This window comes from Vulpes vulpes, chromosome 11, assembly GCF_048418805.1.
Source record: "Vulpes vulpes isolate BD-2025 chromosome 11, VulVul3, whole genome shotgun sequence".
Lineage (NCBI taxonomy): Eukaryota > Metazoa > Chordata > Mammalia > Carnivora > Canidae > Vulpes > Vulpes vulpes.
In genome coordinates this window covers 62,318,272-62,421,745 of record NC_132790.1, presented here as the reverse complement: position 1 = coordinate 62,421,745, position 103,474 = coordinate 62,318,272, and the positions used below count along the sequence as shown (strand labels likewise).

At 48.6% G+C, this 103,474-nt stretch overlaps 3 protein-coding genes across 10 annotated transcripts; 1 reads left to right on the top strand and 2 right to left on the bottom strand.

The window, feature by feature from the left end:
- Positions 1-11,117: 11,117 nt before the first annotated feature.
- On the bottom strand, positions 11,118-14,525 carry SS18L2 (SS18 like 2). Its single transcript, XM_026000935.2, has 3 exons — positions 14,344-14,525; positions 13,998-14,074; positions 11,118-11,842 (listed from the first exon to the last, which is right to left on the bottom strand). The coding sequence occupies exons 1-3, from the start codon at positions 14,410-14,412 to the stop codon at positions 11,755-11,757; spliced, it is 234 nt and encodes a 77-aa protein (XP_025856720.1). The 5' UTR covers positions 14,413-14,525; the 3' UTR covers positions 11,118-11,754.
- A 5,843-nt stretch (positions 14,526-20,368) lies between these two features.
- SEC22C (SEC22 homolog C, vesicle trafficking protein) lies at positions 20,369-57,072 on the top strand. Of its 4 annotated transcripts, none has more exons than XM_026000938.2 (7): positions 20,369-20,505; positions 32,748-32,956; positions 36,834-36,997; positions 38,898-39,077; positions 41,277-41,395; positions 42,565-42,630; positions 45,027-46,121. In XM_026000938.2, exons 2-7 carry the CDS (start codon positions 32,775-32,777, stop codon positions 45,225-45,227), a joined length of 912 nt encoding a protein of 303 aa, XP_025856723.2. In that variant the 5' UTR covers positions 20,369-20,505; positions 32,748-32,774; the 3' UTR covers positions 45,228-46,121. The 4 variants fall into 4 exon arrangements, with proteins under 4 accessions (XP_025856723.2, XP_025856721.2, XP_025856724.2 ...); XM_026000936.2 differs by lacking the exon at positions 20,369-20,505 and adding an exon at positions 20,715-20,854 and having other exon boundaries at positions 45,027-50,015; XM_026000939.2 differs by lacking the exons at positions 20,369-20,505; positions 45,027-46,121 and adding exons at positions 20,719-20,854; positions 56,257-57,072.
- Positions 57,073-61,764: 4,692 nt separating this feature from the next.
- VIPR1 (vasoactive intestinal peptide receptor 1) lies at positions 61,765-93,740 on the bottom strand. 5 transcript variants are annotated; one of them, XM_072726573.1, is made up of 13 exons: positions 93,570-93,740; positions 82,043-82,154; positions 77,484-77,591; positions 72,132-72,238; positions 70,885-70,991; positions 70,341-70,473; positions 67,919-68,072; positions 67,352-67,412; positions 67,091-67,157; positions 66,448-66,539; positions 63,879-64,008; positions 63,594-63,635; positions 61,765-62,912 (listed from the first exon to the last, which is right to left on the bottom strand). In XM_072726573.1, the coding sequence occupies exons 1-13, from the start codon at positions 93,645-93,647 to the stop codon at positions 62,721-62,723; spliced, it is 1,383 nt and encodes a 460-aa protein (XP_072582674.1). In that variant the 5' UTR covers positions 93,648-93,740; the 3' UTR covers positions 61,765-62,720. The 5 variants fall into 5 exon arrangements, with proteins under 5 accessions (XP_072582674.1, XP_072582676.1, XP_072582673.1 ...); XM_072726575.1 differs by lacking the exon at positions 93,570-93,740 and adding an exon at positions 93,161-93,284; XM_072726572.1 differs by lacking the exon at positions 93,570-93,740 and adding an exon at positions 92,874-93,133.
- Positions 93,741-103,474: the final 9,734 nt, after the last annotated feature.

Sequence of the window (103,474 nt, the reverse complement as noted above, 5' to 3'; positions counted from 1 at the left end):
GTACAGATGTATTGTCAAACAGGTGACATATGTATGCTCTAAATGCAAATCTTTTGCTCTATGTAATTCCGAATGTTTTCTCCTGAGCTGGGTCGTTTTCATTGTTTTGATGATGGTGCAAAGCATCACTGATTTTTGTGCAAAGCAGTTTTCAATTTCAGTGAAGTTACTTAGTTTTCACGCGTGGTTTGTGCTTTTTCTGTGCTAGGAAACCGCTTGAAGACTTTCTCCCGTATTTTCTTCTAGAATGTTTACATGTAAGTCTAAGATCTATTGGAATTTTTCGTTGTGTCGGGTTCAAGTTGAAGTTCTTACCCCCTCCTCCCCATGGAAGCATAGAGTAGTTCCACCACCATTTGTTGGAAAAAACTGCCTCTTGTCAGTTGAATTACCTTGGCTTTGTGATGACTTATGTGTGGATCTGCTTCTGGACTTTATTTTGTTGACTGTTCGGTGTATCTTTATGCCAGGGCCCATTGTTAAGTTATTTTATTAAAACTGTAAAATACACACTGCACAGAATTATCATTTAACTCTGAGTGTACAGTTCAGAGGCATTAAGTACATTCTCATTGTCGCGCAATCACCAACATCTCTCCACATTTTTTTTTTATCTCCACATTTTTCATCTTGGAAAACTGAAACTGTATCCATAAACCAGTAACTCTGCATTCTCTGCACCCAGCCTCAGGCAACTACTCTACATTTTTTTTTTTAAAGATTTTATTTGAGAGAGTGTGAGAGACAAAGCAAGCTTGAGCAGGGGGAGTGGCAAGGGGGAGAGTGAAAAGGAGGCTCTCCAGTGAGCAGGAGCCTGCTGCTGCTGGATTCCCAGGTTCCTGGGATCATGACCTGAGCAGAAGGCAGAGACTTAACTACCTAAACCACCCAGGCGCCCCTCCCCGCCCCCCCCGTTTTTAGTTTATTGGGGTAAGAACACTTAACATGAGATCTACTCTCTTGACAGGTTTTTTTTTCTAAGATTTTATTTATTTATTTATTTATTTATTTGAGAGCTAGCGTGACCAAGTGGAGGGAGGAGCAGAGGAAGAGGGACAAGCAGACTGCTAGCTAAATGGGGAGCCTGGCACAGGGCTGGATCTCACAACTCCAAAATCATGACCTGAGCCAAAATCAAGAGTTGAATGCTCAGCGCAAATGAGCCACCCAGGCACCACCACCACCCCCAACCTTAACAGATTTCAAGTGTAAGATATGGTATGTTAATCAATAGACACAATGTTGAAAAAAAAGTAGACACAATGTTGTACAGCGGATTTCTAGTATTCATCCATCTTGCACAGGTGAAATTTTATGACCATTGATAACTACTTTCCCTCCCTTCCCATCCTTTGGCAATTATCATTTTATACATTGCTTCTATAAGTTTGACTATTTTAGTTACCACGCATTAAATGGAATCGTACAATTTGTGTCTTGTGACTGACTTGTTTCACTTAGCATAATGTTCTCCTTTCATCAATGTTCTCACATATTGCAGGATTTCCTTTTTTTAAAGGCTAAATAGTACTCCATTGTATGAATATACCATAATTTCTTTATCCATTCATCAGCAGATGGACGGACACTTGGGTTCCTTCCATCTTTAGCTATTGTGAAGAATACTGCTGTGTGGATGAGTGTACAAATTTCTCTTTGAGATCCTGCTTTCAGTTCCTTTGGGCACATATCCAGAAGTGGAATTGGTAGGTCATAAGCTAATTGTTTTAAATTTCTTTTTTTTTTAAAGGTTTTATTTATTTGAGAGAGAGAGTGAACAGGGGAAAGGACAGAGGAAGAGAGACAAGCAGGCTCCAAGCTCAGCAGGGAACCCAACCTCAGCTGGGTCCCAGAACTCTGGGATCATGACCTGAGCCAAAGACAGATGCTTAACCGACTAAGCCACCCAGGTGCCCCCAGCTAATTCTGTTTTTATGAGGAACTGCCATTCTGGTTTTCATGGTGACTGCCCTATTTTACATTCCCATCAGCATTGCACAAGGTTTCAATTTCTCAGCATCGTCACCAATGCTTGTTATGTTGTGGGTTTTTTTTTTTTTTTAATTGCCATCCTAATGAGTGTGAAGTGGCACACAGTTTTGGTTACTATAGCTTTATAGTAAATTTAAAAATTAGAGTCACTTAGGTAGTTTCTCATCTGTTTTTGCACCTGTGCCACCTTGTAAAGTGCACAGACCTGCACCATCATGGAAGTGCTATACCTGTCAGAGGTTGCCAGATCTCCCTCTCTAAAAGTACAGTATCCCTAGTAGAGCAAGTCTCCTGGGTTTCATATTTGTAACCTAGGCTGAATTGAGAGCCAGTGATCCTGGGTCTGATTTTGCTTACAGTGTTACAGCTAACCATTTAATAGGTTTGGAAAAAGCAAAACAGTACATGCCTATTCAGAGATGAAATTAGTTGGTAAAGCTAACTTCCATACAAAGACTTAGGAAAGAAGGGGAGCAATTGGTCATTACTGTGCTTTGGGGTAGCTGGCTTCAGTGTAAGGTTGGCTTTAGGGCCCTGGAATGAAATGCTTAATTTGAGGAGTATTTAAAATACTTTGAATCTCCTGGAATTCATTCTTCTCTTGACACTCCACTCACTAAAGTGTCTTTCCTGCATATGATCTGGGGCAAATCACTCTGATCCTGGAGTTCAGTTTCTTCATCTGTAAAATAAGCAGGATGAAATATGTTCTAAGTTCTCTCTTTGCTGAAAATTATTTTATTCCGTCCTGTGAGTTGAAATTATATTTCAGATTTGAGGATAAGGTATGCTACTTGGTTAAGGTGAAGAAACTACCAGGATAAGACCTAGGGCTAGCATCCACCAAACGGACTGATACCTCTTCCCTCATCAGCAAGAGTAGTAGAAAATTAATATCCAAGGAGTTTACAAACTCAGGCTTAATTTGGAGAAGACTCAGTAGTAGGAATTTTCAGGTAATGATTCTGGGTGTTAAGCTTATTACAACAGGATTACACCAGCAGTTGGCACTTCAATGGATAGGACTCTGGCAAAACTAATCAGGAGTACTAGTGGGGAAATTTAGATGAAACATAATTTTCTAGAAAATAGAAATTACCAAAATTGATTCAAAGAAATAGAAGGCCTGAATAAACTAACAAGCATTGAAGAAGTTGAATTAGTAATCCCTAATTTTCCAAACAACTGTGAAGGACTTTTTTTTTTATTATTGGAGTTCAATTTGCCAACATATAGCATAACATCCAGTGCTCATCCTGTCAAGTGCCCCCTCAGTGCCCATCACCCAGTCACCCCAACCCCCCACCCAAACTTCCTTTCCACCACCCCTTGTTCATTTCCCAGAGTTAGGAGTCTCTCATGTTCTGTCACCCTCACTGATATTTCCCATTCATTTTCTCTGCTTTCCCCTTTATTCCCTTTCACTATTTTTCATATTCCCCAAATGAAATGAGACCATATAATGTTTGTCCTTCTCGGATTGACTTACTTCATTCAGCGTAATACCTTCCAGTTCCATCCATGTTGAAGCAAATGGTGGGTATTTGTCATTTCTAATGATTGAGTAATATTCCATTGTATATATAGACCACATCTTTATCTATTCATCTTTCAATGGACACCAAGACTCTGTGAAGGACATTTTGACATAACTAAATGGGAAATTTGATAATAGTCTAGATATTAGGTGAAATCAAGGAACTACACTTAATTTTGATAGACACCTAATAATGAATAATGAAGATAAAGATAATGAAATTGTGGTTATGCAAGAAAATGTTCTTAGTTTTTGAGGTATAATGAGTGAAACAAATGTGGCAAAAATCTTCATTATTGCATCTAAGTGAGAGGTATATGGGGATTTTTGAGCTATATTCTCCGCTTCTATATTTCTTTGAAATTACTCATAATAATACCAGTAAGAACAAATATAGTCTTCCTTTCCAAAAACACAAGTTCCACATTGTCTCATAGGTACATTTTACCAGACCCTTAAGGATCAATAATCTTTTCTCAATCAAAATATTTTAGAGAATGGAAAAAAGACAGCTACCTAACTTATCTTGTGATGCCAATACCAAACAAAGAGGGCAAGAAAGTTATGTACCTGGGGCACCTGGGTGGGTCAGTCAGTTACGCATCTGCCTTTGGCTCAGGTCATGATCCAAGTGTCCTGGGATCAGGCCCACATCTGGCCCCTGCTCAATGGGGAGCCTATTTCTCAGTCTATTTCTGCTGCTCCCCCTGCTTGTGCTCTCTCCCTCTCTCTGTCAAATAAGTAAATTAAATCTTTTTTTTTTTAAAGGAAGTTATAGACCAATCTCATTATAAACATGGATTTAAAAGTCCAAATAAAACACTAGGAAATGGACTTTTCCTAGTATTTAAACCCCAAATGCATTAAACCCCCAGATGTTCATGACCTAGTTGGCTTTAACTCAGAATGCAAAGATGATTCAGCATCAGAGAATCTATTCCTATAATTCACCATATTAACAGATTAAAGAAAAGGCACATGATTATCCCAATGTATGGTGTATTGGTTATCTATCTATTGCCTCTCAGCTCCTTTAGTATATCCTCTGTAATACACAGGTTGGCCTCAAGCAGGGATCCCTACCAAGTTAACTTTTACATTTTTATAACTTAGGGAAAGGACAAAAAGATGAACAAAAGGAGAGAAAAGAAATCCAATTTATTTATTTTACAGAGCACAAGCAGGAAGGATGTGGGGCTGGATCCCAGGACCCTGAGATGCTTAACCAACTGAGCCACCCAGGTGCCCCTGCTTACACCAATTTTTAAATAAAAAGATATCCTATATCTTCAATAGAAAATTGTACAGAGGGATCCCTGGGTGGCGCAGCGGTTTGGCGCCTGCCTTTGGCCCAGGGCGCGATCCTGGAGACCTGGGATCGAATCCCACGTCGGGCTCCTGGTGCATGGAGCCTTCTTCTCCCTCTCCCTGTGTCTCTGCCTCTCTCTCTCTCTCTCTCTGTGTGACTATCATAAATAAATAAAAATTAAAAAAAAAAAAAGAAAAGAAAATTGTACAGAAAAGAGTAAGTCCAAGACTGCCATCTTTAGAAGGACTTGCTTAAAAGTTGGCCTGTGGGTGGATCTGGGAACCTGTACTGTAATCAATTTCCAACATTTAAAGAAAACTTCAGTTAAACGATTAGTGCTTCATTCTGCCTAAACTGTTTGAGCAAACAATATGGTTTATGCTGAGCACCTGCTTTCCTTCTGGAAATCTGGAAATTTGGTATGTACTAGGCAGAGGATGCATACATATGTGACCATCTCCCAGTAAAAACTGAGCACTGAGTCTTTAATGAACTTCCCTGGTAGACATTTTCTCACGTGTTGTTATGATTCATCCCTGGAGGAATGAATTGGGAGGGGGAAGCTAGAACCTGGTTTCCTCTGGGCTTCACCCCATATGCCTTTTTCCTTTGCCGATTTTGTGGTCTTTAGCTGTAATAAATCATAGCTATATGCTGAGTCCTTTGAGTCCTCCTAGCTAATCATCAAAACTGGAGGTAATCTTAGACCTACAACACAGCAACAAATATACCAGAATTTGATAACAAAAATCTATATTGAAAATTTGAAAACACATTTTTTTTAAATCCTAGATTTCTTTTTTTGTGGAAAACAAGGGAGTAGACTATTTCATTTTACATAAAAATGTGTAGTTTGATAGAATAACATTCTCATAAGATTAGTCAAGAGCAGATGGGCTTTCTTTTCTCTATGAGGGTCAGAGGACATGGCCATAGCAGCTCCAAACATATATCTTTATAGCCTGGAAGTCTGAGGGGATAGCACTTTATCTGCCAGCACTAGTAAGAAAAATCCCAGCGAGACATTTGATTGACTTGATGACGTTAATATGCCAGTCAGTCTTGATGGCCACAATAGTGGGCAATTCCTGTGATTGATCAGCTTGGGGTGGGGCCAGTAATCAGGAGAAGCATGGGGGTATGGCAGCACAGAGATGGCCACTGAAGCAATGGGTACCAACTAAGAAGTCACCTTAATTGTTGATACTACATCCATCTTTTGGGCTTTTAGGCAAGTGGCTTTTTTTTAGCCACTAACTTGCATTAAAGCAGGGAACTTGGATCCCACCAAATTCATATGAAAAACACTATGACAAGCACTTCCTGTTAGACAGTTTCCTTACTTTCTGATCAACTTGTTCTCTGATTTCAAACTTTAAATTCTGCTGAGTCCTTGGTTTTTTCTAGACACTAGTTTTTGCAAGTAAATAGGTTGTGGTAAAAATTTTTCATCTGCTCTGGTACTAATGGAAGCTATATTTGCTCAGCCAATCCATCTGGGTCTATCCACCAAAGGTAAAGCATTAAACAACCAGTATCTTGGTTGTTTCCCTTAGAAGAGGATTCTCAGACATTGGTTGAATGCAACCTGCTTATTTGAAAAGTGGCCCTAGGAAATTCCATCTAGAGAGTGAAGAAGTGAACTGGGAAGATAGCCAATAAGGTGTGTGCTATTAAGCCATCTACCATGGTGGTGATTAGAGCTTAACCCTGATGGGGAGCTCTGGCAACCAGTACAGAAGAAACATCTTGGAATTGTCCCTATGGAGGGGTGAGGGAGCTGGGACGTTAATACTCCCAGCTCATCTAATACTCATAAGTATATACTTATGAGTATACTCATAATAATCATAATACTCCTCTACTGAGAGTCAGTTGAGGGCTGTTCCCAGCATGGTAATCCCCAGGTTCTTCTGGTCTGCTATGCCTGGGCAAGGCAGACTTCCAGTTTTAGAAAAAAGTCTTCAGGACAGAGATACGGACTGTTGGGACTCAGCTGCAGTACAATTAAAGTTCGAGGAATGAGTGTGGGATGCTGAAAGCTTCTGCTGCCACTGGCAATTTTTTGTTTGCAGACAAAAGAGTGTTCAGGAATTGAAAAGCCTAGACTTTTTCTATGCTATATAAGAAGCACTTGGTAATTTCACTTGGATTCCCTGCAGCTTCAATATCTGGACAATTTCTCAGCATCCTTGGTCTTGCATAGTGCCCTGGTCCATGCCTGGTGTGGGTCTCTTTTGTCTTGTCAGGCTTATTAGGAGCTCCCTGAAAGCAGGGCCCTGTGCTCTTTCTTCTCTATTTTCTTCACGAGCCCAGCATAAGGCCTGGAGAACTCATGTTATAATTGAGTTGATGACCACATAGGTGAACACTGCTCTATAAATGGACTCAAGAGAAAGAGAGGAAAAAATAACCAATTGGAATGAAAGGTCTTTGCATAGCTCTTGCTTCTGTCTGTACTGCTTGGTCCCTTGATGGTCATGTGTCAGGTTTTGTTATTCATATCTCAGCTGCAGTGTTACTTTCTAGGGTCATTCCTGATTCCATAATTTAAAGTAGCCACCCAGACACTCTCCAGCACATGACCCTGATGTAATTCTCTGCACAGCACTTATTGCCATGTGAAGCTTTCCTTGATTGTTTATATTTTATTGCCTGTCTCCCCCATAAATACAGGATATTTATACTGTGTTGTCTTCTTTACATGAGAATGAAGTTTCCGTGAGAGCAATGACATTGTCTGGCTTCCTCACTGCAGGACCTTCAGCTCATACTAGTGATTCAGAAAATATTTTTTGAATGAATGAGTTTATCACAAGCAGAAATGAAAAAACCTCCCTTTGGACCCTAGACTCTTATTAAAAAGATTTAGGAAGGAAAGAAAGGTCCCAGTGACTGAACAGAACACCTAGATTCCAGAGGAATATCTGTAGGGTTTTCACTGGGAAAAGAGGTAATAGATTAATTAACTTCTTAAATTTGCCTTTATTAAAAAATGGAATCAAAACCTTATTATGTGTGAGGTAGAGTACCAACAAAATGAAGATACTATGTACCCAACTTAAGAAATAGACTGGATGATTCTAGGAATCATCACCTTTAGGAATTGAAGTTGATTACAGAGGTTTAAGAGCATAGGAGATAGCATTGAACATCCTTTCCTCCCTAGCCATATTGTTACTTGGGGTCCCCAAAAGTCAGACTGGGATGTCAAAAAGCCTCATGAGGCAGTGGAAATATAGCTTCACAATTTGTGGAATAAACCTAACCTCAAGGGAAACCTGGGTGGTTCGGTGGTTAAATGTCTGCCTTTGGCTCAGGTCATGATCCCAGGGTTCTGGGATAAGAATCCCATATCGAGCTCCCTGCAGGGATCCTGCTTCTCCCTCTGCCTATGTCTCTGCCTCTCTCGCTGTGTCTCTCATGAATAAATAAATAATCTTAAAAAAAACAAAAAAGGAAAGAAACCTAACCTCAAATTATCTGCTTTCTTTGTTTTAGCTGCCATATCCTCAACCCAGGAGAATGTGATAATGACAGAAGTCACCACAGCTGCAAATCCTGGGAGGCAGGCTTGGGAACCCCAGAGAAAGGCTCAGGCCCTCTGTAGGCTGTTGGGAAGATCAGCTTGACCCTGAGAGCTGGAAAAGGGTAGACAGGCTGAGTAGAGACTTAATCTTGAAGCAGGAGGTCCTCTGAGGAGAATGGTGAATACATTGGTCAGGTTTGGTCTTCACCTTTTTAAATCACGTTTCACAACTATATTGATTTCTGGGCCCATTAAGAGGGATGGCAGATACTTGTGCTTCAGGCTGTCTCTGAAGCAGACAGGTAGAGGTGGGTGGGTGTGGGCACATACAATGACAACTAACTGGCCTGTCCCAGCTTCTCCAGTGTATCTCCCCAGAAGGGGGCCCTCTGGAGATAGGGTAAACTGTAGCTTAAGTAGCCTCAGCTGTTTCCAGAGGCTGTGATTTGCCCTGCTTCAGTCCTCTGGGTGCGGATTGAAATACCTTCCAAGAGACAAAGGGAGAGGAACACAGCAGGTCATAAGCTCCTTCCATCTGAGAGAGAACTGGATTTTGTCTTCAAGGCTATTATCCCTTCTACACAGGAAGCTACACTTAACTGCTCTAGGCCATGCTGGCTTACTCAGAGCCCACACACTGGAACCTCTGATGCTCCATCACAGACCCTTGCCTACCTTGCTGGTAGTCAACAGTTCCTGCGAGATCAGACTCAGCCTTGTGCTGATAGAAGCCCACCTCAGGCGCTGCCATGCCACTTTTTACTTTCTTCTTCCTCTGACATCTAGGGCCAACTTGGCTGCAAAGGCTGCTTATTAGTCCAGTCCCCTGTAAGCAACTCCAACTCAGGTGGACACTTCTGGGACATTTGTATGCTTTTGAGATCATCCCCCAACCACCAATTGAGCTCTTATTGCCTACAGCAATGGCCTTGGCAACACACCCATTTAGTGGCTTTTCCTCATTCTCTGACTCACTCTTCTCACAGCCTTATTCCTGCTTCCTGAGATCATCTCCCAAATAAACTATCTGTGCCCAAGGCCTTGTCTCAGGCTGTTTTAGGCGAGACACAAATTGAAACATCAGCTGGTGCTCTCATTCCAGCTAGAGCCAAGCCATTTGTAGACAAGCCAAGCTGCCTAGTAAAGAGAGACAGCTGCCATCCAACTCCAGCTGATGGTTGCCATGTGGACCTACAGGGCCAGCATGGCTAGAAATCCAGGCTTTAATGGAAAATCCTCTCTAAATATTAGTAACTAATTCAAAACTAAAAACATTGCATAGTGCCCACCATATCTGCTCACCAGGTCAGGCCCAAGAGCCCACTTGGCATAGAGTATGGGTACCAACCCCATGAACAGAGGCAGAAGGAAGAGTCTGTTAATGGGTTAGAACCCTAAGGATGGAAGAATAGGTGAGGGAGCAAAGAACAGGCTTCTTCCCAGACTTGAGAAGGGCCAGAAAGGGCCAGAGCCCTCAGATAACACATCAGAGCACACATTAATACATTGTGTTTACTACATGCCCAGCTCTCAACCACAGTATCTCAATCTAACAACCTTAGGAGGCAAATACTACATTCATTATCCTCATTATATAGGTGAGGAAACAAGAGCTCTCAGAGGTTGCAGTTGAGCTATGATTCAAAATGAGATCTCTCTTCACTATTGGCACATTAGTCTCTCTGGGTTGTAACCCTTGATTCCTACTAAATAAGCCAGGCACCAGAGGTTCTAATTTTGTGTTTACTTAAGAAAATCTCCCTGCTTCATTTTACAGATAAGTCTCAAAGAGGGAAAGTTCTTTACTGAATAAAGATAATAAAGGCAGAGGGATGATAAGATAGGAAACCATCAGTATAAATCCCTGATGAAGTAATAGATCAAAACTTGGTAGACCATAATTTAAGTGAAAGGCTATTGAGCACCTGATTAATAAGTCAACTCATTCTTGATGTGATGCAAAAGCAAGTACCTCTTACCTCCTATGATGTATACTTGCCAAAAATATTAGAATCTCAGTCTGAATGAGCCTTTAGATCTACCAGTTTATAGGAAAAGTGGGCAATAGTGGGACATATTTAATGACACCATAGGGATACAACTAGGCAAATCCAGAATATGAGAAATTTTAGGGCAAATGACCTAGTTTTTGCACCAATAGCAAAGAAGACAAGAAGGGGAACTGCTAATTATTTTTACAGAGACTTAACGGACATCAGCACAATGCAGTGTATGAATCTCGTTTGGATCCTGAGTTAAATCAACAAAAAGACATTCCATGATAACTGATGGGGCTCAGGACATAATACTCCAAAACGTGGCACCTTGGCTTATTGAATATTTTGAGCTGAAGAATCTGAAAAATGGCAGATATTGGAAGGACTCTCTGACCTCCCATGAACCAGGTGATGAGACCCTCATGTGAGGGGTGCCCTCCCTATACCCAGAAGAAAGGCGCATCCTTATCTCTTAAAATGGAGGGACACTGAGAATTTGAATGAAAAGGCCATGCTAAGTTCCCCCAGTTTACTACACATAGCTAATATCCTTCGGTCCTCTCAGTTTTCCATAGCTTTCCACTTTTTACCAAATCTCATATAAAAATACTCAGGTTTAACTATCTTTGGGTCTTCATTTCCTTGTGAAGGGCTCCCATGTCACATAAAACTTAATTTTTATGTTTTTCTTTTGTTAATCTGTCATTTGGTATAGAGCCCCAGCCAAGAACCTTCAAAAGATAGGAGGAAAAATGTGTTTTAAAAAGTATTTTAAAAGTTTATTATTAGATTATATTAAATAATAATGAAGAATGACCATTGATTTTGGTAGCAATGGTAGTGTTGTTACATATATTTTTAAGTTCTTATAGTTTTTCTAGAAGACCAAATGGAACACTTACATGAAAATCTCTATACCTCAATATGAGTGTTGCATGGAAAGGCAAGTTTTATTTCAAAGCAACCTGAAAAGGATGATCAGGTCCATGACTACAAACTGGTAGAAGGGAGCACACAGTTACATGCCCATTTGGCAGGGCCTCAGGAGTCTCCCCAATTCCTGTTAATTGCCTATCACGTGCTCAGTTTCCTCTTCAGGTTGAAGCTGAAAAGGTAGAATTGAAGATGATGCCCATGATATCTTTGTTATCCCAACATGCCTATCAGAAAAGAGGACATCTGGAGTCCACTAAATCTGCTTAATTATTAAAGTAAATATTTACACTGAGAATACAGTTAATCTAGTAGCTTTCTTCACATTGTCACATTTTTTAAAAGAGCCGTAGAGGGTTCATTCATATTTTAAGCAGTTGAGTTGGTAAAGAGCCTGTCTTTACTTCATAGGACATGGATTACACTCAGTTACTCCTCATGACAGCCAACTGAAAGATTATTCCATTGCTTTTGAAGCACTGGTTGGGTTGGCATCTGCGATGGTAGCCAAATAAATGAGATTTCTATGTAACACATGTTGGTACCTATAGGTGAAAAAGAGGCAAAAATTAGAGGCTTTGTCTTGCTGAACATGAACAAAATACTGGAAAGGAATTTACCCACTATACTAGAATGGCACATCTATTGATTGGATGATTCAGTATGACCAACCTCCTTGTTTAACCAATGCAAATATATCCAGAATCTTACCTGTTCTCACTTATCACTTTCACAGCTCTCTGGGCCAAGCCACTATCCTTGCTTAGACTATTGTATTGGACGAGTCTATTCCCCACATGGCAACATAAGTGATTATTGTACAGGTTAAGTCAAGACTTGCCACACCTCTGACTAAAACCCTCCAAATGGTCCCCTCTCATTCTGACTAAAGCTTAGCCCTTCCAACTTTTCTGATGGCCTACAAGGCTCTACATGGTTGGGGCCTCTAATTATCTCTCTGACCTCAGCTCCTACCATTTTCCCTTCGCTCATTGAGTTCTGGCTGCTGTATCCTCTTTGCTCTGATTTGAAGACAACAGTGTGCTCCAGTCTATGGGGCTTTTCCACCTGATTCTGTCTCTGCCTTATATATACATCCATATGGCTGGCTCCCTCACCTCTGGTTCTACTCAGATGTTCCATCAGATACCCTATATAAAACAACACCCCTTCCCGCCACTAACACTGCTTTATTCTTACTCAAAGCACTTATTAGGGGGATCCCTGGGTGGCGCAGCGGTTTGGCGCCTGCCTTTGGCCCAGGGCGCGATCCTGGAGACCCGGGATCGAATCCCATATCGGGCTCCCGGTGCATGGAGCCTGCTTCTCCCTCCGCCTGTGTCTCTGCCTCTCTCTCTCTCTGTGACTATCATAAATAAATAAAAAAAAAATTAAAAAAAAAAAAAAAGCACTTATTAGTATGTACCTAATTATATGATTTCCTCTCTCTAGATTCTTGAGTGTAGAATGTAAACTCCATAAGGGCAGAGCTGGTACCTGATTTGGTAAAAAGCAGAGCTGGTTTTGGTACCTATTCCCCAATAGCTGCAACAGTTTCTGGTAGTCAGTAGTACTTGTGAAATATTTGTGGAACAAACTTAATGAAGGGACAAGGCACTTTTATGGTATTAATATGAGCTTACTATTGTAGTGATTATCAATCAAGGAGTATAATTCTCTATCCAGGAAGACAAATCAGACTAAGGGAGCCAGGAAGCATGGCCTATAAATGTGAAATCTTGATAACTTTCTTACCCATAGGTTGAGAATGTCTTTGCAACTATTTTCTGTATAGAAAAATGAGAGTTTACTATAAACTGCAAAAAAGCAAATTACCAGATGCCAGAACCAAATGTAAAGACTCACCCAAAGATGGATATCTCAACTATTTCATTGAGTTGTTCAGTAAGGGACTATAGGTGATTTTTTTTTTTAAGGGGATGGGGAAAGTATGGTTTTCTTAAAGAGATCTTCAGTAGGAATGAAAAATGTATTTTTCTATAATAAATGGAGCATAATCCTGGACTACATTTAGAAAAGAGACTATTGTCTCTCATTTTGGTATATAGCTAGAGACCACATTCAATTACTGTGCAGAATTTGCCTTTGGGTTAATTAACTTGGAAGTCTTTTATTGGTCTTTGTGTGCATTACAGGCTGACTCCAAGTTAGAAAATGAAGGGGATGGGGCGCTTAGTTGGTGAAGCCTCTGACTCTTCATCTTAGCTCAGGTCTTAATCTCAGGGTGGTGAGTTCAAGACACTCCCTGGGCTCTATGCTAGTCGTGAAGTCTACTTAAAATAAATAAATAAATGAAAGGGAACTCAGCAGTCAAATGATCTGACACACAACCTCCACCCCCAGCCCCGAAAAGCTGGAGATAAGCTGGAGATCTATGAGGAGAAAGGGGCCACAGCTTACATCTCTTGAGACTAGTTTTCCATGTGCTCCCTCCCTTCCCATCCCTGTTGCCATCAGCTGACATGTCTACCTGAGATTTGCAATGAGCATAACTCAAGTTTTGAAGATGGTGCCACGTCTGAATCTAGACTTCACAATGTGCTGTGTGGCCTTGGGCAGGTAAGCAACTTCCCTGAGAGCTTCATGGGCAATCCATCACCCAAGACTCCCAGTTCAGAGCAGTTGCTGTATCATGGTTCCAGCCTACACTCAAAAGTCAGAGGTGGGGAGGGTACTTACTGGACACACTCATTCGCCCGGCCTTTGTTCTGATACTCCACGATACAGCGGATGAGTTGGTCATTCTCCTCCAAGAGCTGAAAGGCCAGAGAAGGGGGTCAGTCAGCGTGTCATCGGGACAGCCGGGAACACTCCCCGCACCCCTCCCACCCCGACCCCCGCTGTCTCCCATGCCGAGCTGTCCCGCCCCAGTGCCTTTGCCGACTCCGTTCCCATCTCACTCCACACCCCTGCAAGTCGACCCCCTACGCACGCCACAGGCCTGAGCTGAGATGCTGCTCCCTCCAGGAAGCTTCCCTCGGGACCTCAACTAAGGAACGTCTCTCTGCCCGCGCTTAGCGCTCACCCGCTGGATCGTCTCCTGATTGACTTCCGCCTTGCCTTTCAGCCAGTCCGGTACGAAGGCCACCGACATCCCGGAAAGCCGGGTGGGCCCCGGCCTCAGCCCCGCGCACCCCCACGCCTGGAGCCAACCAGCAGCCCCAGCCCCACCAGGGCCACAGCGGCACCGACCCACGCTCTCGACGCTGATTGGGTCCTCCCGTGGACTGCCAGGGCGCAACGTCATTCGTGATTGGGCGCGCAAGGGCGATGCTCGGAGCGTCAGCCTGCGCCCCGCCCCTGGGGCGCGGAGCTGCCTGCCCCTCCCGGGCTTGCGCGCAGTCAGCTGGGCTAGCCTCGGGGCGGGGCCGTGCGTCCGGTCCGCCTGCCCGGGTCACGGGGGAGTCGTGGCCGCAACCAGCTTTCGGTCTCCGAGTCCACGCCTCCCTCTTTTCGACATCACTGCGGTTCCAACAGATCTGCGTCTGGAGCATGAACCCTAGCCTTTGCCTCCTGCCAAGCCAAACCCTGCAGGGCCTAGGAAAACACTGGTGTTAGCTTTACTCTTTGCAGAGGGAGAAACTCACATACGTACCTATTTTTCCTCTGGGTAGTAATAATGCTTATTAGGTTTACAACCCTAGAAAGCACTATTATTTTCTCCATTTTACAGACGAGAAAACAGGTGAAGCAACCTGCCTAAGATCTAACGGCAATTAAGGGCAAAGCTGGTATCTGTACACAGGGAGTATGGCTTTTTTAGAACCCTCGTTCTTTTTTTTTTCTTTAATCTTTTATTTATTTATTCATGAGAGACTCACAGAGGCAGAGACAGGCACAGGGAGAAGCAGGCTCCCTGCAAGGAACCCAATGCAAGACTCGATCCTGCACCCCAGATTCATGACCTGAGCCAAAGGCAGAGGCTCAGCCACTGAACCACCCAGGTGCCCCTAGAATCTTCAGTCTTAGCTATTACTCCATACTGCCCGTGCAACATACTGCAGAGGTGGTTTGCTGCAAGAGAAAAGAAGGAAGCTGGGCCCACCCACCTAGGCCATATAGTTACTACCGGCAACCACCGAAACTCTGAAGTGGTTGTCTTCTCTCTGGTTCAGCCCATCCCTTAAGGACCTGGGAACAAGGTTGGTTTTCCTTGCAGCACAGAATGAGCGACAGCCACATCATTTGGAAGACCTTGGAAAAATTTCCTCAAAAAAGATCTGGGGCAATTCTTCCCCAGAGCTTCATTTCCCTGAGTGGTGACCCTGACCCAGAGCACTCATATCTACTTTTGCTGGGCTCTCCCTCCACAGTCCCCTTATTCAACCCTGAGAGGAAGCAGCTTTCATCCCATTTCACAGCTTTCATACCACTGAGAAACATGGGGCAACATATCTAAACTGGGCCAAGACTTTAGGGCTTCCTGATTCCGGAGCCTGTCTTCGCAAACCAGTCTCCCTCCCCAGGAAAAGTCCCCAGAGGTTCTGCAGAAAGCAGAGTGGGGCAGAGAAGGATCATTAGGAGGAGAATTTAGGCCCTGCTTAGTCCTATTGTTACACAAATGAGGAAGGACCATAACAGAGATGATGTTAAAGATTTTTATTTATTTATTCATGAGAGACACAGAGAGAGGCAGAGACATAGGCAGAGGGAGAAGCAGGCTCCCTTTGGGGAGCCGATGTGGGACTTGATCCTGGGACTCCACAATCACGCCCTGAGCCAAAGGCAGACACTCAACCATGGAGCCACACAGGTGTCCCCTGTGTGGACAGGAGTCCGGAGTCAAGTTGGGGCAAGTGTAGGGGACCAACCTGGTCCAGCATGCAGGGAACGCCCTCCAGGAGAATAGACGTTTCAGTATGAAGAGGAAGTGGAGGTTACCCAGGTGACAAGTATCCAGAGCCCGGGCTCTCTCCTTAGAATAATCAGAGCCATAGATGGTTTTAGGCAAAAGGAAAATGAAGTCAGAGATGCATTTTAGAGTTTTCCTGGCTGTAGTATGGTGAAAGGTAGGGCAGCCAGACAAGAAGAAGAAAGGAGAAACAAACAAACACGGAGAGAGCTATTTGCAGCAGATGTGTAGGCCAGAAATGGTGGGAGCAGTGAAAAAAGAAATCTGTGCATTTGAAAGACATGAGGAATAGACTCCACAGGCCCTTAGTGAATTAATGGGGGAGGGAGAGAGGAATAATTAGGGATGACTTCTGGTGTCCTGGCTTAAGCAACTGAGAGACTGGTAATGCCATTTATTCAGACAAGGAACAGTGAAGGAGAAGCTGGACTGGAAGTGAGAGTGAGAAAGTTAGCCTTGACCATGTACATGCAAGGTGGTCAAATGGAGAGGCAAGGCTGGCTATTTGGGTCTGGAACTCAGGGTCAAGGGACGGGTTGGTGATAAAAGCATCACTTTGAGAAGCATCACTTGTGGAAACTGACTGGAACCAAGCAGGGGATAAGACTACTCAAGGAAAGTGAGTTGGCTTCTCTCCTGGCCAAGGAAAAGAAACTACAAAGGAGAATGGGGGCGGGGGGAGACTAGAGATATAAGAGGAAATCCGGGAGCGTGGAGGGGTAGAGGCGAGACAGTCATATGGGAAATAAGAGTGAGTAGGAAAGCAAGACAGAACAGCAATTACAAATGCTGTGGAAAGGTCAATCAAGGTAGAGACTAGGTCTTTGATATCCTTAATGGAGGAAATTCCAGCAATATGTCGAGGCAGCAGTGAGAATTGTCAGGGATAGTGAAATACAGGAAAGGTGAAGCAAATGGAATCTTTAGAGAAGGCCACTCTTTCCGAGAAGTTTGACTGTGAAGGGGAAAAGGGAACAAAGGTGGTAGTTGGGAGGGACAGAAGTTGGTGCAAGCTGAGGGCTATCCCTTTAATGGTTGTTCTTTTCTTGGTGAAGAACGCACCTGGGAAAGTGAGGGGGATGTTGAAGAGTGGAAGACTGGGGAAGCATGCAGGAGATTTTGAGGTTGGTATTCTGGAGAATTGGAGAGAGGCAAACATAGGACTGCTGGACAGTGTTGAGGACCTGGTGGAGGTGGGCAATGCATATACATAGCACTGATCTGTGTGGTTGTAAGATTTTTTTTCCAGCAGTACTTATAGCTCAGGAACAGAGTTAGAGAAACCCAGAAGGTTGGATTTTTTTCCCCCAGAGTTGGAGACCTGCCAGGCAGGTGTGACAGAAGAATAATTGCAGAATGGAGGTAAGCATATTGGGAAAAAGGTGATGGAAGTGATAAACCTTGGACTTTCAACTGATGGGGAAGGAAATAAAGATTGGGGAGAGGTGATACATTGAACAAAGTAAGAAGGAGAAGTGGAGTGGAGGCTTCTGCAGGCCAGAGAACAGTGGGCAGATTTCTGAGAACAGTCAAGGGACAGAGATCAGGTGTCTGCATTTACAACTTCAAACGTGGAGCTCTTCTGTGGTGATAAGCAGTTCAGGGTGTGATCCTGAAGTGGAGGGATGAAGAAGCCTGGGAAAGTCAAAATGACCAGTGATGGAGAGGAGGGCTAGGACTTCAGATTCTACATCTTACCTTTTAGCCCAGTCCACTCTGGTGCCCCAGTCACATGAGCTGCACCAATCAGAAGGCACAAAGCCCTATTATAAAGCACTCAAACGGTAGATTCTGAGAACCCGGGGCTCCATATTCAAAAGCTGTAGGTCTGGTGCCAATTTTTCCTTCCTCATTCCAAGCCAGAGCCTTGTTTTCATGACTGTGGTGAGAAGACCTCATCTCCATTCACGTGTGAATGCACTTTCAGAGGGAATCCTAGCCTCTTTCCTGGCACATACAGTGAAGGGGTTTCAATCTCCTTTACCAATCAAATCTCATTGTTTTTATCTTTTGTGCCTCTTATGATCTAGCCTCATGATCATTTGTCACGCAGGCCAACCCTGACTCAGTGGCGATCCCTGGAGGTCAACTCTGTCATAGCTCTCTTCTGTTTTCATTTTGTAATTTTTCTCTATGTAAGGTCTGCTTCAATTTCTGCCCATTTGGTGATGATTTTCAAAAGTCTATGTCCAGCCTAGACCTGTACATGGAATGCCAACCTGTATATTCGGCTGTGTACAATGACATCCCAACCAGAAGTGTCAAAGGGTGCCTCAAATTCAGTTTGTCTGAGATGGAACTAGTGATCATTTGTCTCTCCAAAATCAGATCCTTTTCCAGTGTTCTTTATATCCATGAATCCCTCCACTTTCTACCCAGTCACTCAAGGCTGAACAGTGGCATTGTCTTTGAAGCTACTTTGTTACCGTTTCACATCCAGATCATCACCAAGTCTTGTTGATTTTTCTCCTCTATGTCTCTGCAGACTGCCTAGTTCTCACCCTCTTCACCATCGCTCAGGTCTAAGTCCAAGCTCCAACTTCATCCTCTCATGCCCAGATGGCTGCATTGGCTTCCCAGCTCCCCTATCAGAGCTTCCATGAGCCTTCTTCATTTTGATCTTAACTTCAGCAGCCAAAGTGATTTACAAAATGCAAATTTGATCAGTTTTCCACTGTCCTAAACTTTCTACCATGGCCTACAAGATCCTACGTGGTCTTAGCTCTTCTATTCTCTCTAGTGGCTCTCACCAATATTCCTTACTGTCTAAACTCTGAGTTTTTTCTTTCTTTCTTGTCTTTTTCTTCTTTGTGGTAAAATATACATAAAATTTACCATTTTAACCATTTATTAAAGATATTATTTTTATTTTTAAAAAGATTTTATGTATTTATCTGAGAGAGTGAGCAAGAGAGAGCACGAATGGGAAGGAGGGGTGAGGGAAAGCAGACTCCCCTGGTAAGGGAGCCCAACCCAGGGCTCCATCCCAGGACCCAGGGATTATGATCTGAGCTGAAGGCAGACGTTTAATCAACTGAGTCACCCAGCCACCCGCTCCTCCACCCCTGCCCCATTTTAACCATTTTTAAATGTACAATTCTGTGACGTTTAAAATTATACATTGTTGTGCAGCCATCACCATTATTCATTTTCATAACTTTTTCCTCCTTCCCAGTTGAAATTCTGTGCCTGTTCAACACTAGCTTCTCATGTACTACCTCGTTTCTTTTCATCCCTCAAAGAAGCCTTGCTGCCTTCCTGTTCTTTATACATACCCTACCCTCTGTCTGAACCAGTCTTCTATCCCCTTTTGCCTCTTAGCTACTAGTCAGCTGGTGTCACATTCTCAAAGAAGCCTCCTCTGACTCCCAAGTTCAGACCAGAAGCTCCCGTAATTTCTCTAAAAAGCCTTGTTCCTGGGATGCCTGAGCGGCTCAGTAGTTAAGCGTCTGCCTTTGGCTCAGGTCGTGATCCCAGGATCCTGGGATGGAGTCCCCCATCAGGCTCCCCAGAGGAAGCCTGCTTCTCCCTCTGCCTATGTCTCTGCCTCTCTCTGTGTGTCTCTCATGAATAAATAAAATAATCTTAAAAAGGAAACCTTGTTCCTCTCTGAAGAGCACACGTCTCAGTTTGTATTTAAACACACGTGTAACTGTTGAATTGTTCGATTGGTGCTCTCACTCTGCCCTCTCTCTCTTTTTTTAAGATTTCATTTATTTACTCATGAGACAGAGAGAGAGGGAGAGAGAGGCAGAGACACAGGCCGAGGGACAAGCAGGCTCCATGCAGGGAGCCCGACGCGGGACGCGGGACTCGATCCCCGGGCCCCAGGATCAGGCCCTGGGCTGAAGGCGGCGCTAAACCGCTGAGCCGCCCGGGCTGCCCTCTGCCCTCTCTTAACATAGTCCTTAGTGTCAGGAGTTCCTTCTGTGCCCCCAGTGCCTGGCATAGTGTCTGACACACAGCAGGTGCTCAAAATTTGTTGGAGGAAAACTAAATGGACGAATTGAGCTTCCCTGCAGCGGGCCCCGCATCTGTGGTATCTGTGAGCGCCTCCACCCCCAGACTGAGGTGTGTCCCTCCAGGGTCGGACTTCAGCACCTCCTCCGAGGTGGCAGGAGGCTGTGCTCTTTGGTTTTGCCTATCTCGGGCTTCCCGCCCCGCCGCGCAGACAGCGGAACCCACAGCCGGGGCGTGTCGCGCAGTTACGCGGAACCTGCCTGCCCCGGCGCGTCAGTCGTGTACTCTACCCCGGCAGGAACCGAGCTGGGACGGAGAAGTCTCCTGGCACCTCCGGACGTGGGAATTACAGGCCTGGACATCAAGCCCACACGGGTGAGAGCCAGGAGAAGGGACGCAAGCCGAGGGGCGCGCGCGCCGGGGCCACAGCCCCTGCGCCGTTGGGTCGCAGCCCTTTAAGAACCCGCTGGTTCGGGACTCGGCCAGCGGCGGGCGGGGAGAGCGCTCCGGGATTGGTCGGCTCGGGTGCGGGTGTCGCTTAGCAGCAGCGAATGGAGACTCAAGGCCTGCGCATGCGCACCTCCGCCTACCTGCGCCTGGGCCGCCAGTGACCTGGGCCGGGTCCGCCCGGTGGGCTGAGGTTGCGGAGGCGGCGGCGGGTGGTACTGCGGCGAGGCGGCGCGACCCGCGGGCGCCGACTCCCGGAGGCCGCCGTCCGGGCGAGGTGAGGGCTCGCGGGTGGAGCCGGGCGCCGCGGCCCGTTAGCCGAAAGCAGGCGGGGTCGGGTGTGGCGCAGGGCGGGCCTGGAGGTGGAGGCGGCCCCGGGCCCGCCCCACCCTCGGGCCGGGCTTGGCCCCACCTGGCTCGGTGGGGCTCGTCGGCGTCATCTATCCGCCTGGCTTCCCCGGGCCGGTCTGCCGACTGGGGACGGCCGAGGCGCGCGCCGGCAGGGACCCCGAGCTGACAGCTGCGCGCCGATCGCTGCTCCCAGTGGGAGGAGAAGGGGTGTGTCCAGATGAGAGGGGGCGATCGTTTCCTTCATTGTCCACGAAGCCCCGGTCAGAGTACTGTTATTTTAATAGCAAACTTTCCTTGGCATGCCGGAATTATTCGGCTTGCGGTAACAAATCCTGGGCACACTGGACCAGTTTTCCGAACATCAGGTATAGGAGGTGAGATGTACATTTGTGCCTATTATATATAGGCTTACCTCTGGACCTCCAGAGCCAGAAGGATGAAGCACTCCGGGGAAAATTTGTTTTTTTTTTTTTTTGTTCTTCTGTTTTGTTTTGTTTTTGGAAATCAGAGCCACAAAAGAATATTCGCCACTGAGTTGGCGAAAAGTAATTGGTGAAATTTGTCACATGGTCAGAACAAAAAAATAAAGCTTAGACTGATGGATAAGGTAAATCTTAGTTTTAAGTTTTACAAAGGAATTCATCTCGAGAAAGGCAATTTTAGTGAAATCAAAATGCAAATAATTGAAAGTGGTTTAATACTGGTATATAGAATTAAATCGGTAGAACGGTGTTTGCTCTGGAAAATACATTTTAGACAATGGTCCTTATAGCTCTGTGTTTGTGTTCACAACACAGAAGACATCTTGCAATGGAAAAGTTTTATTCTTAGAAGGAGCCTCAGAAACCAGCTGCATCGGAAAGGTGATTGATGGTCAGAGAGGAAAACTGACTTACTTACTAAAAGTAACACGAGGAGTATGAACAGTTGTAAAAAGTGTTCCTTTTTAAGAACCCCAGGCTTCTGTTCTATTAACAGGTCTCTGATTAGTTGAGTAGTGGTACTCTAGGAGAAAGAGAAAATAAAATAGCTGTAATCCCACAGATTGGATTTAGAGAGGGAGAGTGTAATGAAAAGGTTACATAGGTTTTTGAATATTTTGAGTAAGGAACTTTGGGTTTGAATCCTGGCTCTATATCACTTATGCCTTGGGAGCTACAGTTTCCCCAACTGTCCGGTATAGATTATGCCTACTTCATAGATAGTTATAAGGAGTAAATAACATTATCAGTTTAAAAGTTCTAGCACTCTAGCATATGAGTTGCTATCAAGTTCAGGCCTCTGCTCTTCTTAGCTCCTATGAAAGAGTTGACCTCTACCCAGGCACTTCCACCCACTATCCCCAGCAACATGGAACAAAGGAGCCTGAGTGATCTACAATTTGGGTAACCAGTTCTCAAGTCTTGTGGCTGAAGATGAATTCAATAAGGAGGACATAACTCAATTTTGTTTTCTATATTGTGTATTTGAGGAATGGGTAATATGCCTTATGGTGAGCACATATTTGAATATTTGTGTGCCAAATTAAACTTGTTTTGCTTGTTTATGCTACTATTTTGCAAGGCCCTGGTCACTTAATGCTGTTTTTCTCTCATGCTTTCTTTCTCTCTCTTTTGGAGAGAGGAGGGGGAAGCATATATGTGGTAGGGATTTGGGAGAGGGCTAAGTGTAAGGCCGAGGGAAAAAAAAAAACAACATTGGGAACAAGGGTGGCCTCCAGTTAGGCCCAAAGTCTTTGCTGATAGAATAGGGATAATCTATGACATGAGCAGTTTATAAATAGATGCTGAGCAGAGGATTTAGGAAATGGAAGAGGCAGATTAAGATACCATTTTTATAAAGCCTGGTAGTAACTCAGGTGCTGTATGTTTGATTACTAATTCAGTTTCTCCTTTAAAAAAAATTCTACTTCTATTAATTTTTTTTCCCTGCAAGTAGAAATTTCTTGTGGAAAAATATTCAGAATATAGCAAGATCTGCAAACCCGCATTTCTTGGCTCAGTGGGCAAAAATAAGGCAGCTCTTAGGTCATTCATTCATTTACTTAGCAGTTTTTACTGAGGGCTTCCTCATGTGTGCCAGGCATGGTGTCAGGTTATGAGGTCCCACTGGCCTGTAGAAGGAGCAGGGAAGACATACTAGTGTCTCTGTGTGAGTACTCTGAGGGTGCTTTTACCCTTGAATAATTGATAATTTTTTTCTATAATTGTGGCATGATTTTCCAGATTTATAACACTACTTCTTGTTTTTTATTCTTTCTTTCTTTCTTTCTTTCTTTCTTTCTTTCTTTCTTTCTTTCTTTCTTTCACGCAGGGAGAGAGAGAGAGGCAGAGACACAGGCAGAGGGAGAAGCAGGCTGCATGCAGGGAGCCCGATGTGGGATCGACCTGGGTCTCCAGGATCATGCCCTGGGCTGAAAGCAGATGCTTAACCACTGAGCCCCCCCTGGGGCTGCCTTACTTCTTGTTTTTTTAAAACTGAATACTAGTCATCTTCAAGCACCTTTTATTTTAATTAATTAACTCTAAGATTAGAGCCCCTTCCAGTTTGGAAATGTCATGTAGTTATAGAGCCTGCTTGCTATAAAACATATTTTCAACATTCAAGCATAGATCCTCGAAACTTCAGTTAATTAGCAGACAAGAGTATTGATCTACTTTAGAGATATCTAAAAGTAATACTTAAACATAAAAAGCAGATAGCATAATTTAAGTAAGTGGTGTAAAGACCTTAAGTTAATACTTTTTTCTTCAAATTTTATTTAAAAATAATTATAGGAAGTTGCAAAGATAGTACAGAGAGGTTCCATATACCCTTTACTTAGTTTCCCCAATTGGTTACATCTTACATAATGTAAGTATAGTATGATATCAAATCCAGGAAAAGATTTTAAGATATTTAAATTCAATTGGCTAACATAGAGTATAATACCCAGTATTCATCCCATCAAGTGCCCTCCTTTAGTGCCTGTCTCAAATCCAGGAAATTAGCCTTGATAAAAGTACATATAGTTCCATGACATTTTACCATATGTATAGATTCCTATAACTACCTCTATAATCAAGATACAAAATTGTTGCATCACCACAAATATCTTCCTCGTGTTCTCCTTTCTAGTCACACCCATACCCCTTCTCCCCACCATCCCTAACCCTAGGCAGCCACTAATAATTTCTCTGTCTCTGTGATTTTGTTGTTTTGAGAATGTGACATAAAAGGATTCCTATGGTATGTGACCTTTTGAGATTGGATTTTTTTCATTTGACACAGTACTCTTGAGATCCATCTAAGTTGATTTGAGTTTTAGTAGTTTATTTCTTTTTACTGCTGAGTAGTATTCCATGATATGAATGTACTGTTTTATTTGACTAGTCACTATTTGTAGGATATTTGGTTGTTTCTAGCTCTTGGCTGTTACAAATAAAGCTGTTGTGAACAATTGTACACAGATTTTTGCGTGGACATAAATGTTGATTTCTGTGAGATAAATGCCCAGGAGTGTGATTGATTGATCATACGTTAATTGCATGTTTAGTTTTAGAAGACACTGCCAAACGACTTTCCAGGGTCACTCTACCATTTTAGAGTCTTACCAGTAACACATGAGAGATCCAGTTCCTATGCATGCATTACCAGCATTTGATATTTTCACTCTAAAAAATTTAGCTGTTCTCATAGGTATACAGTTTTATCTCATTGTGATCTTAAATTACTTTTCCCTTAATTGCTAGTGATTCTGAACATCTTTTCATGTGCTTATTTGTCATCCATATATTCTTTTTGGTGAAATGTCTGTTCATGCACTTTGCCTATTTTCTAACTGGATTGTTTTCTTACTGTTGAGTTTTGAGAGTTCTTTATAACTTCTAGTTATCTAGATATGTATATAACAGATATGTGGTTTACAAATATTTTCTCCCAGTCTCTGGATTGTCCTTTCATCCTTTTCACATGAGCTTTTATAGATTGAATGTTTAATTTTAATGATATCCAATTTACTAATTTTTCTTTTGTGGATTATGCTTTTGGTGTCATGTCTAAGAACTCTTCCCCAAGTTCTTTTTTTTTTAAGATTTTTTTTTTGTCTATTTATGATAGTCACAGAGAGAGAGAGAGAGAGAGAGAGCGAGCAGAGAGAGAGAGAGAGAGGCAGAGACACCGGCAGAGGGAGAAGCAGGCTCCATGCACCGGGAGCCTGACATGGAATTTGATCCCGGGTCTCCAGGATCGCGCCCCGGGCGAAAGGCAGGAGCCAAACCGCTGCGCCACCCGGGGATCCCTCTTCCCCAAGTTCTGAAGGTCTTTTCTTACATTTTCTTCCATTTTTATAGTCTTAGATTTACATTTTCTTAGATTTACATTTATGATACATTTTGAATTGACTTTTATGTAAGGTGTAAGGTTTAGGTCAAGAATTTTTTTTTATAGCTATCCATTGCTGCAGCACCAACTATTGAAAAAACTATCTTCTCTCCATTGAATTGCTTTTATACCATTGTCAAATATCATTTGGCTTTACTTCTGTAGGTCTATGTTCACTCTTCTGCTCTATTGATCTGTATGTTCCTCTGCCAACACCACACAATCACAATCTTGATTAGTTTAGCTATATAATGTCTTGAAATAGGATAGCATGGTTCCTTCCACTTTATTCTTTTTCAAAATTGTTTTAGCTATTTTAGTTTATTTGCCTTCCTACATAAATTTTAGAATAATCTTATCTCTACAAAGTCATTCTGATATTTTTGTAGGAAGTGCATTAAACCTATTTATCACTTTGGGGGAGAATTAATGTCTTTGTTGAGTCATCTGATCCATGATCATAGTATATTTCCTCATTTATTTAAAGACTTCTTTGGGGATCCCTGGGTGGCTCAGCGGTTTAGCGCCTGCCTTTGGCCCAGGGCGTGATCCTGGAGTCCCGGGATCGAGTCCCGCGTCAGGCTCCTGGCACGAGCCTGCTTCTCCCTCTGCCTGTGTCTCTGCCCCTCTCTCTCTCTCTCTTTCTCTCATGAATAAATAAATAAAATCTTTAAAAAAAAAAAAAGACTTCTTTGACTTCTTTCAGCAGTGTTTTGTAGTTTTCAGCATAGGAGCCCTGTACATGTTTTGTTAGATTTATACCTAAGTATTGTATTTAAAAAATAATAGCTTTATTGAGATTTTTTTGGCATGATTTTAAATAGTATTTTATTTTTAATTTTGGTTTCTATGTGTCCTTGCTAGTTTATGGAAGTACAGTTGATTTTTGTGTGTTGATCTTATGTCTTGCAACCTTGTTGAACTCATTAGTTCTAGGAGGTTTTTTGGTAGGCTTCTCAGGATTTTTCATGTAGGTGATTATGTCATCTGCAAATAGGAGTAGTTTTGTTTCTTCCTTTCCTATCTGTATGCCTTTTATTTCTACTTCTTGCCTTACTGCACTGGGTAGAACTTCCAGTAATGTGTTTAATAGTCATTGTGAGAACAGACATCCTCATTCCTGATTTTAGAGGGAAAACATTCAGTCTTTAACCATTAAGTATGATGGTAACCATAGGCTTTTTTGTAGTTGCTCTTCACCTAGTTGAGGAAATTCACCTCTATTCCTATTTTTTTTTTTTTTCTATTCCTATTTTGCTGGAAGTTTTATCATGAAGGGGTGTTGAATTTTATCAGATGCCCTTTCTATAGTAATTGATATCATTGTGTGATTTTTCTTTTAGCCTGTTAATATAATGGATTATAGTGATTGATTTTACTGTGTTAAGCCAGCTTTGCATCCTTGGAATAAATCTCACTTGGTTATGGTGTCTGATTCTTTTTATTATATTGCTTAATTCAGGTTGCTAATAATTTATTAAGGATTTTCACATTTTTTATATATTTGGTAGAATCTAAGTGAAAACCATCTGGATTTGAAGATTTCAGAAGTTTTAAAGTTACAAGTGAAAATTTCTTAATAGGAAATTTGGTTGTAAGATTGTTTAAATTACCTATTTCATATTGGGCGAATTGTGGTAGTTAGAGCTTTTTTGAGGAATTGACCATTTCATGTATGCTGTCAGATTTATGGGTGTAGAGTTATTTATAGAATTCCCTTATTATTTTTTCTAATATTACCATTTGGTGCTTAAATTTTCCTCTTAGCAGTACTTGAGCTGTGTCCCACAAATTCTGAAATGTTTTCCTTTTTATTCAGTGTATTTTTAAATTTCCTTCAAGACTTCCTTTTTGACTCTTGGTTATTTGAAAGTGTGTTATTTACTTTTAAGTGTTTGGAGGTTTTTAGTACCTCTCTGTTATTATTTTCTAGATTTATTACATTGTGGCCCCAGAACATGCTCTGTAAGCATTTTTAAAAATTTGTTGAGGTTTGTTTTATGGCCCACACCTATCTTGCTATCTGTTCCATGGGTACTTGAAAGGAACTCTGTTGTTGGGTGGAGTGTTCTATAAATGTTGAGTATATACTTTGGCTCATAGTATTGTTGAGATCTTCTATATCTTTGCTGGTTTTCTGTCAATTGTTGAGAGAGTGATATTGAAATTTTCAACTGTAATTATGGGTTTGTCTATTTCTCCTTTGGCTTTATCAATTTTTCCTCATCTATGTTAAATTTCTGTTGTTTGGTGCATATACATTTAGTTTTATGTCTTCTTGGTAGACTTATTCTTTAATCATTATATAATGTTCTTCTCCATCTTTGGAATTTCCTTTGCTTTGAAGTCTGCTTTATTTGATATTAATATACTCACTCTTTTTTATTTGAGAGAGGGAGAGAATGTGAGCTGAAGCAGAGGGAAAGGGAGAGAGAGAATCCTCAAGCAGACTTCTGGATGAGCACAGAACCTAATGTAGGACTCAGTCCCAGGACCCTGAGAACATGACCTGAGCTGAAATCAAGAGTTGGATGTTTAACTGACTGAGCCACCCAGGCACCCACTCTTTCTTTTGATTAATGTTTGCTTGGCATATTTTTTTCTGTTCATTTACTTTCAACCTACCTATATTATTATTAGTTTTATTAAGTTTGGCTATTGTGTTTGTTGGTATGGATTTGCTTGGATTTATCCTTTTTGGAATTTTTTTTTTTAAGATTTTATTTATTTATCCACCAGAGACACACAGGGGGAGGCAGAGACACAGGCAGAAGGAGAAGCAGGCTACCTGAAGGGAGCCCGACATAGGACCTGATCCTGGACCCCGGGATCACGACCTGAGCCAAAGGCAGATGCTCATCCACTGAGCCACCCAGGCGTCTCTCCTTTTTGGGATTTATTCCGCTTTTTGAATCTGTTGGCCTGTCCTTGCCAAATATGGGAAGTTTTCGGACATTTCTTTGAATACTTTTTCAGCCCTTACCTCTTTCTCCTCTGCTTCAGTGACATGTATGTTAGATAATTTATTACTGTCCTACATTCCTGAGGCTCTGTATATTTTTCAATCTAATTTTCTCAGATTGTTCAAATTAAGTAATTTTTATGTTCTCTCTTTGTGTTTACTGATTTGATTCATTCTTCTGTTCCTGCCATTTGGCTGTTGCGCTCATCTATTGAATTTTTTACTTCAGTTATTGTCTTTTTGAAAGTCTAAAGCTTCCAATTGGTTCTTTATGTCTTGTATTTCTTTGCTGAGACTTTTTTTTTTTAAAACTTTTATTTATTTATGATAGTCACAGAGAGAGAGAGAGAGGCAGAGACGCAGGCGGAGGAAGAAGCAGGCTCCATGCACCGGGAGCCTGACGTGGGATTCAATCCTGGGTCTCCAGGATCGCGCCCCGGGCCAAAGGCAGGCGCCAAACCGCTGCGCCACCCAGGGATCCCTTTGCTGAGACTTTTAATTTTTCATTTGTTTCAGACGTGTTTATAACTGCTCACTGAAGCAGTTTATTTTTATGATGGTTACTTCAAAGTCTGTCATCTTGGTGTTAGCATCAGTTGATGGTCTCTTTATATTCAAGCTGAGATTTTCCTGGTTCTTTGTATGACTGGTGAATTTTGATTGAAACCTGGACATTTTGTTATGAGACTGGATCTCATTTAGATCTTTTTTTTTTTTTTTTTTTTTTTTGGGCCTTTGTTGACCTTGTGTTAGTAGGGGAGGTGGGAGTTGCTATCTCATTACTGCCAGGTGGGAGTAAAGTTCAGGTTTCCCAACTGGGCCTCTTTGGGCTTCCTGAAAGAGAGGGGCTGCTTATTATTGCTGGCCATAGGTAGGAATTCTGTCTCCTTAATGATACAGGGGGAGAGGTTGGCTCTTTGCTCCCAGTAGCTCCCTACCTGATCTTCTCTGACACCCCAGCATTGAGGAGGAGGGGACACGCCATTACTGCCAGGCAAGAGTAGAAGTCTGGGCTCTTAATTCAGCCTTTGTTGTGGATATATGATGGCTGCAGGTTTTTCTGTGGTGTTTGGCTGGAGTAAAATGTTTTTGTCTGAAACTTTTCTGTTTTGCTAGGCTGCACGCATCCTTCCTGGTTCTTTGGCTAGAGAGAGGCGGCTTTATTTTTTTTTCATTGTTGGGGGCTTTTCTTTTTTTGGTCTACATTCATTGGCATTTTTGATTGACAGCTTCTCCAGCACCAAGACCAGGATATATGAGGCAAAAAGAAAACTGAGCAAGCTCACAGCTGTGTCATTCCTCAGGTCTCAAAGTCCCTAGCCAGTCTGCCTTCTTCTCTCCACCTTTCAAGTGTTTATGTTTATTTTATATATAATGTCTATAGTTTTTAGTACTATTAGTGAGAGTAGGAAAAAGTACTTAAACTCCACCATTTCAGAAGTCCTCACAGTTTATTCTTTTTTGAGCAGCAGTCAGATCTCTTATCCAAGTATAGACCATCTCATCATAGCTCATAACCTGAATTTGCAAATGTCAGATCCCTACAGATCCTTACCAGGCACTGTGAAGATACAAAGATGAGACTCTCTTTGCATTAAGATTTTTCATGTTTTGGAATATAAAGTATATGTCACAAAGAAAAAGAAGCTGGTGTCTCTGTTCTTAGGCTCTTCCACAGCAGTGTATAAAATCCCCCCACCCTTCAGACAGCTGCCATCCTGTACGTTCACACACTCATACATGTACACAAATACAAGTAACATTTAATATCACAGCATCATAAAAATTTTAAAATATCTTAAATGGGTTTGGGTTTTACTAGTTTGCAGTACTAGTAACTTGATAGAACTGACAGTTTTATTTTATTTTATTTTTTTTTAAATTTTTATTTATTTATGATAGTCAGAGAGAGAGAGAGGCAGAGACACAGGCAGAGGGAGAAGCAGGCTCCATGCACCGGGAGCCCGACGTGGGACTCGATCCCGGGTCTCCAGGATCGCGCCCTGGGCCAAAGGCAGGCGCCAAACCGCTGCGCCACCCAGGGATCCCCTGACAGTTTTATTTATCTTGAATCCTATTGTTTGGGGAGAGGCAGGTTTCATCACCAAGAGGATACAAGTGGGTGAAGTAGAGAGCCTGGAGGGGATGTTTGGGTCTTTAGAGAGTGGTAGAACTGGTTCTTAGATTACTGTCACTTGGAAAGGTCACAGTTTTCCTTTTTACTGGTTTAACACAATAACCTGGCACATAGTAGATATTCTATAAAAAATAGCAGTAGAGAGGGTTATTTGGGGATTGACAATTGGCATACGCGCCTACTTTCCCTTGAAGAGCATAGAATTTACTCAGCCTCCTAGAAAGTTTCTTATTTTGCCTTGAGGTGCTTCTGTCCTGCCTCTGACTCTCTTCATATCCCATTGATTCATTGTGTGTGTGTCTCACTCTCCTTTTTAAGGTGGGGGTAGGGGGTAGGGAGTGATCAATGTCTTTTCATCTTGGCCTAACATTCATATTGAAGTTGTTCTTAACAAGTAGTGTTCTCAGAAACATCTTCATTACAGGTATTCTTAAACACTTCTCTACATGCATTGCAGAATGTCTATAACTTTCATTCACTGAAATAACACTGTTCTCAGGAGAGCAAGCAAGTTGTGGATCTTGTTTCACCCCTAAGCCCTAGTCTCAAATTGATCTTATAGTCTTTCCCTGTCTCTATCAGAGCTTTGTACCCGTAAATTTTTTAAAAATGCTTTCTAAATTAAATATTTTAAACATTCATGACGGTATACGAAGGTAATGAGATTAGCTTCCATACACTCCAGCCCCCATGACCTCTTTGGTGCTGGAGGTCTCAGCATTGGCCAAGTAGCTGGGGTACAGCCCACAGGGCCTTCTGGCAGTTGGCCAGGCTCTGCCAGCGGTGCTAGGAACTTAGCAATTTTGTCTGTGGAGATATTTTTCCTGGGACTTTTCACATTTTTACTGCCTAGTGGAAGTGTGAGGAGATGGGACAAATGGACTTTATAGGATCTGTTAGCTAGTAGACTCAAGTTTTCTTGCCTTCTCCTTTTTTTACCACACCAGTTTCTTCATGGATAAAATGGGAATAGTTATTCATTTATCCATTCCAGATATGGTCTTTATTCTTAGAACTTATATTTAGGTAATGGAAATGATAAATTAGTAAAATAGAGAACAAAGAGGCTCTCTGAGAATTTAGAGGAGGTAGAAGTACTTCCGGCTGGACACATCTGGGAAGGTTTCATGGAAAGGGGGGACTGGAGACAGTCCTTAATGTGCATTTAGATATGGGATGGTCAGAGGAATAGCAGACACAGGCAAAGAATGCATAGAGGCACAGAGGTGAAGAGAAGAGTGTGCATCATAGGGGTTCCCCTTTCTTCCTATTTGTAGGAAATGAGAGGTCAAATGAGGTTACATCTTTGGAGTTCTTGGAACGAAAAGTCCACCAGTGGATGCACCTATTAACATCCTAACAGGTAGAGGACCTCAAAAACCCAATCTGTGAAACAGGATATGTGGTGCACAGAGAGACCCATTAAAGCTGCTGTGACCACCTCACTAATTCCTGGTTGTGGGGCTGCCACAGCCTTCACATGTAGGGTATGCCCTTTGCCAGCACCTGCAGAGTTAACAGATGGGGCTCAAACCCAGCCAGGCTCTGCCAGCAGAACTGGTCCAGGCTGTTTCTACTGTGAGAAGCACCTTGTTCTGATTTGCCAAGGGTACCATGAAGGCTCAGAATCTGTTTCTTTTTGCTTCTTAACAGTGCCCACGTATCATGGCCAAATATTTAGTATCTTGATGTAATAGAATTTGCTAAATGACTTCCTTAAGCCATCTGTAGGGACTCAGTCATCATTTTGAAGACTGGCTTGGTATCAAACATTTGTAGAAATTCTAGAAGACCTACTACACTCTCAGCTCCATTTTTGCCTTCTGTTCTCTGTGCCAACAGCTTCAGGTTGGATGCTCAGAATCCTTCCACTGCAGGTGAGGATTAGACAACTAAACTGCTCAAACCGTACCTCCCCAGGGTGACCTGAAGTGCACAGGTCACTGTGCATCCCTGCTGCTTCAGTGTCAGGTGCTTCCTTTCCCTTTGGGGCCATGTTGCTACCTGTGTCCTGGCTGCCCAATGTCTTTGCTATTGCTCCTGAGCCTTTATGAAGTGCTGCCTCCTTGCTTCTCTATCCCATTCTCCCTCATTCTAGTTGATTTAATTCTGGAAAGAGAGGGACTTGTTAGAGAAGGGAAAGGGGAATACAGGTGAAGAAGAGACAGGAAGGAAAATGAAGGGAGAACGAGAGGGAGCAACTAACATAGCAGCAGAGGCCAGGAAAGTAATTCTACAGGCAACATTTGCAGTTCCAGTGTGGGTGAGGGTGAAACAAACAGAGGGACATTTCAAGGGCAGGGATGCCTCTGTCACCATCATCTCCCCTCAGTAACAAGATGACCTTGCTTTCTCCAGGTGTCCTCATGACTTCCCCTGCAGACCATGTCTATGATCCTTTTTGCCTGTGTGGTGAGGGTGAGGGATGGACTGCCCCTCTCAGCTTCCACTGACTTTTACCACACCCAGGATTTTCTGGAATGCAGGAGACGGCTCAAGACTTTAGCCTTGCGACTGGCCCAGTACCCAGGTCGAGGTTCTGCAGAAGGATGTGACTTCAATATACAGTAAGCAAGCGTGTTCACTTTCGTAAACTTTGGTTTGCTTTTAACCATTATGTCAGGGTAACATGAGGCTGATCACACAGCATGCTGAGTGGGTCTACTGTCAGACAGTGGTCTGAGGTGGTATGTATTCATGGCCACAGAATCAAGGGAGCATGATTGTTCCACCCCTGCATGGAGCATGCTGCTCCCACTCCTGCCCTTCTGTTAGTGGAGTGCTCATTAGCATCAGGAGCCCTGGGTTCAATCAGGTTTTTTTTTTTTTTAAGATTTTATTTGTTTATTTATTCATGAGAGACAGAGAGGCAGAGACATAGGCAGAGGGAGAAGCAGGCTCCCTGCTGGGAGCCCGATGCAGAACTCGATCCCAGGACCCCAGGATCATGCCCTGAGCCAAACCACTGAGCCACCCAGGTGTTCCTCAGTCAGTTTTCATGCGTTTAGTTTGATAGTTTATTCTATCAATATCTCTATCTTAGATGGAGCAGGGTAGAGTCTAGATTAAAAATCAGGGAAGGAAAAAGAGTGGGAAAGCCAAGAAAATAAAAGACTATGGTTCTTGCCTAGTTTCTCTTTTATAAATTTTTCACTTTATAAAAAATTTTAGATTTTAAAACTTTTCTTATGTAACAGGAGCAGGGGAATGAATAATGAGCACAATAGGTCCCTTTTTTGAAGGAACTCATGAGGGAGCAAGAGCAATATCTAACTAAATATAATACAGTGGGGAAAATGCTCCAGTGGAAATAGGAATCAAGTGGTTCCAATAATCCTAGTAATAGTGGCTAGTGTTGTTGAGTGTTTTCTATATGGCAGACAAATGCTAAGCTGTTTATTGGCTTGTGAGGTGGGTAAGAGTATTCTACCCATTTTACAGAGGAGGAAAGTGAGGTTCAGGGATTTAGCTGAGGTTGTCCTGCTATTAAGTGGTAGGGCAGGCAGCTGGGCCCTGATGGTTGCTCTTCATGTGTTATACTGTTTCTTATTCTAGGACTTAGAGCAAGAAGCCATTCTATAGAAGGTATCAGGGGCTAGGCAGGTTTTGAAATATCAAAATGGCTTGTCATAGATTTTACATCCTTGTTTTCCATTATTTAGGCCCTCACTGACCCAGTCCCCTTGAATGTACATTTTTAGTTGACCTGATAAGGTGGGGTCCTTTAAGGGGATTTCAGCCTCAGAATCAGAAAAACAAAAGAAGTCCAGGCTTGGTGGTGTGGTCAGGTGAGAAGGGATGGGCCTAAGGGGGTGCCAGATGGTAAGTACATGCAGCTGTCACCCTGTGCTGTGGGCTCTGGGTGCTCAGGACCAAAAACAGCTGTGTCTGCCTCCATTAGTGGCTCCTTTCTCTGGGTGCCTGAAACCACCTTCCTCGATGTCCCTTCCTCATTATGCTCTGATTATCTAACATCCTTTGGGAACTTGGTGCTGAGCTGCAAATTGGAAACCTTTTCTCTGATTAAAAAAAAAAAAGGCTGTGACTTCAAATGAAATTCTGGGTGCTTCAATAGTTTTTTGAAAACTGGAATGTAGCTTTGTGCAGTGGCAGTATCATAGCCAATGAAAACTGGAATGTAAAATATTCTGTTCATTCATATTTTAGATGAAATATTCACAAATATTTCCCCCCGTTTACCATTAACAAATTAAAACAACAGAAATCGGGGATCCCTGGGTGCCTCAGTGGTTTAGCGCCTGCCTTCTGCCCAGGGTGTGATCCTGGAGTCCTGGGATCGAGTGCCTACATCAGGCTCCCTGCATGGACCCTGCTTGTGTCTCTGCCTCTCTCTCTCTTTCTGTCTCTCTCTCATGAATGAATAAATCTTAAAAAAATAAAAATAAAACAACAGAAATTTATTCTCTCACAGTTCTGGAGGCCAGAAGTCTGAAATCAGGCAGGGCTGCACTCTCTTGAAGGCTCTAAGGAAGACCTTTCTCGTGCCTCTCCACTACCTCCTAGTGGCTGCTGGCAGTCCTAGTCATTCACAAGAGTTATCCAATCACTCACTGTCTTCTTTTTTACATGGCCTTCTACCCTGTATCTCTGTAATGAAATTTCACACCAGTCGTTGGATGGAGGCTACCCACATATATTATAACCTTATTTTATCTTGATTGTATCTGTAAAGACTATTTTTAAATAAGTTCATTTTCATAGGTACTGGGAGTTAGGACTTCAACATACCTTTCTGGGAGATGCACATCAGCCCTCAAATAGGGCTCCTCTTTCAAAAAGAAGTGCCCTCATCCTAAAAAGATTTAAGCCCTCCTGGAAAGTTCCTCATATAAGGAGGAGGTTATCCTTTTTATTTTTTTTTCCAATTGACAGAGTTTTTATATAGAGACTTCCAGTTATAAAAGGATGATAGAACAATATAACCTAAAAACTCTTTGCCAGAAACATCCTGAAATGTAGGTAAATGTACATGAAAACTTGTTTTATTATATTTTATTTTTTTAAGATTTTATTTATTTATTCATGACAGACACAGAGAGGGAGAGAGAGGCAGAGACACAGGCAGAGGCATAGATGCAGGACTCAATCCCAGGACCCCAGGATCATGCCCTGAGCCAAAGGCAGATGCTCAACCACTGAGCCACCCAGGCAGCCCCGAAAAAGTGTTTTAAATGTGTAGCTGAGCTTGAAATGAATTCCCAAAGTGTCAGAAACGAGGGGAACAGGAAATCAGGGTGCTAAGCGTGTGAGCTGACACTGAGGCTCCTGGGTAATCAGTGATGGTAAGTTCGGGGCTTGAGTTTCAGCACCCGTAAAGGGAGAGGTCTTTGGGCTTGTGTAGGGTGAGGTGTTGGGACAAGACCCATGCATGAAGAAGGGATTGTTGTCAGACGACAGCCCTGGTGGAAGGGTGATAGGTGAGAAATAGCTGCTCACCAGTACAGGAGTTACTCATCTCTACTTGGCTTTGAATGGCAAGGAAAAATAAAGTCTTATCTAAGAAACCAAACCCTACTTCTGTGCCTTATGTAGGATTGGAGTTTAAGTTTATATTCCCCATGGTCTAGGAATTCCTAAACCAAGGTTCAATTATCAGTATTGGTTCCAGACTGATGTTACTCCTGGAGTAGCTGGCCAAAGCGAAAGGAAAACCACTGTGGAAGGAGTGTGCCACAACTCAGTGCTTGAGAGATTCTTACAGGAAAAGAAAAGGTCCACACTGGTGCCCTGTCACCAAAAATTACAGAACACCAAAGGAGATATTCTATAATGAGTGGGAGTCCATAGACACCACAGAGAGAACTCGAGTCCCCAGAACTTGAAATGATAGCACAATGACAGTCTGAAAAGCAGTCAATAAAGGAAAAAAAACTGCATCAGTTTTATGAGACCAGAATAACCCCAATACCACAACCAGATGGAGACAGTAAAAGAAAAGAAAATTATAGGCCAATCTTACTTTGCATAAACAGAAAAGTCCTAAGTCAAACATTAGCAAACTAAATCCAGCAGTTGTGTGTATGTGAATATGTACAAACTTACCACCCAGAAGGCTTTATTTCAAGACTCCAGGATAATTTAACATTAGAAAGCTATTGATGTTGATTAAAGAAGAAAAATATTTTGCTCTATAGATTCAGTGAAGTCTGGGGCTATCCCTTCTTAGTGGAACGTGCCTTTCTCGTGCGGGAATCAAAAAGAGTGATCACGCACTAGCAGTGGCAAATAACTGCTATTTTAGAGAAAGCACACAAAAGACACAGTGCCAGGTAGGCCCGCTAAAGAGACACTATACATGCAGCAAATGGCTACAGGGCTGTTCAAGGCCAGGCAGGTGCCAGCTCAAGCATGCTGTGTCCGAGTATGGGGTGGGAGTACAGGGGTCTGCTCCCCGGTAATGGAGATGTTGCCCTTTTGTTTCAGTTTTTCTTCTTTGCGGGATGTGGCTTGCATGGCTATCTGCTCCTGCCAGTGTCCAGCAGCCATGGCCTTCTGTTTCCTGGAGACCGTGTGGTGGGAATTCACAGCTTCCTATGATACCACCTGTATTGGCCTAGCCTCCAGGCCATATGCCTTTCTCGAGTTTGGTTTGTAATCCTCTTTCTTACATATCATTCTCTCTTATGGCATTGTATGTGTAGGATTGATGGTTTAGATTTGGCTTTGACAATCAAGGCAAATCCTGGAGGTGCTATAACATGTCACTGGAGATCAACCTGGTACCCTGACATTTCATAGTGATTGAAGTGGCCCAGAAAGCTTCATAGTTTAGCACTGGCTTTCCATCTCCTCATAGACTGAGGCAGCATTGGGAAATGGTGAAACCTGTCTTGGTTATTCACCATAGTCCTCTGAAGCAGGGGTCAGCAAACCTGTGGTCCAAGGGCCAGCTGCCTGTTTTTGTAAATAAATTGGAATGCAGCCTACGCTCATTGTTTTATGGATCGCCTGTGGCTGCTTTGCCCTTCCGCAGAGTTGAGTAGCTGTGACAAAAACCATATGGGGTCTAGAAGCCAAAGGTATTTACCTGGCTGTTTAAGAAGATTTGCCAACCCCTGCTCTAGAGAAGTATTACTCAAAAGGTGGTATGTGAACCTGTTCTTCTGTCATGAGGTAGGTACAGAAAAATGAGAATAATGTGTTTATTCATTCGTACAGTAATTTGGTATTCCTGCAGTTTTTTTTATTGCATTTTATCAAAATATCTACAACCAATATTTTTACAACCATTTGGAAATAAGAAAAACTGGCCCTTCACTCAGAGGTCTGAGGCATACCGCTTTGGAAGAGGATAGGTTTTTTTCCTAGACCTTGCCAGAGAGGCCTTGTAGAGGCTCAGAGGCTTTAGAACACAGCCTGATAATTAATAGTGTATGCTCTGTTTTTCTCAGGTGAGTCAAGTCATTCTGAGCTCTTGGGAGAACAAGAGTTGAGGTGGGAGGTGGGGGGCATTCTGTGGTCTCTGTGTAAACAGCTGCTTTCTCAGCACTCGGTAGGTGCCAAGAAGTGTTGCCCCATGCGCTTTCTGGCCTGATTGCCAAAGCCCTCATACTCCCTCATGTGGTCCACTGGCTGATGCATTTCTTGGTCACCCAAAGGTGCTGGGAAAATCCCTGGCACACAGGTCTCTGCCTAGACCTGTAACACAGAGCAGACGTTCTCCCCAAGTCTCCCTGTGAGGCCTAGTTCACCACTGCTCTCAGCCCCACTTCCTCCTCCAAAGAGGGCATGCTAGCCCCAAACACCACAGCTGAGGCATTCCTTGACTACCAGTTGATAGCAGCTGCTGACTCTGTTCTTCCCTCCCCCCTTCCCCGGCTCTGCATGTGCCTTCTAAAGTGGTGTGCTTGATTTGACAGCAGACCCTTCCCCAACATTATGTTTCTTCACTGCTGAGTGAGAGGCAAATATAATAGTAGCTGTTGTTACGTGTGCATTAGGCATTGTTTTGCTTTGCCAATATGTATGAAGCTCTACTTCAAATACTTATTAAAACTTGGTACTGGCTTAATACTAAGAAAAATAAAATAACTAAAACCAACCTTTCAAATATATCATCTTAGTTTGCACAACATATTCATATTTACTTATAATTTTTTTCTCACATGCCTTTTTTAGAGGTAATTAGTTCAAGAATAACTGTCTCCCCTTTCTAAGCTTTGGAACATTCTGTGAATTGCCCAGGATTGTACTATCAGTAGTGGCTAAGACTCAAGCCCCTATCCCTCGACTCCCTCATCACTGAGGTTCTGGAAAGCATTACTGCTTTCTCTGTAGACACTCACCTTTTAAGTATCATGCACTGAAGAGATTGATGAGACCAGTAACGTCATATAGTAATCATTTGACCTTTAGGTATACCTCAACACTCTCAGAATCTGGCTGACTTACCAGCTTGCTTAGAAATGTAAACTTCATTTTGCACATACTGTTCTGTAATACCCATTCCGAAGCAAATGTTTAACTTGGGTTGCTCTCTTTTTACAGACAGTGTCATTCAGAAAGTGAAGTGGCATTTTAACCATATAAGTTCCATTCAGATGGACAGCAGCTTAGAAAAAATTCAGGAGGAGCTGGAGTTCCAGCCTCCAGTAGTTCTCACTCTGGAGGACACAGATGTGGCAAATGGGATAATGAATGGTCACACACAGATACACTTGGAGCCTGGTAAGTGGTTTGCTGTGCTCTTGTGTCAATGAAAATGAAGTGACTTTAAGTATTTCAAATGGACATTGTTTTTGTTTTTGTTTTGTTTTGTTTTTATCAAGGAGGTGTTTTTTGAGGGTGGATGTTTATAAAATATGTGGGGAAAAATATGGACTGATCCTGTTTCCAGGTGACTGTCAAAAAACACTTTACTGTTATGATAGTGAGTTGATCAGGGGAAGGGGCAACTCTTATAATGAAATTCAGAAGAGTGACTTGGCAGATTGCTTAATCAGGATGAAGTCTACTAAGTTTAAATATAAAACAGATGCATTCTGTTTTGCTGGAAGTCACTTACTAAACTGTAAGTACAGATTTGTACATGCTCTGTTTCTCTCCCTTTCCCTCTCTCTCCCTCCTCCACTTTCTCTCTATTTTTCCCTTTAACAGTGAGTCCTTATCTTATCACTTAGTGAAATACTGCAAATCTCCAATGAGAAACAAACCCCTGCCCTCCCTGACAGAGGGAGGGAAGGGCCTTGGGGATGAGAGTGGACAGGGTCAGAGCTGGAGTTCTAGTGCTGTCACTCTGGTTCTCCATGAGCTGTGTGGGGATGTCCCTCTATCCCTGTGGATTTCTGAGCTGAGTGCCCTGGCGTTCTGTGACTTAGTCTGGCATTAACATCATTAGCCACTCAATACCCAGCATATAACAAAGCATGCTTTTTTTTGCATTCCTTATTACAATTACACACAAACCAATTTTCCATGAAAGTGGTATTTACATTTTAAACATTCTGTAATGGTGTAAGAACTGAATCCTTCTTTGAAATAGTTATCTATACTATAACAGTCTCATTATTTTAACAGTTTTTATACTAAACTCATTGTTTGATCTTTAGAAGTGGTGTATTAAAAATGTTCACATTTTTTACTTAACTTTGTGTTTTGATTTAATCTATTTCAACCAATACATTCCTGGATTGGCTCTCATGCCAATCAATAAGTTGTAGTTTATATTGGGGATCGATCGACTTAACTTTCATAGAAAGAAGAATGGGTAGTTGAGTGCCAAGCCGCTTCTTTTGCCTTATATAAAGATGGGGTAACTTTATAATATGTATTTTGTTTTTTAACCACTTAGACAAGAGAAACAAAATCCAGAAAATGTCAACTTGCTTATTTTTCTAGGACATTTTACTGTGGTTTGACTCACCCTATTGTCCTGAGGCTAGAATCTTTACAGGTAGCATGTTCTGTTCTAACAGGAACTTTGATAGCTCAGTGGAAAGTCTAACAGACTAACAATAGGCATCAGTTGGGTTGTGGCTAGATATTTATATGTGTGTGCATGTGTGTATGTGTATGTAGGAAATGTAAGGACCAGAAGGGATGATTGTAAAAGATCATAGTAAGAGAATGGGGGTGGGGGGTGGGAATCACATTTAATTGTATGACCCAGAATCAGTCTCAGCAGGTATCTTTGAAGAGAGAATGATCATTTATTTGTTAGACTTCAGGAGACAGCTTATAGCTCAAATAATCAGTGTTTCCCTCCTCTTCCCAATTATTTTAGAATTTAAGAAACTGTGTTTGCTGTAGATTGCTCCAGAAGCACAGGAGACACTGAATACTGTCCTAGTTTAGAAGCTGAGAGTTGAAGTCTATGATAGAAATGCTGTCAGAGTTTGACAACCAATTTACAAATAAAGCCATAAATTGCTTTAAATCAGAATTTCTCAACCTAAGCCATATTGACATTTTGTACTGGATAATCCTTCATTTCTGAGGGACTGTCTTGTGCATTTTAGGATGCATAGAAGCCTTCATGGCCTCTACCCAGTAGATGCAGTAATACCCTGTTCACCATTGTTGACAACCCAAAATGTCTCTAGGCATTGCCAGATGTCCACTGAGGGGCTAATCATTCATGGCTGAGAACCACTGCTTTAAATAGAAAGAAAATCAGGCCTTGAAAAACCTGTGCTTACTCAGAGAAGGACCTCTTTCCGAAAGAACTCACTTAGGATTCCCAGATCCATTCTGTCCTTCATTTCTTGCCTTTTTTGCTAACAGCAGCTGCTTTTAATTAATATGTTTGTAATTCTGTGTTTATCATACTGAGCTTTTTATTAATGGAGGTCTAGTTCATGTCTCTGTTGATTTTTCTTTCATATAGAAATTATTTTCACTAGACACTTATTTTTTTTAATTGTGAAGCTCCTAATTTTCGAATGGAACCGGTGACAGCCCTAGGCGTCCTCTCGCTTATTCTCAACATCATGTGTGCTGCTCTGAATCTCATTCGTGGGATTCACCTCGCAGAACATTCTTTACAGGTAACCTTTTTTATTATAGTTTAAATTGAAGGACCTATGATGGAATAAACTGGTAGAGATACACTTTATAAGATTATTATGCACAAAGATTTCAAAAATTTTTCATTAAAATTTGATTTTTATGTTACAGTTTATTTTTTATAGTAGGTTGAACAGATATAAAACTTGCTCCTTTGTATCTGTTGTCCTAGAAGCCAAAGGGGCCTGCCGGAGGAGTGGGTGAGAAATAGCGAAATAACATGTGACAAGGACACTTGTGGGGCCCCAGGAATCACTCCAGGGGCTTAATTGCTCAAGAGCAAATTAGGTTCTCAGACCTTGAAGTTCAGGCTGTTTCTCCCTTAGGAAAAGTTGCCCCCTACTCTGATTTATATCATGCAGATGACACTTTCCCTATGTCTTTGTCAGGGGACTCTAGCACAAGGAAGTTGATTTGCCAGCCTGCTCCAATCAAAGCAGCTTTCTGTTTCAGTGGTTTTAAAATATATTTTTAAAATTTTTCAAGTACTTAAAAACTCTTAAGTATAGAATCATTGTGGGCATAAACAGATAGATAGTGCTTTTAAAAATAGAGCCATAAGGCTCACACCTACAACTGTGATTGCTAAGGTCTGAAACACAACTGCTGTTGAGTCTCAGGAGACTTGTGTAGACTGACCTGTGTGGAGTGTGTTACCACATCCTGTCTTTAGCCAATGTGTGCTGTGGTTCCCACTCTTATTTTTTATGATTATTCACACCCAGATACTTACCAAGTGTCTGTATGTACTAGAACAGATGTCTGGCCCACAGGAGGGTAAAGTAGAGTATGGTGACATCACTAGGAAGGTAGCAGTATCTAGGAGGTGGGCAGAATTAGGGAAGGTGAAGTGAAGTGCTGACAGATGAGTAGGATTTTAAGAGGTAGTTGTGTTTAGGGGCATTCCAGTTTGGGGCTTAGCTCAGATCCATGGGGACACGAGGGTGTGTGGTGTGTGGTGTGTCCAGGCTGTTGAAACAGTTGCCTGTCAACTCCCGGTTCTGGTATATAAACAGGGAGTTAGGTCTCCCCAGCCAGGGGTTTTGTATTCTCAACCATACCAGAGCGAATGAGGTGCAAAGCGCTTCATCTCCTAGTGTTTCTTTTCATCTGAATATTCATTTCTTTTTGTTTCCTCTGTCCGTTTTAGGTTGCCCATGAGGAAATTGGAAATATCTTGGCTTTTCTTATTCCTTTTTTAGCCTGTATTTTCCAGGTGGGTGAAACACTGATATTTTGGTGAGTGGGTTGAACCCCATGGCCTTATTTTGTTCTTCTGTTGGAACCCTCAACATGTTTCTGGATGTGGTTTTGTTCCACCAAGGCATGCCATGGACAATGCCATGGCCTTATTGGAAGGACCTTAGGCCCATCCTGCCTAGTCATCTCATTTTACAGAGGAAGAACACCAGGCTCAGAAAGAGAAAGCCACTTGCCCTAGGCCACAGAGCCTTTGACAATGGCTGAAAAGAATCCAGGAATTTGGACTCAACTCCCAAGAAGGGAGGGATGTGATTACTGTGGGGATTGAGTTGGGCCTGACTAATGTGAGGCAAGGTCTTACCTATTGTCAGGGCAGTCCAAGTATAGAAACATCCTTCTGCAGAAGTAACAACTATTTATATGTGCTTTTTTTAAAAGAACAGGACTAGGTTAAAAGAATATTTCTTAATAGTGATGTCATTTGACTCAAATCTGTCCTTAGGAACTGAGACAAACATTACAACATTAACTAGTGGGCTTTGATTATTACTTAGTTATTTTCAAATAAGCTGCATACTTAACGGGGCTTTTGAATCCCCTATAGGCAGAGTTAATTCTAGTAAAAAACTTTAGTTTTTTAGTAAAATTCTAGTAAAATTCTAGTAAAAAACTGTAATTTTCTTTCCTCATCCTCCTCAAAGGCTAGGATTTTAGGGCTTTCTCTACATTCTTAAGCCTTTTTTTTTCTTCTTTCAATTAAAATTTCTGTTTTTCAGGACACTTCCTCTCTCTTCCATATCCATCCTAGAATGGTCTATTTTTTTTTATTTTTTTTTAATTTATTATTATTATTATTATTTATTTATGATAGTCACAGAGAGAGAGAGAGAGAGAGGCAGAGACACAGGCAGAGGGAGAAGCAGGCTCCATGCACCGGGAGCCCCATGTGGGATTCGATCCCGGGTCTCCAGGATCGCGCCCTGGGCCAAAGGCAGGCGCTAAACCGCTGCGCCACCCAGGGATCCCCTATTTTTTTTTTTTGTAAGAATAATATAATTGTGCAAAAAGAATTTGTCAACCCAGGACTGAAAATGCACTCATTTTTGAGAAATCAAGTTTCCAGAACCTTCGGTATTGCCATTTGAGGTGCCCTAGAGCCTGTATTTCAGGGCCATGGGGGTCTTACCCCTTGGCCTCTGTTCCCTCAACTGCATTCGTACTTGGATAGCTCTTTCAGTGGGGAACTCTCTCCTACTCATTGGAGACTGAGCCTTTGTTGAATTGCTCTGTGTTTTGAGGATGTGCTTGTTTTTTTCTCAAGACTGAACCAAAAAGCTACTTTTTTCCTTTTGCAGAACAAGACTGACCCCTTTTCTTATGATAACCCTATACTAAATGTTGGCCACTCTCCCAGCTATGAGACTTTTCCTGGTGTCAGAGATGTTTTTATTCTTATTTATTTATTTATTTATTTATTTTTAAATTTTTTATTTATTTATGATAGTCACAGAGAGAGAGAGAGAGAGAGAGAGAGAGAGAGGGAGGGGCAGAGACACAGGCAGAGGGAGAAGCAAGCTCCATGCACCTGGAGCCCAACATGGGATTCGATCCCCGGTCTCCAGGATCGCGCCCTGGACCAAAGGCAGGCGCTAAACCGCTGCGCTACCCAGGGATCCCAGAGATGTTTTTAAAGACATGATAAGGGGGATGTCTAGGGAACACTGGTTCCTGATGTAGTTGTAACTCAGGAAAAACAGATAGTAAAAGCCTGGGCCCTTTCACTGGCTTACCTACTTGTCCTGACTCCTCTGAAAGAAGAATCCGGCCAGAGGCCCATAAGTCTTTTTTTTTTTTTTTTTTTTTTTAGGCCCATTAGTCTTATTGGAGTGTATGCCCTGGCTCTCTTTCCCTTAGCTGCATCTCTTCTTTCTCCACAGCCTACAACTAGGGCATTTCTCTCTGTATTTATTAATTTTTTTTAAAGATTTTATTTATTTGAGAGAGAGAATGCATGAGCAGGGTGAGGGACAGAGAGAAGGGAGAAGCAGACTCCCCCCTGCTGAGCAGGGAGCCCAATGCAGGGCTCGACTCTAGGACCCAGTGATCATGCCCTGAGCCAAAGGCAGATGCTTAACTGACTGAGCCACCCAGGAGCCCCCTATCTTAAGTGTTTTAAAGAGTGTCCTGTTCTCATTCCTCCTGTGACATCTGTTTCACTTTTCTTCTCTCTTCTGAATCTCCACTTTCATCCAGTGATTAACAGCACTTTACCCAGCATGTCCAGGCTCCATTGTAATGAATTCGGTTTAATAAGCAAATGTGCTTGCAGGTGCAAGACGTGAATCTTGTATCCGACCTATGGCCATTTTGTCATCTCTGATTGGATTGTCTCTCATGATGTCGTTTCAGTGTTATTTGTACCTGTTCTATAGTCCAGCTAGGACTATGAAGGTGGTGCTGCTGCTGCTCTTTATCTGCCTGGGCAACATATACCTGCATGGGCTGAGGAACCTCTGGCAAATCCTCTTCCATATAGGAGTGGCTTTTCTGTCTTCATATCAGATACTGACCAGGCAGCTTCAGGAGAAGCAGGCTGACTGTGGAGTTTGAAGGCAACACTGTGTGATTGATGGATCTTTTGGCTTTCTTAAGAGGGTCATCTGTATTTCCCTTCTGGCTTCTCAACCTCACCTCAAGTTTCCACCCTTGAAGTTCCCTTCGACCAAACCTGGCTGAGACCGAAAGTTGGGGATTTTTAACAGGTGCAGTAGAAGGCACGAGGTGGCTTGATTTCCCAGTCCTGGTTTTGTGCTGAGCGTTACTGCAGAATCTCCAGGTCAGCACATCTTAGGACAGCAGAACCTGGGGGCTCACTCACAAGGAGCATTATGGAAAGATCAAAACGGAATTGTTTTGGTCTTTTAAACCGAATGATGCAATAAACCACTAGATTCATTAACACTAGTTTTAGTAACTGGCGGTTGTCTCTGAGGAATCACTTTAAAACCCATATCAGCTTTTCAGTCTAAATGCGACTTGGTTTTTTGTAGAGGGTCAATACAGGGTGAATTAAAAATTTTAAAATATGGTTCAGAAATATAAGCTAGATCAATTTTGTTTACATTTTTTGATAACTTAGGTCTGATATGATACCTTTAGAATATTTAAATATATTTTGGATATAAATTGAACTTATCTTCATTTAGGGAAAGGACAAACTTAAGCTGAGAAAATGGTTAAGAAAAATGAGTTTATTTAATTTATATATAACTTTTTATGGTGGTGGGGCCACATGGGTACAGAAATGTTTTGTATTTATTTGCAGGGTATATCTGAACATCTTAAAAATTGAGTAACCAGTGCTACTGGATCATAGCTTATGAGCTTAAAAACCTGAGAATTTCAGGATTCTCTGCAGTGGGCCACAGACTGGAGTAGGTGAATCACATGGATTCACATACTGGTATTTTACAGATGCAGGTGGTATTAAAAAAAAAAAGAAAAGCTGTTGTCATCAGCCTTGTACATGGCAGCTGAGTGCCTGTCATTTTAATGATGATCAATGCCTGACCTGTGTACCTGTTCTAGAAAGCCCTCCCAAATTAATTGCTTTCTGCGCCTTTCCCATTCATCTTAATTAGATCGAGGGCCTCATTCTTTATGAACAAGAGTTAAGTAGGTGTTAACTTTTTTAAAGTTTCCTAAAGATATAATTATATCTGTGCTCTGCGAAGTTGCTTTTCTTCTCCCATTGTCAAAATAGTTGATTGATCACAGCTTTCCAAAATGTGGCTCTGAGTAAGATCTCTTAGGTCTCCAGAAATTTCAGCCTGGGTTGTCCAGTAGCACTGAGGAGGCCATATTGCGAGTTTGCCCTTTGGATTCTTCTTGGTTGGAATTTGAATAGCTCAACCGCAATTGCATGGGGTATCAGGTTGAATTATGTGGTCTTGATAAATTAAAAAATCTGCTTTGATAGCTTTTAAAAGTTGAAAACCATCGCAAGAATTATTGAGGATGTGGGGAAAGCAAGAATATAATTTTAGGGAATTCAGTTGTACTTGGTTGTTATTGTTAGCGCCTTGCTATTGAGCTACCTTGATGTCACTTTAAGAAAAACAAGTATATGTGACTGGAAACTGTTGGGAAAATGTTGCCACAGTCGTTTCGTTTTCTTACAACTTTCTATTTTCAATCAAACGAAACATCTGGATGTGAAAGGTATATTGGCAGCATCCTCAAATGTCAAGTTCACAGTTGTCTCTCCTTTTTTTTTTTTTTTTTTTTTTTTTTTAGTTGTCTCTCCTTTTATCCTGCACCTGCATAATTTTCTGCGCACCCAACAGGTGAATCTAAAGGTTTTCTGGGACATAATTTTGAAGAGACGGTAAAATAGAATGGGAAGCCAAGGACTTTAAAAGTTGATAAGAGCAGCTTACAAGTGAATTGTGGTTTTTTTGGGTTTTTTTGAGCCCGAGTGTTATTGATATCGCCGTGTTGCCCTGTATCCCCAGATGCTCATGTTCTTGGGGTCTGAGCCTGTGATCCACATTCAGCAGGCAGTAGAGAACCATCCCTGAAAAGGAGTCCCTCCTGGCCGATGCTTCCTGCACTGGTGGGGATGTTTCTACACTTGGTTGAATGTGGTTTTCATCCATAAACATCTACATTGATTGAATTTTGCAAACAAAAGGGAAAAGGTACATTAGACATTAGACAAACAGGACAAAAGGTACATTAGACATTAGACAAACAGTACAAAATAGTGACCACATACACATTGTTTATCTAGAATCCAGCTTGAAAGAAGCCTCAGCTCACTGGAGGAAGAGACAAGTGATAGGAAAGAAGTTCTGGGGATATTGTCCAAGGGAAATCCCAGGCTTGGGGTCGACCTGTTCAGGCCTGGAGTTTTGTGGCTCCCTGTGTCATATCATCCTTGTTGCCAGAAAGCTGGCCTCCCATCGCAGGAGTCATCCTCACTACCCCACAGGCTCACTGTTCTAGCACTTTGTTTTCTCAGTGATATCATGCTACTTGCCCAGCTGACCTCACAGGGATAGATCTGGGAATAGATGAAATAATGTTGAAAACAAACCTTCAAAGTGCCTTCTGCGATCAGATGCTGCAAGATCTTGAACATTGGAGTACATTATTCCCATCGATTGTATCAGGCTGGGAATGTGGCTCAGTGCTCTTGACCAGGGTTTCCCAACCAAGGGGCCAAGACCAGAAGGGTTCTCCCTTCCCCAAGCATGCTGGTCAAAGAACCATGCAGACTCTGGTTTTCATTTCCCTGGGCTAGTCCTACTGTGATGAGGGTCATTCCTGATTTCTTTTTCCTGGGTGGAGACAATCAGGGGCATGTTGGGGGTGGCACTTCTCAGTATGGAGGTCCCATTGCTGGCAGCAGGAGGAATGTGACCGAAGGCCCCTGGTTTTGCTTCTCAGGCCTGCACCCCTGTTAGCTGTGAACTCTGTTGTAGGCACTGTGAAGCAAAGCCCACCATTTTTAAAGTTCATTAAGGGGTGGGAAAAAGGGCATCAAGAGATGAAAACATTCAATCTCATTTCTGTCACCTCACCTTAAGCTCCCCCGTTCTTTTCCTAGGTGCTTCCCATTCTCTAGGACTCCTCTGCCTCTCCCCATGTCTGTCCCACACATTCCAGCCCTGGAGGCAGAGGCTGAAACTAGAATCTCCAGAGGGATGAGAAGGCCACCTTTACTTGTAGCTGATGGGGTGTGTGCAGGAGCTTCAGAGTGGGAACAGATGGCTTGAGGCCCAGCCCTTTTCCTCTGTGCCCCCAGGAACTTAAACACACACTTAGGAGTCTGTGCTCAGAGAGAAATGGCACTTTGGTGGTCAGCACCGCTCAGAGTCAGCGGTGATAGCCAGCAGGACTGGCTGTTTGGGGCGCAGCGAGCAGGGCACAAGTGAGTGGCAAAGCCAGGGGCCCTCAAGTGGCTGCCCCTTGGCAGCTGGGGCAGTTGGGACCGCATACTGCACCCTCATCCAGGGCCGCTGTGGGCTGTTTCTTGAAGGAGTCAACCTCTCACTGTAACGTGCAGGATAGGTGGCCCTCTGGCGCCTGCTGCTATGCGCACACAGCAGCGCAGGTGAGGACCAGCAAGCATGGCAGTGTTTGCAGGGGATCAGATGCACGCCCCCTGTTCTGGTGTTGCTCACATTCCAAATGTTCCTACTCAGAATCTGCCCAGGTACAGAGAAGCTCTGCTGTGTGCTCTGTTAATGGTGGAGGAAGAGAGAGTAGATGTGCCCTGGAGAGATGGAGGAGGCCTGGGGATCAGCTTGACCCTGAGCTAGGGGTCCTGTGCCACTGTGGGCCAGTCCGGCCCAGGGGCCCTAGTGTCCTCAGCTGGCAAGTGGTGGCCATAAGCTGCCTCCCCAGCATGCTGTCATGAAGATAAAAGCCTGGTGGAGGAGGACACGGAGTGAATCCCTCGTTCATGTGCAGGTAGAGAAAGGCTTTCACCTGATGCAAGGAAATTCATGCTCTAGGCAGCACAGTGTAGCCATGTCTTCCAGCTTTTACAAAAAGGGGGCATTTTCTTGACACTGCAATGTAAACAGACTCATTCTTTCACTTTCAAAGGCCATGTGGCCTCTGTTTCCCCTCCTTTAACCTGCCTCTTGCTCTCCAGTCACAGAGCTCTTGGTACTGTTGGCGTTGGGCCCTTCAGGATCCAGGGAGGCCAGTTCTGCTGGTTGGACCAAACCTCAAGGGCCCTCCCACATGAGGAGAGCTCTGATCCTCCCATCTGGGAGCAGTGATGTCAGACCTCTGTTGCTGGGGAAACGTCTTGGCAGGGAACCTGTGGAAAAAGGCTTGTCAGTAATATCTGGGAATGGCCGGATATGGAAACATCTGCCCGTGTGTACCGACAGAGCTGCTGTCCACAAGCGCCTTTTATTTAGGATAAAATGATCAAATCCATTGTTCTTCTAACCTGTGCTTGGTACATATGAGCTTCTTTAATTAACCCTTATGTGATTCTGGGGTTACTTCAGAAGTATTATTTAATGGATTATTCCTATGACTTGACCCCCCAGAATTCGGTTTTATTTAATAGACTTTTCTACTAAGAGTATAAAGACTGAGGCTGATGTAGCCAGGGCAAAACCATTTATTTCACATATTCATTCTGGATGCTTGCTGTCCATGTTGTACTAGCTTCTTACTGTTTTCATGTAATAAGAAAGATCTATTTTGAATAAACAACGGGTATGTTTTAACAAACTCTCACGCAGTCCTAAGGCCTAAACTTGTCTTAATGTATGTAAAGAATATTGTATAGCCATTTATATACTATGTATATATACGTTAAATAAGGTGGCTTCAGAAGTGAGAGGAGAATAAATCTAAGGTGCTTATTAACTTGCGTGTATGCGTGTCAAAAATTCTGAGTGACAGGTCTGTTTCGCTAGAGGCCGTGATGTGGGCACGGCATAACGGAGGGGGGATGTTGAGAGAAGTGGAATTCAGGTCCTCCTGTCCAATGTCCAGACAGGCGCACCGCCTCAGTGCTTACCACTAATCCCTAGACTCTGGAACACAATCATGGGTCCAGGAAAGACCTTGGGAAAGCCAATTTAGCAGTCACAGAGCAGCCCTGGGGGCAGGGAGGCCTGCCTTCCTTGCAAGCTCTGCTCCTGCTGATGTATATACCTGTGAGCCAGCACTTACCTTGCTCTAGGCTCTGAGCTCTGAGTCCCATCTCCCAGGACAGCGCCCCGCCACAAAATGGCCAGCAGGAGGCGCAGCCACCAGCCAGTGGTCAGGCTCGGGCCCAGGGGACTGCACCCTTTTGCAGAGGACCTTTCTACAGCAGCTGTCCCAATTCCCAGAAAGGAAACACACGCACCAGCCTCTCCTGCCTGTATCCTAAACACACTGGGGGAAGGCATGCTCCAAGCTTTTCTCCACCATCTGTCCTGAGCAAAAAACTTTGGGGAGAGGGCAAAAGCTTCCAAAATAAACACTAAGTTTTCGGGTTCTGGGATTTGGGAGTTGACAGAACCTTTGGACACCACATAGTTCAACCCCGCTGTTGCTCGAGAGGGGAAGCTGAGGCCTGTCTCAGGGAGCCAGTGACTGTGCAGCCACTGTCCCTTGGGCTGGGGAGAAGGTACTGTATGCATCAGTAGTACCGCCAAGAGGAATAGGGGATCTTGGCCCATGAAAGATCCCCTTTCTGTGCCAGGAGGGCTGGGTGCCAGTTCAGGCTGATGAATTGCCTTCCTTTTTCTTGGGCTCTCCCTGCTAATGGGGCCAGGGAGCAGGAGTGCTGTGTGACAACTGCCAAACATCTTTGAGTAGTGCCAGTGGAGGAGTGAGTGCAGCTGGCAAGGTGGTTCTGCAGTCAGCTCTCAGATGTGACTGGGTTGGATGTGCGAGGCAAAAACTGTTAAGTTCAATTGAAGAACAGGAAAGAAAGTATCTTTGTGATCTAGGATGGAAAAGTGCTCTTAAATAAAAATGTTAGTGGTGCAACCCTGAGGCAAAATGATTGATGAACTTCACTATGTGCAAATAAGGATGTCCTGAGCAAAGTTAAACGAACGGGAGATCTTTAGAATGTCTGAAACCAAGAGGGATTACTATATCAGCAATTCTTGTAAGTCAACAAGAAAGACAGCAACCTCAGTAGAAAAATGAACAATTTGCAGGAGAGAAAACCCAAAAAGCTAATATGCATAAGAAGGTGTTTAAATTCATTAGAAAAGACCCAGAGAAATGCATATTAAAACAACAGCAAGATATCACCTTATGCATATTAGTTCGGCAAAACTTAGCTGGATGGCACCAAGTGTTGGAGCATGTGAGAAGATATAGGACTTCATGCATGGGCAGTCTGAAGGGCAACCCCACAGTCATGGGCTGTACTGTGCCCTACCCCAAATGCATATGTTGAAGTCCTGACCCCCACCCCAATACCTCAGAATGTCTGCATTTGGAGATAGGGAGAAGGTGGTCATCTGCAAGCCAAGGAAAGAAGCCTCAGAAGAAGCCAACCCTGCCAATACTGAGATCTCAGCCTTCCAGCCTCCAGACCGTGAGAAAATAAATCTGTTATTTAGAGGTACCTGGGTGGCTCAGTTAAACATCCGGCTCTTGGTTTTAGCTTAGGTCATGATCCCAGGGTCGTGAGATCGAGTCCCATGTGGGGCTCCTCTGTGGAGTCTGCTTGAGATTCTCTTTCTGCCTGTTCTGCTTCTGCTCTCTCAAAATAAATAAATCTTTTTAAAAAACTTCTGTTGTTTAATCCACCCAGTTTGTGGTACTGGGACGTGGTGGCCCTGACAAACTAATATGGCTATCTCCCCAAAGGTAGTGTGCACACACCTCATGCTGTGGTTACTTCACTCCTGGTTCTATGTCTCTGGGAAATGCTCACACAGGTCCTTAAGGGGACATGTATGAAGTTAAATTTTACAGAAGCATTGTTTGTGTTGGTAGAAAGCAGTCTTTGTGAAGATGTGGTATACATAGGCAAGGGAATATTACTCAGCCATCAGAAAAATGAAATCTTACCATTTGTACCTGATGTGGTTGGAACTAGAGGGTATTATGCTAAGTGAATAAGTCAATCAGAAAAAGACAATTGTGTGATTTCACTCATATGCGTAATTTAAGAAACAAAGCAGGGGCACCTGGGTGGCTCAGATAATTAAGTGTCTGCCTTCAGCTCAGGTCATGACCTCTGGGTCCTGGAATCAAGCCCCACTTGGGGCTCCTGACTCATTGGGGTGTCTGCTTCTTCCCTTCCCTCTGCCTCTCCCTGATGCTCCTGCTCTCTGTCTCTCTCTCTCTCAAATGAATGAGATTTTAAAGATTTTAAAATCTTTTTTAAAAAGAGGAGCATAGGGGAAGGGAGGGAAAAATAAAACAAGATGAAATCAGAGAAAGGGGGTAAACCATTAGAGATTCTTGATCATAGGTAACAAACAGAGTTGCTGGGGTGGGGGGGAACGAAGTAACTGGGTGACGGGCATTAAGGAGGGCACGTGATGTAATGAGCACTGCGTGTTATATAAGACTGATGAATCACTGAACCCTACCTCTGAAACTAATAATACACTATATGTTAATGAATTGAATTTAAATAAATTTTTTTTAAAAAGGAAGCAGCCTTTGTGTCTACCATGGGCAGATAAAGTGTGCAGGCTCAGCATGGAGCACCACACGGCAGGCAGGCAGAAGTACCGGATTTAGATGTAATGTAGCAGCATGGATGGATCTTCAAAATGTTGAGCCCAGTAGAAGAATAACATTTATATGATTAGAAATACATGCTCACAAAATGATAAAGTATTTTGAAGAATCTGTTTTATTTATTTTTTTTAGATGGAAGCTTTCTTTTTTGTTTTTTAAGGATTTTATTTATTTATTCATGAGAGAGAGAGAGAGAGAGAGAAACACAGAGACCCAGGCAGAGGGAGCAGCAGGCTCCATGCAGGGAGCCCGACATGGGACTCGATCCTGAGTCTCCAGGATCACACCCTGGGCTGAAGGCGATGCTAAACCACTGGGCCACCCAGGGATCCTGAAGAATCTGTTTTAAAAGATACATGTTACATACATTTGCACGGTTGCCTGCAAGGGGCCTGGAGCATGGGAGTTAGGGATTAGAGATAGTAAAGAATTTGAAGAAAAGCGAGAATTCTCGCTTAGAGTCAGCAGTTAGGTGTGAGAGCCCTGGGTGACCGGGGGGGCCTGTACTGCCCCCGGAGGTCTTGCCCTGGCTGTGCCCAGGCCTCACTGGGCTTGAGGCTGAGAAGACCTGGCTCTGCGAGGCTCTAGGTCCAAATGCTGCCAGAGCGTTTGAGCCTCCAGGCTTTGCCAGTGGGCGAGGTCGGGGAACCGTGGCCGAGGCCAGGGCCTATCATGGTCAGGGAAGACTTCTGGAACACGTTGGAAAGGGGAAGGGCAGAAAGCACAGAGGAGGGATCTCAAGAGAGGAAAGTACATGGGTGAGCCAGCTCTGGCCACCGGGGACTCCCTCCTTCCCAGATTCTCACCGTCTGACCAGTAGTTTCCTGGCGGAGACTCTTTTCCCACATGAGGCACTCAGCTGAAGGACTGTCACAGGGGATCCTCAGGGAGAAGGGAACAGCTGCAGGAGGGACAGAGGTGCCCCCAAGGCGAGGCCTTCCTTCCTCCCACCCCTGAGACAGCCTGTTCTGGCCACAGAGTTGACAGACAGCAGGAGCCTGGGGAAGCCGGATGGGACTGGGTCTGGGAGGGTGAAGCTAACCAGGACCACCATCGCCCCGAGGGGTTATTCTAGACACATCTTCTGAGGCCCCAGGGGTAAGAGCAGGGGCCAGAAGCAAGGAACACAGGGCTAACAGCAGGATGAACTTTCTCACAGGGCTGGCCAGCAGGGCTCCGGGGGCGGTGAGCACGCCCCTGCGAAGGTGTGCAAACGGAGATGCCACGTGTCGGGTGGGACCTTGGAGCATGCTCCAGCCCCGTCTCGGAGGCCCGACGTCTGTCTGGGTGCTGGTGTCCGTGGGGACATCTGCCTATCTCCTCTAGTGACCCTTGTGGCGTCCATCCCATGGGGCGAGCCAGATGCCAGTTGCAGGAAATAGCCTGTGCCAGCTCCTGTTGGAAAGAGTAAATATTAGTCTTTTCAAGAGCTGCCTGTTCTCTGTCACTTGGCACCATAGAAGACACTGGGCTGGGATTTGCAGGGGTGGGGGAAACCTCTCGGTTCGCACACCCGGATGGCATCTGTGGGCCTGACTGGTTGCTGTTGCAATGGAAGGCCCAAGAAGCAAGGTTCCCCGTGTCCAGGCGGGCAGCCCCTCCTGGTCACCCAGGGAGCAGCAAGCCCCCGGCCCCAGTATGTGTCTCTTCACGTACTGCTCAGGCTGCTGCTGCAGAGGCAGGGGCTACAGGTTTTGACCTGGATCTTAAGCTCTTGAGCCGTGGCTCTGGTGCATATAGTTTACAGTCCTCTAATTTTGCTGCCCTACTCCATTCTCACCTCTTTGGGGAGAAGTCCTCTGACCACCCCAACTCACAGAGAACCCCCCCTCTCTAGCCCCTCATCTGGCCTTCTTCCTTCTATAATTGTCCTCATTTATTTTTCTGTGAGCATCAATAGTTATTTTTTATATTTTATTATTGGAGTATAACTGGCATACAATGCTAGTTTTAGGTGTACCACCTAGTGATTCCACAAGTCTTTTTTTTTTTTTTAAGATTTTATTTATTTTCTCATGAGAGACACAGAGAGAGGCAGGGACATAGGCAGAGGGATAAGCAGGCTCCTTGTGGGGACTCCATCCCAGAACCCCAGGGTCACGACCTGAGCCAAAGGCAGACGCTCAACCCAGGTGCCCTGTGATTCCACAATTCTGTACATTACTGGGTGCTTACCACAATATGTGTCACCATCTGTCACCATAAGTTATTACAATATTATTGACTATCTTTCCTGTGCTATACCTTTCATCCTCATGTAACTTTCCTCATTTATGATCTGACTCCTCCATTAGGGGCTTAGCTCCATGAGGATGGGGCCTTGGTCACTCTGTCTATATAGTAAGTGCTCAGTAACTATTTGCTGAATGAATGTTATGGCATCTATACTTTGAAAATATTAAAGCAATATAATTCTTGGGATGCCTGGGTGGCTCAGTGATTGAGCATCTGCCTTTGGCTCAGGTCGTGATCCTGGGTTCCTGGGATGGAGTCCTGCATCAGGATCCCCGCAGGGAGCCTGCTTCTCCCTCTGCCTGTGTCTCTGCCTCTCTCTCTCTCTCTCTCTCTCTCTCTCTGTGTCTCTCATGAATAAATAAACAAAACTTAAAAAAAAAAAAAAGCAATGTAATTCTCATCTCCTGCCTCCTGCTATTGTATTTCCCTGGAGCCACTCCATTGTTATGACCCAGGGGATGGGTGGGGTGGGAGAGGGATGAATGCCATCTCAGGGAGCAGGAAGGAAGGATGGGGAGGGAGGGAGGAAAGCCCATTTTCAACTGGCAAGTGGCAAGACAGAGAAGGAGAAGAATCTCTCACACAAGTCCTGTTGTCATTCTCTGGGATGAGATCTTGAGGGGAAAAAACCCTAACCGGTGAAAATAGAGGGGCATGTGTCCCACTCTGCACTTGGAGTCAGCTTCCCACGGAGCCTGTGCCCCTTAGGTGGCCTTACTAGGGAAAAATGATAGAACTGTGGATCTGATGGTGAGAAAGTCATAGTGAGCATCACCAAGGCCCCTCTCAGCTCCCAGAGGCCTGGAAGGGATCTGGAAGCTCCTGTGTGCTCCCCATGGCATGAGGAGGACAGCTGAATCAGAGGGGGTGGGCCTGGCATGGTGGCACTGCCACGGCTAATGATGAGGTGAAGGGGCTCACACCCAGTGCTGGATAGAGGCTTGGAGGAGGGGAGAGTGAGCCAAGGTGGGGCTGGATCTGCCAGGGCAGGCCCTGGGGCCTCAGCCAAGAGAACAGCCTATGATGGATACGGCCGCATATCCATAAAGAGATCCTAGTACAGAGGTGGCACAAGGAAGGACGTTCATGCAGGGCTCCTATTCTCTGCCAGAAGAGGCTACCTGTCCTGGACTTGCTGCCTCCTAGCCTACTGACCTTCTTTTTCCAGCTCCTACAGGAAGAGCCCATTCCCCACTTCAGTTGTCACCTTCTGCCCAGAGTTCCTCTGAAGCCACGGTGTGGGACACCTGCAGGAACCCACCTGACAACTCACACATGGAAGTATGAGGATGCCGACGTGGGCAGCCCTGGAGCCATAGATGGTGGGAGCCAGGGGCGAATGCTGTCCTGACCCTTGGGAGGACACTCCTGAGCTGTCCTGCCTGTTCCTCGTGCAGGATCAGAGTGGTGACCAGCACAATAACCGACCTTCACTTTGGCTTTCCCCATTTTCCTGTTTCACACTTCTCTGTCCCCCGTTCCTATTTCCTGGGCACAGACTTTTGTCTCAGGCTCTCTTTCTGGGGACTCAGGCTACAAGGCCACCTGAGCCTCTGCGCTAGAAATCATATATTGGCACCCGTTCTCTCTCCCTGCCCCTTCCATATTCCCATGTGATGCAGGGGTTAGAAGGCCGAAGGCTACATTTCCCAGCCTGCTTGCTGCTAGGGATCTGGATGCAGCCTCGGCTCTGCCAGAGGGAAGCACGGCAGGACAGAGTTGGAAGGCAGAAGGGAGGCGAAGGCCATTCTCCTTCCAGCGTGCAATCTGACAGACATGAGTTTTTGCAGCAGCAGGACACCGTGTTCCTTCCACTTTCTTGTCACCGGCTTACTGGGTGGGCACTAGGATATTGGCAATCATTTCCTGCGAGGTGGCAGCTGGGGGAGGGTGACCTACCACAGGGCAGAAGCGTGCCCTAACTTCCATTTCTCCAAACATTTCTATGTATAATTCCCTACATTAAATGTCTTTCTGCACAAAACACCCAAAGTGTTTTCTGTTTCTCCCACACTTAATTGGGCTTCCTCACCTCTACCTTATACTGTGCCACTAGGCTCAGGTGGAGGGAAGCTAAAAGGCCACATATTTACCTAAAGACACATCCAGAAAGAGACTGAGAGTCAGCAGTCACCCCCCTCCCAAAACACACACATCCTTCCTTATTAGATCAACTTTCCTTCTGGAAGTTGTAGCTGGGGCTTGGGTATGTGACCTGGTCCTGGCCCAAGAGCCTGAGGAATGCATGCAGAAGGTGGGTTCTGGGATAGCTTATATTTTTGATAAAACGAGCCACACAGGAGACATTGTCTCTGCCACTGGATGGGGTTCTGTGAGAACATGATGTTTGGGGGGTACTGACAGCCATCTTGTAATCGTGCAGGGATACATCTATGGATGAAAGTCAAAATACTGAGGATGGCAGAGGAGACAGACAGAAACTACTAGGTTGAGCTGCTGCATTAACCCTGGGGCTGCCTACTTTTAGTAGCCGTCGTCCAGGCAGGACGCTTGCCCTCTGAGCTCTGAAGAGGCCGGTTCAGAAGGCTTCAGGGTTTTCCACCTGACATGTTGGGACCCAGGGGTGCCGGGTCCTCTGGGAGCCGGGCTGGGCAAGCAAGACATTCGCCTCAGATACAGAATTTAAGGAGGTGGCAAAAAATTCAGTAACCAGGATAAAAAATAATTTAATGCAATATTTTAAAAAATGAAGCTAATGCAAAAAACACACACTGAACAAAATACCAAGATTTTTATAAAGAGACTAAGGAATTGGTGTCTCCTGCTAGGACTGTTCTGCTTGTGTTTCCGCAGAGCACTCTCAATGAATCTCCTCTATGACAATCCAGGTGACGAAGCAGGGCCCCAGGATTTTGAGATCTGGGTTCAAGGATGGGTTCTGCCAATGACTCGCTGGCAATTCCAACAAGTCCTTTCCCTTCTCTGGACTCTGGTTACCCCATATGTCCTGTGCGGAGGCTAGGGCATTGCCAGGATGGCCTCCTGATCTGCCCTCCTCATCCCCAAGGCCTGCCGAGGTTATTGTCCCTGTCCCTGGGAGGCTGTGTCTCCTGGGCCATTGACTCCCGGCTATTAATATCTCCGCCATCCCTGGCCTGATCAGGGTGTTTAATGACTGCCAGCTGTGGCTCCGGCCCCCTCCCTCGGGAGAGATAAGAACAGTTCCTGTTCCCACATGGCGGGAGACTGGAGGGAGGCAGGGTCATTGCTCAGGGAACAGGCCCTGGGCAAGTGGTGGGAATGGAGGGGCTGAAGCTGACTCCTCACCCCACTGGGCCCAGTGCTGCCAGATGGGGGTGCCTGCAGATACAGACTCCCTGTAGCCCCTCCCCCATGGGAGCTGTCCTGGTCTCCCCACTCCTGCCTGAGCCTTGTTGCTTCAGATCCTGATCTCAGTAGGCTCACGGCTCTCCCCAGATAGCCCACAGATATTACATTCAGCATGTCCCAAACCAGGTCACCATCTCCCCAAAACCCCTCCTCCTCTTCCCTCACCCGAATGATGGACTGCCACCTTTCCCTTGGCTTGCCCCTGGGGCCCTTCTGAGCAGACAGGGTGGCCTGCCCCAAGTGCCCCTGCCTCATCCCCTTGGCCCCATTTAGGAAGCCTGCATTGGGTTCCTGCTGCTAAGGACCAACCCTAGGTACCTGCTCACTTGGATTCAGGTATTCCTGGTATCCATCATGCCCTCTGGGAATCTAGAGATCACTGCTTGGTCCTTAGAGACAACCTCTCTTCACCTGGAATGTTGCTCCCTATCCATTCAGTGGACACACTGGCCGCCCTCCTTGTTTAGCCTGTGCCCTAGAGTGGCAGGTACTGTCCACATAGTGACCTCTGCCATCGAATTGATGGTGACTCTGCATCAGGATGGTTGGAGGGCCCCTTGTTCCTCTCTTCAGGAGGTACCCACATGAGTTAACTGGGCTTTGCCTTCAGGGAATGGAGTCAGGGCTCAGACAAGGGCCAGGGCCCAATCTGTACCCTAGAGACCCAACCCTACAGTTGGGACTGAGACAGGAATCACCTTGTGCCACAAAAGTCAGGGGCCTGGTCTCCCTAATCTTCCTAATCCCAGGCTGTCCCTGGGGTCACAAATCCTGTGGTCTCACAATCTCTTCCCTCTTGTATTTCACTCTGAAATGATACTGAGGGGAGAATCCTGCCCTCTGTGTCACCTGGCTTCCTGGGGTGGGGCCTGCACCCTGGCATTTGGGGCGGAAAGGCCAACCTTGGTGAAGTACTTGAGGTACCCACCAGGTGGCGATAGAGATGAGCCGGACTGGCTCTCCTGCCGGTGCCCTAAGAGGCAGGAGAGAGACCTGGGAGCTGGAGGGAAGAGGGAGTGCAGGAGAGATGCTGTTCATGGTCACCCCAACTCCATAGGCAGCTTGGGATGTCTGGCCATGGTCTCTGCTGGCCTGAGATGCTGTTTCAGCTTCTCTCTGTTCCTGATCGCCCAACACTGGGCTTTGCCCCTACTGCCACCTCTAGGGCAGGATGCCACCAATGTCCTCCCTTTTGTCCTCCCAATATCTTGGTCTCTCCATGTTTGCTTCACTTGCCACTCTCCTGGCTGATAAGTCTGGTCTCCCCAGGGCTCTCTCCTTACCCTGATGCCGTGACTCACTAATGGTCGATTTAAGGCACTGTGGTGGATGGGCTGGGTCCAGCTTGGCCCCTCCTGGCCTTCTCCTAGCTCAGGGAGCCTGTGGGGTCCCTGATTTGGAAAGTAAGGTGCTGCCCTTTCCTCTGCAAATGCCCTGCTTCTAGGATATGTTAACTCTTTCCATTTGCTTCCCCTCCTCCCTCATTCTCTCACAGCCTTCATCCCCCACTGTGTCTCTTGTTCCCAGTCTGCTGGGGGATCTTCCTCCAGTTGGTGTCTTCCTTGAGCTCAGAGGACAGAGCAGGTGGCTGCCCTGAGCAGCCCCTTCCTCCTTAGCTGCTCTTGCCTTAGCCAGGAGCTGAGGCTACCCAACCACCAGGTGGAAAACCTGAGGCCCAGAGAGGGAGAACCAGTCTATGAGAACGTCTGAATCAGAATTGGGACTAAAAGACTAGTGCTGGGTCTTCTGGACTTTACTGGTAGACAAGGTCTCTGTATTCAGTTCAGAGAGGTCCTGAGTTGGGAAGGGGAGGAGGGAAATCAGAGTGAGTGACATTGCCCAGCTGGGCAACAGGAGCATGGCCATCGGCATCCCTCTTATACCCTGTGCCTTGGAATAGTAGGGGTGGGACTCTCAGGGAAGAATGGAATTAGTTCCAGGTGCCCCAAATGCCCCCACCCAGCTCTCCACCACCAGCACCCCATCAGTGGTCACTGCTGTTGGCCCAGGCAGGGAAAGAGATGGTGAGTGCCAAGAATGCTCTCTCCAGCAGGTCGGACAGTGCCAGAAACCAAAGCTAGGAACATTCCCTCCTCCGTCCTATAGCTGACCATGCACAGGGCATGACATGTGAATCTAGATGGGGAGAGTTTGCTACCGCCAGACCTCTTGGGCCATTGATCCAAGGGTATGTGCCTGGGGCTGCTCCTGCGCTGGGTTCAGTCACTCTGACTCTGGCCTAACTGCCCTGGACTCGGGCCTCTGCAGTATGCTGAATGGGGGCTGTCATTTGGTGATGGGTCCTGGGATGGTGCTGAGTAGGACAAGCCTTTGAAGGAGCCTTGTAAGCAAATCTGAGCCTTTGCCAGTCTATTCTAGCCACTGCTGCTGCTTCTGCTTCTTCTCCTCCTTTTTCTTTTTACCAGTGTGGCATTCCTCTCCTGCTTCTATAGCGAGATAGCCTCTTTGCAAGTTTGCAGGAAGTGGAAGCCAAGGGGTCAGGTCAGCCAATGGCTTTGGAGACCTCTCTTGCTAACTGACATCGACTTTGCCCTACTGCCTCTGTGTCTAAACTTTTCCATTAGTCATATTGGACCTGTCACTCATTTTGATGATATTTGTTCTGTCCTCTATCTCCTCTTAGCTGAACTCTGGACAATGTCAATATGGTCAGCTCATACCCCCATGCACCCCTCCCTGTCTGCAGGAATCACTGTGGCCTGCAAAATGCTCCCACTTAACCATTCTGGGATCACAGGCAGCTCTGTCAGCTGTTTCTTACTGATCCAAGAATAGAATTGTCTCCTCTTGGCTGGATCTACAGGGTCAGGGGACACAATGCAGACCTGGTATAATCTCATCACTCCTGGAAGGCAGAGGATACCACTCAGTGAAACATGAGTTGAAGACTTTTAGAACTGCATACTCTTCACTCGGGAGTATAGGATTCCCATCCAAAGCCAGAGGGGTAGTGGCAGCTGGCTAAAGTGACCTCCCCTCCTCTGAATGAGGGAAAACAGCTGTACGTTGGAAGCCAGTCCTGGTTTTAGACCACATGGGAACATCATTCACCAGGGAAACCAAGACAATTCAACCCACCATTTATTGTTGTACAAGCCTGTTTGCAGAACTGAGGGGGTCTTGTGGCTGGGGCGTGGGCAGGAAGCCATGTGGCCACAGGGTGCAGGGCAGACAGGATGCTAGGGCCACCAGCCCCTTGTCCGGATGAGGTAGGGGCCAGAGGACTCCTCAGTCACATGCCAGGGTGGGTCGGGTGGGAATGGGGTTGCAGGGAAGGTGGTAATAATATTAGTGGTGATACAAATAACCAAGAGGATTCAGCTTGTTAAAATATATAAAATGCAGCAGTTAAGAGCTTTCACTTTCCCGTCAGTCGGATCGGAGATCAAACCCTAAGCTGTGTGACAGGGGAGGTACCGCTCTGTGAGACTGTTTCCTGGTCTGTGCAACAGGGACCGGAGTTCCCACCTTACTGGGTACGTGAGGGTTAAGGGGCTCCGGAGGGCACGTCTCTGAGCCGGGCACACAGGTGGCCAGCCCAGGGAGGCCTCCCCTGCCCGTGGGGATGGGCAGGGCTGGCGGCAGTCTCAACTGTTCCAGCCATCCCGGCCGCTCCACTTGGGCGGGACGATGGAGACAGGTGTGCTCCCAAACTAAACTCCCTATCAGAACCGCACCTGCCCGCGGCCGGGGCAGGCCCTCCTCCACGGGGGGAGGGGCTGGCAGCTTAGAGGACGACGCCGGGTGGGGGTGGGCATCTCGGAAGAGACGCCTGAATGGCAGCGCTTAACCCAAAGGAGGAACTTCGGGCCCGTCCAGGTGGCGGCGGCGGCGGCGGCGGCGGCGGTGACTTGCAGGGGCAAGAGCCTTGTGTCCTCGGCGCGTGCTCCGCGTTCCCAGGCCCACCGTCGGGGACGGGCACGCGCGCCGGCCGTCCCGGGGTCCTGGGTGGGCTCCGAGGGCTCCCTGCGCCGAGTCAGCCGTGGGCGGGAGGAGTCCGAGACCGCGCCCCGCCCCTCGTCCTCTCGTCCTCCGGTTCGAGCCCCCGCGCTCCAGCGCGCAGCCAACGGCTCGCGCACCTGGGCCCCCTCCTCTCCTCGGGGAGGCGCCGGGGGAGCGCTCTCGGGGGCGTCCGGACAGCGGCCGGGGGGTCGGCACAGCCTCCGAACCCGGCTGGGGCTGACCTCGCCTGCGGCGTCCGCCCGGTGGCGCCGGGGTGCTGCGCGCGAGGGCCCGCGCTGGGCCGCTGGGCGCCCGGGGTCAGACCAGGGAGACCTCGGCCTGGAAGCTGGAGGAGCGGCGCGCGCCGGGGCTGACGCGGGTCAGCATGGACACCTGCGTGCTGCACGTGGCCCCGTTGCTGCCTCCCGAGGGGTGCTGGTACTTGGCGTTGGAGCCCAGGATGCCCTGCAGGTGCCAGCGCCGCCACTTCCGCCGCAGCTCGGCCTGCACCTGGGGAAGGAAGGGCCGTCAAGCCCGCCCCCAAGAAGCCATCGGGCCGCTCGGGATTTAGGGTGCTGAGCCACCCAGTCATATCCTCTTGGGGAGTCTACATTGAGAGACCCGGATGCAACCTTGGCCAGCGCACAGCTGGGACCACATAGGAATGGGGGTCAGGTCAAGGCCTTGGAAGGGGAGGAGGAGAAAGGAGGCAGAGAGGATCAGAGAATGCAGGCCAGGGAGGGAGAGGGGTGCTGGCCTGGGAGTGGCTGTATCCCCCTTCTCTGATCCCTGCCCACCAGCTCACTTGGGCTCAGTGAGTGGATGGATTTCTGTGCTTTGTAACCAGTGCTCCACAGTAACTGGCTCCACTGGCTGCCCACCCCTGCCCCTCCCTCCATCTCCATTCTCTGCACCCAGCTACTTAAACTGAGGTGCACCAGAATCCCAGGTGTGTATGTGTCTGTTTTAAAATGCATTTGCTAAGTCAGCCAGTCCTGGGGGGCATGGGTGGGGCTTAAAACAGCATTTTTAACCAGGTGCTAAGTGTGTGCCATCACCTATGTTCTGGTCTGACCACACTTGGAGTAGCAAGATTTAATCCATCCTTGCTCCCATATCCCATAAGTGTTTCCAGACCCTGGGCCAACCAGAGTGCTATTGCCTGGTCCCCAAGGTCTGGGAGGGGCTTACCTCGCCATTGAGGAAGCAGTAGAGGATGGCCACCACAAAACCCTGCAGAAGAAGGGAGCAGGAGAGGTGAGGTGGATGGACTCTGAGAGCCCCTAGCCCTGTACCACCCCTGGCCCTAGCCCCCCTGTGTTCCCCTGGTTAATCAAAGAGCTAAGCATACAGTAGGTACTTAATCAGTATTTATTACGGTGAAAAAAATGGAAGCCACTGGCATGGGGCCAAGGCCGCAGGTTAACTTCCCTTAAAGCCCAGAGAAGACCACAGCCTTCGGTTGAGAGTTCATACCTGGAAAGACCCCACGATGAGCTCAAAGACCATTTTCACCTCAGCTTTAAAGTTGCTGGGAAAGAAGGCGAACATGATGTAGTGTACTCCAAACAGGGGGATCAGCAGAAGGGTGGACTTGGCCAGCCTCCTGGGAACAGGGGAGGGGCAGACAGTGGGTACAGGAGATAGCGACAATGACCGGGATGTGTGAGGGTGGGCTGCTGGCTCCTGGAAATATTATGTGCGCCTGTTTCCGTTCCGTATCTGCAGTGCCTATGCCCTCATGCCCCTCAGCTCTCCTAGCCTGGAGGAAAGCTTGACGGAGGACACTCTATTCTCACCCTTCTGGAGGAGAGACTATAAAGGAGGCCAGTACTGAACTCTGAAGTTGAGACTAGTATTTCAGGCTCGGTGGCAGCAAAGGGAGAGATGTTCTCAGCCAACAGGAGATCCTGGTTTCTCCTCTCCTGGTCTCAGTTTCCCTAATCTTTATGTATGCTCAACATGATCAAATTACAGAAATGCGGCCCAACTGTAAGCTCAGAAGTGCTTTAGGTGCTATAAAGTACAGTGCCTCTAGGAGAGACCAATTTTCTACTGGGGATGAGGCCATTTGGGAAAGAAGTCTTTGTAATTGGGGTGACCACATATGCCCCAGGCCACTTGGGAGGATGCTGAGCGCTCAAGTTTGTGCATGGTTTAGCACAGCTGCCTTTGGCTTCTCAGCTGTCCACTTCTCTAGGAGTTACCACATTTTCTGCAATTGCTTCTCTCTCTCCCAGCCTCCCCACGCCAATACACACACTCCCAGCCTCCCCTGAAGGACCTGCGCCTCCTTCACCAGCCTTGTGTGCTTGGTAGGGTTAATATTAATTCTAAATGACTCATCCCTCTCCCGTGGAGCAGGGGTCATCCTGGTGTAGGCCTCCCAGCCACCTGACCTCAGAACTGGTCCATGCAGTGTGAACCCATGGTTCCCTGGCTGGGAGAGGGCTGAGGGGCAGGGGTCTTGGTCTTTATCTCTTCTTCTTCTTTGGCAGTCAATCCAGGGAACATTAGTCCTGGGCCTCAGGTCCCACAGCAGACTGCGGGCAGAGATGCTGGCCTTGCCCCTCTTGCTCCTTCTTCTTGGAACTGGTTCCCAGCCGTGCCAAGATCTTGAGCACTGCCCACCCATCTCTGGCCACAAACCTAGCCCAAGCTGACAGATGGAGGCTTTCTTTAAATTGAAGGCTTATGGGGAGGTGGAGAGTGGGAGCTAACAGCCCCTCAGCAGGGAGCTCCATCTCCTATTCCCCCCACCCTCTGACTGCCGACAGCTGTTCAGTTTCTGTCTCACCCACGGGGCCCTGGTGTTGACCAGCTCTTTGCCTCCAATCCAAGTCCTTTGGAGCAGTGGTACACTGGGGAACACAGGGCCCCACAGGCAAAGTTGAGGATGAGGATGCACAGGCCCGAAATGCTGCCCCCTGGCAGACTACAGACCCCTGCGGTGCCTTCCTGTTCTCAGACTGGAAGGGAAGCTCCTCCTACGCACCCAGCGGGGGAGAATGCCGTCACACCAGGAACGTGAGCCTTAGTCTCAGCAGAGAGAATCACAGGATTCCAGAATAGAATCCTAAATCCAGCAGCTCGTGACATTCTAGCCAAGAATCTTAGAACCACAGCACAAGACTCCCCAAAGAGAAGCCAAGCCAGGAATGGTCCAGAAGCTCAGGACTGGAAGGGCCTTATGGGAAGCCCCCGGGTTGTCTGGTCTCTGGAGTACTGATAAGCAATCTCCTATTCCCATCTGTAGGCAGGCAGACCCCTACACATCGCCCCACAGCCACCCTACTATCTCTTTTGTTCGGTCTTCAAGCTCTGTCATTCTCATGGAACCCTTCCTGTTCCTCCAGTCCTCCCAAGAGCAGAGGACAGCCCTCACACCTAAGTAAGCAGGATGACCACAGTCCCGTGGATGCCGTGCCCTCCCCTGCCATGGCGATGTGCTCCCAGACCCTTGAAGAAGAGGAAGTGTGTGTCTAGTTCCTCACCTGTAAAATGGGAACAGCTTAGAGGGGACTGTGTAGATGACATAAGATGATGTGGGGAAACTCCTTGACACATGCCTATTGCACGTCCTCTGCAGGTGGACTATTACTGGGGGCTACTGCATCCAGAATGTGGCTACCCCATTGTTCAGCTGGGGGCTCCCCCAGGGCATGCATCTACTGTGCATTTACTGTGTCCCGTTTCTGCACTGGACACGTGCCAGGGACTGGGCACGTGGTGTGAATAAAGCACAGGTTATCTGTTGTCTTCTCCAGCTCCGTGGCTTGGTGGCAAATGCATACCTGGGTCAGATCACTTGCTTAGGTAAGTGACCGCAGGATAAGCAGGTCTGGGGCTCATGAGACCGGTGACGGTGGGGCTGGGGAAGGGGACACTTGAGGGCTAAGCCAGGCCATGGGGGTGGAGGTGGGCAAGAGCAGGGTGGCTTTTTGGTGACTCTGGAGTCATCAAAGTTCTCAGAGAACTTTAAGGAAATGTGGGCAGATTTGAAGACTGGGGACAGAGACATGGGGAGGTCCCAGGGCTTACTCACGAGTATGGGCTGCTGTCACTCTTCCCAACATTTGGGGACCGAAGTTTCTGAACCAGGATTCGGATGATGCGAATAAATAGGATAAAGTTCACCTGGTGAATGAGGTCAAGATTGATGGTCAGAAAGGGGAGGAGGCCTGGTTGTCCAGCTCCCTGGACTATTTTTTTCCCCCAGGACCCTGTTGCCTGTCCATCTTATCTTTTCCCTAGTTTTTCACCCTTTGGGCAGGCTATGTGGGAACTCTACTTCACATCTTAAAGACTGGGCCTTCCAATCCATTTTCTTGACCCTAGAAGAAGAACTGATGGGAAAAGGACTGGGGATAATCCTGCATAGGCAGGGGCACCTGGGTGCTCAGTGGTTGAGCATCTGCCTTCAGCTCAGGGCATGATCCCCGGGTTCTGGGATTGAATCCTGCATCGGGCTCCCCACAGGGAGTCTGCTTCTCCCTCTGCCTATGTCTCTGCCTCTCTCTCTGTGTCTTTCATGAATAAATAAAATCTTTAAAAAAATTCTGCATAGGCAGTGGGAAGCCTGTGTTTCATTTCTAACCCTGACGTGAATTTCCTGTGGCCTGAAGTAAGCTGACTACCCAATCTGGGCCTCAGTTTCCCCATCTCTATGTGGTAGGGAGAGGTCTTACCAAGATGGAGGTGAGGATGGGGGCCTTTATGATCCACCACAGTGAGGAGTTGATGGTGTCCCAGCATCTGAACAGAGCATGATGGGGGAGAATGAGAGCAGTTATCCTCAGCCCAAGTCAGAGGCCCTCCCTCAGCTCTGCCCCAGAACCCTTTAGAAACTACAGGTCCAGAGTCTGTTACTCCCAGGTCCCCCTCATCCCACCCAGGGAACCTGCCCTGAGTGATGGCAGCCAGAGGGAAGGGGCACGGTGGCAGCTCACCCATAATCTTCAAAACGGATCATGATGATGGTCCACACCATGGTGAATGTGCTGGGCACCCCTGACAGGGCCGAAGGAGAGAGAAAGAGAGGAGAGGGCACAAGAGAGAGATTTAGGAAAAAGAACCAGAGATAAAGGGGGAAGAGGGTAGGTTGCCAGGGCTGCCACCTGTGGTGGCATAGATTGTTCATGGTGCAAAGATGCTCCATCCATTGACGGGGTGGAGCTCTATGCCTGAGGGGCTGTGTCCACCTAAAGGGAGAAACTTTTTATAATTTTGATGGAGACACTTTACAGACTGGCAGTGGCCCTGTATTTCAAGGGCTGGAGGGGAAATAGGCGCTCACAGAACCTGTCCCACAGATGGGCCCCAGGAGCAACTGCAGCCTGAGGGCACCTGCCCTGGGGTCAGACATTTGGGGGACTTTTGTCAACCCTCCACAGAGAGCCTGGCAGGACCTGCAGCCCAGGGATAGTTAAGTGTGCAGGGTCGGCACCCACCCTCTAGTGGGCTCCCCGGCCTTGTCCCTTCTGTCCCCAGCCTGGAAGCCCTCCCTGGTACCATACCCCAGCCGATGAGTATGTACCCCCAGAAGTACTTCCGCTCAGAGAAGAAGGAGACGGCAAGCAGTGTGTGCAGGTAGAGGCCCTCCACCAGCAGCCAGAAGAAGTTGGCCATCACACAGTACTGGAAAAAGACGACGGCTGCCTTACAGCTCACCTGCAGGCGGAGGACAGAGAAGGGGCTTGACTGGGGCTAGCAGGGCTCCCTGTCTGCCCATAGTCTATTTGGGCCAACAAACACAGGTGCAGCACAGCCAGTTTAATCTCTTTGATGTTTGTGCATTGTCCCCTTAGAAAGGTACCTGGTGGTTTTCCCATTATCCTTGATTTTAGATAATCTGATATTTTGGGATAAGCTTGCAATTTTAATTATCCATCATCCGTCAGTTTATCATCTATTCATTTGTCTTCTCTCTTTCTATCCACCCACCCACCTATCCACTTATTTACGCACTAGATACCCACTACCAGCTCACCCATCTGTCCATCCACCATCCACACGTCCACTGATCATTTATTCATCTTCCCATCTATCAATCCATCCATGCACTCACCCACCTATCTCTCCATCTTCTACCTATCCACCTATTAGACATCCACTAGCATCCGTCCACCTAACCAGCTATCCATCCACTCATCCATCCACCTATCTACTCACCCCCTCCTCTACCCATCATCTATCCAATTTTTCTTGCTTTGCCCATCTATCCTTCCACCTACACAGTCATCCATGCACCTGTTTACTCAGCCATCTACCTACCCATTCACTAACCCCTCCCCAACTTACTCATTCACCTTATTTCAATTAGGATTGAAGGCAGCTGGAAGAGGTATGAGGGAGAATTCTTGCTTCAGTTTGCAAGAGTTGCCTAAAGGTATAGAGCTGTGGGCTGTGGAGTGGGGCTCTGATGGACGTGCTGAGGACAGGTGGGGACAGGGAAGAGGCAGAGGAAGAGGAAGTAGAAATGGAGAGGGAAGGGATGGTCATTCCTCCTAGAGGCAGAGGGGCTGGTGGGAGACTGGGTTCCTCAGGCAGGTGAGGGAAAGAGTCAGGGGGATCCCTGAGTAGGGCAATCAGGGTGGCCCATCTGGCACCACTGGAAGGTCTTCTGGGCCCTCTGTCCTCTCCCAGAAGCAATCTTCCACTTCAGATCAAGCCCAAATACCTGTGAGCCAGAGCTTAAAGCCATCCCCCTCCAGGAAGCCCTCTGGATTCCACTGCTCCCTGGAGCACAGGTTCCCAACCTTCCTTCCTGTGTCCTTGGCTTTAAGACATCCTCAGCGAGCAGCTTGCTTTCCTCTCCCTCGGGCTGCAAAATCCTTCCTCAGGTGGCACACCAGTCCTTCCAGCTACAGGCGGGCCTGTGTCCCCTGTCCTCCCCCACTTGCTTTACAACTAGAATAGCTCATCTCTTTAACAGGACAATTATCTGTGCTTCTTGCCTTAGAAAAGCTTCAGATAGCTGCTAATGAACCAGGAAGGCAGGCTCCACAATTAGTCTTAACAAGAGAGCAGGAGCTTCCTGGCTTCTAGGCTCTGTGGCTCAGAGGCCCCAGCTCCTGGGTGGGATCCTCTGAGGAGCTCTGGGATTGGCTAGAGTGGCCATCCTGGGTTTTCTCTCCCTCTTGTTAAGATCCTTGAGATTCCACCATCATAGGTTCATTTTCTGGGGAGAAGGTATTGCTGATCCCTGAAATAATTCACTGCTTCTGAGGTCCCTCCTGAATGGGTAGGAGCCAGGGCTGGTCTTGAGCACTTGGAGAAGGGGTCCAAAGCTCACAATCATTGGAGATGGACCCCTTAGTGATGGGCAATGAATTCCTTAGACACTCTCTTAACTACTCTTCCTGAGGAAGGTCCAGAACAGGACTGATGGCAGGGGAAGAAGGGAAGAGAAGGACTGTGTGTATTTGGACTTGCTCCAGGTGGTGGTGGTGGTGGTGGGGGTCAGGGGTGGGGGAGTAGAAGGAAGCTTGGAAGTCCTTGCAAGATGGGGAAACTTAGGCGGGGAGTTCCCAAAGTTCACTCGGGAAGTTAGGGATAGTGGCAGGATGGCGGGGGTGGGGTGGTGGGGGTGGTGGGGGTGGTGGTGGGTGGGTGGGAGTGGGGGTAGGGTGGGGGGTGGGGAGGGGGTTGCTGTGGACTCTGGCTACAAAATGTCGCATTTCCTGCCAAGGAGAGGCATCTGTCCCAGGCACGGGCAGGTCTGCAAGCACCTGGGGAGCTGAGCACCATGTCCTGTTGCTGGGAGGGGAGTGGGATTCAAGGAGCTGCAGAAGGGATCAGATAGGGCTTTGGCCATCCTTGGGGAGAGAGAGAAGAGGAAGGAGGAGAGAGGAAAGAGGGAGAAGGAGTGGGAGAAGAGGGATTCAGGTGTGACAAGGTGCAGAGGGCGAGCGAGGTGGGCCCGGGCAGGGTTCTCACCGAGCCCTTCGTGCAATAGTCCAGCTCCTCGCTGTTGAAGAGGGTCAAGTCTTTGATGAAGACAGAGGCGGCCCTCAGGATGAAGGATATGAAGAGGTGCATGTGGATGTAATTCCGCGTGCAGTGGAGCTTCCTGTGCAAGGTGGGCAGTGCTGGGGAGTTGCAGGGGCCTTGGAGCCCCACCCCCACCACACCGTCCAGGGGCTCCGCTGGAGGGCAGGTCCCCCCCACCGAGGCACCCCAGCCCAGGGCAGCCAGGCCTCCCGATGCCTCAGCCTCCAGGGCCAGTCCCTCCCCCTGGTGCCCTGTCCCCAGGCGCAGCACCATCCATGGGGACTCGGCCAAGACAGGTGGGACACTCTGAGCAGCCTGGTGTCTCCCGGGGAGGCTGACCTGGCAGGGGAACAGGGGCAGGGACTGTGAGCTGCCTGGGTGGGAGGGGGGCTGTCAGGGGAGGGGGCCGGAGCACGACTGGGCCGGGCTGGAGCATAGGAGTGACCTGGCTGGGTCTGCTTTAAGGCTTGTTGCTGGGGCTAGACCTCACCTGAACAGGCTCAAGATGGCCGTGGCAACCAGAAGGGTGGCGAGGGACAGGCTGTAGCCAATGGTGTAGCCGGTCTTCACAGAACTGTAGAACATTGACTGCTGCTGCTACAGGGCGGATGGGGGAGTCTTAGGTGGGATGGGGTGGCCGCATCCAGGGTATGCTGGCAGGGGCAAGTGCCCCCCCACCCGGCCTCCCATCCCTGCCTTAGCAGATGAAGAGGCCCAGGGCTCAGCACCCTCGCGGCCCAACACTCTAGCCCTTCAGACTCCATATGAGGCCCTTTCCCTGTGCAGCAAGAGAGGTACATGGGGAATTAGAACAGCAAAGAAGACACTGGGGATAACTGCCCATCATGGGCTCTCAGAGGCAGTGGTCAGCTGGATGAGGGTGATCTGGCCTTTCAGGGGCTGGCAGGACTATTTTGGAATCCAAGGGATTCTTGCTGGGCGCCTCCCAGGGCCCTCCCTATGGACACACATGCAGAGCCTCAGTCACTGGGCAAATCCCTTCTTGCTCTCCACGTCCTACCCCTGCCAGAGTACAGGCTAGTGGTCATGTGGGATTTAGGGGATTTAGATCCTGCCTGACGACCTGATGGGCTCTGAAGGCCTCTGAGGAAGTTTCTCTCATGGGACGAGTGAAAGCTCTGAGAAGTGTGTCTGGGGTGGGACAGAGGTCATAGCAGATGGACACACATATACACCTGTGTCCCAACACCAAGGCAATGAGGGGTTCCTAGCTGAGGACTCCACTTATGCTCTACCTTCCTATCAGCATCCCTACCTGGCTCCTGAGCCCACAGTCATACAGCTTCACCTGCTCTGGCACATAACCCTGTCCTGGGACTGAGGACCACGGTCCTGTCCCTGTTCCTGTCCCTGACTGGCAGCTGGGTATTGGCCCCTCAGTTTCCCTCTGCCTGAGTCGGAAAGATGATACCTGCCTGCCCTGCCACCTCCAGAGCTGGAGCAAGGCTCCCAGGGTGGCCCAGCCGGGGGATGCTGCTTCAGCTTCTGCTGCTCTGTGTCATCCTGATAAAAGCCCTCTTCCTGTTCCCAGTAAGGGAGAGACAGGGGGATGAGCCACTGGAAGTACCAGTCTGGTAAGGGAGGAGGTTTGGGGGAGGGCAGACCCTGTGAGTCCTGGCTTTCACACAGACAGCAACCTTACTTCTTACTGAGAAAGTGGAAGAAGCCTCACAGGCGGAGGCACTCTGGGGGCGGCAGGGGTGCACTGAGGCCCACCTGGTCCACATCTGATGTCTTGTCATCCAGGCCACAGGCAACGGGGTAGGGGCCAGGCTCCAAGTGCGTCCAGCCCTCGTTGGTGCAGCTCCGGCTCACGTTGCGGCCTGGGTGGAGGGCAGGGGTGGAGAGGAGAGAGGTTGAGGCTGGGGGCAGGGTGAGTCCGCAGGGTAGGCACAGGTTGTCTCTAAGCTCACCTCATCCCTGCCAACCCCGGCTGCATCAGGCTCCAGCCACCCTGCACTAGACCCAGGGCATCACGAGGGGGGGAAACTCTCCTCCAGGGCTGCCAGGGGCCCCTCCAACATGAGCTACAGTCAGAGCAGGCCTTTTTGGGCTCAGCCCTGCCCCTTGTAATATCTGAAACTGACCCCTGGTGCAAGGCAAATAATAAAGAGATCCTCGTCACAGCCTGGATTCTTGGTACAGAATGACTCGCAGGACCCTTGTCATGAGCTAAATGTTCACCCTCGTCATAGGGTCACAGGCACTGGGGTGACAGATGGTTTCATTGTCCTGTGGGTACAGACAGCAGCCCTCTGGCTGGGCCAAGCGGCTCCTCCTGGGTCAGCCTGCCTGGGCCGACGGGCCTGCTTTCCCCCCACATCTGGTGTGGCTCAGATGTGCTGCTGGAGAGGCACCACAGGTGAGGCAGGGAGTGGGGTAGGGGGACACCTGTAAGGGTGTGGGTCTGAAATCCTCATAAATGGAGAAGCAGGGAGTCCTGGCAGGAACCCACCCAGGCAAAAGCATGTGTGAGGGGGATCAAGGAGCACAGCGCGGCAGGATCTTGGGGCTGAACTTCGCTGGGCCTGGGGCTCCAGGGCAGTGGCAGCTTCCACTGTCCTTGGAAGCCCAAAGCTGTAGGAAAGGGACAAGATGGCTAAGGGGGCATGTGACATGAGGGCTGCCCACTCTCTAGCCCAGGGAAGGGGTAGAGGAGAAAATCAGGGAGGAAGAGAAGATCCCCTTCCCTCTACCCCAGGACTCACTAGAGAGGCGCCTGGGTCCGAGTCCAGGAGAAAGCTGGCTTGCTGGGGTGGGAGGGAGGCAGACAAGGGAGGAGAAGGAAGGGGATGTAAGGAGCAGGAGAGAGGAGGGCAAGAGGAGGAGGTAAAGGGTTGGAGGAAGAGGGAGAGCACAGTAGTGAAGGAGATGAGGTGAGGGGATGAGGAATTGCAGAGAAAGATGGGTCCTAAGGTCTCTGCCTTGCAGCGCCTTCCTTACCAGCACCACAGCCATATTGTCACTGGTGTCACCATCATCCCACCATCACGTGAGCACTGCCACCAGCATCACTGTCACCACCAGGACCAGTATCATCACTGTGACCAGCATCACCACCACCAGTGCCATCACGGTCACCACAACCACTGTTGTCACCATCACTGGCATTGTCACTGTCACAAGCACCAGCAGCAGTGCCATTGCCATCATCACCTCCATCACCATGACAAGTTTGGAGAACCTTCGCACTTCGATCCCGTCCAGAGCGCTCGAGGCCCAGGATCTTACTAGATCCCCTCAACCCTCTGGTGCGGAAGGGAATCCCACTTCATACTTGAGAAGCCAGGCTCTGAGGGGCCAAGGCCACATGGAGAGATGTGGCTACGGCAGGTGTGATCCCCAGAGCCTTCCCAGGTAACCTTGGCCCTGTCTGCACTGGGGGGACCTGAGGACTTGTTTCGGGGGTCCAGGTGCAGAGCTGTAAGAGGGGTCGAGCTGTCCTGAGAGCTATTAAATGTATGTGCATTTAATATTTCTAAACTTGGCTTGGAATTCACTGGACCTGGTGATTCGCTGCCTGCTATTTCTGGAAATCCTCCTGGCTACCATTGAAAAGAGGTTCTTAGCATCCTACTTGATGGCCGAGGAATTGAGGGACAGCTAAGGGGTCAGGGGGACAGCCAGGGAAGGGTAGCTGGGCCTGGGTCTCTTTCCACTGCAAGGTCCTGGAGCAAGCAGGAGAGCTTCCTGACTTGGCAACCCTTTCGAAGAAGGCCTCCCGTGTATACTGGCCTGGGAACCAGCACAGCTTTTGTGTGTTGAGGGGAATTTGGAGGGTGAGAGGTAAACGCTAGGGCCTTTAACCCCACAGTCTCCCAGTCTCATGCTACAAGAGGCTCCCACTGCAAGAGAAGTCCTCACTCAGCCCCCTAGCTCCCCCCACTGCCCCCTGAGCTGGGTAGGCTTTGACCAAGCCCTCAGTAAGCCTCAGGCCTGCCTCAGCCCCAGATCTAAGGAGCTCACCGTGGGCCCCTCCCAGGATCCGATTCTTGTGTGGACTTCCCTCACCAGCCTGGGGCAAGTAGAAAAAGGCCAAATCAGCCAACTTTGAGGCTGGGACATGAATGCCTCATGTTTTGAGCTCTCCACTTGCCAGAAGAACCAGGGCTTGGTGAGGCCAGGCCCATGACATAGCAGGCACCTGGTACCATCATGAATTAGGTGACCCCTCAGCATCTGCACAGCTGTTTTACATGCCTTCTGCAGGGGCAGGGGGCAGCAGATGTTACTGTGTTCAAGCTAGCCATTAGGAGTCATGATTAGTTCCACTAAAAGAGGGGGATGCCAAGGCTGAGAGAGGTTGGGTGACTTGTCTATGGTCACACAGGAAGGAAGCAGCAGGCTTGGGATACAGACCCGGGTTAGCCTGACTCCACATCTTTCTGGGCTTCCAGGGTAGTTGAAGGGGCACCCTGGCCTCTGGAACCCTGGCTGCCCCAGATATTGGGGGAAGGTAGCAAATAGTGGGTCATCTTCAGGGCTGGGTGGTCTTTCCGAAGAACACTAGGACTGTGGCCCAGGTCTCAAAGGGAAATGTTCTTGAGAACATCTCAAGGGTGGCCACCGTGAGACCACAAGAAGCAGTCCAAAGTCTCTCTCCAGCCTGGGCCTAGGAACTAGCACAGCTTTCGTGGGAATATGGAGGGCGGGAGGGAAAGGCTAGGCCCTTTAACCCCACAATCTCCCAGTCTCATGTTCCTCCCAAAACAGCCATCCTAGTTTTCACTCTTAAAAAAAAAAAATGTCTTTTCAAATATTTAAAGGTAAAAACACCACAGATGAAAGATACGCAGACCACGCCTCAAAAGACTAGGCTCCAACGGACACTTTGGTGCCTGGATGAGCAGTCCCTTGCCTGGCCAGCACCCCTCCCCCGGCCCTGGGAGAGGACTTCTGTCAAATGCTCTTTGTCCTCTTTGGGTGTCTTCAGCTTTCCCTGTAGAACTACATCCCTTCCAGCCCTTCCAGGGAGGACATTCTTTCTCCAGTCCTGTTACCCAAAGAGGCAAGAGTTGGGGTTGGCATTATCCTGACGCTACACCTGCCTTACTCACAAACCTCCCTCTTTGGAGCGCAAGGTCACCAGTTTACACCTTCTTCCCAGGAAAACATACCCTCTTTCCCTTACATTTTCTCCTAACCTACTCTTCTATTTTTGTCCATCATTTTCAGAGGCTAAGGCCACCAAGTACAGCCATGCAGGTTGTTCACTGCACAAGGGCATCTGGCTCATAAATGGTGGGAGCTGCAATCTACCTCATATCCAACTTGTCATTAGGTGGGTTCTGGTGAGAGAGGCTGACTCTGCCTGAGGAAGGGCTGCCTTTTTCTCATCTGCACAAAGGCACCATGTGGGCCCCTGTGAGGCTGGCAGCCTCGGGGTTAGCCAGATGGTGGGCTGCCATCCAGGTTCTTAAGTGAAAGGGCTGCCTTGACAATTCCAGCAGGGACAGAAGGAAAAGCCGTCAGGAGGAATGCAATTAGCAGAGTGTCAGGGAGGAACACGAGTAGCAGGCACTTCCAGGGATCCGAGAGAAGGCTGGTTGCCAGGCTCTGCTGATTGGACACGTGAGAGCTGCTGGAGGAGTTCATTGCCTACCTGCCCAGGTGCCGGGATCCCCTGGAGAGCGGGGCTAGGTGGGAGCCGGCCTGAGATCCAGCACATCTCTGACTGCTCTCAGACCCCTTAGGGAGGGCACCGACATCTCTCCCTCACTGGAGAGGGGTCACTACACTGAGCACTGGGGGGCAAAACCAGCCTGCTCCAAAGAGTTTCTGTGGTCCACCTCCTGTCCCCATTTTACAGAGAAACAGGTTCAGAGAGGGAAAGGCCACCTGGAGTAAGAGATACCCAAGAGTCTTTCTGCTGGGCCTCTGAATTCTTATCTCGGTTCAGCTCCTCTTAATCCTCTCCCCTCTAGACTTGCTCCTCCCTCAGGTCCAACCCAGTCTAGACCTGCTCCTCCCTTAGTCTTTGATGAGTCTTCCAGCTCATCAAACCTAGACCTGAGGGGGGGATATGCTGGATCCCTCCCTCTCTGCCACGAGCCCCCCACCCCCTTCATAGGCAAGTTTCCCACTTGGCTCCTCTGTCATGCTCTAAGTCCAAACCATTACCACTTTGCACCTGCCTTGTGATTAGGGCTTCCCATCGCACCCCCAGAATCCTTTCTTTTCATGGAAATTTGAAATTATCAGTTAAAAACCTAAACCTAAATTGAACTGTGTCAGTCCCTGGCTTAATGCCCCCAGTGATTTCTCAGTGAATTCAGGAAAAAGTTCAAGCCCTCAGTCCCTGGGGCCAGCATGGTCTCTGCCGCCTGTCCCTCCCCTCGGCAAGCCGGCCGTCCGTGGACACCTGCCTTAGTGTTGTGCCTCACCCCTTCTCCCTCCCAGCACTCCTTACTATCTATGACATGTGTTTGGTTTTCGTGCTAAATGTCTTCAACTGGAGCATTAGGTCCCTGCAGGCAGATAGCACGGCTGTTTAAACGCTCCCCGCACTGTGTTTGTCTAGCCCGTGCCTGTCATCCTAGTAGATGTTTAATAAACATTCGCTGAATGAAAGAATGGCTGGATATATGCTGGAAGTTTCCTTAGTTAGTCGATAGCAAGAAAGCCTAGTTCCTAAAGAGGCTCCTCCTTTTCCTTTCTGCCTTCTATGAGAACATTCATTGAAGCAGAACGTGACATGGTGTGTAAGCAAACCCCAAAAGGTCATTGGCTCTAGGCAGTGCAAGGCAGTCATGACCAGTCCAGGATAACGGGAACACAGGAGCCTTAACATAGTCAGGCATCTGCCAGTCAATCAGTTATCAATCGCTGAACAAATATTTAGTGAGCCCTTCCCAAGTGCTTATCTTTTATGTGAAGAGCTAATGAAATCCCGAGAATCCTTCAAAGATCTAGTGCCAGCACATCTTCTTCCAGGAAGCCCCCCACTGACTGCTCAAGCCCCTTTGACCACTGTCCTTCGCCTTCTCACTTCCTGGACAGGTAAGTACCCACTCCAGCTGGCACCACCTTTGCTGCCTCAGCTTCTTTGTCTCAACCCAGGGCTCTTACCTCGAATTGGTGAAAAGAAGTTAAAGATAAGGGGGCAGGCCAAGACGACCACCTGGCCTGGAGGGGTGGCTGGCCAGCAGGTGAGGTTGTCCCACATCTTGCTACAGCCTGAGGGGTGAAGGGGGAGAACACATAGGTCAGTATGGTCACCAGGTTCTGCCAGGTTCCTCCAGCTTTGGGGCTTGAGCCCATAGGCACCCATTCCTCTTCCTCCTTGAGGGTCCCACCTAGAGGGACCTCCAGTCTGAGAGGCGGTGGGACCACCCTGCCCAGGCTGTAAAGGGCCTCTCCTGACAGGCAGTGGGGAGGAGGAGGCGCAACTACAGCTCCATGGTCCTCAGTGAGGGATGGAGCTCTCCCTGAGCGTGTTCTGAACAGTGGTGGGGGTATTTTCCTGCTGCAGATAGATTGAGGGTCTCACCCAGCATTTGATGGGCAGGTGCCGGGGAGGCCAGGCAGACATCCTGCAAGGTGCAGCACAATAATGAATTCTGTAGTACTCTGTAAGACTTTCAAATGAGCCACTGGGCATTTGTGTAGGGGAGAATCTTTTGTAATGACCACAGCCTAGACTCTTACTCTGTTTTGCATATAAACATAAGGCACTTACTGTACAGGTTTAACATGTGTGGCATTTTCCAGAAATGCAACTGAGTAAAGGGAGGGAAGACTGTGCTTCATTGGATGTTGAATATTATTAAGGGTTGTTCAAGGTTTTGAAAAATCAAAAGCACTCACAGCAATGCTGGCTGTGAATCTGAGTCAGGGAAGCAACCACCGTATAGATCAACCTATCTGTCGCCTTTCCAGAATTTACAACCTTCAGACTAGGTCTTCTTATCTGTTAGTGTGATCATGCCTGAATATGTGTACATAGTATCTTATTATAAATCACTTTCCTTTTTATTTTTCTTTTACAACCAGAACTTCATTTTTAAAAAAATGAATGCACATGTCCCGAATTTCACTTAGTAGTACAGGAGACATTAGAAAATATTTGTTATAAAAGGAGGTGTAGGGTTTGATGGGGGTAATGGGTGTATTGGGACTCAGCTAGTTCTGGAGGAATCTTCAGAAAATTAAAAAGCAACTCATAGCCCCCAACTCAGTCAAATGGTGACTTGTGCTGTGGGATGGTGATGTTTAGGAGGTGAGTACAGAGAAGACTCTGTCCTCCAGGCAGTGTTTTCCACCATGTACCTATTAGCCCCAAGGGCTGGCTAGTGAAGGCTGCATGGTGGGGTCCCGAGGAGTCTGCTTTAATTGGCGGATGTATGATTTTGCCAGTTCAGGGCCTGGGGGCCCCTGAGGGACTAGGACTCCTCTGGATCCCCTTCCCTGGGGGAGATTTAATTGTTTCTTTTCCACCCTGCCAGTCTCATAGACTTTTCTCAGGAAACCCAACCCCTGAGCCAAAGCCAGTGCCAGCTGGGCCCTGCCCAGCCCAACCCAGTCCGAAGGTTCATAAGTTCTCAAGAAGGGGGCCTGGGAAGAGGAGATGAAAGGATGTTCCCACTTGGGGAAGAGCCCTGGGACTCTGAGCACTGAATTGGGCTTGGCAGTGGGGAGGGGATACCTTCTGGGGTTGCAGTAGCCAGGTGGACCAGGGGCTCAGGGCTGAGAGCACCTAGGTCTGCAGGGCCTGGCCAGGCATAGCCTCCCTTTCTTGGGGGCCCCAGCCACTGCTGTCCACTCTGTCTTGAGGCTTCTCTGGCTCCCAGTCCCTCCTCCACTCCTGTGCCAGCCTCTCTGGGGGCCGTGGAGGGGTCCATCAGGCCAGGAAAATCCTGCTAGCCATTCAAGACCCTTTTAATAATATCAGCAATACTTACATGGCCTTTGTATGTGGGAGGCACTGTTCTACCCTCTTTGAATAAATAACTTATTTAACCCTCCCATTTTACAGATGAGTTACTGAGGCATGGAGCAATTAGATAACTACCCCAAGGTCACATCACTGGTGAGTGGTGTAGCAGGTTCACACATTCATACATACACTCCCTCTCCAGCAAACCTCTTGCACTCCTCCTGTTCTGAAGGGCTCGATGCCAATTTCTTGGGGGAATTTTGCTTGGCTGGATTCTGTTTAGCTCTCTAACGATGCTGGGCACACCTTGTTTTGTAGGCCAGTTATTGTGTCTGGGTCCTCGCCAGACTTTGAGCTCTCTGGATCTCTCTGCAGCATGGCTAGAGAGCAGATTCGGGGCCGGGTCCCTGGCCCTGAGCTCAGCTTTGCTAGAAGCTGCATGGGGAGAGGGAGACTGGACACTGCCCTTCAGGAGGCTGCACTTGGCCTCACAGAATCTCAACACCACCAGGACAGGGTTGTGAACTGTGCTGGGGCACGGGCCAGCAGACATGGCAGGGGAGCCAGGGAAGAAAGGCCACTGGGGGCTTGTGGTCAGGGAGGCTTCCTGCAGGAGGCAGCAGGTTCAGGAATTTGAGAAGGGAGTGACAGGACGCGAAAATGCTAGCGATCTGGAGAGTCTGTTGTCCTGAGTTGGGCCTTGGGAGTATTCTCTGTGTGCAGGTCCCAGAGAGGCCACCCAGGCCCACAGAGATGCAGGGCCCCACCTGGCTGTGTGTGCCCACTGGGGACTGACACCTCAACAAGAAAGAGAGCCTGGAGACAGGGGTGGGAAGTGGTGAGGCAGGGTGGGGGCTTCTGCTGTGCCATTTTGTGGACCTGCATGCACTGATAGACATACAGACATGCACCCCCAGACACAAAGAACCACAGACATACATGCAAATACACATACATGTATGCTCACTTGGACATGGAAAGACTAGAGACTAGAGAACACAAACAAAGATGCAGAGAGACACATGCAACTCATAGACACACATGCATAGACGGGAGTGGCCATACCACAGGGGTTCACATGTATACACACACATGTATACGCAAACCAGCACACAGAGCCACGTATCCAGACGTATCCAGGCTTACAGAGACACATGCCCCTGACACATGAAGATGCTCAGAGTCAGACATGGAGCCTTACGCATCCCAGAGGCACAGGCAGTTCCAGACAGACATGGGCCAAGAGCACACGTCCACACATCTGGATATGCACGAACATGCACAGAGCCCCACGCAAGGTCACAGGCCGACTCACTGCCCACAGACTCATATTTGCCCTCCTCTGGATCCCAGGCCGTCTTCCTGGTGACAGGATGTTGGCACCCAACAGGTGCCCTGTGCCAGCAATGACTTCACTGGGATCACGAGGGTGGCTTGCCCTCAGGCCCTAGGAGGCACTGCAGTGGGGCCTAAATTCTGGGGTCTGGGCCTCTCTGAGCTGCCTGCAGTCCCAGATCCTACTGTTGGGGTCTGCTGAGGCTGGTCTGCAGTGGCTCCTGCCTCCCTGCCCTGGAGGGTGGGGTGGGTGGGGTGCATAAGCAGTAGGTGGTCTGGCCATCCCTCACTTAGGTCTTGGTCTTAAGGCCCTGGGAGACAGGGTCCTGTCCTCCCTCAAGAGTTGGGGGAGGTAAAGGCCATCTGTGAAGCTACACTTACTCACTTGTGGTGCGGGAGGCAGAGATTCTGGGCACCAGGGCCAAGAAGGAGGGATCCAGGAGGGGTTGCATAACTGTCAGCCTCAAGGAGGTGACAGGAGACTGGGGAGCCTGGGAGATGTAAAGATGTTCCCTACTCCTGAGCAAGGCTGTTACATAACTTCCAGTTTGGCCTCGGGGAGGTGACCTGGTAAGGAGGCCCAGAGCAGGCACAGCCACCCAGCTGCTACGGCCCTTCTACACCTCAGTGAGCCTGGGGCTCCATACGCAACCCTGCTCCCCATGGGCGGTCTGCCTGGGCACCTCCCACCTTCCCAGCCTCTCTGCTTCCCCATGTCCTGCCTGCTCCTCAGAATCTGGCTCAAGGGTACTTTTCAAAGGAAGGTCTCTGTAATTCCTCCCATTCCTTTCCTGGGGGGCTATGCCAAGTGTGGGGCACCCGGGGTGGGGAAGTGGAGAGTAGAGAGTGCTGTCCATCATCTGATGGGAGGGCTCCTCAGCCCGAGGGTTCTTCCTTCACCCCGGCATCTTCCTTCACACCACCAGGCTGGAGCTCTCCCACATCCCCTCAGGACGACAAGCAGGGCCCCCACCTGCTCAGCCTCTAAGTTTGACGGTGACTCGTCTCATCAGCTGGACAATAAATGAGCTGATGGTTCATCTGGCCTGCGGAAGGTGGGTTGGGTTGGGGAGGGAAATGTGTGTGCCCAGGAGCCAGTGTGTGTGTGTGTGTGTTGGCATCTCTGGATTGGGGGGAAGGAGCAGGGCCTCCGCACCCCCAACATAGTGTATCCTCCTTGGCTAACAGCAGGGAGCTCCCAGGCCTGGGGCAGGTGATAGGATCAGGCCTGCTGGGACTTCCTGCCTCCACCAGGTCCCCCAGCTTCTCCCAGCATCCTCTCCTCGCCCCCAGCAGCTCTGTGGTGCCATCCCCACCTGACATGTGTGGGAGAAGTGTGCCTGGATCTGGGCTCACGATGTGATGAGAAGCAGGGCTCCCTGGGTGTCTGCGGCCTTCTCTTCCTGCGGGGCCTCACCTGCTGTGTTATTCTCCAGCTGTGCCTCCTCCAGGCACTTCTTGTGCTGCTCCTCAATCATCCGCAGATGGTAACATTCCTCCTCCCACTGCAGGTTGGTCGCCTGGCCGCCCTGGGGGACAGAGACAGGGAGGGGCCCCATCATCCTTCATCCTCATCAGCAGTCTACCTCTCATCCACAGACTCCAGAAGCATGAGACCAACAAGGCCTAGCCTTTTGACTGACTCAAGTTCCAGATGGAACCCCAATCCCAGCTGCAGACTAAAACCCGATCCTGACCTGGATCGGACCCAGAACTCTTATCCACTGTCCCCACAGCCGGGTCCTGTCCCCCTTGAGGGCCCTGCCATGGCTTCCTGGTGGCACAAATACCATAGCTGTAACAGCTGTGTCTTTCTGCGGGTGGCACTATGGAACTGCTCTGGACAAAGGTTCGAGGGCCTCTCCGTAGGGTCCAGAGCTGGCCCTCTGGACTCTGCCACCCTGCACCTGAGGTTGGGAGTCCTTGGTCCGTGCTTCAGTCTCTGTGGACGAGTGGGGCCCAGCTGGTGGTTATGGTTCTGGGGCGCTGGTCCCTGGAGGTAGGCCTGGGAGGAATCCAGGAGGCTGGCTGCATCTTTTAGCATCTGTCCCTGTTCTGGGAGCCTGTACCCAGTCTCCTGGGACACCAGGCTGGGAGGGGGACACTGGCCCTCCTTGCCCAGACTTCATCTGTCTTCTTCTGAGCTATTCAAGTTATATCAGATCTAATGAAGGAGGGGAGGTTTCAGGAAGTAAGAGAGGCCCCTCTAGCATGGCTTGCCATCCCACCACACCTCCTCTGCCCCCTGGGAGGTGGGGAGAAAGGATGGGAAAGCCTAAGCCTCTTGCCTCCCCTTTCCTGCACCCTGGCTAGGGATCAGGGATGGAACTGGACCTGCGTTCTGGTGTGGGGGGTGGGTGGACATTGGCATTGGGGCCAACATTGACTAGGGGTGATGGCTGCCCAGGGACAGGCAGAAAAACACAGGTCTTTGGAACCACTGGGTGAGCAGGGCAGGTGAAGGCCTCCATGGAGGAATCACTGAGCTGGTAGGAACTTCTGCGGTTCTCTCTGGCTTTGGGGAAGTGGCTACCATCCCTGGGCAACCACATATCAGTTTCTTCCTCTCTGCTCAGGGAAGAGAATGCCACAGTCCCCAACAGGGCTGTTGGAGAAAGTTCAGCAAGGCAGCTCCAGAATCAGAGACTTACAATGTCTCGTCCAACCTGTCCCTCCTGCCCTGGGACAAGGTCCTGCCTCAAATGGGCTTTAAGCACCTCCCCTTCTGACTCAAGGTCTTGTTGCAGTGGGGCTAGGGAGGAAAGCGTTTCCTTCCTTCTGGCCTGGTACCAAGGGTGTGACTTTAACCATTGTTCTAAGTAAGGTGACCCCACAGAGGGATAAGCATCCCAGGTGCCAGGGAGCTCTCGATTGTTAGAGAGGAAGGGGGTCCAAGCAAAAATTGACAACTCCATGCTCAGGAGGCTGCATAGCTGAGTCCCTTCCACTCAACACTGTCACTCCTTGTGGAGGTCTTGGTGCAGCCTCATTGTCACAAAGGTCATCAATGTCTCACTTTCGAAAAATATGCCGTTAAGCACCACAGCTGGCCTGGCCCAGGTGCAGGGGAAGGCCTCGTTGTCCAGGATGCCTCTCAGACTCCCCAGCACTCAGACCTCACTTGCCCATGTGTCAGGGCCTGGAAGCCCTACAGTGAACCTAGATTCCATCTTGAGCCATTAACTTTATCAGCCAATGGGGGTAAAGATGTGAGCTGGTAAGTCATTTAAAACTTGGCATATGGGGGCAGCCTGGGTGGCTCAGCAGTTTAGTGCCACCTTCGGCCCAGGGCGTGACCCTGGAGACCCGGGATCGAGTCTCACATTGGGCTCCCTGCATGGAGCCTGCTTCTCCCTCTGCCTGTGTCTCTGCCTCTCTCTCTCTCTCTCTCTCTCTGTGTGTGTGTCTCATGAATAAATAAATAAAATCTTAAAAAAAAAACTTGGCTTATGGAAAGTAACAGATCTCTTATGGAGCAGGATATGGTCATTTGTATAACTGTTTAAAAGAAAATACATGAGACTTGAAGGAAACGTCCTGTGGTCCGTCCCTTTCTGGGGTCACGTGTTTCCCGTCTTGCCAAAAAGCATTACTCAGACCGAAACACTCAAGATGCTCTGTCCTAAGTGATCTGTGGTTGGCTTGTGCTGCTCAGGCATGGAAAGAGAGGTGGCCAAAGGACCCCAGAGGTCGCCTCTGGAAGAAGGATCTGGGGATGGCTTGTGTCTCACCATTGGTCTATCTTGCTTTTCTGGGGCATGCTTCCCCCCAAAGTGCCTTCCCAGCCCTGTTGCCCTCCGGCAACATGGCTACTTTCTGGCACCTTCCCAGCCTCACCTGTGTCTTCTGCCCATTCTCCCCTCCCTGCCCCCTCAACAGGAACACAGGGTGGATGGTAGTAAACATCTCTTGTTGCTGCTTTCTACCATCCTTTACCTTCCTCTGGTGCCATGTCCTCATCCCTACCTGCGTAACCACCTCCTTCTGATAAACCATCCTCTAAGAGATCACCATGTGATCAGACTTGAGTCCATCAGAGCATTCTTGGCCCTAGTGCCTGGCACATGGCCCAAGTCAGGGTGCTCAGATCCAGCAGGCTCATTTCTGGGACTTTGGATTAAGCAATTAGACAGGTAGATTTTGTCTTTCCCACTAGATTGGAAACCTCAAAGGGTGCAGGGGTTAGAACTACTGCCACCATCTTGCTACTTCTTGTGTTGTTGTGGAACACTACAACAAAAGCTACACAGGTAAAGGCTGAAGCAAGAGATGGAGAAAAACTGGGTCCTCTTGACATCATCTGAGTCCCTGGATACAGCCATGCCTGAAAGTAGGCTTGTTTCCAGCAACATGAATCAATGTCTTTCTTTATTGCTTGAGTCAGTTGAGGTTTTTATCCCTATAACCTAAAAAGTCCAGACTTGTGCTCTGAGGACAGGATAACGGATGCCCTCATTTGCTGCATCCTCCTTTTTTTTTTTTTTTTTTTTTTTGAGAGAGATCGTGTAAGTTGGGAGGAAAGGAAGGCAGGGGGCAGGGGCAGAGAGAGAGAGAATCTCACAAGCAGGCTCCATGCCCAAGGTAGAGCCAATACACGGTTTGATCCCACAATCCCGAGATCACAACCCTAGCTGAAATCAAGAGTTGGAAACTTAACCAACTGAAGCATCTAGACACCCTTTTGCTGGGTCCTCTTAAGCCAGAGCTGTGGCCATGCTGTTGGCCAAGAGATAATCCTTTTTCAATTACCAAGAGCATCATAGGGTTCATAGAAGCTTCAGCCTGCCACTCCATGATGCTGGAAGGCTATTGGGTCAACTACTCTAGCCAACTCTGCCCGTCCCATCCAGCAGTACAGCCACAAAGCCTTTCCTGAGAGACAGTTCGCAGGGGAGGGACAGGAAACCCTGGGGTAATCTGGCAGCGTGGGCTGTCTCTGAATAAAGTGAGGGTAGTTTGGAAGATGAGTTCTGTCTTCACTCTGGCTTAGCTGAGTGCTAGACTCCATTTGCAAAAGGGTAGAGGAAAGAGACACCCAAAGAAAGACCTGAGGTCCCCTAGAAAATGCACATTCCTAGATGGGACCTACATCTCTGACCACTAGTCTGGATTGCATCAGTCCCTCTCCATGGCCTCGCCTTGGGCCATCTGGTCTACCACTGCCCTTTGGGGGCCAGGGCCAGGGCAGCTCCCTGTAGCCCTTATCACTGAGGAATTTAGTCAGACTTTGAACTTCCTCTTTCACTTATTTCACTATACTAAACATCCTCATTATCCCTCTGGACTCCAGACACATTAAGTTTGAAAATTCCCAGCCAAATATAGCTTAGCCTATTGATTCCAGGAAAGGGTTCCAGGGTGAGAGATAGCTGAGGTATGGGCTTCCTAGAGAATGGGTGCTGGAGGTGGGTTTCTGAAGAGGTGTAAATTTGACCATTGGAGGGAATAAAAACATTCCAGAAAGTAGGAGTAGTGTGTACAGAAGCATGGAGGTTTGAGAATGCCTAATACACCCAAAGTTGCAAATACATGGTGTGGCTGCTGCAAGGGATCCTGAGGCATTGGGAGACAAGTTGTGGGATACAGGCAGGGGCCAGGCCTCTTCAGTTCCTGCCTGGACCAGTGTACTAGCTTTCAGTCCCACCACCTGCAACCCAAGGCCCCCAGCGCCTAGGAGTCAAAGCCCACACTTCAAAACTGGCATTCAAGGCCCTCCCTCTTTCTACCACTGCCTACACTTCCTGACTTGTCTCCTGATGCCCCACATGGAGAGGAAGAAAGCAGGGCTTTCTCTCAAGCCCTCCCCAACTCCCCTGCTGGGCTGAGCTCCAAGGGAGCTGAAAGTCACCCAACCTTGTGGGTGGGTTGAGGTAGGAGTTTCAGGCCAGACTGAGCCCCCGGCACCTTCTCTTTCGCAGGAGTTCCTGAGCCCAGAAGAGGAGGCTCAGGCAAGAGTGAGGATGTCTGTAGCTTCCCTTCCTCCTGGGTCTGCTTATGTCCCCTGCCATGGTACTGGCTGGGTGTGGGAGGTGACAAATTGGGAGTTGGAGGAGAAACCTCAGTCTGTGGTTGGGGGCACAGATGAACCAAGTCTCAATAATTATGCTGGCTTACCTGGGTGCCCTCTTCTCTATCCTCACTGTGAGGGGCTTGGGTGAAAGCCCTACTTTCTCCTCCATGTGTGTGGGGGGTCCATGAGATCTGGGATAGGGTGCAGATGCTGGAAGTTGTGGCTGTAGATGCTAGGGGCTCTGAGTGATGGGGGGGTAACTCAGGTTTTGTGGGTGCCATATGTACCCCTCCAGGGAAGCTTGAACTCCACAGTTACTGACCTGTAATTAGAACCCCCAGGCTCATTCAGGGCCAGAGAACTGTGGCAGAAGCCAAGGGAGACAGAAGCTTGTGACCCTCTGAGGGGTAGCTGGTTTCTGAGAGGGGTCTAAAATGCAGCAAGCTGGATTAGGTGAAACAGAAGAAAGAACTTCCTGCCTGCAAATGACCAAGCCCTGGGAGCCAGTGTAAATTATTTGTCCGCTTTTTTTTTTTTTTTTTTTTAAAGATTTCACTTATTTATGAGAGACAGAGAGAGAAAGAGAAAGGCAGAGACACAGGCAGAGGGAGAAGCAGGTTCTCTGTGGGGAGCTTGATGTGGACTTGATCCCAGGACCCGGGATCATGACCCAAAAACAGATGCTCAACCACTGAGCCATCCAGGTGGCCCAATGATTTGTGCTTCAGAGGCTTGTCTAGGAGGGCCCGAACCCCCTGCCAGGGATGGCTGGGAGGGGCAGGGGAATGGGAAATAAAGATCAGGGGTGGTCCCATTTACCACTCCCCCATCACCAGCTCATACTCCCTGATTTATTTAAGCCTCCTCCCCCCATTGAAATAATGGGGCAACAAAGAATCACAAGGGGAAACTGAGGACCCAGAGAGACAGCAGTGTGGTCAAAGGCACACAGGACCCCAATCCAGTTTCCCTTCATTCTGGCTTTTGTATTTGAGTTGGTAAGGAGATGCAGAGGGTATAGTTGGGAGAGCAGGAGGAGGCAAGGGCAGTGGGGAGGAGGTGCGGGCACAGGAAGGGGAGGTAAATCACAGAAGCCACAGGAAAGAGGAGAAACCTGCTCCTAGCTTTGTGGAGGGCACTCTAAGAAGTTGCAATAAAGCCTCATCCTACTGGGAAGGGGCACAAGGGAGATGGATGGGGGGACAGGAATGTGGAATAGCTTGATCTGGGTCGTGGCTACATAGGTGTACACTTGTGTGATAATTCCCTGAGCCGTCACTTCAGATGTGTCCATTTTACAAATTTAAAAATGTCTCTGAAGCCCTGGGGCAGCCTGCAGCGTGCTATGGTTGCTTTGGAAGAAGTAACTCCTCTCGGTGAGGTGGCAATGCCTAGCCACAGGTTCCAGAATCAGACTGCCTGCCAGTTCCTGGCTGGGTGATCTTGGGCAAGTCTTCCCATCTCATCTATAAAATGGGGTCAATGTCAGCACCATCTACTTCCAGGGCTGTGGCCAGGGTCGTATGTAAAGGACAGGGGACAGCCAGGAAAGGTTAGTGGTTGTTGCCAGAGGCCCAGCCAGCCCCTCATGCCAGGCTAGCCTCACCACAGCCTGGATGCACTGCAGGACACCAGGCAGTCTGAAGGTCCCACTGGCTGCCACACGGCAGCTGTGACCACTGAAGGGGAGGTCTTGAGTCAGGCATTCCCTCACCCCCTACTGCAGTCTGATTTCTTCCCTCTCCCTATTTTTACACCCTTTTGCCAATAGTCTGAGGCCTCCCCTTTCTGAATATCCAAATTTTGCCAACTACACCTCTTCCCAGGATAGGCTGAAGTCTAGGTGGTATGTGGGGGGGTGGGTAGGGGTAAGACAAGGAGACATGGGGATGCAGGTTTGGGCTTGGGGCAAGAAAGAACTTTCCACAGTTCAGGGTGGTCCCAGGACAAGGGCTCTCATTATTAGAATACAAGCAAAGATATTCAGTCTGGGGTTAAACCTGACCCAATCGAAGGGCCCTTCTTGTGAGGTGTACTTAGGGAAATGAAGCCTCTCAGGGATTCTTTGTAGAGGATCACTATGGCAATGACCAGTGAAGCAGGAACAGCATGGGCTCTGGTTTAAATCCTCTGCTTCTGGCACCGGGGTGGCTCAGTAGGTTAGGCGGCTGCCTTTGACTCAGGTCATGATCTCGGGGTCTTGGTATTAAGCCCCTTGTCAGGATCTCAGCTCAGCGGGGAGCTTAGTTCTCCCTCTCTGTCTGCCCCTCCTCCCCCGTTTGTGCTCTCTGTCTCTCAAAGTAAATAAATACATAAATAATCTATAAAAAAAAAATCCTCTTCCTCTTGAAAGCCATGCTGGGCACCCTGGGGAAAAAGGACTCAGTTTACACACACGGTGTCCAGGGGATGATGTTGGTGTTGGGGCCACCTACAGAGGGCTGAGTGCAAGCACAGGCAGCCACAAGGCTGTGAGTCTTCCATACAGAGTCAGTTGGTGACCTCTTCCCCTCTTCTGGTGACTGACTGTGCCGGAAGAACTTGTTTTTCAGATAGCAGGAGGCACTTCCTGAGAGATATGGACCCTCACATCATTAGCCACATGAAAGCCGGGTGCAGATAAAGACTGGGGCCTGGCCAGCTAAGGGCTCGATGTTCACCCACCTATCAGTTCGCTATACAGGCTCATCACAACACAGGCAAGGATCCTTGCAATCAGACTCAAACTCCTAATAATATCACCACTCAGCTTGGAATGCTTGACTAAATGCTGTTTGGGGATATTTGAACAGAAGATAATAGGAATGCCTGTTCATTTTGTTAGGTGTGGTGGTAGTATCATAGTGACAGAAGAAAAAATGTCCTTTGGTTTTAGAAATGCATCTTAAAATAATTTGTGGTGCAAGGTCATAATGTCTATAATTTATGTTAAAATAGTTCAGCCAAAAGTGGAAATGATGCAAATATTAATTGTTTAGGTCACTAGTTGTCAGACATAGGGATTAGGAGGGGATGAGCACTAGAAATTCCTATACTGCCATTTTGCTGACATCACTCCAAGGACTGGGTATTTCCATGCTCTTTATATTATTCTCTCTCTTTTTTTTATATGTTTGAGAAGTTTCACAATAAAAGTTAATTAAAAAAAATCCATAATGTGGAGAGATGAAACTGTGTTTCTTTTGCTTCTGAAACACGTCTAAGTTATATGAAAAGCTTGGCATGTATTATACATTGGGAATTCCAACTGGGGAGGGCAGAGTGTAGGAGGCTGAGTAGCAAAAGCAAGGGAGAAAGGTACAGGGCTTTATCTAATCTTTGTTCCAACATCCATGGCCAGAGGGACCACAATGAGGGGTCCCTCCAAGTGACAGGCTTGGCATAAGTTGTTTTGCCACCATGTGAGGAGGCCTCTTGCCTACCTCCCAGCCCTCCCCGAGATGACCCATCAACTACCTGGGCCTGGAGCTTTACCGCCACACTGCCCGGCTACCTCATGAAGACACCCCTGTCCCCAGGAATCCTGACTGGGGATCAAGAGAAGAAATGGCCAATCGCAGTTCTCACAGCACTTTGTCCTCCCTCAAGTCTCACTGAAGTCCTGATTGGATGACCAAGCCCCTTTCACAGAGTCCTGAGGCTCAGGGGGAAGACTGTGCCCCACTCCCAGGATGGAGCTGGTCTCCAGCCTGGCCCTCTCGTCCCATTTCTTGCACACGGGGTCCTACCATCCCTTTTGTGATGAGGACACTGAGGCCCTTCCACAGAGATCAAACATGTTCTCAAGGTCAACTGGTCATTGCCATGGAGGAGGGTGAGAATCAGGTCTCATGTGCTCCAGAAACATCAGGGAAGGCTGAGACTCAGGGCATCAGGATAGGGAGGTCACTCTTCCAGCATGGTCCCCCAGGAGCCCTGGTTGGCCTGTGGTTGTCACTCTGCTCAAGGAGGAGGCCTGAGCCCACTGTAGCCATATTTCTTAAAGCCCACAAAGTGGTCTGCTGGGGGCCAAAAGGGCCTGGCCAGCAGTGGACAGCCTCCAGAGAGCCTGAAAGCAGATGACCAGGGCAGGATGCCTATGGCAGACTAAGCCCTTCGGGGAGGAGGTGTCCAGCAACCTGCCTCAGAAAGGAGTTAGGAGGGCAGCCCGGGTGGCTCAGTAGTTTAGCATCACCTTCAGCCCAGGGCCTGATCCTGGAGAGCCAGGATCAATTCCCACGTCGGGCTCCCTGCATGGAGCCTGCTTCTCCCTCTGCCTGTGTCTCTGCCTCTCTCTCTCTGTATGTGTGTATGTGTGTCTCTCATAAATAAATAAATAAATAAATAAATAAATAAATAAATAAAATCTTTTAAAAAAAGAAAGGAATTAGGAGAAGCCAAACTTTCTCCAACTCATGGGCCATCCCAGCTTCTGGGGGTAGGGGAAGCTGAGGGCGTCCTTCTGGGATCAGGCCCACTGGTTCTGCCAACAGAGGCTCTTTTATAATCTGCTGAAAGGTTGGCCCATTTGGCCAAACTCTTTAGAGCACTGTCCTGCTTCCCCCAGGGAGCCTCCCCTGATTGCTCCTCTCAGCAACCCTTGCCTCAGTGCTGGGAGGCCCCACCCTACTCCCCTCTGGGTTCTTCCTCCTAGGCCACAGGCTCTGTTTTCCCTAACCAGCCTAAGAATCTTCCCAGAGCAGGACCTGGGTCTCCTCCTCCTCTGACACCCCTCCCTCTGTCCCTGGGGCTGGGCTTCGCCCTGAGCAGTTCTGCTACCAGCGAGGAGCCCCTGTGCCTGCTGTCCAGGGGGTAGGGGCAGTGGAAGGCCTGACAGGTGGCCTTGGGCAGACTTCCTCTTCTGAGACACTAGAAGTTTTCTTTCCTTTTTTTGCTTCCCTGTTCAGAGATTTTCCCTTCCCTGACTGAGGTCAGGGCACCATAAACAGGAATGATAAGGCCAGGGGCCTTTACACTGAACTTTGCAGCTGCCGTTTTATGACTCTGATAACATCAGCCCCCTTAACCCTGAGTCTTGCTGGACTGGGATTGCCTGGTGTTCAGTGTGGGAGCAAGTGGTGGCTGGTGGGGAGGAGGGAAAAGTGGAGGAGGATGTGGGGACTCCTTCATTACAGGCTGCCCTGACCCAGTCCTGGGTGAGTCCCTTCTCTCCCGCTGCAGGTGCAGCCCTGCACCGGGCTTTGGGCTACAGCAAAGATGACAGACCTCAGCCCTTGATCCTGTGGGATGATCAGAAGAGCCCGGGCTGAGGGGTGGGTAGGGCAGAGAGTGGAGTCAGGGAGGGAAGGGCTGAGTGGGCTGTAGCAATCAGGGAAGGCTTTCTGGAAGTGATGCAGTAGGGTATTAAATGAATAAAATGTGGAAAGTACAGGGGAGGGTAGGCATTGGAGGAGCCAGGCTTAGACTGCCTTGGGAGGTGGGGGACAGATGTGGCTGAGCAGGAAGGGAGGCCCTGCTGAAATCACCCTGCCCCAGGGCTGAGAAACCTCCAAGGCTGGAGAATGGTGTACCCGCAGTGATCCCAAGAACCCTGGATCATCCAAGGAGAATTTGAATGGTCAGAGCCCAGTTGGGAAAACCAGAGGGCTGTGGGTAAGGCCTGGAAGCTCCATGACACTGAGGTGCCAGAGCTGTGGAGCTGTGGCTTCAGGGCCAGAACCAAGAGAGGCTTTGAGTGCTCAGGAGGTGGGTCTCAGGCCTCTCAATGGGAGCAGGGAGGCTCCCACCAATTCTTTTTAAGTTCTGCTCCCAGGACAGGCAATGAGCTTCTTGTCCCCAGGATTTACAAGACATGGTCTAGATGGAAACACAGAGATTCCTGCTTTGGTGGAGGTGATGGCAAGAGAGATAATCATGGGATAGAAGAGACTAGGTGATCAATATACTCTACTCACCCACCAGCCAACCCTGAGCTGGTGTCAGGCCTGGGACCCACTGGGTTTCAGGCTCTAAGTAGCAACCCCAGATTCCTCAAGTCCCAAGAGGGAGAGAGAGAAAATCTATTTCAGTTCAGGTCTGATTAGTGGGGGTCAGCTGTCTTTTAGACTTATTTTGCCCATCTGCAAAATGGGTGGACTCAGTGAATCTTGAGGTCTTCCCTGATCTCAGAGGGAGATGATCCACGCATCTCCTGCCTGAACCAGCATCTGCCCTGGAGGTGAGCCACCCACAGCCATCCACGAGGGCACATCCACACAAGGGGCTCACCTGCACACATGCATCAAATGCTTATACACACGTACGTGGAGATGGAGATGAAGCAGAAGCGGGAGGCAGAGGACACCACTGCTTCTTGGCTGTGTGCACCTTGCTCAGCTTTCTCCGACCAAGCACATGTCTGGCCCTTCCTGAGAAACACCATCCTCAACCTCTCACTGCCCACCACCTTCCACCTTGGGCTCTGCTCAGTGGGAGGGCACAGGAAAGGCCTGCCAGGCAGCCCCTTACCCCCAAAGCCCCTTCCCAGCGCTGAGCGCGCTGCTGAGACGTCACTCCCACACGCAACACACAACGCCCCGCAGATACCTGCAGGCGGGCTCGGCACACAGCGACGACCCCCAGACTGCCGCCCACCGTCTACCAGGCCTTGCGCTCCAGGCGGCCACAGTCTCCGACCCTGCACCCCGACCCCGCCGCCGCACGCCCACCGCGGCCGCTACCCTGGACGCGAGTTACGGAGCGCGCTCCCCGCCGGCGCCCCCGCCGCCGTCCCAGGCCGCCGCTGCGAGCGGGCTCCCGGCCGCGCTGGGAGGGACCGGGAGCGACGGGCCCCCACCCCTCGGGCGCAGATCCGGCCCGAGGCTGGCCGGGAGGCGAGCCCGGCGCCCCGCGCCCCGCGCCCCGCGCCCCGCACAGACGTGCGCGCAGACGGCCCGGCAGCGCCGCCCCCATCCACCCGCGGCGCCGGGGCTCGGGCGGCTCGGCGGGCACTCACCGCGGGGCCCAGGGCGCAGGCGAGGGCGCTGGCCAGCACGCACAGCCAGCCGGCCGGCGGCGGGATGCTCGGGCGCATGGTCCGCCCGACCCCGCGGCGGCGGCGGCGGCGGCGGCGGCGGGAGCGGGAGGACGAGGCGGGCAGGCGGCGCGCGGCGCGGGGGACGGCGGAGAGCCCCGCGAGTGGCGCGGTCGCTGGGGCCCCGGCGCCCGGAGGAGCGGCTCGGAGCCGGAGGCGGGCCCCGGGGGCTCGTCTGACGGGCGGCGGGGCTAGCCAATGGGTCGGCAGGGGCGGGGCTGCCGCTCAGGTGTGGGGCGGGGCTGGGGGCTCTCCCGCCCGCGCGGAGTCCTGCGCTCGCTCCGCCGGTGCCCCCGCGCCCCGCCCCGGGGGCCAGGCACCTGCGAGCCTTCACCCCCTGGGCCTGCGCCCTCGGGAGTCTCGAGACCCCAGCCCGCCGCGTCCTTCCCTGCTCGGCTCACCTCCGAGCGCCTGGATGCCGTCTCCCACTCCCACCCGCCCCCTCGGCCCCACCCCAGGACGCTCTCCACGTCCACCTCCAGAGCCACCTCCTCCAGGAAGCCTCCCTGCCAGCCTCTCCCTTTCGCATTTCCGCGCCTCGGAAGACCGGTGCAGGCGGGCGGGACTCCGAGACAGGACGTGTCGCTTCTTCCCGCCCCCCCCCCCGCCCACCGCCCCGGCTGCGGCCTGCGGCCTGCGGAAGGTCCCAGGGTGTAAGCGACCCCGAGGTGGGGCGCGTGGTTTGAGCCGTCTCCAGTCGCCCCAGCTCATCCCTTTCCCCCGAGAGGACTAGCGAGGACTAGCGAGGCGACACAAGGGCGCGAGCGAGGCCCGTCCCGGCTTCCCCGGTGCCACCCCGAGCCCCGGCGACCTGGCAGGAGAGTGAGGCGTCGTGCCTTGGGGAGGACCGCACGGCCGCGCCCCCGCGCGTCTCAGCGCGGGCACCTCCCGAGGGAGGCTGGGCCGAAGTTCCAGCGCCCCCAAGCGGGGAGGGGAGGTCCGTCCCCGCGCTCGGGACCGGCTGCACCGCCTCCCGCAAGCCGAGCGGGACGGGGCGCTTCCTCCTCCTCCCGCCTTCCCTGCCTTACAGCCCGGGAAACCGCGGTGCAGAGAAAGGCCGGGACTCGGGCCCCCTGCCTCGGGTGCCTCGCTCCCAAGCCTGGGCGGGTCGGCCGCTGGGTGACAACGGACCAGGCGGCCTGCACTGCGCGTGCTTAGGGAGCGATTTTATTCACCCGTAAAACGAGGCCACGTTTCAACGGGCGCCGCGCCTCGGAGGGCTTCCTGTAGGCCGGGAGCTGGGGGCCGCCTTGCCCTCTTTCCCAGGGCTCCGAGGGTGTGCTGGAGGCTGCAGGGGGCGGCGGCGGCAGGGCCAGGGTGGATAGTGGATGAATGTGATAAGGGGCTGGCCTGTGTCTGGGCGCCCAGCCGGCGGGCTGCTTGACGGAGGTCTAACCCCAGGCGCTGGCTGACGACCACGTGCGTCAGGTTTCTTGCAGACCCACCTGGGCTTCCCTCCTTACCGCGCGGGAAACCGGGGCCACTGACTTTCTGGGGTGGAACGAGTTATGGGGAGTCAGGGAAAAGCCTGAAGGGGATGAGCTCCCAGCCCCTCCTCAATTTAGGCTTATTTGTGGTGCTAGCATTTGCTTCTTCCTTCTCTCCTTCTCTCCCTCCCTCCCTTGCACATTTATTGATAGTTTGCTGTGTGCCAGGCTCTGTGCTGTGCGATGGGGCAGGGAAGTGGATAAGAAGGCGGGACCTCTTGAGGGTGGAGGACCTGGAGAGCTATTGTACTCCCTATAATTTCCACCTCCTTCCAGATGAGTCTGGACATAAACCCTTCCCCAGATAGGGGAACTGTGGAGATGCCTCTGCTCCTAACCTGGCCATTCTAGGGTTTGGACTCAACCCCTTAGCGGAGGATAGGTTTGAAGAATCTTTAGGCTTCTTAGCCATCTCTACTTCTGGGGGCCAGGCTAGGCTCAGGAGCAAGGGGCCTTGCCTCCCTGACAAGAAAGAACTCCTTCTCAGGCCTCTGTTCTCCAGCAGAACCTGACAGAAAGAACTCCTTCTCAGGCCTCTGTTCTCCAGCAGGACAGTGGAATCGGGTCCCAGTTATGGGGAGTCACTTCTGCTGGCACAGTGTCCTAGGAGTCCTAGATGTGAATGGCAAATCCATGGGCTTTGGATGGATTTGCTCACTCTACACACACACACACACACATACACACACCACCTAGCCAGCTGCAGGACACTGAAATCCCATCATTAAAGCTTGGTCCACTAAAGCTTCTTGGTCTACTGAAGTTCTGATCTCTCTGAGGACAGGAATCTTGGGTACTTGAGAGTACATAGAGAGGGGAGTGGTGAAGATTGGGAATTAGAAGGGAGCCAGACCCCACTTTGCCATCTGACACTCTGGCTGGTGGGAGAGGAGACACGGAATCTTAAGGCTCCCAGCCCAGAATGGGCTGCCTTTTCCCTTGCTCTGGAAGGTGGTCCACTTTTGCTGCACGGGCAAGCTAGAGCCAGAGTGGGTGACGGCAGGGCCTCTCCACCCTGTGGCAGTCCCTGAGCTCCCAGGAATGAAGCAGGTGACTAAGGAAGAACACTTTTCCTGCAGATTCTTTGCAATGAAAATTACTCCTTTGTTCTTTCAGAATTGTTCCCCTGGGGGACCCACCCTTCCTTACAGATCAAAAGGCACAAAACAAATTCAGAAGTGAAAGAAGGAGCAGAAAAAGGAAAATAGCAAACACAAACAAAAACTTAAAGAATTCAGCGGAGGTTACTTTTGACCATGTCTTTATTAACATTTTGCATTTGTTCTGTGTTCTGAAACACAGGGTGGCAGGGTGGGGTTGGGGGGGTGAGGAGGTGGAGGACATCACCTGAGAGTCCTTGAGGGATCTTATGGCAAAGCCATCCTTTCACCTGTCTGCAGATCTGGGAGGGCTTTGGCAGGGGCTGGGTGGTGGTGGTGGTGGTGGTGGTGGCTGCGACACATATCAGAAGCCTAAAGTTGTGGGGTGGTAAAGTTGTGGGGTGGTGGCGGGGGAAGGGGACAGTCTACCTGAGGGTGTGAAAAGCAGGGACTTGGCTGGGTCTCTGTTCCCCATTGGGAGTTGGCCTTTGCCTCACCAGTCCAGGCTTGGGGAGGGGGCCACAGCCCCCCTCTGCTCCCTGCTCCCCCATGTCCTCTGACATTGATTCCTGATCTGAGATGTTCCTTCCTGGATGCCTGGAATCTGTCCCCTGTCTGTGGCCCAAACCCCAGAGCCTTCCCGGCTGCTGCCGGAAATCACAGGGGTGCAGAAGATGGGGGGAAAGAGAGAGAGAAGCAGTCACTTGCCATTCCCCCGTGACGACAGGCAAGGCAGGAAGAATCTGCAGTTACTCATTTGGAGCCTGCCTGGCTTCCTGGCTGCCTGCCTCATGCCTGCACTGGGTGCCACCCTTGCCTCCCCCAGTTCTTCCCCACGTCCCTGAGCAGTGTACTCACTGCTTCAAGGCTCCCAGCTCTGGGACTCACTCGTGGTGAGGTTCCACAGTAGAGTGGAAGGGCCCCTGGGGACCACTGTGTAGTTTTGGCCAGCATGGGAGGTGGGGGTAGGGCAGGCAGGGATCTGGCCTGGGAGTCACTGCTCCAGGATTCCCCTTCCAGAGCCATCCACATTGCTGTGTGAATACAGCCTCTCTAGGCTTCTGAGTTGCCCTTCTTTGGGGCTAGCTCTTCCTGGGAGAAGATGGATTTTCCCTCCACGCTGTGTTTGATGGAGGGCAAGTGGGACCCAGGCAATATCCAGACAGGTATTTAAAGAAGCAACATTTCCTCCATCCTTTCCATGACAGCAGGCAGCAAATAGCATTCCTTTATCCTCTATGTGTCACCTACTTACACTGGTGCTGGCCAGTGATGGGTTCTACAGGTGTCTCAGTGGCTTGGCCATGGGCTGCCCCTCCAGGGGAGCTTAGCATTGCTTGGGTGGGATGCTGGGGGGAACTTCTGGTGGTGCTAGAGCGGCACCTAGGAAGAAAGCAAAGTTCGTGGGAGAACAGGTGATGGAGGGAGAATTTCCCCGACTTGACAGGTGGGGGAATGAAGCTCAGGAACCATTTCTGAAAAGGCCTCTACCATCCCTTGTGATGTAGGAAAGACATTAGTGTTTGGAGCTGACGGCCAAGAAAGAATTCTTGAGAGGTCTTTGGTGCAAAAAGGTGATTTTATTAAAGCAGGGGACAAGACCCATGGGCAGAAAGAGCTGTCCCAGCATTGTGAGGAGTGGTTCATTATATACTTTCAAGTTGGGAAGGGGTCAGGGATAGTGTAATTCTCTGAGGATTTTAGAAGCAATGTTATCAGGACTCTGAGGGGCTGGCTATTGTTGGGAAAAGGTCATTTATTACTGTTTAATAAAACCTTAGTCATGAGACCCTTCAGATGTGTAGGGGTGGGCCAAATGCTTGGCAGATGATTGCCAACATGTATCTTGGGGGGTCGAGATAAAGGAAATTTCTTTTTTTATTTTTTAAGATTTTATTTATTTATTCATGAGAGACCCACAGAGAGAGAGAGAGACACAGGCAGATGGAGAAGCAGGCTCCCTGTGGGGAGCCTGATGCGGGACTCCATCCCAGAACCCCAGGATCATGACCTGAGCCAAAAGCAGACACTCAACCGCTGAGCCACCCAGGTGTCCTGAGATAAAAGAAATTCCTAAAGTAATTTCTCTATGTTAAAGTAGACTTACAGGATCCTGGAGGCGGGCGAGGATTGCCTGTTGCCTATTGCGATGTTGCAAAGTATTAACATTGAGGCATGTGAGTCCCTCGAGGAAGGTCACTCTTTCCTGTTGCAAGGACTTGTCAATGGGCTGTAGGGAGTAAGGACATTTAATAACTTTTCTTGGGCGTTTGTTTCGCACATCACCTTGGTCCTGGACGCCAGGATTTAGAGGGAAGGGAGGCAATGGTGCCAACTTCAGGTGTGTCAGTTCAGATCTTCCCACGAGCAGACCTGAAGATGGAACTAAGTTTGTGGAAGTTTGTGGCATGGCAGGGGAGCCCCACGAAAGATATCAGAGGAGAGAGCAGGATCAAGGAGAGACTCTGGCAACCTGCCAGTGAGCTTTAGGGCAAGGATGGCACAGAGGCCTTAGTGACTTCACTGTGCTCAGTCAATGGCTGCGAGCTGTCTGGGAAGGGCAGGGCCTCAGCTCAGAGGCTGTGATGCATCCTGAAAGTGCCACCTCGAGAGGCTCTCGGCTCACTGTGTTCCTCACAGCTGAATGGCAAGTTCTTTCTTGAGGGGAGGTCCAAGGGGTGCATGTCCAAGCCTAGCACAGGGCGGAAACCAAGGCAATGGAAGATGAAGGGAGTGAGAGAGCCCCTGCTCCAGGAGACAGGAAGAGACTTAGGTCCTACCCTTGGGAGGAGCCCAGTCTGGGCACACAGAGGGATGGCTTGAGAAGGAACTCCTTCCTTCAGACTCCCAAGGCTCAGCTGAGTCCAGGTTATCAGCAGTCTATTATCATGCAACTCAGCATGCTGGTCATGGTGCAGTGATTCTGGGAGACTCTAGAAGTGAAGAACCTCTCCCCACCCTGGCCCTCCACCAGCACCCATTTGCTCTCTAACAGCAGCCACAGTCTCTTGGTCAAATGCTTACTGCAACATCACTGTGTGTGCGCGCATGTGAACGTGTCCATCTATAAGGGCGTGTGAGTATGTGTCCTTATGTGGGCACATGTGCTTCCAGCTGGCATGTCTGAGAGCAGGGCTTGGCCAGTGTGTGCTAGGAGATGGACTGCAGAGCAAGGTGCTGGGTAAGTAGGGGCAGAGAGGGGATAAGTGTCATAGAGGGTGCCCAGGAGCTCTGCCTTTCAGAGCTCCTTCCTGGGGCAGTGGACTCCCATAGGTGTTGGAGCCCTTCCACCCCAGGGACAGCTCAGACTAACCCCATAGGAGACCTAAATTTCCACTCACCTCCCCACTTCCCAGCCCTGTGTTCCTGTGAATCGGTGTGTAGCTGATCTTGGGCAGAGATTCTGGAAAAGGAAGATAATGTGGGTGGGACAAGACAGACATGGGGGTAAGTAACACAATCGATGTCATGAGAGAATAGTGCGTGTGTTAAAAATGTAAGGGTATCAACTGAAAAAAATATAGAGGTCTCTGTGTAACTCCTCAACAGCTAGAAGAAGGAAAAAAAAAGGAAAATTCTACCAATTCAATAAAAGACCATAGGTACAGGGGGATAGATTAGAGACAAGAATACATGGCAAATAAAAACACAGAATCAAAGATCAGAAATAATTGCAAACATTGATCACCATAGTTGATGTGAATGAAGGAGACTTTGTGATGGAAAATTTAAAAGAAATAGTTCATATTATTAGAATGTTCAGTCTATCAAGAAGATGTTTGGGATTATTACAGGAGAATTCTAACCCCTTAAGGAACAGATGATTTTTATGTAATCAAACTGCTTGAAGCAGGCAAAGAAGACAGACTGTATTCCAAGATATTTTATGAGGTATCATACTGCTGATATTAAAACAAGGCATGGGGAGCACCAGAGAAGAAGATGCTAATTCTGTTTTATAATTTTCTGGATATTAATAAATAAGTAATTTTATGAATTATGTTAATGCATCATTCGATTTCATGTTGAATGTTGAATTCACATTCCTACACCCACATAGAAGCAAAAATGGAGACAAGGGAGGCAAACCATGGTGGCTGAGGCGGGGAACAGTGGGGGCAGTTCTGTCATCGGCTGACGCCCCTCAGACAGGACGCTGCCAGCCATTGTCCAGCCAGGTGGGGGCCCTGGGGCCTGGGAGGTGTTTCTGCAGAGGCCAGCCTTCCCTGCTAGGTGGGTGCTGAGACAGGCTGGTCACAGAGAGGCTGCTGTTGATAAGTCAGGTGTTCTCAGAAGGGGATGGGCTCAAAGTCAGGCTGGGATGGGCAGAGAAGATGGAGCATCACCTGGGTCTGGAGAATGTCAGGCACGGCCATCATCCTGGTCCTCACAGGGCTGGGGTGAAAGCATCCATCTGGCTTCCTTTTCCCATCAGTGGGACCTATAGTCTGTCGTGGGGTCTTTGCTGCAGCTACCATGTGATTTGCAGACCGAAAGGTGGGCTCCGGGACTGGGACTGGGCTGTGGTTGAAGACTGGGCAGACAGAGCAAGGGACGTAGGCTAGGTGGGGACAGCCTGTCCTGGTCCCTCTTCTGTCCCCCACCCTAGCCACAGATGTCTAGCAAAGAGGCTTCTGGGTCTTTATAGCTTGACTCTGCCCGCAGGTGTGTAGCCATCCTCCTTACATGTATCTCACTATCATCTTTATTACTGTGCTTATTATCAGAACCTCAACCCCAGGCTCTGCCCTCTGGTTTCTCTGGAGAGGGTGTGGACACCCTTCCTGTGAAAACAGGCTGTTTCAGGGTTCCTAGGCCCTCATGAGAGGGTGAGAGACCCTGAGGGCACAGCCCACACGCCGTGAAGTAGGCTGGAGAGCCACTGCTGGGCAGGGACCACGGTCCGCAGGCTGTCTGTGGCCAGGCTGGGACTTCACTGGAGCCAGAAGCCCTCAGTTCCCTTCCCTGCCGTCCCCTTCACGTGAGTGGGGCTCTCAGTCCATAAAGTCCCGGGTTCATGACATACAGCTCGTCTTAATTTTCTTAGGATTAAAATTAGCATTGACTTTCCTCACACCAGACTGGCAGAAAACCCAAGTTGGCCCTTTCTTTGCTTTCCTGAGTGCCTTGTGCTGGGAAAGTATTAGGGAGCCTCTTCCTTCTCTATTCCCCTCTGTTATTGGGCCTTATTGGTTGATTCCAAGACCCTCTCATTGGCTGCCTTTGTGGTGCTGAAGTTTCGGGACCTAAGAGTCCTGGAGGGTACTTGTGTCTATGGGTTCAGCCTCCCAGTAGAGACTGAAGTCCCCTTCTCCAGGTGGGGCACAATGGGTGTGGGCAGGAAGTTTATTGCCATTCCAGGAAGACAGCCTCAGAATCCCAAGGAACTCTTCCCCTTCTCCTTCTTCTGCAGGGTCAGCTCCCTCCTAGCTTTGGCCTTGCTCTGCCCGGAGACTTGGTCTGCCCAAGAGAGGGCTTACTCCCAGGGAGAAGAGCACTAAAAGCTTTGTCGTGGTCTCCTTGCCAGGTTGGGCTCTACTCCACCCTTCCCAAGCTGGGCCAGAACTGCTGAGGTGACTGCTTTGAGGAGAGTAAGTAGCTCCTGCAACAACAACCTTTCTTCTCTGGGGGACACTTGGAGGGGGCAGCCCTCGACTGGGGAGAACAGGCCTGGGAGGTTGGAGGGGGGTGGTGACTGGCATCCCCACCTCAGAGAAGAACCAGCTGGGGGGGACTAGTTGCTCAGGGCTGGGAACCAGGCCAGGAAGATGCTAGCTGGAGAAGGGAGGTGGGAGGAAGAGAATAGAGGAAGGAGAGATGGGGGAGGAGGGATGAGGAAGGGGGGAGGGGCTAGGAGGGGGGTGGTGGAAAGAAATTTGGGAGAGAAGAAAGGAATGAGCAAGGCAGGAGGGGGAAGCCAAATGCTGGAGCCAGGCGGAAGGAAGTCTTACATGGGGGAAGTCCTCTCTGGCAAGCACATCCCTGCTCCACCACCCCCTTCCTGTTTTATTCAGTTCTTCTGAATCTTATCCCTCCCCTGCTCAGGGCAGTAGCTTCCTCATAACCTCCGGCTTCTCCCTGGCCCCCCATCTCTCCAACCTCAGCAGCCAGCTTGATGATGATGGCGATGACGACGATGACGACGACGACGATGATGATGATGATGATTACCGTTTTTTAATTTATTAAGAGCTACAATATCTACAAAGTGGATAAAATAATGTAATCAGCTTCCTCGTGTCCCCCATCTCTTAGTTCATTCCCTGTGTCCCTATCCCAGCCTTGATCATTTGGAAACAAATCACAGATCTAACATTTTATCTGGAAATATCTCAATATCTCACCCAGGGCATGATCCTGGAGTCCCGGGATCAAGTGCCACATTGGGCTCCCTGCATGGAGCCTGCTTCTCCTTCTGCCTGTGTCTCTGCCTGCCTCTCTCTCTCTCTCTCTCTCTCTCTCTTTCTGTCTCTTTCTCTCTCTCCCTGAAGGAAAGGAAGATCCATAAGGGCAGGGATTTTTAGGGGCTTTTGTTCCCAAATTATCTCGAGGCCCTAGAATGGTGCCTGGCACACAGGAAATCTATTCATATCTACAGAATGAATGAATGATTCCTCCTAAGACCCATATCTGATGCTGCCCTCTGTGTACCAGGTTTCTAATGCAGCCCTCTCATGGCTCTATGGGAAACCTCTCTTCCCCTTCCTTAGCCTGGCCTTGGAGGCTGCTCCTGCCCTACCCAAGCCTTCCAGAATGCCATGCTTTTTGAGCCTCTGTGCCTTTGCTTGGGCTATTCCTTCTGCCAGAAATGTTTTCCTCCACACATTGCTTGGGGGTGACTTTGTCATGCTTTCGGGCCTGAGTTCATATCAGTCATCCCTTTTGCGAAGATTTCTGGGGGCCTCTGCTGGGGATAATAGGCCCAGAGCGAGTGTCAGTGAAAGCTGGGAAGCGAGAGAAATGGAGCTCCTCCACGCCTTTCCTGCTTACACCTATTCCTGACTCTAGGCCAGAGCTCACCCTTGACCACAGCTGATCCCTAATTACAATCCTGGGCCTCCACCCAGGGTCACCCATGACCCCAGACTGATCCACAACCCCAGGCTGACCCCTTACTCTTATCATGGGTCTTGATCCAGACTAACCTTTGACACCGATCAGGGATCCCAACCCAGAGTGGCCCATGACCCCGGAGTGATATCTAACTCTGATTGCAGGCCTTATCTCATGAGGCCTGACT

Excerpts from the sequence above, each read along its gene's own strand:
- VIPR1 (XM_072726572.1), bottom strand. The coding sequence starts at position 92,996 with ATGGTGTTTCTCAGGAAGGGCCAGACATGTGCTTGGTCGGAGAAAGCT. Across the intron at positions 70,992-72,131 it reads AGACATCAGATGTGGACCAG|CAGCAGCAGTCAATGTTCTA; the intron begins GTGGGCCTCAGT and ends TCCGCCCTGTAG. Across the intron at positions 63,636-63,878 it reads TCATCGTGGGGTCTTTCCAG|GGTTTTGTGGTGGCCATCCT; the intron begins GTATGAACTCTC and ends CTTCTTCTGCAG.
- SEC22C (XM_026000936.2), top strand. The coding sequence starts at position 32,775 with ATGTCTATGATCCTTTTTGCCTGTGTGGTGAGGGTGAGGGATGGACTG. Across the intron at positions 32,957-36,833 it reads GGATGTGACTTCAATATACA|TTTTTCTTCTTTGCGGGATG; the intron begins GTAAGCAAGCGT and ends CTTTTGTTTCAG. Across the intron at positions 41,396-42,564 it reads TCGCAGAACATTCTTTACAG|GTTGCCCATGAGGAAATTGG; the intron begins GTAACCTTTTTT and ends TGTCCGTTTTAG.
- SS18L2 (XM_026000935.2), bottom strand. The coding sequence starts at position 14,412 with ATGTCGGTGGCCTTCGTACCGGACTGGCTGAAAGGCAAGGCGGAAGTC. Across the intron at positions 14,075-14,343 it reads ATCAGGAGACGATCCAGCGG|CTCTTGGAGGAGAATGACCA; the intron begins GTGAGCGCTAAG and ends CTGGCCTTTCAG. Across the intron at positions 11,843-13,997 it reads CGGGCGAATGAGTGTGTCCA|GTACCAACATGTGTTACATA; the intron begins GTAAGTACCCTC and ends TTTCACCTATAG.